The 121,896-nt window shown below is 46.9% G+C and overlaps 1 protein-coding gene and 1 long non-coding RNA gene across 10 annotated transcripts; both read right to left on the bottom strand.

The window, feature by feature from the left end:
• Positions 1-24,683: 24,683 nt before the first annotated feature.
• LOC140114908 (von Willebrand factor A domain-containing protein 5A-like) lies at positions 24,684-55,886 on the bottom strand. Of its 9 annotated transcripts, none has more exons than XM_072132743.1 (27): positions 55,501-55,884; positions 54,832-54,894; positions 53,490-53,692; positions 52,842-53,064; positions 52,542-52,711; positions 51,908-52,028; positions 51,654-51,823; positions 48,810-48,898; positions 47,878-48,019; positions 47,474-47,553; positions 47,107-47,221; positions 45,529-45,690; positions 45,202-45,305; positions 44,020-44,228; positions 43,018-43,035; positions 42,870-42,902; positions 42,240-42,275; positions 40,665-40,697; positions 39,223-39,249; positions 38,550-38,582; positions 38,427-38,459; positions 28,551-28,583; positions 27,875-27,907; positions 26,762-26,779; positions 25,538-25,680; positions 25,276-25,402; positions 24,685-24,937 (listed from the first exon to the last, which is right to left on the bottom strand). In XM_072132743.1, exons 2-27 carry the CDS (start codon positions 54,881-54,883, stop codon positions 24,858-24,860), a joined length of 2,487 nt encoding a protein of 828 aa, XP_071988844.1. In that variant the 5' UTR covers positions 54,884-54,894; positions 55,501-55,884; the 3' UTR covers positions 24,685-24,857. The 9 variants fall into 9 exon arrangements, with proteins under 9 accessions (XP_071988852.1, XP_071988844.1, XP_071988845.1 ...); XM_072132744.1 differs by having other exon boundaries at positions 38,427-38,456; XM_072132750.1 differs by lacking the exon at positions 54,832-54,894 and having other exon boundaries at positions 55,501-55,886.
• Positions 55,887-61,880: 5,994 nt separating this feature from the next.
• On the bottom strand, positions 61,881-63,952 carry LOC140134751 (uncharacterized). Its single transcript, XR_011856403.1, has 4 exons — positions 63,795-63,952; positions 63,204-63,263; positions 63,063-63,125; positions 61,881-62,294 (listed from the first exon to the last, which is right to left on the bottom strand). It is a non-coding gene; the product is annotated as an uncharacterized lncRNA (long non-coding RNA).
• Positions 63,953-121,896: the final 57,944 nt, after the last annotated feature.

Here is a 121,896-nt window from a genome sequence, read left to right as displayed (position 1 = left end):
TATGGCAGTAATATTTGTCACTGTATGGCAGTAATATTAATCACTGTAGGGCAGTAGTATTTATCACTGTATGGTAGTAATATTAGTCACTGTAGTGCAGTAATATTAGTCACTGTATGGCAGTAATATTAGTCACTGTATAGCAGTAATATTAGTCTCTGTATGGCAGTAATATTAGTCACTGTAGGGCAGTAGTATTTATCACTGTATGGTAGTAATATTAGTCACTGTAGGGCAGTAATATTAGTCTCTGTATGGCAGTAATATTAATCACTGTATGGCAGTAATATTAGTCTCTGTATGGCAGTAATATTAATCACTGTATGGCAGTAATATTAGTCTCTGTATGGCAGTAATATTAATCACTGTATGGCAGTAATATTAGTCACTGTATGGCAGTAATATTAGTCACTGTATGGCAGTAATATTAGTCTCTGTATGGCAGTAATATTAATCACTGTAGGGCAGTAATATTAGTCTCTGTATGGCAGTAATATTAATCACTGTATGGCAGTAATATTAGTCACTGTATGGCAGTAATATTAATCACTGTATGGCAGTAATATTAGTCACTGTATGGCAGTAATATTATTCACTGTAGTGCAGTAATATTAGTCACTGTATGGCAGTAATAGTCACTGTATGGCAGTAATATTAGTCACTGTATGGCAGTAATATTAGTCACTGTATGGCAGTAATATTAATCACTGTATGGCAGTAATATTAATCACTGTAGGGCAGTAATAGTCACTGTATGGCAGTAATATTAGTCACTGTATGGCAGTAATAGTCACTGTATGGCAGTAATATTTATCACTGTATAGCAGTAATATTAATCACTGTATGGCAGTAATATTAGTCACTATAGGGCAGTAATATTAGTCACTGTATGGCAGTAATATTAGTCACTGTATGGCAGTAATATTAGTCACTGTAGGGCAGTAATATTAGTCACTGTATGGCAGTAATATTAATCACTGTATGGCAGTAATATTAGTCACTATAGGGCAGTAATATTAGTCACTGTATGGCAGTAATATTAATCACTGTAGGGCAGTAATATTAGTCACTATATATTAGTAATATTAGTCACTGTAGGGCAGTAATATTTGTCACTGTATGGCAGTAATATTAGTCACTGTATGGCAGTAATATTAATCACTGTATGGCAGTAATATTAGTAACTATAGGGCAGTAATATTAATCACTGTATGGCAGTAATATTAGTCACTGTATGGCAGTAATATTAGTCACTGTATGGCAGTAATATTAATCACTGTAGGGCAGTAATATTAGTCACTATATATTAGTAATATTAATCACTGTAGGGCAGTAATATTAGTCACTATATATTAGTAATATTAATCACTGTAGGGCAGTAATATTAGTCACTGTATGGCAGTAATATTAGTCACTGTATGGCAGTAATATTAGTCTCTGTATGGCAGTAATATTAATCACTGTAAGGCAGTAATATTAATCACTGTAGGGCAGTAATATTAGTCACTGTATGGCAGTAATATTAGTCACTGTATGGCAGTAATATTAGTCTCTGTATGGCAGTAATATTAATCACTGTACGGCAGTAATATTAATCACTGTAGGGCAGTAATATTAGTCTCTGTATGGCAGTAATATTAGTAACTATAGGGCAGTAATATTAATCACTGTATGGCAGTAATATTAATCACTGTACGGCAGTAATATTAATCACTGTAGGGCAGTAATATTAGTCACTATATATTAGTAATATTAATCACTGTAGGGCAGTAATATTAGTCACTGTATAGCAGTAATATTAATCACTGTATTGCAGTAATATTAGTCACTGTATGGCAGTAATATTAGTCACTGTATTGCAGTAATATTAATCACTGTATTGCAGTAATATTAGTCACTGTATGGCAGTAATATTTATCACTGTATAGCAGTAATATTAATCACTGTATGGCAGTAATATTAGTCACTATAGGGCAGTAATATTAGTCACTGTATGGCAGTAATATTAGTCACTGTAGGGCAGTAATATTAGTCACTGTATGGCAGTAATATTAATCACTGTATGGCAGTAATATTAGTCACTATAGGGCAGTAATATTAGTCACTGTATGGCAGTAATATTAATCACTGTAGGGCAGTAATATTAGTCACTATATATTAGTAATATTAGTCACTGTAGGGCAGTAATATTTGTCACTGTATGGCAGTAATATTAGTCACTGTATGGCAGTAATATTAATCACTGTATGGCAGTAATATTAGTAACTATAGGGCAGTAATATTAATCACTGTATGGCAGTAATATTAGTCACTGTATGGCAGTAATATTAGTCACTGTATGGCAGTAATATTAATCACTGTAGGGCAGTAATATTAGTCACTATATATTAGTAATATTAATCACTGTAGGGCAGTAATATTAGTCACTGTATGGCAGTAATATTAGTCACTGTATGGCAGTAATATTAGTCTCTGTATGGCAGTAATATTAGTCACTGTATGGCAGTAATATTAGTCTCTGTATGGCGGTAATATTAATCACTGTAGGGCAGTAATATTAGTCACTGTATGGCAGTAATATTAGTCACTGTATGGCAGTAATATTAATCACTGTACGGCAGTAATATTAATCACTGTATGGCAGTAATATTAGTCCCTGTATGGCAGTAATATTAGTCACTGTATGGCAGTAATATTAATCACTGTACGGCAGTAATATTAATCACTGTAGGGCAGTAATATTAGTCTCTGTATGGCAGTAATATTAGTAACTATAGGGCAGTAATATTAATCACTGTATGGCAGTAATATTAATCACTGTACGGCAGTAATATTAATCACTGTAGGGCAGTAATATTAGTCACTATATATTAGTAATATTAATCACTGTAGGGCAGTAATATTAGTCACTGTATAGCAGTAATATTAATCACTGTATTGCAGTAATATTAGTCACTGTATTGCAGTAATATTAATCACTGTATTGCAGTAATATTAGTCACTGTATGGCAGTAATATTAGTCACTGTATGGCAGTAATATTAGTAACTATAGGGCAGTAATATTAATCATTGTATGGCAGTAATATTAGTCACTGTATGGCAGTAATATTAGTCACTGTATGGCAGTAATATTAATCACTGTACGGCAGTAATATTAATCACTGTAGGGCAGTAATATTAGTCACTGTATTGCAGTAATATTAATCACTGTATTGCAGTAATATTAGTCACTGTATGGCAGTAATATTAGTCACTGTATGGCAGTAATATTAGTAACTATAGGGCAGTAATATTAATCATTGTATGGCAGTAATATTAGTCACTGTATGGCAGTAATATTAGTCACTGTATGGCAGTAATATTAATCACTGTACGGCAGTAATATTAATCACTGTAGGGCAGTAATATTAGTCACTATATATTAGTAATATTAATCACTGTAGGGCAGTAATATTAGTCACTGTATGGCAGTACTATTAATCACTGTATGGCAGTAATATTAGTCACTGTATAGCAGTAATATTAATCACTGTATTGCAGTAATATTAGTCACTGTATGGCAGTAATATTAGTAACTATAGGGCAGTAATATTAATCATTGTAGGGCAGTAATATTAGTCACTGTATAGCAGTAATATTAGTCACTGTATAGCAGTAATATTAATCACTGTATTGCAGTAATATTAGTAACTATAGGGCAGTAATATTAATCACTGTAGGGCATTAATATTAGTAACTATAGGGCAGTAATATTAATCACTGTATGGCAGTAATATTAGTATCTATAGGGCAGTAATATTAATCACTGTAGGGCAGTAATATTTGTCACTGTATGGCAGTAATATTAGTCACTGTATGGCAGTAATATTAATCACTGTAGGGCAGTAATATTTGTCACTGTAGGGCAGTAATATTAATCACTGTATGGCAGTAATATTAGTCACTGTATGGCAGTTATATTAGTCACTGTATGGCAGTAATATCAATCACTGTAGGGCAGTAATATTAATCACTGTATGGCAGTAATATTAGTAACTATAGGGCAGTAATATTAATCACTGTAGGGCAGTAATATTAATCACTGTATGGCAGTAATATTAATCACTGTAGGGCAGTAATATTAATCACTGTAGGGCAGTAATATTAATCACTGTATGGCAGTAATATTAGTAACTATAGGGCAGTAATATTAATCACTGTAGGGCAGTAATATTAGTCACTGTATGGCAGTAATATTAGTAACTATAGGGCAGTAATATTAATCACTGTAGGGCAGTAATATTAGTCACTGTATGGCAGTAATATTAGTAACTATAGGGCAGTAATATTAATCACTGTAGGGCAGTAATATTAATCACTGTATGGCAGTAATATTAGTAACTATAGGGCAGTAATATTAATCACTGTATGGCAGTAATATTAGTCACTGTATGGCAGTAATATTAATCACTGTATGGCAGTAATATTTGTCACTGTATGGCAGTAATATTAATCACTGTATGGCAGTAATATTTGTCACTGTATGGCAGTAATATTAGTCACTGTATGGCAGTAATATCAATCACTGTATGGCAGTAATATTAGTCACTGTATGGCAGTAATATTAATCACTGTAGGGCAGTAATATTAGTCACTGTAGGGCAGTAATATTAATCACTGTATGGCAGTAATATTAGTCACTGTATGGCAGTAATATTAATCACTGTAGGGCAGTAATATTAGTCACTGTAGGGCAGTAATATTAATCACTGTAGGGCAGTAATATTAATCACTGTATGGCAGTAATATTAGTCACTGTATGGCAGTAATATTAGTCACTGTATAGCAGTAATATTAGTCACTGTATAGCAGTAATATTAATCACTGTATTGCAGTAATATTAGTCACTGTATGGTAGTAATATTAGTCACTGTATGGCAGTAATATTAGTCACTGTATGGTAGTAATATTAGTCACTGTAGGGCAGTAATATTAGTCATTGTATGGCAGTAATATTAATCACTGTATGGCAGTAATATTAGTCACTGTATGGCAGTAATATTAGTCACTGTATGGCAGTAATATTAATCACTGTATGTCAGTAATATTGGTCACTGTATGGCAGTAATATTAATCACTGTATGGCAGTAATATTAGTCACTGTATGGTAGTAATATTAATCACTGTATGGCAGTAATATTAGTCACTGTATGGCAGTAATATTAATCACTGTATGGTAGTAATATTAATCACTGTATGGCAGTAATATTAGTCACTGTATGGCAGTAATATCAATCACTATAGGGCAGTAATATTAGTCACTGTATGGCAGTAATATTAGTCACTGTATGGCAGTAATATTAATCACTGTATGGCAGTAATATTAGTCACTGTATGGCAGTAATATTAGTCACTGTATGGCAGTAATATTAGTAACTATAGGGCAGTAATATTAATCATTGTAGGGCAGTAATATTAATCACTGTATGGCAGTAATATTAGTCACTATATATTAGTAATATTAATCACTGTAGGGCAGTAATATTAGTCACTGTATAGCAGTAATATTAGTCACTGTATAGCAGTAATATTAATCACTGTATTGCAGTAATATTAGTAACTATAGGGCAGTAATATTAATCACTGTAGGGCATTAATATTAGTAACTATAGGGCAGTAATATTAATCACTGTATGGCAGTAATATTAGTAACTATAGGGCAGTAATATTAATCACTGTAGGGCAGTAATATTTGTCACTGTATGGCAGTAATATTAGTCACTGTATGGCAGTAATATTAATCACTGTAGGGCAGTAATATTTGTCACTGTATGGCAGTAATATTAGTCACTGTATGGCAGTAATATTAGTCACTGTATGGCAGTAATATTAATCACTGTATGGCAGTAATATTAGTCACTGTATGGCAGTAATATCAATCACTATAGGGCAGTAATATTAATCACTGTATTGCAGTAATATTAGTCACTGTATGGCAGTAATATTAGTAACTATAGGGCAGTAATATTAATCATTGTAGGGCAGTAATATTATTCACTGTATGGCAGTAATATTAGTCACTATATATTAGTAATATTAATCACTGTAGGGCAGTAATATTAGTCACTGTATAGCAGTAATATTAGTCACTGTATAGCAGTAATATTAATCACTGTATTGCAGTAATATTAGTAACTATAGGGCAGTAATATTAATCACTGTAGGGCATTAATATTAGTAACTATAGGGCAGTAATATTAATCACTGTATGGCAGTAATATTAGTAACTATAGGGCAGTAATATTAATCACTGTAGGGCAGTAATATTTGTCACTGTATGGCAGTAATATTAGTCACTGTATGGCAGTAATATTAGTCACTGTATGGCAGTAATATTAATCACTGTAGGGCAGTAATATTTGTCACTGTAGGGCAGTAATATTAATCACTGTATGGCAGTAATATTAGTCACTGTATGGCAGTAATATTAGTCACTGTATGGCAGTAATATTAATCACTGTATGGCAGTAATATTAGTCACTGTATGGCAGTAATATTAGTCACTGTATGGCAGTAATATCAATCACTGTAGGGCAGTAATATTAATCACTGTATGGCAGTAATATTAGTAACTATAGGGCAGTAATATTAATCACTGTAGGGCAGTAATATTAATCACTGTATGGCAGTAATATTAGTCACTGTATGGTAGTAATATTAGTAACTATAGGGCAGTAATATTAATCACTGTAGGGCAGTAATATTAGTCACTGTATGGCAGTAATATTAGTAACTATAGGGCAGTAATATTAATCACTGTAGGGCAGTAATATTAGTCACTGTATGGCAGTAATATTAGTAACTATAGGGCAGTAATATTAATCACTGTAGGGCAGTAATATTAATCACTGTATGGCAGTAATATTAGTAACTATAGGGCAGTAATATTAATCACTGTATGGCAGTAATATTAGTCACTGTATGGCAGTAATATTAATCACTGTATGGCAGTAATATTTGTCACTGTATGGCAGTAATATTAATCACTGTATGGCAGTAATATTTGTCACTGTATGGCAGTAATATTAGTCACTGTATGGCAGTAATATCAATCACTGTATGGCAGTAATATTAGTCACTGTATGGCAGTAATATTAATCACTGTAGGGCAGTAATATTAGTCACTGTAGGGCAGTAATATTAATCACTGTAGGGCAGTAATATTAGTCACTGTAGGGCAGTAATATTAGTCATTGTATGGCAGTAATATTAATCACTGTATGGCAGTAATATTAGTCACTGTATGGCAGTAATATTAGTCACTGTATGGCAGTAATATCAATCACTATAGGGCAGTAATATTAGTCACTGTATGGCAGTAATATTAGTCACTGTATGGCAGTAATATTAGTCACTGTATGGCAGTAATATTAATCACTGTATGGCAGTAATATTAGTCACTGTATGGCAGTAATATTAATCACTGTATGGCAGTAATATTTGTCACTGTATGGCAGTAATATTTGTCACTGTATGGCAGTAATATTAGTCACTGTATGGCAGTAATATCAATCACTGTAGGGCAGTAATATTAATCACTGTAGGGCAGTAATATTAGTCACTGTATGGCAGTAATATTAGTCACTGTATGGCAGTAATATTAGTCACTGTAGGGCAGTAATATTAGTCACTGTATGGTAGTAATATTAGTCACTGTATGGCAGTAATATTAGTCACTGTATGGTAGTAATATTAGTCACTGTATGGCAGTAATATTAGTCACTGTATGGCAGTAATATTAGTAACTATAGGGCAGTAATATTAGTTACTGTATGGCAGTAATATTAATCACTGTATGGCAGTAATATTAGTCACTGTATGGCAGTAATATTAATCACTGTATGGTAGTAATATTAATCACTGTATGGTAGTAATATTAGTCACTGTATGGCAGTAATATTAGTCACTATAGGGCAGTAATATCACTTATCTATTTGGAAATTGATATAGCACTAATTTACTTTTTGTGGGGAGGGGGTTGAGGACCAAACCTAACCTTTGCTATGGAGCCCCATGGTTTCTATGTACGTCCCTGCTTACGGATGGAGGTGCTGAGCTGGACTGAAGGTCAGAAGAGAGGTAAGTAATATCATGGACAACCCCTTTAAGAGAGAATGACAGAGGGAACCCTCTCTCCCTAGCTGCTGCAATCAAGCTTGAATGCGGCAGTTAAGGGGTTAAGTTGCCCTGCAAAGAACGCTCTGCAGGCAGGGCAGATACAACATAGACTCGGGTATATGTCACAGCCGGTCTCCTGCTACTGGTTAGGATTATGGCAGCGCGATCATCAGGACAAGAAAGCTCGTCTTCAGGCGGGAAGTCATCAGTAATTAGGACGAGCATTCTCGTCTGCAGTCTTCAAACAGTTAATACTAATGTGCACCAACACCTGACCCGAGCTGCACTGTATGTATTGTGTCCACGCAGCACATTATGCGGTCTGTTAGATCTGCGCTCGCTGTCACCTGAAAAGTGGAGATTGATGAGAACTTTTAATCGTAATTCCACAGAAATGTGTTTCACAACTTTTACTGGCCCCCTTCCATAGAAGTAGGGGTGTAATCCTACAAGAATGTACTTGTATAGATACTTCCTATGTAACACCGAATAACCTCTTTCTTATTTCTATTTTTTTTGAGTCACCTCTTTGTAGCAGAGAAAGTCCCTGATAAATTCTTATAGACTTCCCAGGAAGATTCCAGGGCAATTTCCCTAATTCCATTGACAGTTTGAATATCAGCATAACCACATACATTTATATTCCAGGATTGTAGCTGGACTTTTGCTTTCAACCAGTTACCTTGCCCCTTCCCTCTGTTGTAATATCTAACCAGAAGCCGGCTTTAGCACTTACTCAGAGTAGTGGTCTGTGCTCAGTGAAAAGATCACACACAGCAGTGCACCCCAGTGCTCAAAGTCCAGCTACAATCCTGGAATATAAATGCATATACCATGGTCCTGCTTCTACAAACAAAACACACAAAGGTCTGATTACACATCTCTCCAGGGACAAGGGCTGAGACTTATGTGACCTATAACACATTAAAAAAACTGGCTAATATTTTTCGACACTTGTAGAGTCTATTCCATAGAACTGCAGATAATAACAGATGCTGAAGTCTTTCCTGCTGTAACTTCCTGCAGTTGTGTCCATCAATATCCATGGATAATTATAAGATATTAATAGTAACAGCCCCGGACCATTCCTATAAGAGCAGTGACACCCCCCCCCCCCCCGTCCTCCACACCAGAGAGTGAGGGAGAGACGCGGCACAGTAGAAGGAGGGATCCGATAACAGGACCCCCCTGGCTCCCAACTTCACTTGTGATCTCCAAGCCAAATTCTGAACAACTTCAACATTTTTAGCCACATAAATATAATACAAAATGTACGGAGTCTATAATTTACATATAGAGTACAAGCCACTACATGTTCAGGATCCTCTTCTATCCCTGAGATCCTCAGTATTTCTTCACCCTCATCCCAATGCACAGTAATAGTATAGCCCGAGATGTGGGGAGTGACTGCAGAGGATCACCAGGAGTAGTACATACATGGATATCACACTCCTCCTCCTCTGTATCCTGCAGGAGTAGTACATACATGGATATCACACTCCTCCTCCTCTGTATCCTGCAGGAGTAGTACATACATGGATATCACACTCCTCCTCTGTATCCTGCAGGAGTAGTACATACATGGATATCACACTCCTCCTCTGTATCCTGCAGGAGTAGTATATACATGGATATCACACTCCTCCTCCTCTGTATCCTGCAGGAGTAGTACATACATGGATATCACCCTCCTCCCCTGTATCCTGCAGGAGTAGTACATACATGGATATCACACTCCTCCCCTGTATCCTGCAGGAGTAGTACATACATGGATATCACCCTCCTCCCCTGTATCCTGCAGGAGTAGTACATACATGGATATCACGCTCCTCCTCTGAATCCTGCAGGAGTAGTATATACATGGATATCACCCTCCTCCCCTGTATCCTGCAGGAGTAGTACATACATGGATATCACGCTCCTCCTCTGTATCCTGCAGGAGTAGTACATACATGGATATCACCCTCCTCCTCTGTATCCTGCAGGAGTAGTACATACATGGATATCACACTCCTCCCCTGTATCCTGCAGGAGTAGTACATACATGGATATCACCCTCCCCCTCTGTATCCTGCAGGAGTAGCACATACATGGATATCACCCTCCTCCTCTGTATCCTGCAGGAGTAGTACATACATGGATATCACGCTCCTCCCCTGTATCCTGCAGGAGTAGTACATACATGGATATCACCCTCCCCCTCTGTATCCTGCAGGAGTAGCACATACATGGATATCACCCTCCTCCTCTGTATCCTGCAGGAGTAGTACATACATGGATATCACCCTCCTCCTCTGTATCCTGCAGGAGTAGTACATACATGGATATCACACTCCTCCCCTGTATTCTGCAGGAGTAGTACATACATGGATATCACACTCCTCCCCTGTATCCTGCAGGAGTAGTACATACATGGATATCACCCTCCTCCCCTGTATCCTGCAGGAGTAGCACATACATGGATATCACCCTCCTCCTCTGTATCCTGCAGGAGTAGTACATACATGGATATCACGCTCCTCCTCTGTATCCTGCAGGAGTAGTACATACATGGATATCACACTCCTCCTCTGTATCCTGCAGGAGTAGTACATACATGGATATCACACTCCTCCTCTGTATCCTGCAGGAGTAGTACATACATGGATATCACACTCCTCCTCTGTATGCTGCAGGAGTAGTACATACATGGATATCACGCTCCTCCCCTGTATGCTGCAGGAGTAGTACATACATGGATATCACCCTCCTCCTCTGTATCCTGCAGGAGTAGTACATACATGGATATCACCCTCCTCCTCTGTATCCTGCAGGAGTAGTACATACATGGATATCACACTCCTCCTCTGTATCCTGCAGGAGTAGTACATACATGGATATCACACTCCTCCCCTGTATCCTGCAGGAGTAGTACATACATGGATATCACCCTCCTCTGTATCCTGCAGGAGTAGTACATACATGGATATCACCCTCCTCCTCTGTATCCTGCAGGAGTAGTACATACATGGATATCACACTCCTCCTCTGTATCCTGCAGGAGTAGTACATACATGGATATCACCCTCCTCCTCTGTATCCTGCAGGAGTAGTACATACATGGATATCACCCTCCCCCTCTGTATCCTGCAGGAGTAGCACATACATGGATATCACCCTCCTCCTCTGTATCCTGCAGGAGTAGTACATACATGGATATCACACTCCTCCCCTGTATTCTGCAGGAGTAGTAGATACATGGATATCACACTCCTCCCCTGTATCCTGCAGGAGTAGTACATACATGGATATCACCCTCTTCCTCTGTATTCTGCAGGAGTAGTACATACATGGATATCACCCTCCTCCTCTGTATCCTGCAGGAGTAGTATATACATGGATATCACACTCCTCCTCCTCTGTATCCTGCAGGAGTAGTACATACATGGATATCACCCTCCTCCTCTGTATCCTGCAGGAGTAGTACATACATGGATATCACACTCCTCCTCTGTATTCTGCAGGAGTAGTACATACATGGATATCACACTCCTCCCCTGTATCCTGCAGGAGTAGTACATACATGGATATCACCCTCCTCCCCTGTATCCTGCAGGAGTAGTACATACATGGATATCACCCTCCCCCTCTGTATCCTGCAGGAGTAGCACATACATGGATATCACCCTCCTCCTCTGTATCCTGCAGGAGTAGTACATACATGGATATCACACTCCTCCTCTGTATCCTGCAGGAGTACTACATACATGGATATCACACTCCTCCTCTGTATCCTGCAGGAGTAGTACATACATGGATATCACACTCCTCCCCTGTATTCTGCAGGAGTAGTAGATACATGGATATCACACTCCTCCCCTGTATCCTGCAGGAGTAGTACATACATGGATATCACCCTCTTCCTCTGTATTCTGCAGGAGTAGTACATACATGGATATCACACTCCTCCTCTGTATCCTGCAGGAGTAGTACATACATGGATATCACACTCCTCCTATGTATCCTGCAGGAGTAGTACATACATGGATATCACCCTCCTCCTCTGTATCCTGCAGGAGTAGTACATACATGGATATCACACTCCTCCTATGTATCCTGCAGGAGTAGTACATACATGGATATCACCCTCTTCCTCTGTATCCTGCAGGAGTAGTACATACATGGATATCACACTCCTCCTATGTATCCTGCAGGAGTAGTACATACATGGATATCACCCTCCTCTGTATCCTGCAGGAGTAGTACATACATGGATATCACGCTCCTCCTCTGTATCCTGCAGGAGTAGTACATACATGGATATCACACTCCTCCTCCCCTGTATCCTGCAGGAGTAGTACATACATGGATATCACCCTCCTCTGTATCCTGCAGGAGTAGTATATACATGGATATCACACTCCTCCTCTGTATCCTGCAGGAGTAGTACATACATGGATATCACACTCCTCCTCTGTATCCTGCAGGAGTAGTATATACATGGATATCACACTCCTCCTCTGTATCCTGCAGGAGTAGTATATACATGGATATCACACTCCTCCTCTGTATCCTGCAGGAGTAGTACATACGTGGATATCACACTCCTCCTCTGTATCCTGCAGGAGTAGTACATACATGGATATCACGCTCCTCCCCTGTATCCTGCAGGAGTAGTACATACATGGATATCACGCTCCTCCCCTGTATCCTGCAGGAGTAGTACATACATGGATATCACCCTCCTCCTCTGTATCCTGCAGGAGTAGTACATACATGGATATCACACTCCTCCTCTGTATCCTGCAGGAGTAGTACATACATGGATATCACACTCCTCCTCCTCTGTATCCTGCAGGAGTAGTACATACATGGATATCACACTCCTCCTCTGTATCCTGCAGGAGTAGTATATACATGGATATCACACTCCTCCTCTGTATCCTGCAGGAGTAGTACATACATGGATATCACACTCCTCCTCTGTATCCTGCAGGAGTAGTACATACATGGATATCACCCTCCTCCTCTGTATCCTGCAGGAGTAGTACATACATGGATATCACACTCCTCCTCCTCTGTATCCTGCAGGAGTAGTACATACATGGATATCACACTCCTCCTCTGTATCCTGCAGGAGTAGTACATACATGGATATCACACTCCTCCTCTGTATCCTGCAGGAGTAGTACATACATGGATATCACACTCCTCCTCTGTATCCTGCAGGAGTAGTACATACATGGATATCACACTCCTCCTCTGTATCCTGCAGGAGTAGTATATACATGGATATCACACTCCTCCTCTGTATCCTGCAGGAGTAGTATATACATGGATATCACACTCCTCCTCTGTATCCTGCAGGAGTAGTATATACATGGATATCACGCTCCTCCTCTGTATCCTGCAGGAGTAGTACATACGTAGATATCACGCTCCTCCTCTGAATCCTGCAGGAGTAGTATATACATGGATATCACACTCCTCCTCTGTATCCTGCAGGAGTAGTACATACGTGGATATCACGCTCCTCCTCTGTATCCTGCAGGAGTAGTACATACGTGGATATCACGCTCCTCCTCTGTATCCTGCAGGAGTAGTACATACGTGGATATCACGCTCCTCCTCTGTATCCTGCAGGAGTAGTATATACATGGATATCACGCTCCTCCCCTGTATCCTGCAGGAGTAGTACATACATGGATATCACACTCCTCCTCTGTATCCTGCAGGAGTAGTACATACATGGATATCACACTCCTCCCCTGTATCCTGCAGGAGTAGTACATACATGGATATCACCCTCCTCCTCCCCTATATCCTGCAGGAGTAGTACATACATGGATATCACACTCCTCCTCTGTATCCTGCAGGAGTAGTACATACATGGATATCACGCTCCTCCCCTGTATCCTGCAGGAGTAGTACATACATGGATATCACACTCCTCCTCTGTATCCTGCAGGAGTAGTACATACATGGATATCACCCTCCTCCTCTGTATCCTGCAGGAGTAGTACATACATGGATATCACACTCCTCCCTGTATCCTGCAGGAGTAGCACATACATGGATATCACCCTCCTCCTCTGTATCCTGCAGGAGTAGTACATACATGGATATCACACTCCCCCTCTGTATCCTGCAGGAGTAGTACATACATGGATATCACGCTCCTCCTCTGTATCCTGCAGGAGTAGTACATACATGGATATCACACTCCTCCTCTGTATCCTGCAGGAGTAGTACATACATGGATATCACACTCCTCCCCTGTATCCTGCAGGAGTAGTACATACATGGATATCACACTCCTCCCCTGTATCCTGCAGGAGTAGTACATACATGGATATCACACTTCTCCTTTGTATCCTGCAGTAGTACATACATTGATATCACACTCCTCCTCTGTATCCTGCAGGAGTAGTACATACATGGATATCACCTTCCTCCTCTGTATCCTGCAGGAGTAGTACATACATGGATATCACACTCCTCCCCTGTGTCCTGCAGGAGTAGTACATACATGGATATCACACTCCTCCTCTGTATCCTGCAGGAGTAGTACATACATGGATATCACACTCCTCCTCTGTATCCTGCAGGAGTAGTACATACATGGATATCACCCTCCTCCTCTGTATCCTGCAGGAGTAGTACATACATGGATATCACACTCCTCCCCTGTATCCTGCAGGAGTAGTACATACATGGATATCACACTCCCCCTCTGTATCCTGCAGGAGTAGTACATACATGGATATCACCTTCCTCCTCTGTATCCTGCAGGAGTAGTACATACATGGATATCACACTCCTCCTCTGTATCCTGCAGGAGTAGTACATACATGGATATCACACTCCTCCTCTGTATCCTGCAGGAGTAGTACATACATGGATATCACCCTCCTCCTCCCCTTTATCCTGCAGGAGTAGTATATACATGGATATCACACTCCCCCTCTGTATCCTGCAGGAGTAGTACATACATGGATATCACACTCCTCCTCTGTATCCTGCAGGAGTAGTACATACATGGATATCACCCTCCTCCTCTGTATCCTGCAGGAGTAGTACATACATGGATATCACCTTCCTCCTCTGTATCCTGCAGGAGTAGTACATACATGGATATCACACTCCTCCTCTGTATCCTGCAGGAGTAGTACATACATGGATATCACACTCCTCCTCTGTATCCTGCAGGAGTAGTACATACATGGATATCACCCTCCTCCTCTGTATCCTGCAGGAGTAGTACATACATGGATATCACCCTCCTCCTCTGTATCCTGCAGGAGTAGTACATACATGGATATCACGCTCCTCCTCTGTATCCTGCAGGAGTAGTACATACATGGATATCACACTCCTCCTCTGTATCCTGCAGGAGTAGTACATACATGGATATCACGCTCCTCCCCTGTATCCTGCAGGAGTAGTACATACATGGATATCACACTCCTCCTCTGTATCCTGCAGGAGTAGTACATACATGGATATCACACTCCTCCTCTGTATCCTGCAGGAGTAGTACATACATGGATATCACACTCCTCCTCTGTATCCTGCAGGAGTAGTACATACATGGATATCACACTCCTCCCCTGTATCCTGCAGGAGTAGTACATACATGGATATCACACTCCTCCTCTGTATCCTGCAGGAGTAGTACATACATGGATATCACCCTCCTCCCCTGTATCCTGCAGGAGTAGTACATACATGGATATCACACTCCTCCTCTGTATCCTGCAGGACTAGTACATACATGGATATCACACTCCTCTGTATCCTGCAGGAGTAGTACATACATGGATATCACCCTCCTCCTCTGTATCCTGCAGGAGTAGTACATACATGGATATCACACTCCTCCCCTGTATCCTGCAGGAGTAGTACATACATGGATATCACCCTTCTCCTCTGTATCCTGCAGGAGTAGTACATACATGGATATCACACTCCTCCTCTGTATCCTGCAGGAGTAGTACATACATGGATATCACACTCCTCCCCTGTATCCTGCAGGAGTAGTACATACATGGATATCACCCTCCTCCCTGTATCCTGCAGGAGTAGTACATACATGGATATCACACTCCTCCTCTGTATCCTGCAGGAGTAGTACATACATGGATATCACACTCCTCCTCCTCTGTATCCTGCAGGAGTAGTACATACATGGATATCACACTCATCCTCTGTATCCTGCAGGAGTAGTAGATACATGGATATCACACTCCTCCTCTGTATCCTGCAGGAGTAGTGCATACATGGATATCACACTCCTCCTCTGTATCCTGCAGGAGTAGTACATACATGGATATCACGCTCCTCCCCTGTATCCTGCAGGAGTAGTACATACATGGATATCACGCTCCTCCCCTGTATCCTGCAGGAGTAGTACATACATGGATATCACCCTCCTCCTCCCCTTTATCCTGCAGGAGTAGTACATACATGGATATCACACTCCTCCTCTGTATCCTGCAGGAGTAGTACATACATGGATATCACACTCCTCCCCTGTATCCTGCAGGAGTAGTACATACATGGATATCACGCTCCTCCCCTGTATCCTGCAGGAGTAGTATATACATGGATATCACACTCCTCCTCTGTATCCTGCAGGAGTAGTACATACATGGATATCACACTCCTCCTCTGTATCCTGCAGGAGTAGTACATACATGGATATCACACTCCTCCTCTGTATCCTGCAGGAGTAGTACATACATGGATATCACCCTCCTCCTCTGTATCCTGCAGGAGTAGTACATACATGGATATCACACTCCTCCCCTTTATCCTGCAGGAGTAGTATATACATGGATATCACACTCCTCCTCCTCTGTATCCTGCAGGAGTAGTACATACATGGATATCACCCTCCTCCTCTGTATCCTGCAGGAGTAGTACATACATGGATATCACACTCCTCCCCTGTATCCTGCAGGAGTAGTATATACATGGATATCACACTCCTCCTCCTCTGTATCCTGCAGGAGTAGTACATACCTGGATATCACACTCCTCCTCTGTATCCTGCAGGAGTAGTACATACATGGATATCACACTCCTCCTCTGTATCCTGCAGGAGTAGTACATACATGGATATCACACTCCTCCTCTGTATCCTGCAGGAGTAGTACATACATGGATATCACACTCCTCCTCTGTATCCTGCAGGAGTAGTACATACATGGATATCACACTCCTCCCCTGTATCCTGCAGGAGTAGTACATACATGGATATCACACTCCTCCTCTGTATCCTGCAGGAGTAGTACATACATGGATATCACACTCCTCCTCCTCTGTATCCTGCAGGAGTAGTACATACATGGATATCACACTCCTCCTCCTCTGTATCCTGCAGGAGTAGTACATACATGGATATCACACTCCTCCTCTGTATCCTGCAGGAGTAGTACATACATGGATATCACACTCCTCCTCTGTATCCTGCAGGAGTAGTACATACATGGATATCACACTCCTCCTCTGTATTCTGCAGGAGTAGTACATACATGGATATCACCCTCCTCCTCCCCTTTATCCTGCAGGAGTAGTATATACATGGATATCACACTCCTCCCCTGTATTCTGCAGGAGTAGTACATACATGGATATCACACTCCTCCTCCTCTGTATCCTGCAGGAGTAGTACATACATGGATATCACCCTCCTCCTCTGTATCCTGCAGGAGTAGTATATACATGGATATCACACTCCTCCTCCTCTGTATCCTGCAGGAGTAGTACATACATGGATATCACACTCCTCCTCCTCTGTATCCTGCAGGAGTAGTACATACATGGATATCACACTCCTCCTCTGTATCCTGCAGGAGTAGTACATACATGGATATCACACTCCTCCCCTGTATTCTGCAGGAGTAGTACATACATGGATATCACCCTCCTCCTCTGTATCCTGCAGGAGTAGTACATACATGGATATCACGCTCCTCCCCTGTATCCTGCAGGAGTAGTACATACATGGATATCACACTCCTCCTCTGTATCCTGCAGGAGTAGTACATACATGGATATCACCCTCCTCCTCTGTATCCTGCAGGAGTAGTACATACATGGATATCACACTCCTCCTCCTCTGTATCCTGCAGGAGTAGTACATACATGGATATCACCCTCCTCCTCTGTATCCTGCAGGAGTAGTAGATACATGGATATCACACTCCTCCTCCTCTGTATCCTGCAGGAGTAGTACATACATGGATATCACACTCCTCCTATGTATCCTGCAGGAGTAGTACATACATGGATATCACACTCCTCCTCCTCTGTATCCTGCAGGAGTAGTACATACATGGATATCACCCTCCTCCTCTGTATCCTGCAGGAGTAGTAGATACATGGATATCACACTCCTCCTCTGTATCCTGCAGGAGTAGTACATACATGGATATCACACTCCTCCTCCTCTGTATCCTGCAGGAGTAGTACATACATGGATATCACCCTCCTCCTCTGTATCCTGCAGGAGTAGTACATACATGGATATCACCCTCCTCCTCTGTATCCTGCAGGAGTAGTACATACATGGATATCACCTTCCTCCACTGTATCCTGCAGGAGTAGTACATACATGGATATCACGCTCCTCCTCTGTATCCTGCAGGAGTAGTACATACATGGATATCACACTCCTCCTCTGTATCCTGCAGGAGTAGTACATACATGGATATCACACTCCTCCTCTGTATCCTGCAGGAGTAGTACATACATGGATATCACACTCCTCCTCTGTATTCTGCAGGAGTAGTACATACATGGATATCACCCTCCTCCTCCCCTTTATCCTGCAGGAGTAGTACATACATGGATATCACCCTCCTCCTCTGTATCCTGCAGGAGTAGTACATACATGGATATCACACTCCTCCTCTGTATCCTGCAGGACTAGTACATACATGGATATCACACTCCTCTGTATCCTGCAGGAGTAGTACATACATGGATATCACACTCCTCCTCTGTATGCTGCAGGAGTAGTACATACATGGATATCACACTCCTCCCCTGTATCCTGCAGGAGTAGTACATACATGGATATCACACTCCTCCTCTGTATCCTGCAGGAGTAGTACATACATGGATATCACCCTCCTCCTCTGTATCCTGCAGGAGTAGTACATACATGGATATCACACTCCTCCTCTGTATTCTGCAGGAGTAGTACATACATGGATATCACCCTCCTCCTCTGTATCCTGCAGGAGTAGTACATACATGGATATCACGCTCCTCCCCTGTATCCTGCAGGAGTAGTACATACATGGATATCACACTCCTCCTCTGTATCCTGCAGGAGTAGTACATACATGGATATCACCCTCCTCCTCTGTATCCTGCAGGAGTAGTACATACATGGATATCACCCTCCTCCTCTGTATCCTGCAGGAGTAGTACATACATGGATATCACCCTCCTCCTCCCCTTTATCCTGCAGGAGTAGTACATACATGGATATCACCCTCCTCCTCTGTATCCTGCAGGAGTAGTACATACATGGATATCACCCTCCTCCTCTGTATCCTGCAGGAGTAGTACATACATGGATATCACACTCCTCCTCTGTATCCTGCAGGAGTAGTACATACATGGATATCACCCTCCTCCTCTGTATCCTGCAGGAGTAGTACATACATGGATATTACACTCCTCCCCTGTATCCTGCAGGAGTAGTACATACATGGATATCACACTCCTCCTCTGTATCCTGCAGGAGTAGTACATACATGGATATCACCCTCCTCCTCTGTATCCTGCAGGAGTAGTACATACATGGATATCACCCTCCTCCTCTGTATCCTGCAGGAGTAGTACATACATGGATATCACGCTCCTCCCCTGTATCCTGCAGGAGTAGTACATACATGGATATCACACTCCTCCCCTGTATCCTGCAGGAGTAGTATATACATGGATATCACACTCCTCCTCCTCTGTATCCTGCAGGAGTAGTACATACATGGATATCACACTCCTCCTCTGTATCCTGCAGGAGTAGTACATACATGGATATCACCCTCCTCCTCTGTATCCTGCAGGAGTAGTAGATACATGGATATCACACTCCTCCTCTGTATCCTGCAGGAGTAGTAGATACATGGATATCACCCTCCTCCTCTGTATCCTGCAGGAGTAGTGCATACATGGATATCACACTCCTCCTCTGTATCCTGCAGGAGTAGTACATACATGGATATCACCCTCCTCCTCCCCTTTATCCTGCAGGAGTAGTACATACATGGATATCACACTCCTCCTCTGTATCCTGCAGGAGTAGTACATACATGGATATCACCCTCCTCCTCCCCTTTATCCTGCAGGAGTAGTACATACATGGATATCACACTCCTCCTCTGTATCCTGCAGGAGTAGTACATACATGGATATCACACTCCTCCTCTGTATCCTGCAGGAGTAGTACATACATGGATATCACACTCCTCCTCTGTATCCTGCAGGAGTAGTACATACATGGATATCACCCTCCTCCCCTGTATCCTGCAGGAGTAGTACATACATGGATATCACCCTCCTCCTCTGTATCCTGCAGGAGTAGTACATACATGGATATCACACTCCTCCTCTGTATCCTGCAGGAGTAGTACATACATGGATATCACCCTCCTCCTCCCCTTTATCCTGCAGGAGTAGTACATACATGGATATCACCCTCCTCCTCTGTATCCTGCAGGAGTAGTACATACATGGATATCACCCTCCTCCTCTGTATCCTGCAGGAGTAGTACATACATGGATATCACCCTCCCCCTCTGTATCCTGTAGGAGTAGTATATACATGGATATCACACTCCCCCTCTGTATCCTGTAGGAGTAGTACATACATGGATATCACACTCCTCCTCTGTATCCTGCAGGAGTAGTACATACATGGATATCACCCTCCTCCTCCCCTTTATCCTGCAGGAGTAGTACATACATGGATATCACACTCCTCCTCTGTATCCTGCAGGAGTAGCACATACATGGATATCACACTCCTCCCCTGTATCCTGCAGGAGTAGTATATACATGGATATCACACTCCCCCTCTGTATCCTGTAGGAGTAGTACATACATGGATATCACGCTCCTCCCCTGTATCCTGTAGGAGTAGTACATACATGGATATCACACTCCTCCCCTGTATCCTGTAGGAGTAGTACATACATGGATATCACACTCCCCCTCTGTATCCTGTAGGAGTAGTATATACATGGATATCACCCTCCTCCTCCCCTTTATCCTGCAGGAGTAGTACATACATGGATATCACCCTCCTCCTCTGTATCCTGCAGGAGTAGTAGATACATGGATATCACACTCCTCCTCTGTATCCTGCAGGAGTAGTACATACATGGATATCACCCTCCTCCTCTGTATCCTGCAGGAGTAGTAGATACATGGATATCACACTCCTCCCCTTTATCCTGCAGGAGTAGTACATACATGGATATCACACTCCTCCTCTGTATCCTGCAGGAGTAGTAGATACATGGATATCACACTCATCCTCTGTATCCTGCAGGAGTAGTAGATACATGGATATCACACTCCTCCTCTGTATCCTGCAGGAGTAGTACATACATGGATATCACACTCCTCCTCTGTATCCTGCAGGAGTAGTACATACATGGATATCACCCTCCTCCTCCCCTTTATCCTGCAGGAGTAGTACATACATGGATATCACCCTCCTCCTCTGTATCCTGCAGGAGTAGTACATACATGGATATCACCCTCCTCCCCTGTATCCTGCAGGAGTAGTACATACATGGATATCACCCTCCTCCTCTGTATCCTGCAGGAGTAGTAGATACATGGATATCACACTCCTCCTCTGTATCCTGCAGGAGTAGTACATACATGGATATCACCCTCCTCCTCTGTATCCTGCAGGAGTAGTAGATACATGGATATCACACTCCTCCTATGTATCCTGCAGGAGTAGTACATACATGGATATCACACTCCTCCCTGTATCCTGCAGGAGTAGTACATACATGGATATCACACTCCTCCACTGTATCCTGCAGGAGTAGTACATACATAGATATCACACTCCTCCCCTGTATCCTGCAGGAGTAGTACATACATGGATATCACACTCCTCCTCTGTATCCTGCAGGAGTAGTACATACATGGATATCACACTCCTCCTCTGTATCCTGCAGGAGTAGTACATACATGGATATCACGCTCCTCCTATGTATCCTGCAGGAGTAGTACATACATGGATATCACGCTCCTCCTCTGTATCCTGCAGGAGTAGTACATACATGGATATCACACACCTCCTCTGTATCCTGCAGGAGTAGTACATACATGGATATCACCTTCCTCCTCTGTATCCTGCAGGAGTAGTACATACATGGATATCACGCTCCTCCTCTGTATCCTGCAGGAGTAGTACATACATGGATATCACCCTCCTCCTCCCCTTTATCCTGCAGGAGTAGTACATACATGGATATCACGCTCCTCCTCTGTATCCTGCAGGAGTAGTACATACATGGATATCACACTCCTCCTCTGTATCCTGCAGGAGTAGTACATACATGGATATCACCCTCCTCCCCTTTATCCTGCAGGAGTAGTACATACATGGATATCACCCTCCTCCTCTGTATCCTGCAGGAGTAGTACATACATAGATATCACACTCCTCCCCTGTATCCTGCAGGAGTAGTACATACATGGATATCACACTCCTCCTCTGTATCCTGCAGGAGTAGTACATACATGGATATCACCTTCCTCCTCTGTATCCTGCAGGAGTAGTACATACATGGATATCACCCTCCCCCTCTGTATCCTGCAGGAGTAGTACATACATGGATATCACACTCCTCCTCTGTATCCTGCAGGAGTAGTGCATACATGGATATCACACTCCTCCTCTGTATCCTGCAGGAGTAGTACATACATAGATATCACACTCCTCCCCTGTATCCTGCAGGAGTAGTACATACATGGATATCACCTTCCTCCTCTGTATCCTGCAGGAGTAGTACATACATGGATATCACACTCCTTCTCTGTATCCTGCAGGAGTAGTACATACATGGATATCACCCTCCTCCTCCCCTTTATCCTGCAGGAGTAGTACATACATGGATATCACCCTCCTCCTCTGTATCCTGCAGGAGTAGTACATACATGGATATCACCTTCCTCCTCTGTATCCTGCAGGAGTAGTACATACATGGATATCACCCTCCTCCTCTGTATCCTGCAGGAGTAGTACATACATGGATATCACACTCCTCCTGTGTCCTGCAGGAGTAGTACATACATGGATATCACCCTCCTCCTCTGTATCCTGCAGGAGTAGTACATACATGGATATCACCCTCCTCCTCTGTATCCTGCAGGAGTAGTACATACATGGATATCACCCTCCTCCTCCCCTTTATCCTGCAGGAGTAGTACATACATGGATATCACCCTCCCCCTCTGTATCCTGCAGGAGTAGTATATACATGGATATCACACTCCTCCTCTGTATCCTGCAGGAGTAGTACATACATGGATATCACCCTCCCCCTCTGTATCCTGCAGGAGTAGTACATACATGGATATCACACTCCTCCTCTGTATCCTGCAGGAGTAGTACATACATAGATATCACACTCCTCCCCTGTATCCTGCAGGAGTAGTACATACATGGATATCACCTTCCTCCTCTGTATCCTGCAGGAGTAGTACATACATGGATATCACCCTCCTCCTCCCCTTTATCCTGCAGGAGTAGTACATACATGGATATCACCCTCCTCCTCTGTATCCTGCAGGAGTAGTACATACATGGATATCACCTTCCTCCTCTGTATCCTGCAGGAGTAGTATATACATGGATATCACACTCCTCCTCCTCTGTATCCTGCAGGAGTAGTACATACATGGATATCACCCTCCTCCTCTGTATACTGCAGGAGTAGTACATACATGGATATCACACTCCTCCTCTGTATCCTGCAGGAGTAGTACATACATGGATATCACCCTCCTCCTCTGTATCCTGCAGGAGTAGTACATACATGGATATCACCCTCCTCCTCTGTATCCTGCAGGAGTAGTACATACATGGATATCACACTCCTCCTCCCCTTTATCCTGCAGGAGTAGTACATACATGGATATCACCCTCCTCCTCTGTATCCTGCAGGAGTAGTACATACATGGATATCACCCTCCTCCTCTGTATCCTGCAGGAGTAGTACATACATGGATATCACCCTCCTCCTCCCCTTTATCCTGCAGGAGTAGTACATACATGGATATCACTCTCCTCCTCCTCTGTATCCTGCAGGAGTAGTACATACATGGATATCACCCTCCTCCTCCCCTTTATCCTGCAGGAGTAGTACATACATGGATATCACCCTCCTCCTCTGTATCCTGCAGGAGTAGTACATACATGGATATCACCTTCCTCCTCTGTATCCTGCAGGAGTAGTACATACATGGATATCACCCTCCTCCTCCCCTTTATCCTGCAGGAGTAGTACATACATGGATATCACCTCTCTCCTCTGTGTCACCGTCAAGACCTTGATCTTAAATGTTACTTCACTTCCTGTTCTGTTATTGTAAAGCAATCAACCAATACAACAAATCCAATCCTTCATATTATTAAGAACTTGAGCCCAAAGTCTCGGTTCCTCCAATGATTCAGTCACAAACCCAAAGCGGTGACATCCACCGATGATTTCAGTAACTCAATGGCAGCCGTGACCCAGGGGCTCTGAGAGAAACCTGCATTACAGGAAAAACATAAAACTTACTATTAGCTTCAGCATCACATCTGCTTCTCCCTCACTCTGACCCTAATTCCTTCACTTACCTCACCAGAGATTACTATGGCCTCGAAGGAAATACAATGTATTGGTGCAACAACTGCTCTTCAGGTGTTACCAAAGCCCCTCTGTGCTGTAGCTTCACTGGCTGTTACACTGTGCATGAGAAGTTACAGCACAGAGGGGAGATACCACAGTCCCGGTGCCTGGATCTAATAGTAACGTCCCTGGTTTATCGGGATGGATTGTGATGGTGGATTTCCTCTAAGGGTCATTTGGGCAAGTACGGGCCTTTACCTGTTTTGGACTTAATCCAGGCCACGGCTTTCCAGGACAATATCTCCCACTCTTCCTTGTGCTCTGCACAGTTACTATGAAGCCAGATGACGGCCAGAAGTGTTGTCCACACGGATGAGTCCATTCCCTGGAAGTGGAGGAGATACCAAGGACCTGATGAGATTCCCTATTCCAGTCCACCAATCACACAGGTGCATACATTTACACCGCCCATGAGATAACATCCTGTAACCTCTCCTAATGCGGATGTTACTACAGGTACCTGATCCGGCTTCTTGTCTTCCAGGTCTCTCTCTGATATTCCCAGGATTGTGACTAGTTCAGGACTTGGGCTCCAGGAACCATCAGCTTTCTGCAGCAAAATCATCTTCATATGAGTAGAAGCATCTGCCTCAGGCTGGTGACCTAAGAGTATAGTGAAGATGAATATAAGTGTGTAATGTGTATATATGTATATATGAATTATATGTGTGTAATGGGTACGTATATGTGAATTATGTGTATACAGTATAACAATACTACTGTGAACAAAACTCCATCTGGAGGTAGAATGGAAGGTGACAGAAGGGAGAGACTGAGGGTCATTAACTAAGGGCCCGATTCGCGGTTTCCCGATGTGTTGCCCGAATATTTCCGATTTGCGCCGATTTCCCCTGAATTGCCCTGGGATTTTGGCGCACACGATCGGATTGTGGCGCATCGGCGCTGGCGCGCACGCGACGGAAATCGGGGGGCGTGGCCTAACGAAAACCCGACGGATTCGGAAAAACCGCCGCATTTAAAAAAAAGTGTCGCGGAGCTTGCACTTACCTTCACTAGGAATAGGGCGGTGAACTTGAGTGCGTTCCGATGCTGTTCAGCGCAGCAGCTCCACCTGGTGGACGGCGGAGGAACTGCCTTAATGAATCCCGGCCGGACCCGAATCCACCACAGAGAACGCGCCGCTGGATCGCGAATGGACCGGGTAAGTAAATCTGCCCCACTGAGCCTGGGATCAGTGATTTTCAAAGTTGATTTCATCCCGTCAAAGAGCAGCTATGAAATCTCCATCTACACGTGTAACACATCCAGATCGGGCTGCAAAATTACAAAGTATCTGAGCCAAGATCCACAGATATGTACATTTTATAATTGTAGAATTACAATTTTTTTTTCCCCAGTGTCAATCGGAGTTTCAAAATTTTTGGCTGTAATGGGACCAAGGATTATCCATAAATCTTCATTACAGACACCTTACAGCTGATCATTGCAGCCTGGGACTATAGTAACATCCAGAGAGGTCACAGAGGTCCGTCTGTAACTAGGGGTCGTCTGTAAGTCGTGTGTAAGTAGGGGACTGCCTGTATATATTATGGAGGTGATAAACATAACTTTGGGCGATTCACTTCAAAATGGGAAACATAAGACAAATTTATCATGTGAATAGTTGTAGACATGAAGAGGAAGAAGATACAATGTAGCTGATCCCCACCCGAGAAGGTCTCACCTCCAAAAGCCCCGGCGCCTGGGAACACAAGAGATCACATCAATTATGTAAATCCTGGAAGCTCTCAGCTCATTGTAGATTTATTGGCTTCCTAAACCTCTCAAACAATTACCCACAATGTAATTCCATTCTACATGCAGAGAGATGTCATCAGGTCATTATAGTAAAACTATGTGACAATACTGTAACACGACTCCATAATAAAAGCTAGATAAATAATACTAACATATAGTGCACAGTGTACGCCGTCACCATGTGTGGCCCAAAATACTGGATTTCACCCTCGCAGTAATAATGCTATATAGCAGGGGTTCCCTATAGGTCAATTCAGTAGTGAAGCAGGGAGCCGGCAGCCCCCCGCTCCACCATGCATCAACTATATCATCACAAGTCAGTTACCCCACCTGCAGGGGGCGCACTCCCAAATGCCAACGTTCCTGGGAACAAAATAGATATAATCTAATTATTAAAGGGGGATTCTAGTTCTTAGAGATGGATCTCCTGTACATCTACTCGGGGAAATATAAGGACTGAATAGACCCATCTGACGCCAGGGATAACTGGACCGCTCTGCAGTATTCAGTCACTGGGGCAGATTTACTTACCTGGTCCATTCGCGAACCAGCGGCGCATTCTCTGCGGTGGATTCGGGTCTTCCAGCAATTCACTAAGGCAGTTCCTCCGACGTCCACCAGGTGTCGCTGATGCACTGAAGTCCGCCGAGGTCCGCCAGAATGCACGATCCTATACCTGGTGAAGGTAAGTGCAAGTCCAGCGACACTTTTTTTTAAAAAAATGCGGCGGTTTTCCCGAATCCGACGGGTTTTTGTTCGGCCACACCGCCCGATTTCCGACACGTGCATGTCGGCACCGATGCGCCACAATCTGATCACGTGCGCCAAAATCCTGGTGCAATACAGGAAAAATCGGCGCAAAACGGAAACATTTGTGTAACCCGCCAGTAAAACACGATTCGGGTCCTTAGTAAATGACCCCCATTGTGTCTATTGTGACAAAATCCTGCATTTTCTACATACAAGACCGAATTTACCTGCACTAAAAACACAAAAAGAGTCAGACCAGATTGGTGTTTTTAGCCTCATGCGCACTTACCTGAAGGGGGCGCACTTCCAAACAAGCTCAATCCTGCAAACCAAATATATGATCATGTACAGAGAGAGACAATGGGGGTCATTTATTAAGGGCCCGATTCGCGTTTTCCCGACGTGTTACCCGAATATTTCCGTTTTGCGCCGCTTGTACTTAAATTGCCCCGGGATTTTGGCGCACGCGATCGGATTGTGGCGCATCGGCGCTGGCATGCGCGCGACGGAAATCGGGGGGCGTGGCCGAACGAAAACCCGACGTATTCGGAAAAACCGCCGCATTTAAAAACCGAAAATGTGTCGCATAAGGACCGCTTACCTTCACCTGGTCCAGCTCGGTGCATTCCGGCGCGATGAGTTTACTTTCAGCGCAGCAGCGCCACCTGGTGGACGGCGGAAGAACTACCTTATTAAATCCCGGCCGGACCCGAATCCAGAGCGGAGAAGCCGCCGCTGGAACGCGAATGGACCGGGTAAGTAAATTTGCCCCAATAGGTCTGGCACCACCCCTATATACCTCGTGACACGATTGGACCACGGTATTATTGGAGTTATATTTTGGCATCTGATGCAGTGGTGTTGAAGTCCCAGGTGGTGCTCAGCGGAGCAATAATAAAAATATATGATCAATCCAACAAACAACAAGCAAATAAATGAGTCAATGGGAAGACATGGATGCCTACCAGAAGGGGGCGCAGCTCCAAATGCAAAGGATCCTGGGAAAGAATAAATGACACGGATTATATACTGTAACCTCAGTCTAACCTTACACGCATGCGCGTCTATAGATCCTCATCGGAGTAAACGCGGTGCAGAGGCCGAGGGGTAAGAAGGAAGGAATCCTCTGTCACTAACAGATAAAATTAAATAAGAACAGAACAACATGCGTAAAGTAGCAAATAAGCGCAAAATAACTTTATTGAGAAGCTTGGACAAAAGACAAACATCAACAGGACAAAAATATCATAAAACCATTTAAAAAGGAAGCCGCGATACGCGGCGGAACGCGTGGGGCGACTTGTCCTGGGTCCACATCTCCACCTCACATCCCCTGGTAAATATTGCAGTTTAGACCGGTGTCTAGTGGGTTCGCCATTGCACTTCAGCCACTCCAGCGCAGAGGATTCATATGCACTTTGGTGCTCTTATTCCCACGCATCCTCAGGCTGGACTGTCTGACAGCTATTTCGCTCACATCTTCTTTCCCACAGACGCATGCTCGGTTCATACACTTACTCTTTAGTGGGATGGTTTTTGGCCCAGGTCTGGTTAAACCCGACATTATCAGGTGTCGGGCTCCAGTGGATTTTGTATGTATGGGTGCACTAGGGTGCATTCCTTTTTAAATGATTTTATGATATTTTTGTCCTGTTGATGTTTGTCTTTTGTCCAAGCTTCTCAATAAAGTTATTTTGCGCTTATTTGCTACTTTACACATGTTGTTCTGTTCTTATTTAATGTAGCCCATTTTTGCATGTGTGTAGCCCATTGATTGGGTGTTATCTAACAGTACAGATCCCAACTCTGTATACTAACAGATAAAATGACTTGTTTATATTAGTAAAAAATATATGCATAAAAGATGAAAACACAGAGGGATCCACCATCCAATTATGGGTTAAAAACTTCTGGTCTGAGACCCGTCCTCAGTCCTACATCCCAGGGGCCTCAATGAGCTCGGTGAAGTGGTTTTACATTGAGCCCCTCGTGTCCCCCCATAACATCTTGAAATGTATAAATAGATCATATAGTGATAGTGAAACATATATACAGTCATGAACCCCCCCCCCCTTCTTTTTTTAGCAGGGAACCTCTATCCCACACATTCTACTGAGAAACGTTTCCCTTAAAGGGCTATTCCTCCCAAGAGGACAAGTTTCTTATATGTCTCAGGATAAGAAAATAACAGTCTCCAATTCACTGTTATTAACAAAGATCCAACATTTCACAGATATAATTCCAACCTGTCTCTATCAGTCCTGCTGTACACAACCCTGTAACTTCTGCAGCAGGTCGGCTGCTATCTTGCCTGAGGCTCTGCTCCCCGCACTGTAGCCTTGCGCCCTGCACTGTAGCCCCACCCCCTGTACTTTAGCCCTGCCCCCCCTGCAAGCCAGGATGGAGCTCACTCACCGATGCACACTGAGACACAGACAATCAGTTCCTGCCGGCAGCAGCATGGGGAGAACTGCAAGCTACAGGTAAGTTGTGGGGGGAGGCAGGCACAGGAGATCTAGTGTGTTGTGGAATAGCAGATCTGTAGCAGAGCTGACAGTGTGTAATATGCATCTCATAGATCTCATCAGCTCTGATCTGTCTCATCTTTCTATGTGTCAGATACTGGTGAATGTTCAGAAGGTAAATAAAAGTGTAGATAAACCCTGCACCCTGATAATCTCAGCACATTGTCAGCACACAGCAGCTCATATCACAGAAGAATCATGAAGTGTCTGCTCAGAGAGTGATAGGAGCTAAAACAACAATAACACGGAGCAACATTGTAATGTAAGGGGCTAAAAATTATCACCAAGGGATTGAGATTTGAGAATTTTCTTTCATGGGGAAAACCCCTTTAAATATCAATGTACCTCTTATCTTACACCTAACATTTACTGATGAGCCGCCCCTCCATGATTCAGCGATGATATTCATGAGCTGCTGTGTGTATACAGCCGGATATTGGTATAGTCCCCGTCCTCAGATCTCCCTCCAGTGCTACAACCTCTACAGGTGACACTTTGTATCTAAGTGTTAATGACTGCACCAAACAATGTAACAAGAATGTATAAATCTGTGTATTTGTCTTGTGCTCCTTCATCACCAGTCAGTGCCTCCCTCTAGTGGTAGGAGACGGGTAACTACAACCTCATACGCGATGTGTTGTTTTTATGTGTAAAATAATCCACTAAACAACGAATCAAGTGTTTACAAACATCTTTCCTGATTGTTTCTTACTCTAAAATTCAATTTAGCAAACACTGCACATTGTTACTATGTTCCTCTGAGATTATCTCCCTTTGTTTTTTTTGCGCCAAATGAAGTTTAAACTTCAGGACAGGGACTCAGGACGGGTCTAGTAAATCAGTCTCTTCTTCTCCTGTTTTATCTTTTTATACATATACTTTTATCAGTTAGCGGCAGTGAAGACCTTCCTTCTTACCACTTGCTCTCTGCACCACGTTTGCTCCATCTCCATTGCGATTTGGGACACTCCTTACCAGGGACTCCACAGGCAGCATCCCTTTTCTGTGCTTAAAGTATAGTTACGACTATGGGGGTCATTTACTAAGGGCCCGATTCGCGGTTTCCCGGCGTGTTACCCGAATATTTCCGATTTGCACCGATTTTCTCTGTATTGCCCCTGGTTTTTGGCGCACGCGATTGTGGCGCATCGGCGTTGGCATGCACGCAATGGAAGTCGGGGGGCGTAGCCGAACGAAAACCCGATGGATTCGGAAAAACCGCCGCATTTAAAAAAAAAAAAAAAAGGGTCCCTCGGCCCGGCTCGGTGTGTAGTCCAGTGCGCTCCGATGCTCTTCAGCGCAGCAGCGACACCTGGTGGACGTCGGAGGAACTGCCTTAGTGAATCGCCGGAAGACCTGAATCCACCGAAGAGAATGCGCCGTTGGATCGCGAATGGGCCGGGTAAGTAAATCTGCCCCAATATCTCACAACCGATATAAGGTGAGCGATCACCTAAATGCTGTTTGTTGCCGTCTGTATGGAAATATTACACTATTTACTGCACCTATCCCTTCTCTTGTCTTTTTGCTATATCTGTCTGTGTTCTCCGTATATATTCCCATTATCCGTCTTCTTTATATATAGAACAGGAGTCCGCGTTACCCGGTTGATACCTACCTCAAGAGGGTGCTGTTCCCGCAGCTCCCTGTACTGGGAGGGGACACATTGAGGCAGATTTACTTACCCGGTCCATTCGCTATCCAGCGGCGCGTTCTTCTGCCTATTCACTAAGGGGCCCTTAGTAAATGACCCCCATTATGCTATTATAGTTCTTATATACACTCACCGGCCACTTTATTAGGTACACCTGTCCAACTGCTCGTTAACACTTAATTTCTAATCAGCCAATCACATGGCGGCAGTGCATTTAGGCATGTAGACATGGTCAAGACAATCTCCTGCAGTTCTCCCGAGCATCAGGATGGGGAAGAAAGGTGATTTGTGGCCTTTGAACGTGGCATGGTTGTTGGTGCCAGAAGGGCTGGTCTGAGTATTTCAGAAACTGCTGATCTACTGGGATTTTCACGCACAACCATCTCTAGGGTTTACAGAGAATGGTCCGAAAAAGAAAAAACATCCAGTGAGCAGCAGTTCTGTGGGCGGAAATGCCTTGTTGATGCCAGAGGTCAGAGGAGAATGGGCAGACTGGTTCGAGCTGATAGCAAGGCAACAGTGACTCAAATCGCCACCCGTTACAACCAAGGTAGGCAGAAGAGCATCTCTGAACGCACAGTACATCCAACTCTGAGGCAGATGGGCTACAGCAGCAGAAGACCACACCGGGTGCCACTCCTTCCAGCTAAGAACAGGAAACTGAGGCTACAATTTGCACAAGCTCATCGAAATTGGACAGTAGAAGATTGGAAAAACGTTGCCTGGTCTGATGAGTCTCGATTTCTGCTGCGACATTCGGATGGTAGGGTCAGAATTTGGCGTCAACAACATGAAAGCATGGATCCATCCTGCCTTGTATCAGCGGGTCAGGCTGGTGGTGGTGGTGTCATGGATCCATCCTGCCTTGTATCAGCGGCTCAGGCTGGTGGTGGTGGTGTCATGGATCCATCCTGCCTTGTATCAGCGGCTCAGGCTGGTGGTGGTGGTGTCATGGATCCATCCTGCCTTGTATCAGCGGCTCAGGCTGGTGGTGGTGGTGTCATGGATCCATCCTGCCTTGTATCAGCGGCTCAGGCTGGTGGTGGTGGTGTCATGGATCCATCCTGCCTTGTATCAGCGGCTCAGGCTGGTGCTGGTGGTGTCATGGATCCATCCTGCCTTGTATCAGCGGGTCAGGCTGGTGGTGGTGGTGTCATGGATCCATCCTGCCTTGTATCAGCGGCTCAGGCTGGTGGTGGTGGTGTCATGGATCCATCCTGCCTTGTATCAGCGGCTCAGGCTGGTGGTGGTGGTGTCATGGATCCATCCTGCCTTGTATCAGCGGCTCAGGCTGGTGGTGCTGGTGTCATGGATCCATCCTGCCTTGTATCAGCGGCTCAGGCTGGTGGTGGTGTCATGGATCCATCCTGCCTTGTATCAGTGGGTCAGGCTGGTGGTGGTGGTGTCATGGATCCATCCTGCCTTGTATCAGCGGGTCAGGCTGGTGGTGGTGGTGTCATGGATCCATCCTGCCTTGTATCAGCGGGTCAGGCTGGTGGTGGTGGTGTCATGGATCCATCCTGCCTTGTATCAGCGGGTCAGGCTGGTGGTGGTGGTGTCATGGATCCATCCTGCCTTGTATCAGCGGGTCAGGCTGGTGGTGGTGGTGTCATGGATCCATCCTGCCTTGTATCAGCGGGTCAGGCTGCTGGTGGTGGTGTCATGGATCCATCCTGCCTTGTATCAGCGGCTCAGGCTGGTGGTGGTGTCATGGATCCATCCTGCCTTGTATCAGCGGTTCAGGCTGGTGGTGGTGGTGTCATGGATCCATCCTGCCTTGTATCAGCGGCTCAGGCTGGTGGTGGTGGTGTCATGGATCCATCCTGCCTTGTATCAGCGGCTCAGGCTGGTGGTGGGGGTGTCATGGATCCATCCTGCCTTGTATCAGCGGCTCAGGCTGGTGGTGGTGGTGTCATGGATCCATCCTGCCTTCTATCAGCGGGTCAGGCTGGTGGTGGTGGTGTCATGGATCCATCCTGCCTTGTATCAGCGGGTCAGGCTGGTGGTGGTGGTGTCATGGATCCATCCTGCCTTGTATCAGCGGCTCAGGCTGGTGGTGGTGGTGTCATGGATCCATCCTGCCTTGTATCAGCGGCTCAGGCTGGTGCTGGTGGTGTCATGGATCCATCCTGCCTTGTATCAGCGGGTCAGGCTGGTGGTGGTGGTGTCATGGATCCATCCTGCCTTGTATCAGCGGCTCAGGCTGGTGGTGGTGGTGTCATGGATCCATCCTGCCTTGTATCAGCGGCTCAGGCTGGTGGTGGTGGTGTCATGGATCCATCCTGCCTTGTATCAGCGGGTCAGGCTGGTGGTGGTGGTGTCATGGATCCATCCTGCCTTGTATCAGCGGCTCAGGCTGGTGGTGGTGGTGTCATGGATCCATCCTGCCTTGTATCAGCGGGTCAGGCTGGTGGTGGTGGTGTCATGGATCCATCCTGCCTTGTATCAGCGGCTCAGGCTGGTGGTGGTGGTGTCATGGATCCATCCTGCCTTGTATCAGCGGGTCAGGCTGGTGGTGGTGGTGTCATGGATCCATCCTGCCTTGTATCAGCGGCTCAGGCTGGTGGTGGTGGTGTCATGGATCCATCCTGCCTTGTATCAGCAGGTCAGGCTGGTGGTGGTGGTGTCATGGATCCATCCTGCCTTGTATCAGCGGGTCAGGCTGGTGGTGGTGTCATGGATCCATCCTGCCTTGTATCAGCAGGTCAGGCTGGTGGTGGTGGTGTCATGGATCCATCCTGCCTTGTATCAGCGGCTCAGGCTGGTGGTGGTGGTGTCATGGATCCATCCTGCCTTGTATCAGCGGCTCAGGCTGGTGGTGCTGGTGTCATGGATCCATCCTGCCTTGTATCAGCAGGTCAGGCTGATGGTGGTGGTGTCATGGATCCATCCTGCCTTGTATCAGCGGCTCAGGCTGGTGGTGGTGGTGTCATGGATCCATCCTGCCTTGTATCAGCGGGTCAGGCTGGTGGTGGTGGTGTCATGGATCCATCCTGCCTTGTATCAGCGGGTCAGGCTGGTGGTGGTGGTGTCATGGATCCATCCTGCCTTGTATCAGCGGGTCAGGCTGGTGGTGGTGGTGTCATGGATCCATCCTGCCTTGTATCAGCGGCTCAGGCTGGTGGTGGTGGTGTCATGGATCCATCCTGCCTTGTATCAGCGGCTCAGGCTGGTGGTGTCATGGATCCATCCTGCCTTGTATCAGCGGCTCAGGCTGGTGGTGGGGGTGTCATGGATCCATCCTGCCTTGTATCAGCGGGTCAGGCTGGTGGTGCTGGTGGTGTCATGGATCCATCCTGCCTTGTATCAGCGGGTCAGGCTGGTGGTGCTGGTGTCATGGATCCATCCTGCCTTGTATCAGCGGGTCAGGCTGGTGGTGGTGGTGTCATGGATCCATCCTGCCTTGTATCAGCGGGTCAGGCTGGTGGTGGTGGTGTCATGGATCCATCCTGCCTTGTATCAGCGGCTCAGGCTGGTGGTGGTGGTGTCATGGATCCCTCCTGCCTTGTATCAGCGGGTCAGGCTGGTGGTGGTGGTGTCATGGATCCATCCTGCCTTGTATCAGCGGGTCAGGCTGGTGGTGGTGGTGTCATGGATCCATCCTGCCTTGTATCAGCGGCTCAGGCTGGTGGTGCTGGTGTCATGGATCCATCCTGCCTTGTATCAGCGGGTCAGGCTGGTGGTGGTGGTGTCATGGATCCATCCTGCCTTGTATCAGCGGCTCAGGCTGGTGGTGGTGGTGTCATGGATCCATCCTGCCTTGTATCAGAGGCTCAGGCTGGTGGTGGTGGTGTCATGGATCCATCCTGCCTTGTATCAGCGGGTCAGGCTGGTGGTGGTGGTGTCATGGATCCATCCTGCCTTGTATCAGCGGCTCAGGCTGGTGGTGCTGGTGTCATGGATCCATCCTGCCTTGTATCAGCGGCTCAGGCTGGTGGTGGTGGTGCCATGGATCCATCCTGCCTTGTATCAGCGGGTCAGGCTGGTGGTGGTGGTGTCATGGATCCATCCTGCCTTGTATCAGCGGGTCAGGCTGGTGGTGGTGGTGTCATGGATCCATCCTGCCTTGTATCAGCGGGTCAGGCTGGTGGTGGTGGTGTCATGGATCCATCCTGCCTTGTATCAGCGGGTCAGGCTGGTGGTGGTGGTGTCATGGATCCATCCTGCCTTGTATCAGCGGGTCAGGCTGGTGGTGGTGGTGTCATGGATCCATCCTGCCTTGTATCAGCGGCTCAGGCTGGTGGTGGTGGTGTCATGGATCCATCCTGCCTTGTATCAGCGGGTCAGGCTGGTGGTGGTGTCATGGATCCATCCTGCCTTGTATCAGCGGCTCAGGCTGGTGGTGCTGGTGTCATGGATCCATCCTGCCTTGTATCAGCGGGTCAGGCTGGTGGTGGTGGTGTCATGGATCCATCCTGCCTTGTATCAGCGGGTCAGGCTGGTGGTGGTGGTGTCATGGATCCATCCTGCCTTGTATCAGCGGCTCAGGCTGGTGGTGGTGGTGTCATGGATCCATCCTGCCTTGTATCAGCGGCTCAGGCTGGTGGTGGTGGTGTCATGGATCCATCCTGCCTTGTATCAGCGGGTCAGGCTGGTGGTGGTGTCATGGATCCATCCTGCCTTGTATCAGCGGGTCAGGCTGGTGGTGGTGTCATGGATCCATCCTGCCTTGTATCAGCGGCTCAGGCTGGTGGTGGTGGTGTCATGGATCCATCCTGCCTTGTATCAGCGGGTCAGGCTGGTGGTGGTGTCATGGATCCATCCTGCCTTGTATCAGCGGGTCAGGCTGGTGGTGGTGTCATGGATCCATCCTGCCTTGTATCAGCGGGTCAGGCTGGTGGTGGTGTCATGGATCCATCCTGCCTTGTATCAGCAGGTCAGGCTGGTGGTGGTGGTGTCATGGATCCATCCTGCCTTGTATCAGCGGGTCAGGCTGGTGGTGGTGGTGTCATGGATCCATCCTGCCTTGTATCAGCGGCTCAGGTGGTGGTGGTGGTGTCATGGATCCATCCTGCCTTGTATCAGCGGCTCAGGCTGGTGGTGGTGGTGTCATGGATCCATCCTGCCTTGTATCAGCGGGTCAGGCTGGTGGTGCTGGTGTCATGGATCCATCCTGCCTTGTATCAGCGGGTCAGGCTGGTGGTGGTGGTGTCATGGTGTCTTTGGGCCCCTTGGTACAACGCCACAGCCTACCTGAGTATTGTTGCTGCCCATGTCCATCCCTTTATGAGCACAATGTACCCTGTAACATCTGATGGCTACTTTCAGCAGGATAATGCGCCATGTCATAAAGCTGGAAGCATCTCAGACTGGTTTCTTGAACATGACAATGAGGTCACTGGACTCAAATGGCCTCCACAATCACCAGATCTCAATCCAATAGAGCATCTTTGGGATGTGGTGGAACGGGAGATTCGCATCATGGATGTGCAGCCGACAAATCTGCGGCAACTGTGTGATGCCATCATGTCAATATGGACCAAAATCTCTGAGGAGCTTCCAGCACCTTGTTGTATCTATGCCACGAAGAATTGAGGCAGTTCTGAAGGCAAAAGGGGGTCCAACCCGTTACTAGCATGGTGGACCTAATAAAGTGGCCGCTGAGTGTATGTATCTGTATATATCACCTGCTGTTACACTGAGCTGTGAGTGTGAGTGGGCCCTGCAGACACATACTCCCAGCCCTAGGAGGCGAGTGCATGCACCTCAGTCTTCGTGAAGCGGGAGCAGCGAGAGTGAGGCGCATGCACTGGCGCATGCGCATGAGGAGACACGGTGTGAGGGGGAGGTCCGTCAAGTACAACCTATGTCCCTCCAATTTTTATATAGAATCAGACAAGAATCCTATAAGGCAGTCGTCCATCGTCCATCATCTCATATTAGGTAAAATAAATCCTTTTGCATCTATAAATACAGCAGGACACATCTGCAGATGAGATTGGTGATCTCCCAGAACTTCATGTACCGGACCCCATGGAGCTAGTACAATGTCTCATCCCTCATCACAGTTACCAACATCACAGCAGTAACAGAGGGATCGGTGTTAGGGCCCGCCTCAGGTGTTAGGCCCCGCCTCAGACTGCACCAAATCGGTAACACCCTCCTGCATTTTGGAGCCACACCCCTTTTTAGGAATGGGCACGCCCCAAATAGGTCAGAATGTCATATGTCCGACCAAACTTATCCATAAAAATTAGAGGGGTTGTACCCAGTGTGATTGTTATCCCCCATACATAGGATAGGGAATAAGATGATCAATGAGGGGCTGAATTCTGGGACCCCCACTAATCATGAGAACTTGGGTCTCTTCTCTCTGATTGGTCTAGTATGTGTCCTGTCGCTACATTCAGTACTATCAGAGAATCAGATTTCTGGTGTGAACCTAAACTTTCTGCCGCCTGAGGCGAGATATAGAATGGCGCCCCCTCTGCCCTGTCTGGTAGTAACAGGTGATTACACGTTACACATCAGGTCCTGCATTGTAGCAGGTGACTGCGGCCCTGATAGATCCCCCATCTTCCTGCAGATGGTGCTGTCTGAGACAAGAGGCTCAACTCGCCTCAAGGCTGCTGCACCCCTGCGGATATCTTGTGATGGAGGATAAAATTCAAACTTGGTACAACGCCTTTAAATAAAAATCACTGTTTGTGAAGCGCACATACCTGAGGGGGGCGCACTCCCAAACAAGCCGGCTGCTGAAAAACAAATAGATGAGGTCAAATGCAAAAATATACCAACAAAAAACACTAAATCACACAAGTCAATAGTGAGATGCTGATTCCTACCAGGAGAGGGCGCAGCTCCAAATGCAAAGGATCCTGGGAGAAAATACATGATATGGAGGCGGATTATATTCTATATATTCTATATTCTCCTCGCTGTATCCGTCTGTTCTGGGCTATTCCTATAGAACTGGTGGCGCTATAGAAATCGCCAACTATTTGTTGAAAGTTGAAAATCCCTTTAAGACCTGCCCTGCACTTCCCCAAATTGGTAAGACCTCCTGCCTTCTGGAAAGGACACGCCCAAATAGGGTCAGGGTTGTTTCTATGGAGACATTGGAACTAGTCGCAACTAAGTCGGCAACAGTTTAGTAGAAATGTACATCCTGTTGTATATACATTTACGATACAAAGTTAAAGGGATTGTATCAAGTAGGATTGTTATCTACTAACCACTAGATAAGGGATAACAATCTCATCAGGGGGGTCCCACCAATCACTATGATCGACCCCCAAAGATAACGAGGTGTCAAGCTCATTAATGGGCGGAGCGTCCGGTACAGCAGGAATCCTCCTGCTCCATGCAATACTATGAGAGGGACAGAAATCTCCAGGTCCATGTGGGTTACAGTATTCTGACCCCGACCCATATTACTGGGATCCACTATACTGTGGATAACACTCAAACTAGTACAACCCCTTTAAATAAAAATCTAAGTTTGTGAATGACACATACCTGAAGGGGGCGCACTCCCAAACAAACCTGTTCAGGCAAAAACAAGTAATAATATCAGATATGACATATAAAGTGACGCTGAGTGGCTGATGACTCTGGGTTGTGTCGGCTGGAGCGATGCCGTGTGTCTTCCTACAAAGTAAGGGGTAAGTCACGTGTGGCCAAAATCAGGGGCCAACCATGTGCGGAGCTATGACTGTAAGAGTGGTAGAATATGTAAGAATAAAGTGTATCCTGCTCTGATCTACAATGGTGCAAATGTGCAAGTCAGATCCCACCACAAGAGGGCGCACTTCTGTATACATTACAGTAACTACACGGGGGAAAGTACAATGGGCCGATACTGGTTCTGAAATATTCTTACGTCCTTTGTACCTGCAGAAAGTCCCAATCTAAGTTGTAATAACAAAGCAAAATTAACCAAAATCAAGAAAAAATTTGATACTAATCACATAGAAATAGTTACAACATGACCTCTATGATGAGAACCTGATGCTCTCTAAAAGACGAGATTCTTGTCTTTAATATGACACCAGCAACGTGCTTCTAAGTGCTATGGAGCTGAAGATAGGGGCATCTGATGTGACCCTCCACCTACAACTACAAGCTACATTTCGACTCATCTCCGGTAAAAATATGACTCTTCTCTGAGCAGTGGGACATGATTTTGGAGATTTTTTTTAGGTAGATGGGCAAGATTTTTAGATAAAAGAGAGAATTCTATAAAGGACATTTTATCCCCCAACTGAGGGGCGGGTAGTTTAATGGGGTAAAACCTGGTGGATTTCTAAGTGTCAAAATTGGTGTCAGCAGCAGAATAGGAGAATATGTAGTGAAATTTTGTGTCCTGGAGGGGAGGGGGCACTATGGGGCAGATTTACTTACCCCGCCCATTCGCGATCCAGCGGTGGATTCGGGTCCGGCCGGTATTCATTAAGGCAGTTACTCCGATGTCCACCAGGTGGCGCTGCTGCGCTGAAGTTCCCCGAAATGCACTCAAGTTCACCGGCCTATTCCTAGTGAAGGTAAGTGCAAGTTTTGCAACACTTTTTTTTTTAAAATGCTGCGGTTTCTCCGAATCCGTCGGGTTATCGTTCGGCCACGCCCCCCCCCCCCGATTTCCGTCGCATGCATGCCAGCGCCGATGTGCCACAATCCGATCGTGTGCCCCAAAATCCCAGGGCAATTCAGGGGAAATCGGCGCAAAACGGAAATATTCGGGTAACACGTCGGAAAAACGCAAATAGGACCCTTAGTAAATGAGCCCCTATAAGTCCCGGAGTTACATTTGTTAACAGATTCTTATGAAGATGATACAATGGAAGGAAGTGATCGGCATCTGCAGAGGAGAAGGTCCTGCTCCCAGACAGAGCGTCCATGGAAGAACATAGATTGGATGTTGGGGTCTGTAGTCACTGGTTACAAATGTTGTACATTCTTACCTGTAGCTGATGTGATGCCCGAAAACCCAAAACCTAAAGTGATAAAGAACAGAACCTCAGTATTCTACAAGGCCTAGAGATAGTTCATATCCACTGCGTCCGTGCACTCTCATATAGATCGGACACTCGGCCGTGGAGTCTGTGACAGAGACCAGAGCTGTGGTGAGAGAATTACATGGGTTTCCCATGAAGGGGTTGGCAAAGTTTGTACATAAGTCGTCCATGTGCCTTTACCTCTCTAATAACAATCCCTGAATGTTCATCAAGTGATTCAGAAGTCGTGATACTTACACTAGTGTTCTGTGCACTCTCTCTGTGGATCTTTCTTTACATTTCTGAGCTCTGCTGAATAGAAGGAGCTGTAGCAGCAGAGTTATGACTCATCCTGCTCCCTCCCCCTCCCCTCTCCCTGTCTCTGTCAGTGTGGATGGACAGTGGAAAGAGAGACACAGTGGGAGACGCCATGAGGAGGGGCTGGAGCAGTGAGGTAGAGGTGGCTGAGTATGTACAGAGGGCAGCATAAAGACACAGGCACATATACTTGTAGAGACAAGTCTAATGGAAGAGATTTATTAAAAAGTGTCCAACCCCTTTAAGTTCCATTTGCACCACTACGGAGTCTTGTAAACAGCCAAAGTCGTCTGTCCTATGCCGTTTCTGTAACTCCCAAAGTTGCACTAGAGCAACGAAAACAGAGGAGCAGAGCGAGTTTCCAGGAATTTCAGGAGTCACAGAAACAGAGTAAGGGCTCATTCCCACGAACATAATGGGGGTCATTTACTAAGGGCCCGATTCGCGGTTTCCCGACGTGTTACCCGAATATTTCCGATTTGCACCGATTTTCCCTGAATTGCCCTGGGATTTTGACGCACGCAATCGGATTGTGGCGCATCGGCGCTGGCATGCACGCGACGGAAACCGGGGGGGCGTGGCCGAACGATAACCCGCCGGATTCGGAGAAACCGACGCATTTTTAAAAAAAAAGTGTCGCTCGGCACGTGCTTACCTTCACCAGGTATAGGCCGGTGAACTCCAGTGCGTTCCGATGCTCTTCAACGCAGCAGCGACACCTGGTGGACGTCGGAGGAACTGCCTTAGTGAATCGCCGGACCCAAATCCAACGCAGAGAACGCGCCGCTGGATTGCGAATGGGCCGGGTAAGTAAATCTGCCCCATTGAGGACCGGTATGCGACCGCAGCTTTAGTGACTGTGTATCGGTCCCCATTGACGTCTATGGTGCCCGGTGACGGTGTGCACGCGTCTCACCGCATTGTGACCGTACATGGCGAAATACGGGACATGTCCTATATCTCGCTATTTTACGGCGCCGATCCTGGGCTGCTCCTGGGAGGGGGAGGGAGCAGCGTTCATCCCTCCTCCTCCCCAGCACCACGACGGTCGCATGAACCCTAAAACATTGTGCCCCAGAGTCCTCATACAATCACCAGTATCGGGGGAGGAGTAGGTGCACAGTTTGGAGTAACCAGCCGCCCACTTACCCCCTGTAGACTCTTTTTTCCCTTTTCTTATAGTTTTTTGCCACTAAAATCACAATGTGGGGAAGTGACTGATACCTGAGGAGGAGAAGCCGCTGCTCCCAAACAGAGGACCTACAGAAGAAGAGATGATGTCCGTGAACGAGCTCCAGGGTTTACTCTTTCAGGATTTTTCCATAATTAAATTGAGAACAATCAAAAAAGACATAAGATGAAATAAAACTGTAACTACACAAAGCAGCCAAATCCAAATATCCCGTGTATGTGACCCGTCCGACCCACACACTAGCGATGGGTTAATTGAGAAAATGTGAGAGTCGGTTGTGTGAATAGAGTCCAAAAAAGTGGAAACATAACGTATCTCCGGCTTCATCTGCTGAACCCCCCCTCCCTCCCCCCCCCCCCAAAAACCTAAAACATTTTAATATCTTACATCACATTGTTAGATATTTTGTGCTGTGATTTAGGCCCAATACCCATGTTTTCCAGAACTGAGACCCGAAAGAAAAAAGCATGACCTTTAACCCCTCAGATGCCACAGCCAGATGGGACCACAGCATCTGAGTGGTTACTATCACTGATAGTAAAAGTAACAGACTGACTTCTAGTTCTACATTACTGCGGATTCTTTCCTTATGACTTTATAGACAGCAGTACAACTTTTTTTAGCAAAAAAACCCCAAAACATTGGCGGGGATTTACTCTTACCTAAAGAGGAGCCGCTGCTCCCAAACAGAGCCCCTATGGAAGAGCAAAGAGATGATGTCATCAGCGGGGGACGCCGGTCATGTGACCGCAGCTCTGTGAGCGCTATCCTGCTGCACCAAGGAGATTTCTGACCCTGTAAAATTCTTACCTGCACCTGATGGGAAACCTGAAAACACAAGACCCAAAGGAGAAGACCCTCAGTATAATACAAGGCCTAGAAATGGTTAACAGTCAGTATAATCTATATACAAACCTATATATAAAAATATATACAGTAAAATCTGAGTCTGTGACAGAGACCGGAGTTATGGTCAGACAATTAAAGGGGTTTCCACATGATTAAAGGGTCAAAGGGGAACCTGCCATATAAATTAACCCTCCCCCAAAATAAATATTTAATTGAAAACTATGATTAAAAAGCATCGCCCTTATCCCTAAAGGGTTCCTCTCAATGGCTGCAATGTTAAAAAGTTTGTAAACTTATATGCAAATCACCAGAGGTGAGACCAATGATATTAATAGGGTCCTGCGTATTACATTTGACCTGCCCCGCCTCCTCGTTCCTGAGTGACAGCTCTCTGGTGCCAGGGAATATAACATAAAGTTGATTTTATGGGGATGTGAGGAAATAAATTTTTAGCTAAAAGGAAGGGGGTCAGTTAGTTAGTAGGGCTCTATGGGAACCTGTTACTAGTTGTATTTGTGAAAAATATGCTGACAGGTTCCCCTTAAGACCCATCTACGGGAGTTAAGGAAAAAGTCAGAGCCTGCTGTTCTATGCTGTGTCTGTAACGCCCTGTTTCTCCACAATTGGAGTAATGGAGCAGAGCGAGTGTCCGGCACTATGGGAGGTAAAATCACACAGGAGGGTGACATCACAGGACAGTGGGTGGGGTAAGGGTTGTGAGTGGCGGAGAGGAGGCGGGGCAGCTTGACTGTGTGCTGGGGATCCCCCGCCTACTTGACTGGGAAATGACAAGGAGGCAGCAGTAATGTACATAAAGGAACATTGTAAGACTATTACACTGAACTAATAGCTACTGTTTATGGTCATAGGGGAGATCGGTGCTGACAGGTTCCCTTTAATGTCTGTCTCTGGGTTTATTGGGTCAGAATTCCACTAGACAAGACTAAGGAGATATAAGTCTACCTGACACGGGGAGGTCCAGGCGCACAGGAGGTCCATCTACAGGAACCTTTGTATCTTTGATGACAGCGACGAAGGCCGTGAGCGAGGAGATGACTCCGGACTGTAGACTGGTCTCCAGGATTCTCTTCTCCACCTCCTCGGGATCTACGTCCGCTCCATATTCCAGCTTAGAGATCAGAGACTTGGCGGCCAGTCTGTGGACGGTGGGTCTGAAAGAAGATGCGTTACAACATTTGGTTTAATCGTAAATGGATTATACAGAATCTGTTCTGGGAATCAGGGTGACAAGTGGACTAGAGGCGCGTCCTCACACTGCTGTGCTCTGAGCTCTCTACATTGAGTGGAAATCAGGGTGATAAATGGACTAGAGGCGCGTCCTCACACTGCTGTGCTCTTAGCTCTCTACATTGAGTGGAAATCAGGGTGATAAGTGGACTAGAGGCGCGTCCTCACACTGCTGTGCTCTGAGCTCTCTACATTGAGTGGAAATCAGGGTGATAAATGGACTAGAGGCGCGTCCTCACACTGCTGTGCTCTGAGCTCTCTACATTGAGTGGAAATCAGGGTGATAAGTGGACTAGAGGCGCGTCCTCACACTGCTGTGCTCTGAGCTCTCTACATTGAGTGGAAATCAGGGTGATAAATGGACTAGAGGCGCGTCCTCACACTGCTGTGCTCTGAGCTCTCTACATTGAGTGGAAATCAGGGTGACAAGTGGACTAGAGGCGTGTCCTCACACTGCTGTGCTCTGAGCTCTCTACATTGAGTGGAAATCAGGGTGATAAGTGGACTAGAGGCGCGTCCTCACACTGCTGTGCTCTGAGCTCTCTACATTGAGTGGAAATCAGGGTGACAAGTGGACTAGAGGCGCATCCTCACACTGCTGTGCTCTGAGCTCTCTACACTGAGCTTCTCCAAAGCCTTTGCTCTACTGTAAGTGAAAGCAGCAGCAGGTTTCTGTTTGGATACTACAGCGATCGCTCAGAGGGGATGAGTAGAAGTTCAATAGTTCAGTGTAAAGAGTGAACAGCAGTGTGAGGACACGCCCCTTTGTACAATATTCAAATAAAAATTATGCAAAAATTGTTTTCGAGCTTCAAAATGCTGATAAATTCTTGGGTAGTGTCTGGAAACTCCTTAACCTTTCAGAGTTTTCATACATTTTCCTGATGATGGAATTACCTGTGAACGTTCTTGAGATTAAGGGGGAAATTATAGGCGTTTATCACGGTTTCTCCTCGGAGCTTGTACTGCAGGGAGACGCGGCCGGACACGGAACCTTCCACCTATAACATAGAAACAGACAATCTGTATGTGTCCCCCCCCCCATCCTAGACGAGTCCTGGGCCCTTACCGCAGCAGGAAACGGGGAAGGGTTCTAGAACGCCCCTCAGCCTCGCACGCTTTCATTGGCTGAGGCTGCAAAAGTGGGCGGAGCTGCTGTTCATAGGAGATTCTCAGAATGTTTAGGACAGATAAATTGCAGTGATGGATACAAGTATAACCCACCATGTTTCCCTTCAGCTGGGAATAAAGGATTGACCTCTGACCCTGGAAGATGGCGGTGGGGACTTTGGATAGGACGGAGGCTTCTAGTCCAGGAGGAAGGTCCCATGTAATGGAGACGTCTGTAACACTGGGCTGCAAAGCGCATTTCATCGCCCGAAGAACCTGATTGTAGAAGATGAGAAAAAGAAGAGATCTGTGGTTTAGGTTCTGCTGCAGCATTTGTCATAGTGCTAGGTATTGGCCCTGGAGAGATGTGTAACCATACCGTTTTGTGTGTAGCAGCAGGACTGTGAAAAATGTAGTTATATTCCAGGATTGTAGCTCTCAAGTACACTGGGGAAGGAGTGTCTTCACACTGCTGTGATCTTAGTTCTTCACAGCTAAGTGATTCCTGAAGTATTCAACCAGACAACACTGCTCAGAGTGGAGTGAGGCAGCTGAGGAGGAGCTATAACAGAGGACACAGAGCACAGCAGTGTGAGGATACAATTCTGGAATATAAATCCATTATTCACAGTCCTGCTTCTACTAACAACACACACAAAGGTCTGGTTATACAGATCTCCAAACTATAATCCACAGGCACAGGCTCCAAACAGGTTTTAGAGTACAGGCTCCGGATAGGGGTACAGGGTCCGCAATGGGGTACAGGCTCATGAATGGGTTCAGGGTTCCAGATCTGTTAAAGGAAACCTACCACCTTAAAATGGTAGTTATAAGCCTCAAATACCTTGCACCAGGTCAGGGTGACGTCACCGGCTCTCCGGCACTTCCTATTCAGGTGCACATACGGTTGCGCGCATGGTGCGCCGAACGCGTATCATGGTGCGCCGAAGGGTACTTAGAATATAAAGATTAAAACTGTGTTAAAAAGCAATACAGCGCTTTCTGGAAATAATGAAGATATGCTCCGGCATGGTATTTGAGGGTTATAACTACGAATTTAAAGTGGTAGGTTTCCTTTCAGTGTACAAGGTTCTGCATCAGATCCAGCTGAGGTGCAGGTTGGGGGTTCCAGATCAGGCTGATTACAGGCTCAGGTATAGAATGGGGGTTCTGGATCAGGTTGGAATTCAAGGTTCTGGTTCAGGCAGGCTCAGATACAGGTTCGAGGGTTCTTGATTAGGTTGGGGTTAAAGGTTCTGGATCACGCAGGATTCAGGCTGAGGTACAGGTTTGTGGTTCCAGATCAGCCATGATTCTGGTTCAGAGTTCCTGATCAGGTTGGGTTCAGGGTACTGAATCGGGCTGGATACAGGCTCAGGTTCAAGGTCTCAGATTCAGCAGAAAATAAACAGACAGAAGTCCTGAAAGTCACAGGAGAAATTAGCCGTGCATCCAGTTGCTGGACGCCGCCCCAGAAGCTGACTGGCTATGCCCTGCATCACTCAACTCATAGCTTTCCAGGGATCAGATACTGCAAGGCAGCCCTGGGTATGGATCACAAGCTCAGAATCCTGCGGCCAGAACCCAAACAGAGAGTTCTAATTCTGCAAACAAGAAAAACTACACAACTGGACAGAAGGAAAATGGGTTTGAGCAGGAAGAATCTGAGACATGAAGGAGAGATGATGTCACCTTGCTCTGCATTCTGTCCTTCCCAGTGATGAAGTCATACACTCCACCCCCTGCCCGCGCCATCCCTTTAATGAGGGAGGTGGAGGCACCTTCACCGATCCCAAATGTGAAGCATCTAGAATGAGAAACAGGACATGTTAGAAGTAAACAATTGTTATAATTATAGTTTCATTGGGATCATTTGCATTATAATCCTGACACCACTAGGGGGAGCTCACTGTATACAGGTTTATGCAGATCTTAATGAACCCCATGGTAGATCTGTTTGCTCCTATCCTTCCTCCTCACAGCTGAGGTGGGTCTGATAGATCAGGGTCTCTACTATACAGAGGACAATTGCCAACGAAGACAAAAGAAAATGTCTTACCGGTGATTGTGAGTGTTTTTCCCAACTTCTTTTATCACATCCCTTGTGTTACCAACCTCTCCATCGGTGAAGATGAAGACCTGAAAAGTGGAAGATGCAGCAAAGTCTCTATTTCATATTCATCCAGCTTTCCTGGGCTCCTGAATAGCAATCGGTCTATTAGTGATGTATACTGTGCAATTATTATTTTTGGAGGAAGCTCAGTGCTGCCCCCGCAGGCAAAGTGCGGTATTACACAATGTAACTGCTCTTTGTATATTCAGTATATTGCTGATAGTGTGTGTCCTCCTAGATGATTAGAAATGATTGATCCATTATACATGGGCACAGTGATAAACTGCCTCCTTAGTGCAGATCTGACTGCTCTTGGTAACTAATAAGACTCGAGTGACAGCTGCACTTACCTGCCTGGGACGCTCTGTTTTCCCAGTTGAATAGATTTTCATTAGGGGAAGAAGTATTTCAGTTCCCCCAAAATCGGCCCTCATCTCCTTTACCTTCTTAACAGCCTCCTCCATAGACTCCTGTGTATACTCAATGCTCTCCCTATACGGAATCAGGATAACAGATCTGATTAATGTGAATTTTGTAAATTTTTGGCCAAAACATATGGATAATACCATAATAACTTCCTATGGGGGCTCTAAATCCCACTTCAGACAAAATTAATATGAAAGATTAAAATTGTGTACTTTTGCTATCACCACTAGAGGGAGCTCAACCCCTATAGATGTATACAGTTTCCAGAAAACCCAATAATTAAAGGGAATATCACATACGTTTTTTTCTCCTTACCATTGTGTTTGCTGTTAGTAGCAGCAGGACTGTAAAAATGTATTTATATGCCAGTACACTGCTGTTCTCTTAGCTCTCTGCACTAAGCTCCCCCACTGTTCCTTCACTCAGCTTGGAGTGAACAGTTAAGTATTTTAGCAGATGCCTGCTACAGCTTTTACCCAGCAAAAGGGACGGGTTGTGGAGCAGTTCAATCCAGAGAGCACAGAGCACAGCAGTGTGAGGATACACCCCCAGTATACTTACAGATGCTGCAATAATGAAATATAAATCCATTTTTACAGTTCATGTGTCACCCATTCATCCTCATAGACTATAAGCTTTTGCGACCAGTGTAAGAAGATCCGTAAACCTCCATCATAACCACCGACCCACAAATGCATAAACCTCTCAACAAATACTATCAGCAGTTACATTGTATCACATTCCAGGATATTCTGATACACTGTATATTCCATAGGCTTTTCCAGGAGGGATCTGCGTCCAGTACTTGTGTCCTAATATTGGAGGGACTAAACCTCTTATATCGGGGTTCACTCACGTAAAGAAGGAGGCAAAGTGGGACCCAAATCCAAAGATATTAAAGTAACATCCGAGGGGTAAACTCTTCAGCAGGAGGATCAGGGTTTCCTGGGGGGAAAAGAAAAAAGGGAGCAGTCACTTTCCTGAATAGATGACACATCCTGCTAAGTGATACTAAGCTACTTCATCTTAATCTCCCCTTTAAAGGGGTTTGAAAGGAATCTCGCAAATTCCAATCCCTTAGTGATGTTTACACAATAAAGATCATTTTAACCCCTTACTTTACAATGTTTTAGCTGTTTTAGCTCCTATCACTCAGTGATGGTCGGTGTAATATCCCAGAGTGTTAGCGGGGACTCTCTGAGCAGACACTTCATGATTCCTCCGTGCTATGAGATGCTGTGTACTGACAATGTGCTTAGATTATCGGGGTACAGGGTTTATCTACACTTATATTTAGCTTCTGAACATTCACTAGTATCTATATCTCAGCTATAATGCACACAGGGTCAGCTCTGCTATATGCCTCTGTGATAATATTGCACCAACTGTACATTTTTTTCTTCTCATTGTGTCTTCTCAAATTTTATTACTGACTGAAGGAGCAAATGTTAATTACGGTTACAAGTGGCCAGGAAATGATGTGAAGCCTGACACCCCAGGAGGTTCCTTTATGACACCTCTGCTAACTCATCTCTGGGGAAGAATAGATCAAAGGAATAGTGGACCTGTGTGCTGCTTTCCCGCTGAAAAATTGTGAGAGACCAAGAGATATCATAGCTGTCCATAACTGGGACATAATTCATAAATATGGCGCCCGGTTACAGAGGAGAGGTATAGGGTCTAGATATCCTCATGGCCAGGGTATCAAAAGCCAAGCTGCATGGGAACCAAGCCAACTGAAGAACACCCCTAAGGTTAGGCCTAGACACCCCAAGTTTGGTATGGGGTGAACGGTAGCGAGGTACCCTGGTGATTGGAAGCAATGGAACGGTTTTGCCATCTTGCAATCTAAAGTTCTGGGGTTTTGAATAAAAACCAAAATCAGCCAGTACCTCTCTGGAGGGAGGAGAAAGAGGCAGACCTCCCCCTCACAGCGACATCACGTCCAGGGGGTGGGGGTCAAAAACCCACTGGGTTAAAATTAGAAAGACTGGTCCAATTCTCTCCATGCTGTGCCAATTTGACACTTGCTATCTGATAGTGAGAGTATTTTGTTTCCTTTTTCCCATAACTGTTTGTATGTATTGTATGTCTATTGTTTTTAGCTTATTTTACTTTTCTTTTAATCTGATAAGTTTATGTGTTGATTGTACTGTATTTTTTATTTATATTAAAGTGTTAACTGCTCGTAGCCTTAATAAGTTTCAGAAGGGAATTACGTTACCAGGTCATTTAGCATAGTCTATGTAGTGAGTGCACGTTCTGTGTGAATCCTCAGTGTGCATTGTCTGTGTGCTAGTAGTAGCTATAGATAGTGGGGGTCATTTACTTACCCGGTCCCGTCGCAATCCAGCGGCGCGTTCTCCGTCGAGGATTCAGGTCTTCCGGCGATTCACTAAGGTCGTGCGCCCAATGTCCACCAGGTGCCGTTGCTGCGCTGAGGTCCGCCGGAGTTCGCCGTCCTATTCCTGGTGCATGTGAGTGATTGATTTTGCGACACAATTCGTTTTTTAAAATTCCGTGTTTTTTCCAAATCCATCAGGTTTTCCGATGGCCACGCCCCTGATTTCTGTCGTGTGAAAGCCAGCGCGATTGCGCCGAAATCCGATCGCATGTGCCAAAATCCCAGCGCAAAACTGAATAAGTCGGGAAACCCAACGAAAGTGCGGCTGCGGAGCCCTTAGTAAATGAGCCCCAGTGTGTGTCCAGATTAATTGTACGGCACCTAGAGGAGTGTGAATTTGGGTGTATCTGGTCCTGGAGTGGGCATCTCGTTAGCCATAATTACGAGTGGTGGCAGCTGTGAGAAGTGAGATTCAATCTGGGTGCGGAGTGCATGGAAATGCCATTTTGTGGAAGTGGGCGGAGCTTAAGGGCTAAATTCTCGGACTCCATAGAGTAGGTGCACCTAGTGTTTGGACTCCAGTGTGCGGAGTTCGTGACAACCTCCGTCTCGGATAAGGACCATATCTTATCTGTATCTTGTAGAGTAAGTCTCTGTGCACTGCTGCTTGCCGGCAGGAAGTGTCTGTGAACTTGTGTTATAATGCATGGGATAGGGGCGGAGATCACACTGCATCGTGCAGACAGGAGAAGAATCTGCCCTGCCCGACCATAGAAGATAGAGTATTTAGGGTTGGATCCCAGAGGGGAAACAGAAATTGTGTACACCAGGACTGATAGAGACAGGTTAGACTTATATCTGTAGAATACTGGATTTCTGTTAATAACAGTTAATCAGAGAAAGTGATATTTTGTTATCCTGAGTATATTTAGGAATCTTGTCTTCATGGGAGGGATACCCCTTTAAAGTTGATGCCCCTTTAAATAATTTCAAGTGTATGGATATACATCAACTTACCGTATATACTCGAGTATAAGCTGACCCAAGTATAGGCCGAAGTACCTAATTTTACCCCAAAAATTTGGAAAACGTATTTACTTGAGTAGAAGTCTAGGGTGGCAGCCACTGCTCTCTAATAAAAGCTCCGGTAGTCTCCCCTCATTAAATGAAATGTCCACAGACGTGCATGATAAGTAATGTCATGTATGTACACAGGGACTCCTCCAGCAGCAGAATAGTGAGTGCAGCTCTGGAGTATAATGTAGAAAGTAACGCAACCTGTTTAAGAATATATAAGCTGTGACATAAAGCTGCAGGGACATTCCTATCAGGAGGTCCAGGAGGTTCTGTACTGACCTTCGCGCTCTCGATACGTTGTGGAGCACCAAGCTCAGATCTCATAGGACAGCTCATGCTTCCAGACTGGTCCATAAGAAATATAAACTCTCCCATAGTCACCTCTTCTTGTGGATTAAGGAAATTGGGAAACAAACTCAACATGACAACTGGGTCGGACATAAAGGAGCCTAGAAAAAAAAACAAAACATAAAAAAGAGAATAAAAAGAAGAAGTAAACAATCCAGTGATGGATGTTATCCAGTTATTCTTACCTGGTGCCACCAGCTCAGGACTAAGCCCGACCTCTACGGCCACAAACGGTCTGTAGACTTCTGTGTAGTAAGTGAGTAACTCCACATCTCGATCAAACTTGTGCCCCTCCCCCAACGACACCTGAGAATGTATAAAAATAAATCACATTGGAGCGGTCAGTAGAAACCAGGTGCCGCGAAAAGTGCAGGACGAGCTCCTCGTGGGCGGGACTAAGTGTCCACCTGTTCTAGAATGTTCAAAATCACGCCGCCTTATTATTGGTTACCTCCAAATTATGGTGGGAATTCAAATTTTAACTGATTTAAGATTGGGCGGAGCCTGTTTTGACTTGCTCCGGATTGGCTACTGAGGTTCTGCAGTCCATGTATGGTTATTGAACAGAGGAGCTGCTCATCTTTCTTACATTTTACGGTTAATAACAATGAGATAAAAGTGTTGGAATTCTGATTTCCTTTCCTGCTTCCAGCATTTTCTCCGCTTATAAGCAGAGGGTTAATGTGCAAGTCTCTCCTCTATCCATCGATTGGACCAGGTGCTCTACCCAGTCTATAGGTGGACCCCATATCACTTCCTATGGCATAGACTGTATTCATGTTAATAGATGTGATCCATGTGCGTGCCCCCCCCCCCCACCTTGGCGGCGGTCTTGTCCTCCGTAGTGTACTCCACCGGGCTGATATCACAGTTGGATACTATCTTGGCGATGCCGTATGCAGACTGGAAGTGAGCGCTCAGACTCAGGGTGTACGGGATGTCTCCTATAGGCACCAGGGGGCGGGTGGCAGTGACGCTTAAGTTGTGATCTATAAAAAGTGAAAACGAAACAAAAACAGAGTTGCAACAACTCAACTGGGAAGAGACGGACAAGCAGACCTATGGTGATGGTCTACTACCATCTACTATCACCTACATATTTCACTTTCCAGTCCCTACCTGTTGGCGTGTACCTTGGGTTGAGGATGCTGGGAAGCACAAACCGCACGGCTCCATCGGCCTCTACCGGAAGCTCCTGCACATATTTTATGGTGATCTCAGTCACTTGACTTGGGGGAAGGTTTCCAACGCTACAGGTGAAAACATCAGAAGAATCCTCGTTCTCCTCCAGGAGAAAGGCCTGCCGGCCCAGATTTAAAGCATCATCATAGGTCTTATGAGCCTAAGGAATTAACAGAACGTTCAATGAAGGGCTAAAAAAAATTTTTTTAAATCTTTTTATATCATAAATCCAGCCAATGGGTCTTGTGCTGATGTCCCATGGATAGATACAACCAGCGATGAAGTACGTCGCTCATAGTTAAGCTCCATCATTGAATAGACCTGAAGAAGGACCATTAATAGTGGGTGAAAAAATGTTGTTCCGCTTGAGGATTTTGGTCCTGAGTCAAAGGTTCTGAGTCAAAGACCTCAAACAGTATCTTATGACAAGTATTTTTGATGTCTCCTGAGTGGTAGATTTGGGAAACCCTCTAGGAGAGCTATGTGAGACAACCACTCCCAAAACATTACTGGTCTTTCTAGCAATCGAAGAACCTAATTAGATGAAGGATACACCACCCCTTTAATTACTGAGAAATAACAAACCTGTTTCTTCTCCTGGAGATCGGCTACAATGGTTTTCCCCTCTATGGTGGCCTCGAAGCTGTAGACCGCAGAGTCTTCATCCATGGGGAACACAAAGATGGCCTCCACCGCCTTCTCCTCCTCATTCTTGTACTTGAGGGTTGCGGACACATCAGACACAAAACCTTTCACCTGGACATCCACCGAGATCCCCTTAAGAGGAACTGGATGAGTGAAAAGTAGAATGAACAAAAGGTAGAATATCCCTGGAAAGATACTAGCAGTGGTGGTCATGGTGGTCGTGGTGGTAGACTGGTAGAACACCAATCAGTTAAGAACCCTGAGACAACTATCACTGTGAACGTTGGGTTCTCCCTTCTGTGACTCCGAGCCACGAGTAGCGACGGAGCGGCGCAACGCAGAAATAGGGACCTAAAGGAAGGTCATGAAGCTATTTATACTCCCTATCCCCTTTGGCCCAATGGGGTTTTCCAGCATAACCACAGAAACATTTCTCTGCTACCTCTGAATATGTTACCCAACATGTGTATCAGCTTTAATGAACTGAAAACACCATGGGGAGAATTTTTATCTCATACATTGTTCTCTCTAATATTTGGTATGAAATGTGTGAAAAAGTCACAGATTTTAAAGGGAACCTGTCACCACATTAACAACTAGTGACAGGTTCCAATAGAGCCCTATTAACTAACTGACACCCTCACATCCCCATAAAATCAACTTTGTGAGCCGAAGGGGGTGTGTCCTGCTCAGCCAAGTCCTCCGGCCCTTCCCCAAGTCCTACACCTCTTTATCACCATACAGCACTTCATGTCCTGTGACCAGGGTGATGTCATGGAAGGTCCTGTTACATTTGTATAGTTTACCCCATGTATTTATCTGATCACATGAAATCACAGAAGCCTCCATGAAGGATGGGGAGGAGTAGTAATCCATGGGGGCATACTCGATCTGTCTGTATGCAAGGTAGGATAACAAAGTTAATTTTATGGTGATGTGAAACAATTTTTAGCTATAAGAAGGAGGGGATTTAGTTAATACGGCTCTATGGGAACCTGTCACTAGCTGCATTTGGGAAAAAATGTGGTGACAGATTCCCCTTCTAGAATGCCAAGATTCCCAATGTTTGGTGCTTATACACCCCCCCATACCGTTTCTCTGAGGGCGTACTAAGGCGGAACTTAGCTGAGGGGGCGTGGCCTCATACTACCTATCCGATTTATTACAATTTCCTCTATAAACTGGTGTCAGTGACAACTGGAATCCACATCAGCTTTAGGCCCCCTGACAATGTAGAAACCGCAGGCCCCCGAATCTAATATTTAAAAAAATGATTCCTCACCCGCCGTCCTGGAGCCCACAAGAAGAAGCCCACAGCGAGGAGCCGGCATCATGTGGAGCGGACCTGGAGATGAGACACCACAAACAAGGTCCCTGAGAGCCGTCTCGCAGAATAAAACTAAAATTATTTTTAAATCTATTCTTTTGGTAAAATAATTAATAAAATGTAAAGTTCTTTGCCCTGAGAAATACAAAGTATCGTCCAAAAAACAAACTGAAAGTAAACACAACGCAAACTTTACAGCCTGAGGCCGCTTTCCCTCGTGTTGTTTTTGTCACGTTTTTAAACGCATCCAAAACGTAAGCGGGAGGGGGTTTGGCCAAAACGCATGCGTTTCTAAAATTGTGGTGAAAACAGAACGTGGGAACCGGCTTTACAGTGTCAAACGAAAAAAAATTCCCAAAATTCCTGTACTCCTTCAGGGTTGTATCCAAAACACGTTTCACTGCGCCCAACAGAGGGACAAAGATATCTGGAGACAGAAATTCTGCTACTTTAGGGAGACGCCGAAAATTACTAGAAAGTTAGTAGTTTAGAGGAATCTCATCTACTCCAAATTAAAGCAATTGTACTATATCTATGCTGCTTATACATATCAGGGGGACTACAAATCCCATGATCCCTGTGCCTGGCAGGGCATGCTGGGAGCTGTGGTCCTGTGCTTCTTACCTCTCCCGCAGTGTTTATCCGGACTTGTAACTCGGCCGTAATGACTGTAGTATAGGCTGAATGTCACGTGCAGAAGCACTGCGGCAGTATTCTACCATGTGCGGTAATTACCGTATTACATGCAGGTAACCAACTAAGGAAGTGCAGCAGCGCGGTGTCTCCCGGTCAGCTGCGCGTATATTCCAGTATTTACGGCGGTTACGGATCTCAGTCATGGAGCGCGGATATTCTGAGGTAATTTTCCCGCCTCCTCAGTTACAGCAAAGGCAGAGGAGACATCTACCGTAATCACCCTAGTATGAGCGGCTCTTCTATTCTATGTGAGGAGACTAGTACGAAGCTCATTCACACAGTGCGGCAGAGCCGTAGCTCAGTAGTAGTGGCAACTTGTCAGGGTATGTGAGAGGCTGCACATGGAAAGATCATCACCCCCTATAACTACATGATATAGCAGTGAATGTAGGTAATGGTGTCCATACACTGCAGGTAAATCACAGGTAAGTTACAGCCATATCCCTCATAAATTAGAGGTAAGTTACAGCCCTATCCCTCATAAATTAGAGGTAGGTTACAGCCATATCCCTCATAAATTAGCGGTAAGTTACAGCCATATCCCTCATAAATTAGAGGTAAGTTACAGCCCTATCCCTCATAAATTAGAGGTAAGTTACAGCCATATCCCTCATAAATTAGAGGTAAGTTACAGACATATCCCTCATAAATTAGAGGTAGGTTACAGCCCTATCCCTCATAAATTAGAGGTAAGTTACAGCCATATCCCTCATAAATTAGAGGTAAGTTACAGCCATATCCCTCATAAATTAGAGGTAAGTTACAGCCATATCCCTCATAAATTAGAGGTAAGTTACAGCCATATCCCTCATAAATTAGAGGTATGTTACAGCCATATTCTTCATAAATTAGAGGTAAGTTACAGCCATATCCCTCATAAATTAGAGGTAAGTTACAGCCATATCCCTCATAAATTAGAGGTAGGTTACAGCCATATCCCTCATAAATTAGAGGTAAGTAACAGCCATATCCCTCATAAATTAGAGGTAAGTAACAGCCATATCCCTCATAAATTAGAGGTAAGTAACAGCCATATCCCTCATAAATTAGAGGTAAGTTACAGCCATATCCCTCATAAATTAGAGGTAAGTTACAGCCATATCCCTCATAAATTAGAGGTAGGTTACAGCCATATCCCTCATAAATTAGAGGTAAGTTACAGCCATATCCCTCATAAATTAGAGGTAAGTTACAGCCATATCCCTCATAAATTAGAGGTAAGTTACAGCCATATCCCTCATAAATTAGAGGTAAGTAACAGCCATATCCCTCATAAATTAGAGGTAAGTTACAGCCATATCTCTCATAAATTAGAGGTAGGTTACAGCCATATCCCTCATAAATTAGAGGTAGGTTGCAGCCATATCCCTCATAAATTAGAGGTAAGTTACAGCCCTATCCCTCATAAATTAGAGGTAAGTTACAGCCATATCCCTCATAAATTAGAGGTAAGTTAAAGCCATATCCCTCATAAATTAGAGGTAAGTTACAGCCATTTCCCTCATAAATTAGAGGTAAGTTACAGCCATATCCCTCATAAATTAGAGGTAAGTTACAGCCATATCCCTCATAAATTAGAGGTAAGTTACAGCCATATCCCTCATAAATTAGAGGTAAGTTACAGCCATATCCCTCATAAATTAGAGGTAGGTTACAGCCATATCCTTCATAAATTAGAGGTAAGTTACAGACATATCCCTCATAAATTAGAGGTAAGTTACAGCCATATCCCTCATAAATTAGAGGTAGGTTACAGCCATATCCCTCATAAATTAGAGGTAAGTTACAGCCATATCCCTCATAAATTAGAGGTAGGTTACAGACATATCCCTCATAAATTAGAGGTAGGTTACAGCCCTATCCCTCATAAATTAGAGGTAAGTTACAGCCATATCCCTCATAAATTAGAGGTAAGTTACAGCCATATCCCTCATAAATTAGAGGTAAGTTACAGCCATTTCCCTCATAAATTAGAGGTAAGTTACAGCCATTTCCCTCATAAATTAGAGGTAAGTTACAGCCATTTCCCTCATAAATTAGAGGTAAGTTACAGCCATATCCCTCATAAATTAGAGGTAAGTTACAGCCATTTCCCTCATAAATTAGAGGTAAGTTACAGCCATATACCTCATGAATGGTAAGTTACAGCCATATCCCTCATAAATTAGAGGTAAGTTACAGCCATATCCCTCATAAATTAGAGGTAAGTTACAGCCATATCCCTCATGAATTAGAGGTAAGTTACAGCCATATCCCTCATGAATTAGAGGTAAGTTACAGCCATATCCCTCATGAATTAGAGGTAGGTTACAGCCATATCCCTCATGAATTAGAGGTAGGTTACAGCCATATCCCTCATAAATTAGAGGTAGGTTACAGCCATATCCCTCATAAATTAGAGGTAAGTTAAAGCCATATCCCTCATAAATTAGAGGTAAGTTACAGCCATTTCCCTCATAAATTAGAGGTAAGTTACAGCCATATCCCTCATAAATTAGAGGTAGGTTACAGCCATATCCCTCATAAATTAGAGGTAAGTTACAGCCATATCCCTCATGAATTAGAGGTAAGTTACAGCCATATCCCTCATAAATTAGAGGTAAGTTACAGACATATCCCTCATAAATTAGAGGTAAGTTACAGCCATATCCCTCATAAATTAGAGGTAGGTTACAGCCATATCCCTCATAAATTAGAGGTAAGTTACAGCCATATCCCTCATAAATTAGAGGTAGGTTACAGACATATCCCTCATAAATTAGAGGTAGGTTACAGCCCTATCCCTCATAAATTAGAGGTAAGTTACAGCCATATCCCTCATAAATTAGAGGTAAGTTACAGCCATATCCCTCATAAATTAGAGGTAAGTTACAGCCATTTCCCTCATAAATTAGAGGTAGGTTACAGCCATTTCCCTCATAAATTAGAGGTAAGTTACAGCCATTTCCCTCATAAATTAGAGGTAAGTTACAGCCATATCCCTCATAAATTAGAGGTAAGTTACAGCCATATACCTCATGAATGGTAAGTTACAGCCATATCCCTCATAAATTAGAGGTAAGTTACAGCCATATCCCTCATAAATTAGAGGTAAGTTACAGCCATATCCCTCATGAATTAGAGGTAAGTTACAGCCATATCCCTCATGAATTAGAGGTAAGTTACAGCCATATCCCTCATGAATTAGAGGTAGGTTACAGCCATATCCCTCATGAATTAGAGGTAGGTTACAGCCATATCCCTCATAAATTAGAGGTAGGTTACAGCCATATCCCTCATAAATTAGAGGTAAGTTACAGACATATCCCTCATAAATTAGAGGTAAGTTACAGCCATATCCCTCATAAATTAGAGGTAAGTTACAGCCATATCCCTCATAAATTAGAGGTAAGTTACAGCCATTTCTCTCATAAATTAAAGGTAAGTTACAGCCATTTCCCTCATAAATTAGAGGTAAGTTACAGCCATATCCCTCATAAATTAGAGGTAAGTTACAGCCATATCCCTCATAAATTAGAGGTAAGTTACAGCCATATCCCTCATAAATTAGAGGTAAGTTACAGCCATATCCCTCATAAATTAGAGGTAAGTTACAGCCATATCCCTCATAAATTAGAGGTAAGTTACAGCCATATCCCTCATGAATTAGAGGTAAGTTACAGCCATATCCCTCATGAATTAGAGGTAAGTTACAGCCATATCCCTCATGAATTAGAGGTAGGTTACAGCCATATCCCTCATAAATTAGAGGTAAGTTACAGCCATATCCCTCATGAATTAGAGGTAAGTTACAGCCATATCCCTCATAAATTAGAGGTAAGTTACAGCCATATCCCTCATGAATTAGAGGTAGGTTACAGCCATATCCCTCATAAATTAGAGGTAGGTTACAGTCATATCCCTCATAAATTAGAGGTAGGTTACAGCCATATCCCTCATAAATTAGAGGTAGGTTACAGCCATATCCCTCATAAATTAGAGGTAAGTTACAGCCATATCCCTCATAAATTAGAGGTAAGTTACAGCCATATCCCTCATAAATTAGAGGTAGGTTACAGCCATATCCCTCATAAATTAGAGGTAAGTTACAGCCATAGTCAGGGCTGCCACTAGGAAGTTTGTGCAATGTGAGTCCCCACCTCTCACACATCGGGGGCTGGTGTAATATGAGTCCCCACCTCTCACACATCGGAGGCTGGTGTAATGTGAGTCCCCACCTCTCACACATCGGGGGCTGGTGCAATGTGAGTCTCTGCCTCTCACACATCGGGGGCTGGTGTAATGTGAGTCCCCGCCTCTCACACATCGGGGGCTGGTGTTATGTGAGTTCTGCCTCTCACACATCGGGGGCTGGTGTAATGTGAGCCCCACCTCTCATACATCGGGGGCTGGTGTAATGTGAGTCCTGCCTCTCACACATCAGGGGGTGGTGTAATGTGAGTCCCCGCCTCTCACACATTGGGGGTGGTGTAATGTGAGTCCCCACCTCTCACACATCGGGGGCTGGTGTAACGTGAGTCCCCACCTCTCACACATCGGGGGCTGGTGTAATGTGTGTCCCCGCCTCTCACACATCGGGGCTGGTGTAATGTGAGTCTATGCCTCTCACACTTCGGGGGCTGGTGTAATGTGAGTCCCCGCCTCTCACACATCGGGGGCTGGTGTTATGTGAGTCCCCGCCTCTCACACATCGGGGGCTAGTGTAATGTGGGTCCCTGCCTCTCACACATCGGGGCTGGTGTAATGTGAGTCTATGCCTCTGACACATTGGGGGCTGGTGTAATGTGAGTCCCCGCCTCTCACACATCAGGGCTGGTGTAATGAGTCCCCAGCTCTCACACATCGGGGGCTGGTGTAATGGGAGTTCCCGCCTCTCACACATCTGGGGGTGGTCTAATGTGAGTCTCCGCCTCTCACACATCGGGGGCTGGTGTAATGTGAGTCCCCACCTCTCACACATCAGGGGCTGGTGTAATGTAAGTCCCCGCCTCTCACACATCGGGGGCTGGTGTAATGTGAGTCCCCGCCTCTCACACATCAGGGGCTGGTGTAATGTGAGTCCCCACCTCTCACACATCGGGGGCTGGTGTAATGTCAGTCCCCACCTCTCACACATCGGGGGCTGGTGTAATGTGAGTCCCCGCCTCTCACACATCGGGGGCTGGTGTAATGTGAGTCCCCACCTCTCACACATCGGGGGCTGGTGTAATGTGAGTCCCCGCCTCTCACACATCGGGGGCTGGTGTAATGTGAGTCCCCGCCTCTCACACATCGGGGGCTGGTGTAATGTGAGTCTCTGCCTCTCACACATCGGGGGCTGGTGTAATGTGAGTCCCCGCCTCTCACACATCGGGGGCTGGTGCTATGTGAAACCTGCCTCTCACACATCGGGGGCTGGTGTAATGTGAGTCCCCACCTCTCACACATCGAGGGCTGGTGTAATGTGAGTCCCCGCCTCTCACACATCGGGGGCTGGTGTAATGTGAGTCCCCGCCTCTCACATATCAGGGGCTGGTGTAATGTGAGTCCCCGCCTCTCACACATCGGGGGCTGGTGTAATGTGAGTCCCTGCCTCTCACACATCAGGGGCTGGTGTAATGTGAGTCCCTGCCTCTCACACACCGGGGGCTGGTGTAATGTGAATCCTCACCTCTCACACATCGGGGGCTGGTGTAATGTGAGTCCCCTCCTCTCACACATCGGGGGCTGGTGTAATGTGAGTCCCCACCTCTCACACACCGGGGGCTGGTGTAATGTGAATCCTCACCTCTCACACATCGGGGGCTGGTGTAATGTGAGTCCCCTCCTCTCACACATCGGGGGCTGGTGTAATGTGAGTCCCCGCCTCTCACACATCGGGGGCTGGTGTAATGGGAGTCCCCGCCTCTCACACATCGGGGGCTGGTGTAATGTGAGTCTCCTCCTCTCACACATCAGGGGCTGGTGTTATGTGAGTCCCTGCATCTCACATATTGGGGGCGGGTGCAATGTGAGGGGTACATTCACACTTTGTATCCTTGCCTGGGTGAGCATACAGATGCATGCAGGAGAAAGGATGATTAAGCACTGCTCACCCCTCCCCTCTCCATAGAGTCACTTCCCTCTTCCAGCATGTCAGAGGGAGGTGAGGGGCATTCATAATTAGCAGCCTAGATCGCCGGACATCTTGTCCCCGTGCTCCATGCTGCTAATTATAACATTACTTTCTAGGTGATCCCAGCGTTCCAAGACTAGCAACGGTCAGTGCCGGGATTAACATGAAGAGCAGCGGAGGTGATTTCATTAAAATGATTCAACCAGAATTTGACAGAGGAAATCTTGAGTTTTATTTAAAAGTTGCAGTAGAAAAGAAAAGGTAATTTTTTCCCAAAAACAAAAAGAAGGGCAGAGTGTAGTCCCGGAGCGGGGCAGAGTGTAGTCCCGGAGCGGGGCAGAGTGTAGTCCCGGAGCGGGGCAGAGTGTAGTCCCGGAGCGGGGCAGAGTGTAGTCCCGGAGCGGGGCAGAGTGTAGTCCCGGAGTGGGGCAGAGGGGTTGTGAAGAAGGACAGTATAGGAGGCAGTAACTGCTGCTGAGACTCTGCTGAACAAGATCCTCTTCTGGAGGACTGTTTGGCCAGGGACATCCCATTGTACATCCACTACAGGTCAGAAACCAAACCCTGGAATCCACAGAAGATTTCTAAAACGTTAATCCAATTTTGCAAGAGTCATCCACAGAAGAACCTGGAAGAGAATAAGCCAATCGGTGAACATTGATTTTATATGCACATTGCACCCATCTAAGCTACCTAATGGGAGACTGCATCCCGTGGTGGAATCCAGACAAAATCTGTGTAAGAAACTAATTCGTTTTTCGAATCCTAATTTTTTCCACAACAAAATTCTACCGTGTGAACATCCCCTGAAGCCAAAGCAAGTGGGAGAAAAAGTTGTCAATTTACTTTGAACTGTTGCGTTTTCCACCAGCCCTGACCTACAACTTGTCCTCCTCTGCCATCCAGACTACTCTAAGACCTTGGGGCTCATTTACTTACCCGGTCCAGTCGCGATCCCGCGGCGCGTTCTCCGGCGAGGATTCAGGTTCTGACGGGATTCTCTTAGGTCGTGCGCCCAATATCCAGTAGGTGTCGCTGCTGCGCCGAGGTCTGCCGGAGTTCACTTGCTTATTCCCGGTGCATGTAAGTGCGTGATCTTGCAACACATTTAATTTTTTTAATTCCACGTTTTTTCCGAATCCATCGAGTTGTCTGACGGCCACGCTCCACCGATTTCTGTTGCGTGAAAGCCGGCACCGAAATCCGATTGGGTGTGCCAAAATCCCGGCGGAATTCGGCGCAAAATGGAAAAATTCGGGAAACACGACGGAAATGCGCCTGCAGAGCCCTTAGTAAATGACCTCCACGGGGTCAACTTCCTGGATAAAGTCGTCTGTGTAGATGATTCATGCTTCACCCATTGTTATTGGATATGTATGACAAGTCGAGTTCTTACCTTATTATTGATTGTCCGTCACCTACTGGGGCTGGTCACTGGATGGAGCATCACTCGTAGGTTCTAGGACAATAAGAAGCAGTTGTTATGGTAAACTCCTTGAACTACGGTATATTAAAATATCCAAAGCAGAAGCTCTACCTTCATTCTTGACATTTGGCACCACCTCATTTGGCTCCTTGGAGGTCTCCACCTTATCATCTGGAGAGCATTCATGAAAAAGAAAGTATAAATCCTCAGAAAACAAGCCCTAACTCAGTATCACCACACTGTGGGGCACATTTACTTACCTGGTCCTGTTGCAATCCCTGAGGTGCATTGTCCGGCGAGGATGAAGTCCGGCGCGATTCACTAAGATGGTGCGCCCAATTTCCTGCATGTGTCGCTTCCGCGCTTGGGTCCGCTGGAGTTCACCTTCTTCTTCCCGGTGTATGTAAGTGCATTGTCTTGCGACACAATTAGAATTTTAAATCCCGCGCTTAATCCGAATCAGTCTGACCGCCACGCCCCCCCATTTGTGCCAAATGCAGTTGTGCCAAAATCTGATCGCGTGCGCCAAAAATCCCTGTTAAATGCGGCGCAAATTGGAAATAGCCGGGAAACCCAACGGAAATGCGGTCCGTGGACCCTTAGTAAATGTGCCCTTGTACGTCCAATGCCGTGATCTGCTCTTAGATGTCCTACTCATGACAATGCTTAGGTCAAGTGTGGTCATTATTTCGTCAGACTTACCCTGTGGTTGTACTTCATTGTTTGCTGACGGAGTCTCATTTTCTGCGACTGGAGCCTCCGTTACTGCTGAAGAAGTCTGTTCTGTGGATGCATCTTTAACTGATGGGGCTTCTTTTTCTGTGGGTGGTGCCGCACTCTCTGAGGGTGGAGCCTCACTCTCTGTGGGTGGTGCCGCACTCTCTGTGGGTGGAGCCTCACTCTCTGTGGATGGTGCTGCACTCTCTGTGTGTGGAGCCTTACTCTCTGTGGGTGGTGCTGCACTCTCTGTGGGTGGTGCTGCACTCTCTGTGGGTGGTGCTGCACTCTCTGCAGATGGTGATGCAGTGTCTGCTGGTGGTGCTGCAGTCTCTGTGGCTGGTGCTGCAGTCTCTGCTGGTGGTGCTGCACTCTCTGTGGGTGGTGCTGCAGTCTCTGCTGGTGGTGCTGCACTCTCTGCGGGTGGTGCTGCAGTCTCTGCTGGTGGTGCTGCACTCTCTGCGGGTGGTGCTGCAGTCTCTGCTGGTGGTGCTGCACTCTCTGCGGGTGGTGCTGCAGTCTCTGCTGGTGGTGCTGCAGTCTCTGCTGGTGGTGCTGCAGTCTCTGCTGGTGGTGCTGCACTCTCTGTGGGTGGTGTTGCAGTCTCTGTGGGTGGTGCTGCAGTCTCTGCTGGTGGTGCTGCACTCTCTGTGGGTGGAGCTGCACTCTCTGTGGGTGGAGCTGCGCTCTCTGTGGGTGGCGCTGCACTCTCTGTGGGTGGTGCTGCAGTCTCTGCGGGTGGTGCTGCAGTCTCTGCGGGTGGCGCTGCAGTGTCTGCTGGTGGTGCTGCACTCTCTGTGGGTGGTGCTGCAGTCTCTGTGGCTGGTGCTGCACTCTTTGTGGGTGGTGCTGCACTCTCTGTGGGTGGGGCTGCACTGTCTGTGGGTGGTGCTGCACTCTCTGTGGGTGGTGCTGCAGTCTCTGTGGGTGGTGCTGCACTCTCTGTGGGTGGTGCTGCAGTCTCTGCGGGTGGCACTGCACTCTCTGTGGCTGGTGCTGCACTTTCTGTGGGTGGAGCCTCACTCTCTGTGGGTGGTGCTGCACTCTCTGTGGGTGGAGCCTCACTCTCTGTGGATGGCGCCGCACTCTCTGTGGGTGGTGCCTCACTCTCTGTGGGTGGCGCTTCACTCTCTGTGGGTGGAGCTTCTGTCTTGGTTGCTGGAGCCTCAGTTTTTGCAGGAGACTCCTTTTCTGCAGATTCAGCTTTGTTGTCTACTGGTGGAGCCTCATTTTCTACCTTTGCAGCCTCAGAGCCTCCTGATGGAACCTCAGCCTCTGCATTCGGGGCATCGGCTGAAGGAGACTCATTTTCCTTAGATCCAGTTTTACTGTCCTCAGCAGGAGCAGCGGTGGATAATGTCTCCTGCTCAGTGGACATTGCTAAAATGAAAGAACAAAAAAAAGTGATGCCAACTTAATAAGACCTTAATAAGCTTCCAAAGATGGCTCAGCTTCACATTTGGTGCTCTGCTGAGGCATCATGGGATTGATAGCATGATGCAGAGGAAGAGCAGGGAATAGACCAAATAGAATATTTTTGCAGTAAACATACATGAAGTGCAGAGCGTGACATGTGACAGTCATGAGAGGGCACAAGGGGGGAAGATGTGTTTCCACTGGAGGTTTTTAAAGACTTCCTTCTGGGAGAGAGAAGATTCTTGAACCGCATGTAACCTTATCTGCTACAGTCGCCATTCAGCGTTCATACCCTCCAGCAATAAGAATGTGTACGGTACATTACTGAGAGCAGATCTAGGTCATTGCTGCAGGGAAGATGATCCGCCATAGGGTCAATGTTAGGCATTTTAATCCTAAAAATTTCAGCCTTTGAATGTGAGATAAAAAGTAAGGTTTTGTTCAGGTCTTTTCGGATATTAAAATTTCCCTACAATCTCCTAGACAGATTGGGGCACATTTACTTACCTGGTCCTGTCGCGATCCAGCGGTGCGTTCTCCAACGAGAATTCGGGTCTTCCGGCAATTCACTAAGGTCGTGCGCCCGATGTCCACCAGGTGTCGCTGCTGCGCCGAGGTCCGACGGAGTTCACCATCCTATTCCTGGTGCATGTAAGTGTGTGTCACGCAACACTGTTTTTTCCAAATCTGTTGTGTTTCCCGACGAAAATGCCCCCCCTCTTTTCGTCGCATGCATGCCGATGCGACACAATCCGATCGCGTGCGCCAAAAATCCGGGTAATTCGCCGCAAAACGGTAAAATTCGGAAAACCCGACGGAAAAAACGCAATTGGGACCCTTAGTAAATGTGCCCCATTGTTGTAGCTCCAATCTGCCATAAACTTAGAATTCCCCCTTAACTAAAAACAAATACATAAATCACCCCTGTTGGAGTGTTTATATTGTTCTAGTATTGCCCCAATGGTAAGTGACACTGTATTATTATAGCGGGCAGGAGATGGGGTCGGCTTAGTATATTTAAAGGGAACCTGTCAGCAGAAAGTGACCTAATTAACCACTGCCAGTATGTTGCCAATCAGCTGAGCAGCTTCCAGATTGTGTTTCTTTCGCGACCCGTGATGGCATCATCCAGAAAATGAACGTTGATCTGAGTCAAAGCCTGATGCATGGTGTCAATCACAGAGGAGGAGGCGTGCAGAGCTCCCCACCTTGATTTCAGTGTTAAACTCTCCGCCCCGTTGACTTTTATACAACCAATTTACAGCTCAGCTTCAAAGTTAATTTTCTGGATGATGCCTCCACACTGGACCTTGAAAGAAACAAAAACTGGATGGTGTTACGCTGTTTGACAATATACTGGTAGCGGTTTATTAGACCAATTTGCCAAAGACAGGTTCCCTTTAAGGCAAAAGAAACAATGGACACTCGTGTGGACCACCCTGCATGACAAACATATTTACCAAGATCAGGCTCTGTGGTCCCTGGCATAAGTAATAATTTCCCCATCTACATGTGCAATTTAAAAATGTAAATCTTTCAACCTTACTCCGTGCACTGAGATTTAAGACAGAAGCTGCCGGACGTGTCTCCAATCCCCTTAGGACAGTGGTTCTCAACCTTTCTAATGCTGTGACCCCACAATACAGTTCCTCATGCTGTGGTGACCCCAAACCATGAAACTCGCAGTAAAAACACAGTAAAATTGCGGCTCTGATGGCTTTAGGCGACCCCCGGTTTTGGTCGTTCGACCCCCGCTGGGGTCCCGACCCACAGGTTGAGAACCACTGCCTTAGGAGATCATTAACTTTTTAATGTCAGCAATAATAGTCAGAATATGTATGTTTTCTCCGTGTTTGAGTGGGTTTCCTCTGGGTCCTCCGGTTTCCTCCCACACTCCAAAACATACTGGTAGGTGATTAGATTGTGAGCCCCATTGGGGACAGGGACCAAATTGGCAAGATCTTTGTAATCTGTGTGCGCTATATACATAAAGAATTATTATTATTAATTAATTGAAGATACAGAGGGGACATCACTGAACATAACTGTATCTACTATACATAGAGCGGAGTCACTATATCTTAGCTGACTTTTTATAGAGATGGCAATCTTACAAAGTGTATCTAAGCGGCCATTATATACGCATCCACCTTACATAGAAACTGTGTTTCCAAAATACTTATAGATATTTTCGGAGCTTATGTAGGTAGTTATATCTTTGACCCAGTGCACTGGATATGCCCTGAGCCCTGTCCCTGGCTCTTACCTGGTGATGCTCAGAATCTGCTGTGCTGGAAGAGGATGGTTGTCCGCACTGTTTATAAGGTGGTGTACTTGGAGAGGATGGATATATCGGCACGGTCTATAAGGTGGTGTACTTGGAGAGGATGGATATATCGGCACGGTCTATAAGGTGATATACTGGCAGAGGATGGAAGTGTGCACTGTTTATATGGTGGTATGCTGGAAGGGGTGTGCACAATGCGGTGGATCACAGAGATGGGTGTGTAGAGGCCCCGTACTCTTTATACTGCCTCGGGGCTGAGATGGTTAAAGAAGACCCTTTCCTTCAACAAGGAATCTGAACTTTGAAACAGATATGGAACTGACTGACAGAAGGAATGTACGCCTGATCCTAGAGCAATAGAGATTCTCTGTTATGTGTAATATTGTCTATAGTGTGGCTGTATCTAAGCCTAACATGTTTGAAGCGGTTTTCTGAGCTATGATCTATAATACCATCTGCAGAGCTGACGTGCCTAAGCCTCTGTTCAGATCATATTCGAAACGGCACATTTGCCATACACCTTCTTTATGAAAGATCTGTAACTTTTGATATAAATCTAATTTTTAAAGTATTAGAGATGGTTGGAATTTGGGTTCAATGGGTTCATCTGAATTTTGTGGAAAAAAAAGTAAAAAAAAATAGCTGTAAATTGGGGCAAATAAGGGCTAAAAATGGTGTGGTTACCAGGGACTTTGCCGAGCCAACAATGGCTAAGGAAAGTAGTTAAAATAATAACATTAATATCAACAAAGAAATAATAAAATATAATTTTTAATAAATGCTGTTAATGTCAGTACACTAGAAGACGGTATGGGTGTAGTGATGGGTGGACCTGACCAGCTTTGATTGTGGGAGAGCAGCTAGAAACTTCAAATAATTGGCCATTTTTGCATTAGTCAAAACACTGCAAAGAGTGCCTCAAGTCCCATCGGATTGTCTTCACCCCACTCCACCTCTTTTTGCAAAGCCACCCACCTCACCGCCGTTCAAAACAGCAAGGACTTCTCAGCAACAGGTCAAGGAGCCGTCACTAATGCTCTACGATAGCTCTCACAGCTGGGATCAGTGGCCCATCCACCCCTCTGCCCCAGTTGTAGCCTTCCCAGATGCCAAACAAGAATCTGGTGAGTGAACAAGAGTGATCTGGTGCCCAACAAGGATCTGTTGAAGGGTGAGGATGTGGACGTTGGTGCATCACAGGACATCTACTATGATAATGAAACCAAAGTGCTGGATTTCTGTAATGGGTAGACTGTCAGGGAGGGCAGCGGTGAGGGCTTGGTGGAAGAAGATCTGACGGGTAATTACAAAGTCCTAGACCCAACAAGCTGAAGTTAGTTCAGAGGACGAGGTGATTGTCACAAAGCCATAAGTAGCCAGCAGAAGATGTGGAAGGATCCAACGTAACCTGCTACCACCCATCGTGCCCACGGTTGAGAATTCAAAGGCCAGGCCAGATGATTTCCCAGGCAAAGCATTTTTTTAAGCAATGTTCAGAAGAAAAATCCTGTTATTTGTACTATGTACTGCCAGTCTCTGAAGCGAGTAATAATCTGAGCGCTATGTCTATGGCCGGGCAACTGCAAAAACAAAACATGAGCTGCAGTGGATGACGCACCAAGAAAAACATGGAAACATCTGAGGCTCCCTCTGCTGCTTCGGAAGTCACAGCCTCTATCATCGCTTCTCAAGTGACAAGGCCACCTGTCTCCACGTAATGATAGAATGTGACACCACCAATCATGTCCGCACCTTTCCAGGGAAGAGTTCAGCTTTCTATCCCCAAACAATGGAGAGAAAGCAGAAGTTTTCCCCACCTCACCCACAAGTCCTGCTCCTGACTGGGGCTGCCTCCAAATTGTTGGCCATGAAAGTTACCATTCACACCAATATTTGATGTGCCAACCAGATAGAATTCCACTTTACATATGCTGGGCAGGGTGTGTGAGCAGCAGCAGGCAATTGTTGAGTTCCAGCTGTAGATTGCCGGTTTTAGCATTCCCATCCCCGTAATTTGTCTGCTAGAAAAACACTTAAGGCCACGATAGAGGATGTTATTTTGGCACAGGAGGAAGAGGTGTCACGCCAGTCCACACATGGCTTGCTGGTTGGGTTGCTGGACCAACAGGGGCCAGGTACTCCACTACCCCGCCAGGGGACAGTTTTGGAGAAGAAGAGGAGGAGAAATAGAAGGAGTTTTGCTCTCAGCAGGGTATCAACCTACGCAGCTCACTGTGTTACCGAAGTATGACTGGAGGGATACTAAGGAGGAGAAGACAGACCCCACCCAGGATAACCGTCCATGCCTCTGTGAAGCCACTGCATGCTCCAGTGCCTCCGCAACCAATACCGAGTTGCCCACATAGTCAACAGTGACCCCCTTGTTGCTGTTAAGATAAAACAACATCCTTGATGTGAACCATACCGCAGTAAAAGAATAGAGGCGCACCTAGTAGAGTCATTACTGGTGAAGTTCCCATCTGACATTGAGGGGTCAGTGTCAGCACGAGGCCAAGGCGGAGAAGAAAGTCCACAAAACAGCGATGGGAAACGGCACCATCTCGGCAGGGAGGGTTAACATGGCCACAATGTGAAAGACTGGGGGGGATTTACTAATTGTGGCGCAAGGACGAGTGTCAGCATCGGAGATCAGTCTCCGGAAAGCACAGCCCGATGTATTAAAGTGGTGCACGGAACTAATCAGTCGTGCGCCAGAAAAATGCTGACAGTAATGAAGTGTGCGGCCACATTTTACATGCACTGCGCCTTAATTTTGTTCTCTGACCAATTTTTCCTGGTCTATTGTGCGCCTAAATTTGCGCCTAAAAATGCGGGCGAAATACATGTAAATGTGACGCATAATGTGGAACGTTAGGCCACGCCCACTTGCGGAAAAAAACCCCGTAGGTGTCAGGATAGTAAAAAACATCTGTTATTTCTGGCGCAAACTCATTATAAATAATCCGCACAATTCTGCACCAAAAAAACGTAATATGCCGGCATTTTTTGGGCGCAGATACGATAATACATGTCCCCCACTCTGTTAAATTCTCCACAACATCCATCAGTGCCACAATCGGATATATGGGGGGTCATTTACTAAGGGCCCAATTCACGTTTTCCCGACGTATTACCCGAATATTTCCGATTTGCGCCGATTGTACCTGAATTGCCCTCGTATTTTGGCGCACGCAATCGGATTGTGGCGCATCGGAGCTTGCATGCACGCCACGGAAATCGGGGGGCGTGGCTGAACAAAAACCCGACGGATTCGGAAAAAACGCCGCATTTAAGACAACAAATGTGTCACGAAAATTACACTCACCTTCACCAGGAATAGGCCGGTGAATTTCAGGGCATTCCAGCGCGCCTCCGGGGAACTTCAGCGCAGCAGCGCCACCTGGTGGACGGTGGAGGAACTACCTTAGTGAATCCCGGCCGGACCCGAATCCAGCGCAGAGAACGTGCCGCTGGATCGCGAACGGACCGGGTAAGTAAATCTGCCCCATGTTCCATAGTACCAGGAACCAGACTGTGGCCCACATTTATCAAAAACAGTGCAAACTGCATGTGCAGCGTACGACAGATTCATGAAATGTGTCACGTGGTCTTTATGAATGTGGCGCTCTGACTGTACCTTTCTTTTTTGGTGCACTTTGTTCATGCTGCAGAATTGTGGTGCACGTCAGTAATAAATGTGGCGCACGGTCCGACTAAAAAGTAACTCCCCTTTTGGTGCTTATTTTTTCTGTCTTGTTGGACACAGAGCAGCTGCAACACAGAACTGGTGCAGACACTTTATAAATGCATGTACTAGCAGTCTGCACATTTTTTTCAGTGCAAAGTCATACAGAAAACTTGCGCAAAAGCTTTAATAAATGTGCACCTGTGAGTCTCCTGGCAGTGGTCATTCTTAGGTGAATCTGATGACACATCTCTTGGTAATGGTGTCCTTCCCATTCCTATTCTGGGGTGGTAAACTGGACACGAGACCAGAGCTTGTCCTCTATGTCTTAGAGGTGCTGGACTACCCTGTGGCACGTGGCCTATCATAACATGTGTCCAGGGATTTCATCACTAAAAAAGGGATTCGACTATTCACAGCTGATGTGGACCTTCTTATATTCATTAAGATGAATCTGTCCTGGATCCCACAGGACTTTGCTGTGCCAGTGCTTGATTGAGTGGCTCCTCTGACAATTGTATACATTTATTTGTTTGTTTTTCTTATTAATTAACTTTATATTAATTATTATTTAGAGTACTCTACACTATCCATTTTTTGCAGGGCAACGAGAGAGGAAGAGGCCGGTTTTTCCAATAGCCACTAGTGGTGATGCATGGGAAGCCACCCTGCTGGATCCACGTTATAAAGACAAAATAATATTGATAGAAAAATGAGAGAATGCACCAGTGGTGGAGTTCCCATCAGACATTGGGGATCATTTACTAAGGGCTCCGCGGCCACGACTTTTTCCATTTTGCGCCAAATTCCGCCGGGATTTTGGCGCACGCGATCGGATTTCACGTGACAGAAATCAAGGGGCGTGGCCGTCAGGATGCCCGACGGATTTGGAAAAACCGTGGAATTTAAAAAACTAAATGTGCCGCAAAATCAAGCACTTACATGCACCGGGAAGAAGATGGTGAACTCCAGCGGACTTCGGCGCAGCAGCCACACCTGGTGGACATCGGGTGCATGATCTTAGTGAATCGCCGGAAGACCCGAATCCTCGACGGAGAACGCGCCTCTGGATCACAACAGGACCGGGTACGTAAATGAGCCCCATTGGCTCTGTGATGGTTACAGAGGACTATGCTCTTCTGCTGTATCTTTAAAAGCCTTTGGGTGCTGCAACCAAGACATTTATGCTTGTACTCGTCAGCTTCATGGGACCTTCATAGTGGTGGAGCCGCCACATCATTGAGGAATCGTTAGATAACGTTTCTCCCTCTCTGTATTGGGGATGCAGCTTGATTGTTTGGCCGTGTAGTAACCAAAATTGATCCATATGATAAAGATACTGCAGAACTTAACGAATATTATTACCATCCGAATGTCGCAGCAGAAATCGAGACTCATCAGACCAGGCAACGTTTTTCCAATCTTCTACTGTCCAATTTTGATAAGCTTGTGCAAATTGTAGCCTCAGTTTCCTGTTCTTAGCTGAAAGGAGTGGCACCCGGTGTGGTCTTCTGCTGCTGTAGCCCATCTGCCTCAAAGTTGGACGTACTGTGCGTTCAGAGATGCTCTTCTGCCTACCTTGGTTGTAACGGGTGGCGATTTGAGTCACTGTTGCCTTTCTATCACCTCGAACCAGTCTGCCCATTCTCCTCTGACCTCTGGCATCAAAAAGGCATTTCCGCCCACAGAACTGCCGCTCACTGGATGTTTTTTCTTTTTCGGACCATTCTCTGTAAACCCTAGAGATGGTTGTGCGTGAAAATCACAGTAGATCAGCAGTTTCTGAAATCCTCAGACCAGCCCTTCTGGCACCAACAACCATGCCACGTTCATAGGCCTCAAATCCCCTTTCTTCCCCATACTGATGCTCGGGAGAACTGCAGGAGATTGTCTTGGCCATGTCTACATGCCTAAATGCACTGAGTTGCCGCCATGTGATTGGCTGATTAGAAATTAAGTGTTAACGAGCAGTTGGACAGGTGTACCTAATAAAGTGGCCGGTGAGTGTAGATGACAAGTATCAGATGGAGTAAAACCAATTAAAAGTGTACAAAAGACACATGAAAAATTACACTAGTGGACCCCACCTAATAACTAAGGTCTACATAAAACAATAAGTAACGTCAAGTAAAAGACTGTCCCAACTGGTAAGTTACAAAGTGCTGTATGCCATAGAATTCTCCATCCTTGAAAATTATACAAAGTGCTTAATGCAAAAAAAGGGACACACACAGTCATAACATGGGGAACCCCTGTCAATGTGAAGTCAAATGCAATATAAGTAATAAATAGAGAACGAGGCTCCCTAATGCCAGAACCAGAATCATGGGATGGGACAGGAGAAGTATTGTCTCAGGTTTGTGGCTGGAGGCACACTTAGCAACTGGACTGGGCCGAAGGGGCCGTCCGATTTCCCCACTGATTAAAAAAACCCTAAACCCTAAATATCAGTTTTAGATTTTTTTGATGTGACCCTTGATCATGTCCCCCACCAAGATAACATAATCACCTCCAAGCCCGACAGACGCCTGGTTAGATGCTGCCACCAACTCACTTATGAGAAATGCGCAAAAGAATGCCAGCGCAAAACTACACTGAAGCAGCAAAGACTCAAAACATGAGGAGCAAACATCTACTGCGGCCAGGCATAAACACTGCAACAAAGAAATAGGCTGGCGGGAGTCTCTACAGATGGCACCTTCCCTCATTCCCTTAACAACAAAACGACCTGGAAATCCTTTGTAACATCCGGTACCCCCCATAACTTAAGCACAAAGGCTTCCCCTGCTAGCCCTCTCCTAACCGCTGTTATGGACAGGCCCTGCGAGCTCAAGAGAGCAAGGTTACGAAGTGTGGTATCCTTCGCTGTTGTTACCCGATCCCTACAATCTCGAGTACAAGCACACCCGAGGGTGGGAAATGCATTGGTCAAGTAGCATATAGCCAGTATATACAGTACTTAGCCCCAAGTCGTATATAGCCTGGAAGTCCCCTGTAGTATATAGCCTGGAAGTTCCCTGTAGTATATAGCCTGCCAGCCCCTGTAGTATACAGCCAGCCCCCAGTAGTATATAGCCAGCCAGCCCCATGTAGTTTACAGCTAGCCCCATATACTATACTGGCAGCCAGCCCACAGTTTGCCAAGCAGAGCGCATGGACACGTCTCTGCCGGCTAATACAGCGAGAGAAGACCGAAGAGCCGCACCGAGGAACGGGAGCAGGACCGGGCATAAGGACGCAGGAGGGTGAGTATGGAAGTTTATAATTTTTATTATTGACTCGTGTATAAGCCGAGGTGAGGTTGTTCAGCACATTTTTTGTGTTGAAAAACTCAACTTATACACGAGTATATACGGTATACCACTCACCCCACGACTTGCCACGACTGCTCCTAGGGCTCTCCGCCATTGAAGACTGCCGCAGTGGTGCTAGCTGCACGTCACCAGTTCCCACAGGTAGGGAGTCAGGGGCTCCCCTCTGGGTCGACCAGGGGGTGGAAATCCCTGAAACGCTGGAGCTGAAGACAAGACAACACATCAGCAACCACGTTAAGTTTCCCCGACACATGCTTGGCCCTGAAAACTATGTTGAGTTGTAGGCAACGCAGAAACAAATGCCTCAACAGTGCCAAAACCTGTAACGAACTGGATGTGAGGGCGTTCAATGTCTGATAACCGTTCATTATCAGACCAGAAATGGATCCTCCTATTCTCCATATCATGGCCCCGTAGCTCAACTGCAACAACAATTGGGAATAACTCCAGCAAGGTCAAATTTTTTGTCAGTGCATCCTGCGACCATTGTGGCGGCCAGCGTTCGTCCGACCACCTCTTGCGAAATATGGCACCGTAGCCGATCCACCCTACCGCGTCCGTATACAGCTACAAGATAGAGTTATCAATTTCAGGCTCCAGGAAAGCCGTAACCCCACTATAATCCATTAAAAAGGACCTCCAAACCCTCTAGTCATCCTTTATTACAGCCGTCAAGTGGATATGGTGATATGGTTTGGATGTTCCAGTCATAGCCAGGAATAGCCTACTAGAGAACACTCTGCCCATAGGATAAGTTCTGCATACAAATGCATGTAAGCGCTGCATAAATCAATATCACACGAAAGGCGAGCCAGTTTCTTGGCCGGAAGGGTCATGTTCGTTTCTCAAGAAAGTCAGGCGTAGGGCAGGACCCTCAGTCTTCTCAGCAGACAAAGAGATAGCGAAATAATCTACAAAGTGACAAAACATGTTTAACAGCCTCAAGCATTCTGCTGAATCCTTTTAACCTACAAAAAGGAAGTCATCAGGTAATGGATGATCCAATTCAAACCTGACTCAAGGCGGATGACCCATTCCAAAAAGCTAGTCAAAATATTTGCAAGATATTGAACAGCCCATTGGCAGGCACATGTCCACAAAGAAAGAATTGTTAAGCTTACACCCAACTAATGGAAACATGAAGGATGCACCAAGAGGAGGTGGAAAGCTGCTTCAATGTCTGACTTTACCATAAGGGCGCCGGGACCGTCTTTATTCACCAGCAATACTGGCAATAGATGTGTAAGATACTGCCACCTGCTCCCGTGGTATGCCATCATTAACCGAGTTGCCCCGACGATAAGAAAGATGATGTATCACCCTAAACTTACCCGGTTCTTTCTTTGGCACTAAGTCTAAGGGGTAAACCCGCCGATTATCGAAAGGCAGGGCAGTAAAGGTGCCCACCGTTCTGTCTAATTCAACTTCCTTCAACAGTTTTTCAGTAACTATCTCAACATTCTCCCTGACCGATTTTAAATTGTCTGCTAAAACCAATCCAGTCTGTGGAACAAAGGGAATAAGAAAACATAAAGTAAAGCCATCAAGCAGCACTTTTTCTTCCTGCCTCAGACGGTAGCTGTCCAGCCAAAGCCGCATCCTTTGCACCCGCACTGGGGTCCGGCCCCCTGCCACTAGCAGCAGATTTGGTGGAGGGCCAATGCATTTTAAAGCAGCAAAGCGCCGAGTGGGCCCCACCGCAGATGGAGCACTTATGCTTGAACCTACAGGAAACAAAAAATTGGCAGTGGCCCTCATTAAACAGCCAACATGATCCCGGCTTGGAGGCCACCCCGGACTGGGAACCCGAGACAACTCCTGAAGGAAATGGAGACTGAGGTTTCTGTGACATCATCAAATGTATCCACAAATCCATCACTTTTGTCGCCCAACCAACGTCCAGTCTGGCCGCTAAGCTTTGGAGCCGTATAGATTGTATGTAGGTAGACAAAAAGGTCCTGATCGCATTCTGGCTTCTGTTGCGCTTTTATGCTGGTTAACACTACAAACGCCTGCAACCAATTTCAAAGCGCTACTCCTTGTCTACCGTTAACTGATCAGGAGACAACAGGGCCAAAATATCCACAAATTCAAATTTAACTATTTTTTCCCTCAGTCAGCCGCCACGTGGGTGCTCAGAGGGGCCTCCCCACAAAAATATGTATCTCTGAACCGCATCCTTGCTGACCCTGAAACCTGCGTATGCGGCAACGATGTCACCCCTAATGCCGCCTTAAGGGCGCCAACCACATGTACAGAGGATTTTTTTTTCACGCACTCTCACAGGACAACTCACCAACGGCAGATACAACTGGAGGCGTCATCACTGGAGTTGTAGGCGCCTGCGGCGCGCTGGGGGTCGCTGGAGGCGGAACTGTCAGAAGCATTCTTGCTTTGTCTATGCCATTCTGAGGAGAAGCTCGACTGTCCTTCACGATAGCGGCCATGACCACTGCTGGACGAGGAAGAATAGCACCTGAAATAGGTCCGACCCTAGCTTGAACGATCAGAACTTCTACTGTCTCTACCGTAAGACCGAGACTGTGTCTGACTGGCATGTGTAGAGTGGGAAGGAGATCGGGCTGAGCGGTATTGGTGCCTGAACGTCCCCCAGGACTAAATCTTGTGGACCCCGCTCTTGACTGTTGCCTTGCTACAGACCACTCTGGAACAGCTGCGGCCCCTGTAACCACGGTCCTGCAAAACGTTTGCCGCCAATGCAGCATGCTGGCAATTTGCGTCACTGTCAGATGACTACATCTGGGAAAAGGGGAAGTGGCAGGGTGGGTGCGCTAGCCTGTGAGGGGACGTATGTGGTGCTTGATGCGTCTAACTGCAGCCACATTCACTTGTGTTGGGGGGGTGTTGGAGGGGGCGCTGTCGGCGGGGTTGGGGCAGTATTTGTGCCAGCGCCCAATCCACCTGGCAAGGCTGCTTGGGAGGAGGCATAGCCTACCCAGTATCTGTAACCTGCCCTGTGCAGGTAGGCGCAGCCAGGTTGTCTGGGTGAGGAGATGAGGAAGCATCTGTGCCCATCTCCTCACCACACGTGACAGGAGCCGTTCCCGCCGCTGCCCGACCACACGCTGCAGCAGAGGCGCGATGGAAAGATCTAGCAGAGTGCAGTGTGCGCTCTGCTACCGATGGAGCTGAGGCAAGGTTCCTGGACGGAGTACGCATTTGGTTCCTAGTTTTGATGGGGGAGGGACTGAGCTCTGCCACGCGGTGCAGGTCAGACATTGGGGGGAGCTGAAGCAGGGGACGCTGACTCTTGGAGAGCAGGGTCCGGGCTGGCCAGCAATGGAGCCAACCATCTGGATTCCTCCCTCCTCAGCTTTTCCTCCAGCAGAGCCAACAACGCGCTTGAGAATAAATATGGATCACGTGATGCCGGGTGAGGGGAGGCCGTGCTCCCCTTAAAGGGAACCTATCACCAGTAGACCCCGATTTTAGCCCTCCGCACTTCCCCATAGAGCATTGTACACTACAAAACATCTTTTGTCGCAAAAATCGGCTTTACAGAGAAAAAGATAACTTATATTTTACCTTTGAAAGACCTGTGCAGTTTGACTACTCCAGTTGCCAAATGGGTGGGGTTGAAGAGGAGTATATTCCCCCCCACCCTCGGGAAACGTCTGCTCAGTGTCTTATTTTCAAATCAATCTTACCGCCCCTCATCCGCCCCCTGGCTCGGCCCTACTGTTCACGTCACCAACTGGCATTCTCGCGCCTGCGCGGTCAGCATCGCTTGTGCTCTGCGCACGGACATGCGCAGATGAAGCGGTGCCGGCTGCAAGGTCCCCGCATTCATCTGCACATGCGCCACACTACGCTGACAACTCGCACTAGGTACGTTGTTTGCGTAACTCATGGCGCCTCTCTGTCTATTAGTGAGTTACGCAAACAACGTACCTAGTGCGAGTTGTCAGCGTAGTGTGGCGCATCCCACCCTGAAAACAAATCTACAAAATCTATGGACCCACAGATGGGGAGGAGCTGCTGCTTCCCGTTCACAGAGGAGGGAGGAAGGTGAAGGTCATGTGACTGTGCTCTATCTGTGTATGTAGCAGAGTTGAATGTGTTCAGTGTTGTGGATTTAGATGTGTCCTACACAGAATAGTGAGGAACAAGATCTCCCCTGTCTTCTATCAGTCAATCAATCCCAGTTTGTGATTCTACAGAGCCCCACCTTGTACTCGGCACTATGTGCACAGTGCAGAGAAGGTATTAACTCTTAGTGCTCATACAGCACATTGATTTCTACCACTTATTAGATGTTTCCTGCTCCTCCGTGTGATGGTTGCTGTCAGGCTACTCACCATATACATCCTGCATGAGTTCACTGGATTTACTTGTAGGAATCTCCTTGGTTTTAGTGCGAAATTACTGAATAACACAGCGTATCATAGGATCTGTGGGCAGAGGTCATTGGACTCAGCTTCAGGGCAGACACAGGAAGAGATCAGTCTCTGGCCACTTCACTGATGGTGAGAAAATGTCATAACTTTGGAAAGAAAAGGTAACACAACATGGGCGATGGTCTGTTTTTTTTTTTTTTTATAAAGGGGAAATCACATTTGGTAAAATCAATTTGGAAAAATCCTAACTTCAGATTTACGGTTTAAGGCCGCATGCACACTGACATATGCCAGTATGGCTATGGCGGGGCAGGCATACATCCACTGCGATGCTGCTGAGTCTGTATCTAAGCCGGTATCATTATCTCCATAGATGCTTTATCCAAGCCTTATATGTGATAGGATACAGAGCGAGTTCCCAGCCTCTCCCTCGCACCCCCCTCCCCTATATGGAACATGTAACTATTACATTAGCATCAGAGATTTCTTTGGTTACTATGTATCACTTCATATCTGTCAGGTTTGATATCCTGGGGCCTCACCTCTAGTATCAGTTTGTATTATAAGTTTAGACAAGTTCTGTCACTTATCACATTCTCCTCCTAATGCCGCCAGCTCAGCAGATACACAACATCCAATAGAAGGTCAGATGTTCTGTCAGTACCAGAATCACACATGTCCTGGTTTTCCTAAATCTGGAGAAAAAAGCTTGACCCGTAGTGTCCTATCTGTAGGCAGCATGTTATAGAGCAGGAGGAGCCGAGCAGATTGTACATAGTGCCCTATCTGCAGGCAGCATGTTATAGAGCAGGGGGAGCTGAGCAGATTGTACATAGTGTCCTATCTGCAGGCAGCATGTTATAGATCAGGATGAGCTGAGCAGATTGTACATAGTGTCCTATCTGCAGGCAGCATGTTATAGAGCAGGAGGAGCAGAGCAGATTGTACGTAGTGTCCTATCTGCAGGCAGCATGTTTTAGAGCAGGAGTAGCTGAGCAGATTGTACATAGTGTCCTATATGTAGGCAGCATGTTATAGAGCAGGAGGAGCTGTGCAGATTGTACATAGTGTCATGTCTGCAGGCAGCATGTTATAGAGCAGGAGGAGCTGAGCAGATTGTACATAGTGTCCTATCTGTAGGCAGCATGTTATAGAGCAGGAGGAGCTGTGCAGATTGTACATAGTGTCCTATCTGCAGGCAGCATGTTATAGAGCAGGAGGAGCTGAGCAGATTGTACATAGTGTCATGTCTGCAGGCAGCATGTTATAGAGCAGGAAGAGCTGAGCAGATTATACATTATTGTGGGTTGTATATCAGTTATTTTTCTTACAATCCCTGAAATTATCGCAGTTACTTGCACACTGGAGTGGGCTTGTGTGCACTACCTGTAGCCTGAACATTCAGGCCTGAACTATCACAGGTTATAGCGCAGTTCTGCACCAGGTAGGGCATTGTCACCACTGCAGCCACCCGCCACAACCCGGAGCCAACTCATGTATCCGGGGTCGCGGTTCCTTCTTCATCCGCCCTGCACAGTCTTTAGTCCTTGGAAATGTAAATGACATTAAAATTACATTGTAGCCAAAGTGTCTAAAGATCTGGTCGTGTATTCGCTGGACTGAACTTCTGGAGAACTTGTAGAAACTAAAATTAGAATACTAGAATCTGGGCTGGAGGCTGGAGCTGTCACTTTGTGCTGCGCTGCACATTCCTCTGAGCGGCTCCGCGCCCCAACTACAAAGAGAGCGCAGCATATAAATACTGCGATGTGTATATAGATACCCAGAGGATTAGAGAGATTACACATTACTATAACGTCCAATACTAAAGGGAAGCACAGAAATACAGCTACACCCTGGAGTGATGACAAGTAGTGAGGTCAGACCATATTCCTGGAGCAACTAGATGATCCAATCCGAAATTTTGCACAGTTGTTGCCTGTGACTCAGGGTACGTCATAGAATGCCATTATTACCCCCCCATATACAGGGGCCATTATCTGCTACTGCAGCTGTGGCTGTTGTAAGGTGAGCCGTGATTGGTTGCTGTTCTGCCACAGGTCATTAATATGAGCTCTGAGCTGTGATTGGCTACTGTTCTGCCACAGGTGATTAATATGAGCTCTGAGCTGTGATTGGTTACTACAAGCAATGAGTATAAGACGCTTATGTGTGAGGTAAGATGGAGAGAGAGACAGAGACAGGGGGAGATACATCAGAAATGTCTGAGGTAAAACTGTACCAGTTGTCCATGGAAACCAATCAGAAACCAACAGAGAAAGTCACTGGCATGAGAATGCCCGAGACAGACAGTCACCGGAATGCGAGTGCCCGAGACAGACAGTCACTGCCATGAGAGTGCCCAAGACAGACAGTCACCGGAATGCGAGTGCCCGAGACCAACAGTCTCTGGAATGTGGGTGCACGAGACAGAGAGTCACTGGAATGCGAGTGCCCGAGACAGACGGTTCGACTGAGCACCAGAACGCCCCCTTCAGTGGCAAAGCTTGTGGCGCATTGGGAATAGTGCAGTCTGAAGTCTCGGACACTTCTTAAATAGCTGTGCAAGCAGTTTACCGAAAGAGCATGCAAAACCGGCGCAGGGGCTTTAGTAAATTGTGTCCCTCTCCCACTTGTCTCCTTTTAATGTAGTTTTGTATTTGCGTTTGTTCTTGTCTTAAAGGGGTTGTCCGAGACTGAAAAAAAAAAAAACATTGGTGGCTGGGAGGGGGCTGCTTAAAAAAATAAACATTTACTTACCTCGGCGGTCACTCCCGCCGTCCTGCGTTGCCATCTCTCCGGTCCGTGCCCCTGTAAACAAACAACATCGGAAGCTGCAATTTTTTTATGGTCTCAGACCCCTTTAACCCCTTACTGCATTTGGACATTCCTGTAAGTCCTGTAGCCTAGGGGGAGTAGGAAGCGGGCCTCACGGGCTGAACACCCTTCATACTTAGCGGGTGTTTGCTGCACAATGGAGCAAACACTGTCGCTAACACTCACGATAAGTGTTGGTACCAATCGTGTGTTAACCCATCTGGGCTCGAGTTGTTGCTCCCCATGACATCATCACCATGACAAAATAAAAGAAATTTTACAAAAAGTGATCAAAAGGCCGTACAGTCCTCAAAATGGTATCATCGAAAACGTTGTCAAAAGTTGCAAAACGAAGACGGCAAAATGAAGAATTTTTTTATTTGTACAGGAGGTTTTAATTTTTGTAAATGTATTGTGGGGATTTGGCCCAGTAGAGACCGTGGTAGCGGGGTGCTGTGATGCAGTTCACGACAGTGACACCAAAGTACAGTACAAAACAGGTCTAGCCTGCGTTTATTTCAGCAGGAACAAAATAAAACAGCCTTCACATTCAGGCATCAAAAACAAAATAATATCCTACCCGTCAGGGTGCTAACTAAACAATGGTTCTCTGACTCACCACTAACAAAAACACTTTTGCTGCTCCAGGCACAGAGGTCAAGGCTGCGTGCTCTCCAGCCTCCTTCCAGAGAGACCACACTCTCAGCTCTGCTGAGCGGCTTTATGCAGACTGATTAGGCTGCTCCCACCACCTGTGTCCAAGGTTCTGGACAACACAACCTCAGCACTAAGGCCTTGCATAATAGCAAAACCTAGGGGAAACATACCGCCCATCCACAGTTAACCCCTTCAGTGTCTCACATACCCTCCCCCTCTGTTTGACCCTGTGGGGGCGAACACTTTTGGCCATCAGACAGTGGGTACGAGACAGGGCATCAGCATTCCCATGCAGCTTTCCTGCTCGATGTTCTACCGTGAATTTGAAATTCTGCAACATTAGGAACCACCTTGTGACCCTGGCGTTCCTCTCTTTGGCCTGACTCATCCAGGTGAGGGGAGAGTGATCGGTCACCAGTGTAAACTGTCGCCCTATTAAGTAATACCTCAGGGATTCCAGAGCCCATTTTATCGCCAAGCACTCCCTCTCAACTATGCTATAGTTCTTTTCAGGAGGTGTGAGCTTGCGGCTCAGGAATGTCACAGGATGTTCCTCACCCTCCACTACTTGGGACAGGACAGCCCCTAAGCCCACGTCAGAAGCGTCAGTCTGCACAATAAAGGTCTTGGTAAAGTTAGGGGTGATCAGTACCGGTCCCTCGCACAAAAGCGTCTTAAGTCGCTGAAACGCCCCCTCAGCCTCTTCACTCCACTTTACCATCACAGCCCTGCTACCCTTGGTCAGGTCAGTCAGGGGTGCCGCTATGGTAGCAAAATCGGGAATAAATCGGCGATAATAGCCCACTATGCCTAGGAAAGCCCTCACTTGCTTCTTGCTCATAGGTCGTGGCCACTGCTGGATTGCCTCCACTTTATTTACTTGGGGTTTGATGACGCCCCGCCCAATACGGTACCCCAGGTAACGGGCCTCTTCCAGACCAAGTGCACATTTTTGGGGGTTCGCTGTCAACCTTGCTGCCCTCAGGGAGTCTACCACTGCTTGTACCTTGGCCAGATGACTCTCCCAATCGTTACTATAAACTATGATGTCATCCAGGTAGGCCGAGGCATATCTCCGGTGAGGTTTTAGCACGAGATCCATTAACCTCTGGAATGTGGCGGGAGCCCCATGTAGCCCAAAGGGGAGTACCACATACTGAAAAAGCCCATCAGGAGTAACAAAAGCGGTCTTCTCTTTGGCCCTGTCAGTAAGGGGTACCTGCCAATACCCTTTCGTCAGGTCAAGGGTGGAGAAGAACCTAGCCTGTCCAAGTCGTTCTATCAACTCGTCAACTCTGGGCATGGGATAAGAATCAAATTTGGACACCTCGTTCAACTTCCTAAAGTCATTGCAGAACCGTAGGGAACCATCAGGTTTGGGAATCAACACAATAGGACTCGACCAGTCACTTTTAGACTCCTCGATAACCCCCAGGTCTAACATCTGCCTGACTTCTTCGGATATGGCTTGCCGGCGCGCTTCAGGGACCCGGTAGGGTTTTTGGTGTACCCGGATGTGGGGTTCGGTTATGATGTCATGCTTGATGACTGAAGTACGTCCCGGTAACTTAGAGAACACATCAACGTTTCGGAGCACAAACTCCTTCGCTTCCTGAATCTGGGCCCTGGAGAGGGACTCCGAGATCTGTACTTCAGGCACCTTGGCATCGGGTACACCTACCTCCGGTGTCACCTTCTTGGGGACAGATGCTTTTTCTACTCCCACGGCCATCAGGGACTCTCTTTCCCTCCATGGCTTTAGGAGGTTCACGTGGTATAGCTGTTCGGGTTTCCTCCTCCCCGGCTGAGATACCTTGTAGTTTACCTCCCCCACTTTCTCCATGACCTCATATGGACCTTGCCACTTTGCCAAGAACTTACTCTCAACGGTGGGCACCAGAACTAGCACTCTGTCGCCTGGGTTAAAGGTCCTGAGTCTGGCTGACCTATTGTAGACCCTAGACTGGGCCTCTTGTGCCCTTGTCATGTGCTCCTTTACAAGGGGCATTACCGCCGCTATGCTGTCCTGCATAAGGGAGACGTGTTCAATCACACTACGGTGGGGGGTCCTCTCCTGTTCCCAGGTCTCCTTACCTACATCCAAAAGCCCACGTGGGGAACGGCCATATAACAGCTCAAAGGGTGAGAAACCCGTGGAGAACTGGGGAACTTCACGTATGGCAAACATCAAGTAAGGCAACAAACAATCCCAGTCCTTCCCATCTTTGCCGACTACCCTCTTTAGCATCCCCTTCAAGGTCTTGTTAAACCTCTCGACCAGGCCATCTGTCTGAGGATGATATACAGAGGTGCACAGCTGTTTAACCTGGAGTAATTTACACATCTCCTTCATTACTCTAGACATGAATGGGGTTCCCTGGTCAGTCAAGATTTCCTTGGGGAGGCCTGTACGGGAGAATACCTGGAACAGCTCCCTAGCAATGTTTTTGGAGGAGGTGTTCCTTAACGGGATTGCCTCCGGATAGTCCAGGATAACCAGGATGTACTGGTGCCCCCTTGTGGACTTGACTTTGGGGCCAACCAAATCTATTGCAACCCGTTCAAACGGTACCTCTATGATTGGTAACGGTACCAGAGGACTCCTGAAGTGGGACACCGGGGCAGTAAGTTGGCACTCAGGGCAGGAGCTACAATACCAGTTTACCTCCTCCCACACGGGCCAGAAAAATCTCTGCAGGATCCTCTCTCGGGTCTTCTCAGCACCTAAGTGCCCTCCCAGCACATATTTATGTGCCAAATCTTGCACCAGCCTACGGTGAGATTGGGGTACTACAAGTTGCTCAACCTCCACACCCCGTACCTGGTCAACCCTGTACAACAGTTCCCCAACAATCACCATTCGGGGGTATATTTTGTCAGCCCCTGGTATTTGGAGTACCCCATTTATCACCTTAACATTCTCCCGTGCTTTAAATAAGGTAGGGTCCAGTAGCTGTGCAGCCCCAAAATTTTCACGGGAAACCTCAAGGTCCGCCATGTCAGCCACCTCCTCGTGGCCCTCGACCTCACCAGCTAGGACCTCTAGGGAAGAGAATTCATCACATGGGGTCACCCCTACTGCTGGTGTGGGTACATCGGCCTCAAAGGGTTCAGGGGCCAAGGCCGGACATACCTGATGTCCATTATCTGCAACAGCACCTGAGGTGGGTCTTCGTCTCCAGAGGTCCCAAAACACCGGTAAGTCTCTGGCGATAATAGCCTCATGAAACAGGGTCCGCACCACCCCCACTTCATGGGTAATAGTACCACAAGGGGTATGTAGGTTGATGACAGCAGTGGGATATTCGCAAGTGTCCCCATGTATACACAACACTCCCTCTCTCCGCCCACTGTATAGTCCAGGATCAACCAAAGTTCCCCGCACCAGGGTGACCAGACTCCCTGAGTCTAGCAAGGCTTCCACTGTGTGACCACCGATTGTGACCATGCACACTTGGGGTTCTGCATTCATGACTGACTCGGCCGCCAGAACTGGCCGGGCAAACAGTGACACTCGCCGGGTCTGGTTGCAGTCCATTGGCTCAACTGACACAGCACTGGATACGGCCATGACCTCTGTCACGAGCCTCAGTGGGTTTCTGGGTATCCACGCCCCCCAATGAACCCCCTCCCAACCTGACACGTCTCCCCTTTTCCGCAGTAGCAGTCTTACCAGATGGTTTGGTGACCCTGTCACTGGCATTGCTTCATGTGGGAGAGGTAAGTAGAAGGTCCTCCGTAGCCTGATAGCTCTCTACTAGGGACACGAGTTCCTCAGCTTTTGTGGGACCGGCCTGTCCAACCCACCGCTGGAGCCGAGAGGGCAGAGAACGGGTGAACTTGTCGAGGACCACTCTCTCTACCATCTGTGCTGGGGTGCAGTCCTCTGGTTGTAGCCACTTCCGGACAAGATGGATCAGGTCATGCATTTGGGAGCATGGGGGTAGTTTTTCTGAGTAAGCCCACTGGTGGACCCGGCTGAAGCGAACTTGAACGGTGACCCCAAGACGAGCCAGAATCTCCGCCTTTAGCTGGGGGTACTCACGGGCCTCCGTTTCACTCAGGTCATAGTAAGCCTTCTGCGATTCACCTGTCAGGAACGGTGCCAGGACATCTGCCCACTGCTCAGCTGGTAACTCCTCTCGCTCAGCTACTAGCTCGAACACAGTGAGATACGCCTCCACGTCGTCGGTCGTCGTCATTTTTTGTAAAGCCTTTTGTACTGCAGTTCGTGCGGAATGCTGGACAACCGGGTACCCTTGCAAACCAGTATGGGACCCCTCAGTAGTCGTCGCTTGCGGTGCTGCCATAACGCCAGAAAACTTTTCCATCATCAGCTGGAACATGGCTCGGGACTCTTCCTGCTGCTGGCGGGACCTCTCCTCCTGTTGCTGGAGCATGGCTTGCTGCAGCTGCCGATTAGCCTGGGACTCTTCCTGCTGTTGCCGGAGCATGGCTTGCTGCTGCTGCCGATTAGCTCTGCAGGTATTTAATAAAGTCCTCCATCTTGGCTGTATCCTGCAATTTTCCTGCTGTTTTAACCCAGGCCATGCAATGTTGCAGGATGTAGCGAGCCTTTCAGGTGTCTTTTTGAACTGCCCGCATCCTCCACCATATGTGGGAGATTTGGCCCAGTAGAGACCGTGGTAGCGGGGTGCTGTGATGCAGTTCACGACAGTGACACCAAAGTACAGTCCAAAACAAGTCTAGCCTGTGTTTATTTCAGCAGGAACAAAATAAAACAGCCTTCACATTCAGGCATCAAAAACAAAATAATATCCTACCCGTCAGGGTGCTAACTAAACAATGGTTCTCTGACTCACCACTAAGAAAATCACTTGGCTGCTCCAGGCACAGAGGTCAAGGCTGCGTGCTCTCCAGCCTCCTTCCAGAGAGACCACACTCTCAGCTCTGCTGAGCGGCTTTATGCAGGCTGATTGGGCTGTTCCCACCACCTGTGTCCAAGGTTCTGGACAACACAACCTCAGCACTAAGGCCTTGCATAATAGCAAAACCTAGGGGAAACATACCGCCCATCCACAGTTAACCCCTTCAGTGTCTCACAGTAGGAAAACATTATAAAACCTTTACAAATATGGTATCCTCGTGATCGCACCAAAACGAAGAATGAAGTAGACCTGTGATTTGGGGTGCACAGTAAAAGACGTAAAATCCAAGCCCACAAGAAAATAGCGCAATTGCGTTTTTTCATCCATTTCACTGCATTCAGAATTTTTTTCCCGCTTCCCAGTACACGGCTTGGAATATTAAATACCATCACTAGGAAGTGCAATTTATTATGCAGAAAACAAGCCATATCACAGGTCTTTACATTTAAAAATAAAAAAGTTATGGATTTTTGAAGGTGGGGAGTGAAAAATGAAAACGCAAAAACCAAAAAGGGCCTGGATGTTAAGGGGTTGGTGTAATGTATGTGAACCCCTCGTACAGCACCATGGAATTAATGTGCTCTATAAATAATAATAATTGTACCAATCACAGAGGTTAAACCCCGTCGATGCTGCTTTCAATCAACTACATAGAGATTTTGGGGCACATTTACTTACTCGTCCGAGTCACGATACCCTATCTGGACTCTCCGATGATGATGCACTGTGCCGCGGTCCACGTAGATCGTGCGTCCGATATCCTGCATGTGTCACTTCCCCAATCAGGTCCCCGGAGTTCACCTTCTTCTTCCTGGTGCATGTTAGTGCATTGTCCGTGTATAATGCGCTGTGCGGGGAGTCACTAAAATCCTGCGCCCGATATCCTGCATGTGTCACTTCCCCGCTCAGGTCCCCGGAGTTCACCTTCTTCTTCCTGGTGCATGTAAGTGCATTGTCCGTGTATAATGCACTGTGCGGGGAGTCACTAAGATCGTGAGTCCGATATCCTGCATGTGTCGCTTCCCCGCTCAGGTCCCCGGAGTTCACCTTCTTCCTGGTGCATGTTAGTGCATTGTCCGTGTATAATGTGCTGTGCGGGGAATCACTAAGATCCTGCACCCGATATCCTGCATGTGTCGCTTCCCCGCTCAGGTCCCTGGCCTTCACCTTCTTCTTCCTGGTGGATTAAGTGCATTGTCCGTGTATAATGCGCTGTGCGGGGAGTCACTAAGATCTTGCGCCCGATATCCTGCATGTGTCGCTTCCCCGCTCAGGTCCCCGGAGTTCACCTTCTCTTTCCTGGAGCATGTAAGCGCATTGTCCATGTATAATGCGCTGTGCGGGGAGTCATTAAGATCCTGCACCTGATATCCTGCATGTGTCTCTTCCCCGCTCAGGTCCCCGGAGTTCACCTTCTTTTTCCTGGTGCATGTAAGTGCATTGTCCGTGTATAAAGTGCTGTGCGGGGAGTCACTAAGATCGTGCGCCCGATATCCTGCATGTGTCGCTTCCCTGCTCAGCTCCCCGGAGTTCACCTTCTTCTTCCTGGTGCATGTAAGTGCATTGTCCGTGTATAATGCACTGTGTGGGGAGTCACTAACATCGTGCGTCCGATATCCTGCATGTGTCGCTTCCCCGCTCAGGTCCCCGGAGTTCACCTTCTTCTTCCTGGTGGATGTAAGTGCATTGTCCGTGTATAATGCGCTGTGCGGGGAGTCACTAAGATCCTGCACCCGATATCCTGCATGTGTCGCTTCCCCGTTCAGGTCCCCGGAGTTCACCTTCTTCTTCCTGGTGCATGTTAGTGCATTGTCTGTGTATAATATGCTTTGCGGGGAGACACTAAGATCCTGCACCCGATATCCTGCATGTGTCGCTTCCCCGTTCAGGTCCCCGGAGTTCACCTTCTTCTTCCTGGTGCATGTTAGTGCATTGTCCGTGTATAATGCGCTGTGCGGGGAGACACTAAGATCGTGCACCCGATATCCTGCATGTGTCGCTTCCCCGCTCAGGTCCCTGGCCTTCATCTTCTTCTTCCCGGTGCATGTAAGTGCATTGTCCGTGTATAATTTGCTGTGGGGGGAGTCACTAAGATCCTGCACCCGATATCCTGCATGTGTCGCTTCCCCGCTCAGGTCCCAGGAGTTCACCTTCTTCTTCCTGGTGCATGTAAGTGCATTGTCCGTGTATAATGTGCTGTGCGGGGAGACACTAAGATCGTGCACCCGATATCCTGCATGTGTCGCTTCCCCGCTCAGGTCCCCGGAGTTCACCTTCTTCTTCCTGGTGCATGTAAGTGCATTGTCCGTGTATAATGCGCTGTGCGGGGAGTCACTAAGATTGTGCGTCCAATATCCTGCATGTGTCGCTTCCCCGCTCAGGTCCCTGGCGTTCACCTTCTTCTTCCCGGTGCATGTAAGTGCATTGTCCGTGTATAATGCGCTGTGCGGGGAGTCACTAAGATCCTGCACCCGATATCCTGCATGTGTCGCTTCCCTGCTCAGGTCCCCGGAGTTCACCTTCTTCCTGGTGCATGTAAGTGCATTGTCCATGTATAATGTGCTGTGCGGGGAGTCACTAAGATCTTGCGCCCGATATCCTGCATGTGTCGCTTCCCCGCTCAGGTCCCCGGAGTTCACCTTCTTCCTGGTGCATGTAAGTGCATTGTCCATGTATAATGCGCTGTGCGGGGAGTCACTAAGATCGTGCGCCCGATATCCTGCATGTGTCGCTTCCCCGCTCAGGTCCCCGGAGTTCACCTTCTTCTTCCTGGTGCATGTAAGTGCATTGTCCTTGTATAATGTGCTGTGCGGGGAGTCACTAAGATCCTGCACCCGATATCCTGCATGTATCGCTTCCCCGCTCAGGTCCCTGGAGTTCACCTTCTTCTTCCTGGTGCATGTAAGTGCATTGTCCGTGTATAATGTGCTGTGCGGGGAGTCACTAAGATTGTGCGCCCGATATCCTGCATGTGTCGCTTCCCCGCTCAGGTCCCTGGAGTTCACCTTCTTCTTCCTGGTGCATGTAAGTGCATTGTCCGTGTATAATGCGCTGTGCGGGGAGTCACTAAGATCCTGCGCTCGATATCCTGCATGTGTCGCTTCCCCGCTCAGGTCCCTGGAGTTCACCTTCTTCTTCCTGGTGCATGTAAGTGCATTGTCCGTGTATAATGTGCTGTGCGGGGAGTCACTAAGATCCAGCGCCCGATATCCTGCATGTGTCGCTTCCCCACTCAGGTCCCTGGAGTTCACCTTCTTCTTCCTGGTGCATGTAAGTGCATTGTCCGTGTATAATGTGCTGTGCGGGGAGTCACTAAGATTGTGCACCCGATATCCTGCATGTGTCGCTTCCCCGCTCAGGTCCCTGGAGTTCACCTTCTTCTTCCTGGTGCATGTAAGTGCATTGTCCGTGTATAATGTGCTGTGCGGGGAGTCACTAAGATCGTGCACCCGATATCCTGCATGTGTCGCTTCCCCGCTCAGGTCCCTGGGGTTCACCTCCTTCTTCCCGGTGCATGTAAGTGCATTGTCCGTGTATAATGCGCTGTGCGGGGAGTCACTAAGATCGTGCACCCGATATCCTGCATGTGTCGCTTCCCTGCTCAGGTCCCTGGAGTTCACCTTCTTCTTCCTGGTGCATGTAAGTGCATTGTCCGTGTATAATGTGCTGTGCAGGGAGTCACTAAGATCCTGCGCCCGATATCCTGCATGTGTCGCTTCCCCGCTCAGGTCCCCGGAGTTCACCTTCTTCTTCCTGGTGCATGTAAGTGCATTGTCCGTGTATAATGCGCTGTGCGGGGAGTCACTAAGATCATGCGCCCGATATCCTGCATGTGTCGCTTCTCTGCTCAGGTCCCTGGAGTTCACCTTCTTAATCCCGGTGCATGTTAGTGCATTGGATGTGACACAAATGTAAATGTTAAACCCGGGGTTCCGAATCCGTCGGATCAACCGACGGCCCACCCCCAAAACCCAAAAAAGTCAGGAAACCTGACGAAGATGCGGCCCCGGGACCCTTAGTAAATAAGCCCCTTTATGTATGAAGATTTCTCAATCAAGTCACAACTCAACTGCTCAGAGTAACTTGTCTTATACATCGGGGATAGAAGGCGACATGTGTCCATCAAGTTAAAGGACATGTCCGGGGGGAAGGGGTGTGGGAAAGCAGAATTCTATACATTTCTGAAATGGTGAATATGGTATTTGGTTCTAGGAAACAGTCAGGTCTGTCGTGAAGCTGTCGGCTGTGACTCCACAGATCTTAGGCCCCTTCCACACTTGCGTTTTTCACGTGCGTTTTCTGCTCGTGCGTTTGACGCGCAGAACTTGCATTGCACTGTGACCCATTGTAATCAATGGGCTTTTTCAGACTTGCATTTTTTTTCATGCACACTATGGTGCGTTTTTCACTTGCAAAAGTAGAGCATGCCGCGTGAAAAATAAAGCAGGTCGATAAAAGTCCATTGATTACAATGGGTCAGTGTGCAATGCAAGGTCTGCACGTCAAGAGCATGCGCAGAAAATGCGCATGATAAAACGCAAGTGTGGAAGGGGCCTTAGTGCTGAGGTTGTGTTGTCCCGCACCTTGGACACAGGTGGTGGGAGCAGCCTAATCAGAGGGGATAAAGCTGCTGAGCAGAGCTGAGAGTGTTGGCTCTAAGACGAGGCTGGAGAGCACACACAGCCCTGACCTCTGTGCCTGGAGCAGCGACATCCTTTATGTTTTAGTGGTGAGTCAGAGGAACTCTGTTTAGTTAGCACCCAGACAGGTAGGATTTTGTTATATGTTTTGATGCCTGTATGTAAAGGCTGTTTTATTTTATACCTGCTGCTGGAATAAATGTTTTGGACTGTACCTTGGTGTCACTGTCTTGGACTGCATCACGAATCACCGCTACCACGGTCTCTACTGGACCAAATCTCCCACACTGTGCACATTTTTTTTAAAAGTGTAAAAATTCAATCCTTTGTAGAATTGTTCGTTTTTCTATTCCTTCCGTCAAACACTTAATAAATAAAGCAAAGCCACATTACAGCTCAGGAATAGTTAGATTGACTTTCTCTAGTCATCTCATCTATCTATCTATCTATCTATCTATCTATCTATATATCTATCTATCTCCTATCTATCTATCTATCTATCTATCTATCTCCTATCTATAGGCCCATTAGGCCCCTTCCACACTTGTTAGTGTGATGCGCTGAACTCTCATCACACTCACAGCGAGTGCTGCCTGGATCTCCCGGCCTGAACGCTGCAAACCGGAACTGAACTGATATGCATTCGGTCTCACAAGGGTCTGAGGACCTCATCTTGGTACCTAATGGCAGTCAGGCTACCTCTGGCGAGTACATAAAGGGCTGTGCGGCCCCCACACCATTACTGACCCACTGCCAAACTAGTCATGCTAAAGGATGTTGCAGGCAGCAGATCGCTCTCCATGCGTCTTCAGACTTTCAGTGTGAGCCGGCTTTCATCTGTGAAGAGCACAGGGCGCCAGTGGCAAATTAGCCAATCATGGTGTTCTGTGGCAAATGTCAAGAGTCCTGCCCGGTGTTGGGGTGTGATCACAACCCCCATCTGTGGATGTTGGGCCCTCATTCCATCTTCATGGAGCTTGTGCAGACACATGCACATTTGTGGCTGCTGGAGGTCATTTTGCAGGGCTCTGGCAGTGCTCCTCCTGCTCCACCTTGTACAATGGCAGAGGTAGCGATCCCACTGCTGGGTGGATGCCTCCACGTCTCCTGTTGTACTGGCCTGTCTCCTGGTATCTCATCCATGTCTCCTGGTGTACTGGCCTGTCTCCTGGTATCTCATCCATGTCTCCTGTTGTACTGGCCTGTCTCCTGGTATCTCATCCATGTCTCCTGGTGTACTGGCCTGTCTCCTGGTAGCGCCTCCATCCTCTGGACACTAAGCTGACAGACACAGCAAACCTTCTGGCCACGGCTCGTATTGATGTGCCATCCTGCATGAGCTGCACTACCTGAGCCACTTGTGAGGGTTTTGTTTTCGGCACATTCAACTTTGTACAGAACAAAGTATTCACTGAGAATATTCCCTCAATTCAGACCTGTATTGTGTTATTTTAGGGTTCCCTTTATTGTTTTTAGCAGTGTACGTTAATGAAGTTTATACATCTTCATTATATTCATGCAGACAAGATAGACACAAATGTGTCACCTTGGGCCTTTGGAGTGAGATGGTTAATCTGAATCATAAAACTTTTATACAATATTTGTATAATATGATCTTTAACCCGTTCACGACTCGTGACGTAATAGCACGTCACGGGTCGGCCGCGGGTGCATGGAGAGGGCTCACGCGCTGAGCCCTTTCCATAGCCATTAAGTCTTTGCTGCATATTGCAGCAAAGGGTTACCGGTAACACCCGCAATCAGTGCCAGCACCGATCGCGGGTGTTTTCCCGCTGATCGCCGCCGGTAAAGCTGCCGGCGGCTTCAAAAGGATTGCGGCGCATGGGCGCCGCCATCTTTTCGAGGATCGCCGCTCTCCGTGACGTCATTGGGGAGCGGCGATCCGTCGCCATGGTAACCTCGGGTCTCACGAAGACCCAAGGCTACTTTGGGTTAACCCATGCATTACAATGTGCTATCAGCACATTGTAATGTATGAGGAGTAAAATCCCCATATACTGCCATACTGTAGTATGGCAGTATATGATAGGATCGTGCAGACACCCTAGGGTTAAAGTACCCTAGGGAGTCTGAAAAATACTAAAAAAAAAAAAGTTAAAAAAAAAAAATTATAATAAAAAACCCTAAAAACTCAAATCACCCCCTTTCCCTAGAACTGATATAAATATAAATAAACAGTAAAAATCATAAACACATTAGGTATCGCCGCGTCCGAAAATGCCCGATCTATCAAAATATGATAACGGTTTTTCACTGCGTTTAATCCCGTAACGGAAAATCAAGCCCAAACTCGAAAATGACACTTTTTTGTAATTTAAAAAAATAAAAAATTCTATAAAAAGTGATCACAAGGTCGAACAGTCCTAAAATTGATATCATTGTAAACGTCATCAAAATCCGCAAAAAACAACACCACCCACAGCTCTGTAAACCAGAAGATGGCAAAATCCCCCCAAAAATTTTTGTACAGGAGGTTTTAATTTTTTTAAATGTATGAAAACATTATAAAACCTGTACAAATTTGGTTTCCCCGTAATCGCACCAACCCAAAGAATAAAGTAGACCTGTCATTTGGGGCGCACAGTGAAATCCGTAAGATCCAAGCCCACAAGAAGACGGCACAAATGCGTTTTTTTACCAATTTCACTGCATTTGGAATTTTTTTCCCGCTTCCTAGTACACGGCATGGAATATTCAATACCATCTCTATGAAGTGCAATTTGTTACGCAGAAAATAAGCCGTCACACAGCTCTGGACATGGAAAAATATAAAAGTTATGGATTTTTGATCATGGGGAGTGAAAAATGAAAATGAAAAAACAAAAAAGGGCGAGGTCCTGAAAGGGTTAATATGATATGAGTGCAACATGTTTTCATTATTACTGAGCGGCACAGTGAATGAAAACTTCTTGTAGGTTACTTGGGGTAAACCAAATATTGGGGTTGACTTTAGTTGTTATTGTAAATGTGTGAACTTTCACCGGAAAGGCTCAGAATAGATTGTTACTAGGGTGATAGTGACCATTTTACAGTGTTTTGTATTATTTTATATTAACATTTTTTCAGGGTCATAGGGAACTGCTATGGGCTCTACGTTGACCCCAGTGTATATAAAGACATATATGAACGGGTTAATCAATGTGAGGTAGAGGTCCAATGAGCATATAAGTATACACCAAGCACACTCAGTAAGTAGTTATACATACTGTTGCCTCAGCCGAATTATAGAAAGACGCCCCCACCCCGTCAATTAGTTATATACTATGCTTACTGCAAATAATCATTTGGGGCACCCACAGATTGTCAGGGTCGTAATCGACAATTAACCCGTCCAGTCAGTCACCTCAAATTAGACAGAGCAAGTGTGCATGTTTTCAAGATAGAATCAGATATAAGGTTATTCAGTCTCAATCTCAAACAAGCTCGTAACGCTCAGCACAACATAGACTAACTTTATTTCCGTGTTAGCAGATTTATACAGAAGAGAGAAAGGTGTGGTTATACATCATACAGCATCATAATGGGCAAGGATTAAGCAAATGTGTCTAGTATCTGATGTGCCCTGGTTGGTCAGTTTCAGTATCTGAGCAGATAATGTCCTGGGCGTTGTCAAAACCTTAAGTTTCGATATGAGGGATGAAGCCTTCTTGGAATAGGGGATGTCGTTCTATTCCTGGATATAGGGCGTTGGCTGTGTGGATGCCGGCGCATTTCCCCTTCACAAGATCAGTAGAACCGAGGTTCGTTGTACCGCAAATGGACAGGGCACAACCTGCTCCCTGTTCTGCATCATCTCTGTGGCGCTGAGGGAGATGGTTCTGCACCGTTCTCTGATATCTCTGTCAGTGCCATAGATGGTGAATGGAGCGGCAGAGCTCATGTCCGTCCTGCCGCTCCTTTAGGAAACAACGCACCCCAGTTCTTGTGCCCCTTTTCTGTTTTTAACTCCTCACCTTCCAAACCCCATAACTTTTTTAATTTCTCCATTTCCAGACCTGTATGAGTCTCGTTATCTGTGGGAAGGGTTGTATCATGTAATATTCAATGCCATGTACTAGGAAGCTGGAAAAAAAAAATCAAATGCAGAAGAATTCATAAATAACGCAATTCTGCCGCTTACTTTATAGCGTTCCCCGCGCGGTCCATCACCTTCATTCTTTGAGTCGGTTGTGTCACATAAATGTAAGGTCTGTTCTGTTTTTATATCTTTAAACCAAAATTAAAATCTTTTGAAAAACTGTGTACGGCCCTGAGTAATAATAGCAAAAGGCAAATCGTGGATGAGTTATTTGACTGGGTCCTCATCACTTCACTAGTAATGGCCTCACAAAGACCCATTGGTCAAAAGATTGGGAAGACATTTTTATTCCCCATTAAAACTAATATCTTTACTTGAATTCTTTAAAAGTTCTAATCTAATGACACTAACAAACAATGTTACAAATCTACAGAGAGTAGGACTCGTATCTATCAGGATAGTTATGAGAATAGTTGTGGCTGTCATATTGTGTGTTGTGCTTTATTGGCTTATGACACCATTTTTTGTATATAGGGAAATGTGGCAGAACTTTTTGGGGGTCATTTACTCGTGTTTTCCCGACGTGTTACCCTAATATTTCCGATTTGCACCGATTTTCCCTGAATTGCCCCGGGATTTTGGCGCACGCGATCGGATTGTGGTGCATCGGCGCTGGCATGCACGCGACGGAAATCGGGGGCGTGGCCGAACGAAAACCCTACGGATTCGGAAAAAAATGCCGCATTTAAAACAAGAAAAGTGTCGCGGAGCTTGCACTTACCTTCACTAGGAATAGGCTGGTGAACTTGAGTGCGTTCCGATGCTTTTCAGCGCAGCAGCACCACCTGGTGGACGGCGGAGGAACTACCTTTATAAATCCCGGCCGGACCCGAATCCACCGCAGAGAACGCGCCGCTGGATCGCGAATGGACCGGGTAAGTAAATCTGCCCCTTTGTCTCTTAATTGTGACTGAGAGTAATATGATATTTCTTATACCCTTGCATCACCATTACATTTTGATAGCTCGTTACAAATAGACACTAGCATCAATCAACAACGCTGCAACAAAGTATCATCTGTGATATCGAGAGCATGAACAATTATCACTCACTAGTGACATCTAGTGCTTGAGAATACACCATTACGATATTTACCTGCCAACTGCAGACCCTTCCTCCTCTTTCCATCATCTGAGCCCGGGTCTACAAGTATCCTGCTATAAAAGCACTACTATAAGCATCCCATTCAAATTATGATGAATGGTGATGCAAGGGTTATGCAAGTGTTATGTTGGATGATCTGACATTGTATATTGTTATCGTTCTGGAACCGTACAACCTTTTCATCAGTTTTATCCAATGTTTTATGAGCCGCGAAAGGTGAAAAAAGTGGAGAATCAGACGTTTTATCTGTTACAAAGTTATTTATATATATTAAAGGGAACCTGTCACCAGCCGCACGGCTGTGAAACCCCCAAACATACCTTATAGGGCAGTGATGGCGAACGTTTTGGGGACAGAGTGCCCAAGCTACAACCAAAACCCCTTGTATCCTGCAAAGTGCCAACATGACAATTTAAGCAGTTATCTATTGATCCCGGCTGTATCACAGGTTTTAATCGTATTATTGTCCTGAGTTCACCAATGCAATAGAAAGATGGAGAACTTTGGATTGTAGCTTCCCTCCAGGGCCCCCTGAAGAGGAAGAATCAGGGGACCCAGAGCAGGAGCTCAAATGACAATCCATCTCTATCCAGCCCTTCTGCTCCTCCTGTAGTCCTGGCAGCCAAGGATAGTGCTTTAAACAGCTGAGCATGGCACGTCCTGGGCTGTATTGGATCACAGGAGGAAGCCCTGAGTCGTATCTGGCACACTTTGTGCTGGGGTGATGGCCCGGGTGCCCACAGAAAGGGCTCCGAGTGCCACCTCTGGCACCCGTGCCATAGGTTCACCACCACTGTTATAGGGTGTATTCATTGTTGTCCAGACATCTCTGTATAATGATTCTGAGCCTCACTCTGAAATATCAAGCAGTCCAAAGTCTGACGGAAAACTGGCGACACGGCCCTTAGTAAATGTGCCCCAATGTGAGGAGGAGCAGAAAGTGGGGGCACTGTACAAGGTTGGGTGTCACAGGGACACTATAAAGTGGGATACGGGGCAGGGAGAAAGGTCATGACACCATTGTCCCTCTTTGGCAGATATATATATATATAATGAATCGTGTATATTCCTAGTGTCCATATATAATGCCGAACAGCCCCCTAATCTCCAGGCCCCCTGATGTGACTGCCCGGCTGCTCCCCCTCAGGTTACACCCCGGTGCTGTGTTTCTTTCTGCAAGCGGTGGTGCAATCTTTATTATTGCCACTAGAGGGCTCTGTAGCCCCATAAGAGACTGTGGGGAGAGACTGGGAGAAGCAGAGGAGCTTCTGTATGAGGATCAGTGCTGAGGTCTGGTGTGCGCTGGTACCATGACCCGAATATCCTGGGCCATAGCTGGAGGGCAGGAGGAGGTGTGCAGGGTCCTGGGGCGGCATATACTGTGGTCAGAGCTTCACCGGAGCTACTAGAAAAGTCAGGTCAGGACAGTGTTTGACCCCAGGACCCCTTCCATACTGCCTGAATATGGAGATTTTGTGCTAAAGCATCATGTGCCCAAATAGGTCTAAGAGGGAGAGCGGCCTGTAGGGGTCTATAGTGACCATTTCTATATTAGCTGAAGAATAATTCACCCCATTGCAGAGGAGAAGGGAGGGGGGAGGGGGGAACAAACAGGCGTGGACGGAAGATGCTGGGGGTAGTAGTAAGTTGCTATCTCTCCCCAAGTGCTTCATACACATCATTACTCTTTATGTCCCATGTGAAGGCTGCGGCTTCCAATGAATGAGGGGGTAGAATATTCCGTCTATAGGAGACATGATAGCAGCTGGTCCCCACCCGCCAGTGATAGAACCTGTCACACACGGATCAGCGCCGGGGCGCTGCTCTCTGGCTCAGTTTGGAATAGAAGCAGTGACCATGGACTCTGAGCATGTCCTACCCTGCACTTATAGCGCCGGCAGAGGAGCAGCGGTGCCGTGCACTTTCCATCCCACAGAATCCTTATCACATATGGGAATCCGGGCTCCGTGGTTGCGCCTCTTCTGATGGAGATGAATTGTCTATTACTGAGAGTCAATAGCACAGGGCACTTAGGCTAATGACTGGGCATGTAGTGAGGAGCAGCTGAGCTGTTATCTGGGGGGGTGGGGGGTATTGATTGCTGATGACTGATCGCAGCAGTGGGGACTGTTCTACTCTATCGCTGCAGCATCATCTTCCGATCGCCTGCAATGTATCCAGCGCTCAATGATGCATCCATGTAACAGGGCAGGAAGGATGATCAATATCTCTGTCCTGAAAAGCCCCTTTAACACTAGAGCTACAGGTGATGCTATAGAGACTTTACCTGGAGAGTTTGTCGGGATGAATATCACATCCGTCTAAAAATTAAATAGCCAAGGACGACAAGATTTATTAGGTAATCTTGAAATCTTCTTGTATTTGTTATCCATGGCCTCCTTCCTTCTAAAATCAACTTTTATAATTATGCTAATTAGCCAGAAGACATCTGGGGGATGTTACCAGAGCCCCTCCGTGCTGCAGCTTTTTGGGCTGTTACACTGTCTCCCCTTCCTTCTGTTCCTTCAGCACTTCCCTCTCTCTGTGTCTGCTGTTATGAGTGGTAGTGGAAGTGCTCCTGCACAGTGTAACAGCCTATGAAGCTACAGCATGAAGGGGATCTAGTAACACCCCTAGGAGTGCTTCAAGCTCATTAACATAATTATAAAAGTTGATTTTAGAAGGGAGGAGGCCGTGGATAACATATAAGAAGATTCCACAGTCCCGGGGCCTGGATCTATGAGTAATGTCCCTGCTTTATCAGGATGGAGTCTGATGGGGGATTTCCTTTAAACTAGAAAACTTATAATAACTGCAGCAGAGTTTCTATATGTGTTTCTCTTGCACTTGTTTTCCCCTGCATATATATGAGCAGAGTTAATAATTTTGTATATAAATGATAAATGGGGGCGGAGATGTTATGGAGATTCTGTTCTAATGATTTTTGCAATTTTCCTATTACATATGTTTTTGTATTTGGATCTGGGCAGCGCTCACCGTTCCCCGGTAGCATCGCGCTCAGCCCTGCGGACGCTCTCTGTATCTGATAATTGTTATTCTTGTGATCGATACATCGATGTGCGGAGCTGGAGCCTCTTGTGCAGGTCTCTCACACGTGGCTCAGGCTTCCCTCCCGCAGAGCCTCAGGTCTCCCGCAGAGCCTCAGGTCTCCCGCAGAGCCTCAGGTCTCTATCGCTTCCATCTCATGAATGTTGCAGCCTCTATATTTCTATTACTGTGTATGAAATTAAAGGGGATCTTCAGTTAAAATCGTGTATTAGGTCTCGGTTACTAGAGGCAAACCCCCAATATTTTCCCCCTCTATCAGCCCAGAGGTGCTAGAAATGGCTACTGTTATTTTGGATGGAAATAATGCTGCACCTTAAAGGGAACCTGTCATCAGGATATGAAATTTTAACCTGATGATAGGCTGCGTAAGAAAGATGACAGGAATGTTATATAGCCCCGCTTCCTGTAAGTTATAAAAGTATATAAAAGTTTACCTGGCTCCCTACCAGCAGCCTCCAGAGAGACCCAGGGGGCCAGCTTCTAGTGACCGAGTCTCTGTCCTCCTCCTGCTCCCTCTCTCCTCCTCACTCACTCACTCACCCTCCATCCTCCTCCCTCATTCACACTCATCACCCCTCTCTCTCCCTCACTAACTCCCCCTCCCTATTCCTCCTTTCTCTACAATTATCCCCACTCCCTCTTCTTCCCTCCTTATCTCTCCTTCTCCCTTCTTTCTCTCTCTCCCTCCTTCTACCTCCTCCTCTCTCCTTCTTACTCATCCCCCAAGAAGGGGCGACCCAAGCACCTGACAGAGCGAGATTTGATATGCATGGGGGAGGAAGGAAGAGGAATGGGTGTGAGTAAGGAGGAGAGGGAGGGAGTAGGGGATCCGAGACTCACTGGAGGCTGCTTGCAGGGAGCCAGGTAAACTTTGATCCTACTTTTATGAATTACAGAAACAATGAAGCTGGGAAATAGAAACATTTTTGCAGTGTCCATTACAAGCGCTATTGGAACCTCTTATCAGATTAAAATGTCAAATCCTACAGGGACTCTGTGACCAGATTTTACCCTAATAAACCAGCAGCCCCCTGCAGGAAGGGGCAGGAAATGTCCTTTCTAGAATTCCCTCTTTTATGTGAAATCTCCTCCAAAGTCATATGAGATGAGTCATGTTTTACTCTTATTGTACCCGGGCTGTGGGGCTCTGGCTATTACACGCCCCCGAAGTACATGTCTCCACCCCCCTGCTACATCCACACCTGGAGGGGCTTTGGTGACGCCCCCTGAGGAACTTGGTCTTCATTTCCATAAGGTTTTCATACTGGACCAGAGGGGCTGTTATCTCAGTGGTGAAAATGCTGATGACGGTTTCCCTTTACCGGCAGTCTATGAAGTGGAGGGTGTTTTTTCATTGTATTTTCCGGCCCGTGGCTTTTCTCTATGATCAGACGCTCTGATGTTTTGTTTCCCCTTTTCTCCAGGTTCTGCACTTTTTATGGCCGACAAATATTTAAAACTCAATTCTGAGTGTGTGACCTCAGGGTCACAGGTCAGGGGAGAGGGTGAAATGAGGGAAGATGATTACACCAGAACGTGAGACGATTCACTGGTATAATATGGATCCTATCCGGAGGATTGTGGGTCAGGCTGCCACCGGATGGCGCTAATATAATATAATATAATGACTTCTGTACCGCAGCGCTATGAGCCTGTCCTGGGGGTAGGAGTGACTGAGCGCGTTCCTCCGTTACATTGTATCAGTGACTGAGCGCCGACCCTCCGTTACATTGTATCAGTGACTGAGCGCCGACCCTCCGTTACATTGTATCAGTGACTGAGTGCATTCCTCTGTTACATTGTGTCAGTGACTGAGCGCGTTCCTTCGTTACATTGTATCAGTGACTGAGCGCGTTCCTTCCTTACATTGTATGAGTGACTGAGCGTGTTGCCCCGTTACAATGTATCAGTGACTGAGCCCCAACCCTCCGTTACATTGTATCAGTGACTGAGCCCCGACCCTCCGTTACATTGTATCAGTGAATGAGCACGTTCCTCCGTTACATTGTATCAGTGACTGAGCACGTTCCTCCGTTACATTGTATCAGTGACTGAGCCCCGACCCTCTGTTACATTGTATCAGTGACTGAGGGCGTTCCTCTGTTACAGTGTATCAGTGACTGAGCGCGTTGCTTCGTTACAGTGTATCAGTGACTGAGCGCGTTGCTTCGTTACAGTGTATCAGTGACTGAGCCCCGTTCCTCTGCTACAATGTATCAGTGACTGAGCGCGTTGCTCTGTTACAGTGTATCAGTGACTGAGCCCCGTTCCTCTGTTACATTGTATCAGTGACTGAGCCCCGTTCCTCTGTTACAATGTATCAGTGACTGAGCCCCGTTCCTCTGTTACATTGTGTCAGTGACTGAACGCGTTCCTCCGTTACATTGTATCAGTGACTGAGCGCCGTTCCTCTGTTACAATGTATCAGTGACTGAGCGCGTTGCTTCGTTACAGTGTATCAGTGACTGAGCCCCGTTCCTCTGTTACATTGTATCAGTGACTGAGCGCCGTTCCTCCGTTACAGTGTATCAGTGACTGAGCCCCGTTCCTCTGTTACAATGTATCAGTGACTGAGCACGTTGCTCCGTTACATTGTGTCAGTGACTGAGCGCGTCGCTCCGTTACATTGTATCAGTGACTGAGCGCGTCGCTCCGTTACATTGTATCAGTGACTGAGCGCGTTCCTCCGTTACATTGTGTCAGTGACTGAGCGCGTTCCTTCGTTACATTGTATCAGTGACTGAGCGCGTTGCTTCGTTACATTGTATCCCGGGAGGGTCTGTATTGTACTGTACAACGCTCTGATGTTCTCCAGAACAATGGCGTCTCGCTCTCTGGACCGCGCTGCTATTTTCTTGCAGAATAATAGACGTTCTATACAAAGCGGATCCTGCAGCCTTTATGTGCTGAGCCCCATCCAGTCCGCCCGGGGCCCGGAGAATGCGGGGCTCCTGATGAAACAGATGCGCGGCGTCAGATGTTCTCAGCGGAGGGGACCCGGTGACCCCAGGACGCTGCCGCACTCACAGACACAAAGACGCTTTGTAGAGACGCAGCAGTTTGCCGGAGATTATAGAAAACATCGCACAACGTCACCAGAGAAATGGCGGATAATGGAGCCTGCGGAGAAGAGGAGGAGGAGGATGGGAAGATGCGGAGCTCCTGCGCTGTCACCGATCCCCCTCCAGCCCCTCCGAGAATGGATGAAAGACACGTTATTGTGCAATTCAGACAAATACACAAGAGAGTACCAGCTTATTACATGGAGGCCGATACCAGGACAAGAGGTTCTGCTGGTGCCCGAGGTGAAGCCAACAGAGAACCCCCCCCCCCCCATGTAATAGTCTACCGAATCTGGAGTATTAGGGGGTGGTTATCATGCGCCAGCGCATTGTGCATCAGCATAAGCCCCGCCCCTGCGCCAATCCTCCTCAGTGTCTATACAACACAGCCAGAGTATAATTTATTCCATATATCACCACCAGTCATTATTACGGACCACCTAGTCCTATCGGCCAATACATTATATTATGTTCAATAATCCCCTTGGAGTGTAATCGCGTGGAGATCCATGAGACACCATGGGGGTCATTTACTAAGGGCCCGATTCGCGTTTTCCCGACGTGTTACCCGAATATTTCCGATTTGCGCCGATTGTACCTGAATTGCCCCAGGATTTTGGCGCATGCGATTGGATTGTGGCGCATTGGCGCTGGCATGCACGCGACGGAAATCGGGGGGCGTGGGCGAACGATAACCCGACGGATTCGGAAAAACCTCTGCATTCAATAACCGAAAATGTGTCTCTTGGGAAGCGCTTACCTTCACCTGGTCCAGCTCAGTGTATTCCGGTGCGTTCAGATGATTTTCAGTGCAGCAGCACCACCTGGTGGACGGCGGAGGAACTACCTTCATAAATCCCGTCCGGACCCGAATTCTGTTCAGAGAACGCGCCGCTGGTTCGCGAATGGGCCGGGTAAGTAAATCTGCCCCGATGAGTTCCTCTCCCAGACAGGGAGGACGTGTAATTAAATGGGAACCAGTCACCAGGAATGTCAATCCAGAAGTTTACGCTCTGCTCTTTTTAAACATGTCTTTGTCAGTATTCTGAATGTTGGCACTACTTTATAAAACTTTATTTCACATTACCTGTCTCTCTATCAGCAGGAGATGCAGCTTCCCGGAGGAGATGCAGCTGCAGCCTGTGGCTCCTGATGCATTCTTCTTCTGCACCACACCATCCCGCCCTCCCCTGCCTGTTCAATGCACATGATAGGAAATGGTGAACGAGCTGGATGAGTATGGAGGAGAAGAGACTGACACAGGCACACACAGCCTGCAGCTTCCTCTCCCCGGGGACTCACCACATGCTACTGGCAGGGAGCCAGGTAATGTGAAATAAACTTTTATAAGGTAGTGGCAGTATTCACAATGCTGGCAAAGGTTTTTTTTTTTTTTAAATCAGCATAGCAGAGGCTATAGGAACCTGTCAGCAGCTAAAAATGACATTCCTGGTGACAGGTTCACTTTAAATAGAATAATGAGTTACTTTGTACCAGGTGAATAAATCATAACATCGGTAAAAGATCGGTAAAGGATTGATGTCACAGCAAAATACTGTATGTGTTCTATTCACATTCCCCGTATACAGTATATGGGACCAGACACTGCCCCTCCTGTGATTTCCATCCATATGGTACATATACTATGAGCACTGTATAGCACTTAGCTCTTGGATTGGAATAGCAGTAGGTCCAGGGCCGGGCTCACACTAATAACAGTATCACTTCCAGGGAAAGGGGTTGACCCAGGGGTCAGGATCGCGGCCCCAGCTACATCAAGGACAAGTCACTCGCAAGGATCTCGCTCTGGTGAACTCTACTTCGTCAGTTTCATCTTCTTACTGTTAATTTGGCAGAATTGACTTGCGGTAAAGCGGCGCAGTGTCAGCGGAGGACACAACGCGCCGCTCTGTAGTCAGCGCTCGGAGCTTCTGCCTCTCGGCATTTGTGATGCACATGAAATGTAAAGCGCAGGATTTCTGGTGGCGAGTGACAGGCGCTTTCTGCTGAGTAACACGAGCGCCAGGCTTCTCCAGCCGGCAATAAATCATCCAGCTACACGATGGCGGCTACCTGAGAGGAAACGGAGAAAATCGATAGATCCTCACATCGTACAAAGTAACTCATTACCCAAACGTCTCTATGGAAACAGAATGACAACAGTCCGTGAATACATAAAATCGCCCTTCGTAGGATCCGATATGTTCTGTTATGTAAATACTGAGGTTCTGTCCTTATACATCAACTCCTTTTACCGGTAGGGTCTTCCCCCATGGTCCTGCAAAAGTGCTCTGAAAATTGCCTTTTTGGATATTTATCAGGGCTTCTGCGCCGCGTCAGTCACAGCCGGCTGGTGGGACGTTCTTGTCTCCGCGCCTACGCACTTTGCTGCAGACATATTCACCGGCTGCGTTTATCTTTATCCGGATGCACCAAGAGACCGGAGCTTCTTGATGTATCCGACTGCGACGCACAAGCAACGGCGTATAATAAATAACCCCCAATATTAGGGGTTTAAGTCCCCTTATCCGGACTTCAGCCCCAGGTTTGGGTTCGGTGTTGAGTTCACCCTCTCTGCCGGTGTAACCTCTTTAAATGCCATCATCAAAGTGCCCGGACATCTACTGGAGGATCCTCGGGAAATGGTGATGCACAATAAAAGGGTAACACCCGGGATCACTGCTGGCACAGATCGCCCTTGTTACAGGTGGGGGTGAGAATTTGGGCCCGGTACTTGAAGCTAATTTTCAGGTTCGGGTTTGGCTAAACTTGGTCGAACTCAAATTTGAACAGGTCCACTCATCCATACCTGATACTTCTGGAGCCCAATGTAAGATCAGTAATGGGCATATGGCCATTGTGCATGGGTTGTAGGCTCTATGAAAACTCTGGCCCCCACCGGTCTAATTCTTTTTTTGGGGGCAAAAGATTAAAACATTTTTAAAACCACTTAAAACCAAAACAAAAACCTATATACATTTGTTATCTCTTTGATCTTTGTCATCCAAAGTCATTTGCAGCGCCCAGCGGATGCTCTAAAAACAGCAAAAGAAGAAAATGTTAACAGGTTTTTTACATCAATTTCTCCTTTGGAATTTTTTTTCCAGCTTCCCAGTACATGTCATGGAAACTCAAAAACAATAAAGTGCATTGGTGGGAACAGGGCCGGCTTTAGGGGGCGGCCAACTGGGCATTTTCCCAGGGCCCCCTGTTCTAAAGGGGCCCCTGCATGTGGACCTTTGTGGGCAGAGGATGTATTGCTGCTTTAATGTATTGATCATCTATCTCCTGCCTATATATCTATTGGGGCTGATTTATCTTAGTCTGATTCCCCTTTTTTGGTTGTAGTTTTGTGACTTTTTGAGTGCATTGGGGTATCTGTGCAATTTTTTTGCGCCGTTTTCCAGCAGTTCGCCGTGTAGCAGTTTTGTCTCTGTGTTTCTCCTGCTTCCAGATGTTTGCGTCCTATTTAACATTGACCATGTATAGGAGAGGCAATGGTGGGATTTGCGCAACAAAATTGCACCTTTTTTTTAAATTTGCGCCTAACAAAGCTAAAAAAAACCTGCATTTGACAACGAGCCAAAACTACAAAGACAAATGAGAACCAAAAAATAGACTCACAAAAGGCACAAAAAGATCATGTAACTGACCCCTATTATCTACCTGTCTAGTTATCATCTCCTATAATCTGTATATTTCCTATCTATATATCTGTATCTATCTGTTGTTCTATCTATAGATCTGTATCTAACCATCCTCCATATTTATCTCCCATCATCCATCTGTCTCTCCAGGGCTACAGGAGCCTCTTACTGACTGTAACTGATCAGAAAAGTGGTTTTATATTTTGGGCCCCACTTTGTCTATCACCGGCCCCAGGTGGGAAGGGGTTAAAGAAGGACAATGACATAAGTGAAATTCTGAAAAGAGATTAAACCTCTGTGAGAGTCACCGGAAAGTTCTCCTAAACCTTCTGAAGAATTTACTTAGGAGAAGCGGTGACAGCAGATTGATGTCAGGATAATGAGGCGACGTCTCTCCGTGTCCTGGCGACGCAGGGATCCCCAGGGATGACAGAAGGAGCCGTCTCCTGTGTGGGAAGTTTTTACCTGGTTGGGGGTTGTTTTTTACATGTAAGATAGGAAGGGACCCCTCATCCTCCCATTTTGGGGTGTATTTCTATAAATAGAGGAGGGGGTTCATTCCTGGGAGCCCATCCCCCACCATCATTTTCAGTATAAATCTTTATTGTAGGGAGATTGCAGGTGCCGGGTTCTCCTGTAAAGTCCTGGATTTGGCAGATTTTGGGATTGATCAAACCATCAGACACCAATTCGAGATAAATCCAGTTATTTAATTAATTATATATAACAGCTTACGTCTTCCCCTGGAGAGGCCGCACACACTACCACCAAGTGGCTGAAATAGCCTTTTACAGGGGATTGGTTGGACCTTCATTTTATATGTCTGTAACCTTTAAGGGTTAATGTACATTTACCTTACGGTTCTGGGGAAAAAGTGCAAGAAAAGTTTTTCAAGATGGGACACGGAAAACATTCCTTCCCAGGTAGCAAAAGGGGCATGTTTTTCCTTGTTTTATGCTGGAAAACGTATTTGCATATTTCCCAGAATCCCCCAGTAAAGTATCACTGGCTGAAGTCTCCACACGCCTACAAAGTGGCCTTTTTTGCATAAGTCTCCATGAGGAGAACTCTTACTCCCTTACGGTTGTTAAGTTATATGTCGTCCTGAGGTTAGTGCAGGCTGGTTTTTGGCTAGCAACTGAGAGTTTTCTAGACAGACCAAACCTAGAAATGTAGTCTAGTGCTCTGGGTCTTAGTCTAGAGATTGCTGTGTGTCTCTGTGTACTGCTACCACAGACATTACTGTTGTGTTGCAGAGCTGACCGGGATCATAGGAGATTCTGACCAGGGGAGCTTACCACTGGTCCATGCTGACATTCCTGCAAACCACTGGAGCTCATCATCACCATACAGCCAACCCAGCTACAGCCCTGCTAGCCTCAAGGGAAGGAGTTATCACCAGCCTACTGTTGTGCTGCTCTCTGAAGCTCGTGAGTTGTTAAAGATCTCTGTGTTCCCGGCCTGCTGCTACCATCATGGGCCTCCCAGATAACATCTGCTGGGAAGATAGACACCTTTGAGTGCCCCAGGGGAAAACCTTCTACACACATGGACTCCCCTCTTCTCGCTTCACCTTGCCATCCCAGGCGTGTGCATATAAGGCCTACCATAAAACCCAAGGTTGCATTGCACATGCAGCCATCATAGGCAGCCATTCCAGGTTCTAGACCCTGCTGCCCCCACAAGCTGTTGGCCCTGGTGTGGATGCTGCGCATGCGTCTCCGGTGAAGATTGAAAGGGCCAATGTAAAAATAAATTGTAGAAATATCAGTTTTTATTTACTAAAAATCTGGGTTCTTAAAGACACTTTCCCCTTTACATGAGCATTAAGGTCTTTATCAGTACCCTGCAAAGTTGTTCGATCGCTGACATCCGGTTTCATGACCCACCTTGTCTGCAACTCAAGACCTACCTTGTCTACAACTCAACTCAAGTCCTACCTTGTCTACAAATCAACTCAAGACCTACCTTGTCTACAACTCAACTTAAGACCTACCTTGTCTACAACTCAACTCAAGTCCTACCTTGTCTACAAATCAACTCAAGACCTACCTTGTCTACAACTCAACTCAAGACCTACATTGTGTACAACTCAACTCAAGACCTACCTTGTGTACAACTCAACTCAAGACCTACCCAGTCTACAACTCAACTCAAGACCTACCTTGTCTACAACTCAACTGAAGATCTACCTTGTGTACAACTCAACTCAAGACCTACCTTGTGTACAACTCAACTCAAGACCTACCCAGTCTACAACTCAACTCAAGACCTACCTTGTCTACAACTCAACTCAAGATCTACCTTGTCTACAACTCAACTCAAGATCTACCTTGTCTACAACTCAACTCAAGACCTACCCAGTCTACAACTCAACTCAAGACCTACCTTGTCTACAACTCAACTCAAGATCTACCTTGTCTACAACTCAACTCAAGACCTACCCAGTCTACAACTCAACTCAAGATCTACCTTGTCTACAACTCAACTCAAGACCTACCTTGTCTACAACTCAACTCAAGACCTACCTTGTCTACAACTCAACTCAAGACCTACCTTGTCTACAACTCAACTCAAGACCTACCTTGTCTACAACTCAACTCAAGACCTACCTTGTCTACAACTCAACTCAAGACCTACCTTGTCTACAACTCAACTCAAGACCTACCGTGTTTACAACTCAACTCAAGACCTACCTTGTCTACAACTCTAATCTGCCTTCTAGTTCTGTTGGTTACTGGTGATGACCAGTAATAATCTTCTTTCTTTTTCTGACTTTTGACCTAAACCTTGAAAACGCTTGCAGTCTCCCTGCCCTGACCATGACCACTCAGTACCAGACCACTTGGTGCTTGTACCGGCTTACTTTTTACCCGTTGGGTTCAGCTGCCATGACTACATTGACTACTTCGATGGACAGAGACTTCATTTGTGAAGCCATTCTGCACCTATTAATCTACATGCAGTAACTGGGCCTAGTGGAGAATGTAGAAGTATCGGAAACGGGTGACGCAACTTGTTGGCTTCCTCTTACTTACGTGTTCTCGCTATACGAGGTGCCGGGTGCAAGGATGTCAGAGTCTATTATGTTCTTTGTTCTGGAAAATAATTTTTCTTTTGTTGCTTCGGATATAATGAATTTGAGTAGAATCCGTCACGTGAAAGGCGCATTAAGTAACAATATAGAGACGGTAATTGTAGCATTTACTGCCCAGGATGTTATTGTTACCAGCAGAACGTCTGAGGCTCACAAGACGCTTCCGGAGATAATTATGGATATTTCCAGATCCTGATAATTAACAACAATATCAGTAATAACGCGGCAGCGCGATGACCGGTGCGACCCGAGCGCAGGCAGCTGGAACTAATACCCTATTAAGTGCTCCTGTGACACCAACAATTGCCGGGCATTGATCCTCGTACAGGTCATAGGTCAGGATGAGGTCGCGGGGGTCTCTTGCAGGATTGTCGTTAGCGTCTAATGAATGTAATTCTGATAGAAGTTATCATAACGGGAGGAGGTCTCTGTCATTCCCGTCCTTATTACATGAGACGATGTGGGGGACATTGATCAGTTGTCCTGCCATGATGGGAGTGACAGGCAGTGTAGGGGTTAAGGTGGGGGGGTGTCACATGCCAGTGGGGGCTTTAGCGAGGTCTGGGCTTGAATGATATATAATGGTGACACCCAATGGGTGGACCTGGGAGATACTGTTTAGAGAGTCTGCAACATTTTGTCCACCGCCAGATCGGAGTGGGTGGGAAGCTCTTGCGGTACATCATCTCACCGGCCCTCAAAGACCTTCTTCAAGGGTGTTCTGATGTTGTATAATGTGACATGTTATGTATTGCATTGTTTCTACTGTCAATACGGTGCTTCCTTGGGGGAAAAAGCAGATTATTTGACAGGGGGAGGGACTCATGGGGAGGGAGGCGTAACCTTCCTCATCTTTCCACTTGTCCACTTGGGTGGTTAGAAGACAAGCGGATCTGGGTTCCCCCATTATGTTATGTTTGGGTTATACTATGAAACATGTTCATACAATGTCCATGTCCAGGACAATATGAGGACATTGTAGACTGTTCCGTTCTTTCCTTCTCCCATCCCCCACCCCCTCCCTTCCTCTGTATGTGCCACGTCTTGTGGACCAATGGACCATAGTAAAGTGCCGCAGCCATTGTAGATGCAATGGGGCGGCCACTATTGTGAGGGATCTCCATTGTAGGGCAGTGACTTATGAGACTATCGGTAGTTTGTGCCTTTTGCTACTGTTTCCACTCGACCTGAAAGATCTTCTGCCTTTCTTCTCCTCCGCTGATGGATATTAATAATTGCGTTTCCTATAACCCTCTCCATAGGGTGAAACACTATCCAGACATAAGGCTGACACCACAACGAGACGACCTCTGGCCGGGATAACAAGGTCACGTTACCTCCAGCACATTCAGAGCAATGGAAAAAGACTAATGGGATGTAATGGAAGTCAGAGATGAGACCTCGAAGAAATCCATACATGACCGAGCGATTACTTACCCCTCAGAAGTCACATGATACCTCGGGCACTTCAGGTTTTCCTTTTCTTCTGGGAAGAATCCTACTAATATTGTATCTATGGAGGCTTCTAGCGTCTGGAGGGTTCGGCTCTGTAGACATGAATGTAAGAAGAGAAATTCTAGTCCCAGTCCTTCATCCAGTCACAATGTGAATTATTGCACTTCCAGAACTTCTCCCCCAGCTTTTCCGGACTGGCAATAGGTAATACAGGAAACTGGGCATGTAGGACCTCTACCAGCAGGATTGTACGCCCAGCACACTGACATACTGGTGTCTGCCCTCTCTGGCAGGATCCGCTCTTATTTTTGCCTTTTGTGCCATTGTTTTTAAGAAAAAAGTATTTAAAAATTATGCAAATGGAGCTGGAACCCCTCAGCATAAATCAACTTTTATAATTATGCTAATGTTAAAGGATTGTACACCCAGCACACTGACATACTGGTGTGCGCCCCCTTTGGTAAGATCCGCTCTTCTTTTAGCTTCTTATGCCCTAGTTTTTACAAAAAAAATGGCTTTAAAATTTATGCTGAGGGGCTCCAGCTCCATTTGCATAATTTTTAAATACTTTTTTCTTAAAATAGGTAATATAGGAATCTGGGCATGTAGGACCTCTACCACCAGGAAGAATGATTGTACATCAAGCACACTGACATACTGGGGTCTGCCCCCTCTGGCAGGATCCGCTCTTATTTTTGCCTTTTGTGCCATTGTTTTTAAGAAAAAAGTATTTAAAAATTATGCAAATGGAGCTGGAGCCCCTCAGCATAAATTTTAAAGCCATTTTTTGTAAAAACTAGGGCATAAGAAGCTAAAAGAAGAGCAGATCCTACCAGAGGGGGCGCACACCAGGGTGTCAGTGTGCTGGGTGTACAATCCTTTAACATTAGCATAATTATAAAAGTTGATTTTAGAAGGAAGGAGACCATGGATAATAAATATAAGATTAGCCGGTGCCTCCATGTAGGAGTCATTTCCCTGTTTTATCTGGATGGATTGTGGTGGGAGATTTCCATTAATTTAGATGAGCGCAATCTCTAAATGTTTTGTTTGCATGTTATTTCTATTGTCTTTCAGAAATTACAAGTTTCTCCACATTTTCTGCCTCCGACGAGTAAAAGCAATTAATGTCTGAAGAAAAGCGAAATCGTTATTTATCTGAGACTGTCACAGTCTATGGGGATTAGTCCCTTAGGACTAAGTAAGTGGACTCCCTGGACCACCACGGGAGATAACAACCTTAGCAACAACCCGGGAGCGGAGTCTAAGTGAACTCCTGGTCTTCGCCAGAGCCCGCTGCAAAGCGGGATGATCTTGCTGCGGCGGGGAGTCACCTGGTCGCTCCGCGGGTGCGAGTAGGCCCGCGGTGGCAGCCAAGGCAGGGACACGGGGACCACGGATGGCAGGCAGCACCACGGATGGCTGGCAGGACCACGGATGGCTGGCAGGACCACGGACTGCCACAGGATACCAGGACTGCCACAGGATACCAGGACCGCCACAGGATACCAGGACTGCCACAGGACACAGGAACACAGGAACAGCACGAAACACCACGGAACACAGGAACACCACAGAACACGGGAACACAGGAATCACAGAATCCACAGAGGCGTCTGGAAACGCTTGGGAACATGGAGGACTTTCTCTTCAGTAAAAGGACATGAAGATCCGTCAGGGAATGCTGCCAGTGGCCAAGCTATATAGCAGAGCCAGGATACCAGCGCCAATAAGGAGGACGCTGGCCCTTTAAATTCCTGGAGAGTCTTGCACGCTCGCCCTTGCAGCGGGGATGTGCGCAAGCTTGTCAGACAGAGCAGTACACGCCGGACGGGTCGGAGCCAGGAGCCGGGAAATGTAAGTATCGAGCTGGATGAGAGGGGCAGCGGCAGATACAAAGCAAAGCACGGGTGCACCCGCGATCCGTAGCATGGATCGCGGGGACACCTGTGCCGAGACAGCAGACCGGGGCCGGGCAGCGCACGGGTGCACCCGCGATCCGAAACATGGATCGCGGGGTCACCTGTGACAGTACCTTCCCCCTCAGGACCCCTCCTCTCTTCTTCTTCCTCTTCCTTCGCTTCCTCCAACTCTTCTGGGTAACAGCACACCTGAGGGAAAAAGCAGAAAGAAGACAAATCCCGATGGGACGTCCGGACCCAGCAGAGAACAAACCGAGGGCATCTTGAGAACAACTTGGATGTCTCTTGGCTGGAGATTGAAGTGGCCCTTGGAAAACCAGAGTAGCGCTGGGAAGCTGCAGAGGCTGGGGCGTCTCTTGGCACACCAGAGTGGCTGGTGGAGACTCTGGAGCGGCCTCTAGCCAGGCCGGTGGAGACTCTGGGGAGGCCGGTGGAGACTCTGGAGCGGCCTCTGGGCAGGCCGGTGGAGACTCTGGAGCGGCCTCTGGGCAGGCCGGTGGAGACTTTGGAGCTGCCTCTGGGCAGGCCGGTGGAGACTCTGAAGCGGCCTCTGGGCAGGCCGGTGGAGACTCTGGAGCGGCCTCTGGGCAGGACGGTGGAGACTCTGGAGCGGCCTCTGGAAAAGCCAGAGCAGCACTGGCAAGTTGCGAAGGCTGGGGCGCCACTGGAGCAGCACTGGCAAGCTGTGGAGGCTGGGGCGCCACTGGAGCAGCACTGGCAAGCTGCGGAGGCTGGGGAGTCACAGGAGCAGCTGCGGGAAGCTGCGGAGTCACGGGAGCAGCTGCGGGAAGCTACGGAGTCACAGGAGCAGCTGCGGGAAGCTGCGGAGTCACAGGAGCAGCTGCGGGAAGCTGCGGAGTCACAGGAGAAGCTGCGGAGTCACAGGAGCAGCTGCGGGATGCTGCGGAGTCACAGTAGCAGCTGTGGGAAGCTGCGGAGTCACAGTAGCAGCTGCGGGAAGCAGCGGAGTCACAGGAGCAGCTGCTGCGGAGTCACAGGAGCAGCTGCGGGATGCTGCGGAGTCACAGTAGCAGCTGCGGGAAGCTGCGGAGTCACAGTAGCAGCTGCGGGAAGCAGCGGAGTCACAGGAGCAGCTGCTGCGGAGTCACAGGAGCAGCTGCGGGAAGCTGCGGAGTCACAGTAGCAGCTGCGGGAAGCAGCGGAGTCACAGGAGCAGCTGCTGCGGAGTCACAGGAGCAGCTGCGGGAAGCTGCGGAGTCACAGGAGCAGCTGCAGGAAGCTGCAGAGTCACAGGAGCAGCTGCGGGAAGCTGCGGAGCCACGAGAGGAGGCTTGGGCGCCGCTGGGACAGCTCTAGGAAGCTGCGGAGGCTGAGGCACTGCTGGAGCAGCTCTGGGAAGCTGCGGAGGCTGTGGCGCCGCTGGAGCAGCTCTGGGAAGCTGCGGAGGCTGAGGCGCCGCTGGAGCAGCTCTGGGAAGATGAGGAGGCTGAGGCGCCGCTGGAGCAGCTCTGGGAAGCTGCGGAGGCTGAGGCGCCGCTGGAGCAGCTCTGGGAAGCTGCGGAGGCAGAGGGACACCGGGACCAGACAGGACAGGCGAGGTAGCCGAGCTCGAGATGGTTCAAACCTGGACCGGATTTTTGCCAGGAACTTGGTATGGGAGACTATGTCCGGGTCACAACTGTCCAATAGAGGGGTAGCCCAGGCCAAGGACTCTCCCGAGAGCAGACAGTAGATGAACGCCACCTTAGAGCGTTCGGTGGGGTACTGGGAGGATAACAGTTCAAGGTGCTGCGAGCACTGGGAAATAAATCTCTGGTACAATATGGGGTCGCCATCAAATTTGTCCGGCAGAAAATTTTCGGGTCCGGTCTCTACTGCCGAAAAACATTGCGAGGTGACTGAAGCAACGGGAGGAGCCTGCTGCTGGGAGGCAATCATCCGAAGAGTGGCAGCGAGTTTGTCCAAGCGTTCCTTTTGGGCAGCAATCTCTTGGGACTGCCGTCGATGGTGCTAGGGAGGTCACCAGTAGCAGGTACAGATCCTCGACAAAGTCCATGGCTTTTGCAGGATACAGGACCTTGGTGGAGTCCATGGCAGGATCTTAATGTCACAGTCTATGGGGATTAGTCCCTTAAGACTAAGTAAGTGGACTCCCTGGACCACCGCGGGAGATAATAACCTTAGCCGCACCCGGGAGCGGAGTCTAAGTGAACTCCTGGTCTTCGCCAGAGCCCGCTGCAAAGCGGGATGGTCTTGCTGCGGCGGGGAGTCACCAGGTCGCACTGCTGGTGCTAGTAGGCCCGAGGCGGCAGCCAAGGTAGGGACATAAGGACCACGGATAGCAGGCAGGACCACGGATAGCAGGCAGGACCATGGATGGCAGGCAGGACCACGGATGGCTGGCAGTACCACAGACCGCCACAGGATACCAGGACCGCTACAGGATACCAGGACCGCCACAGGATACCAGGAACGCCACAGGATACCAGGACCGCCACAGGATACCAGGACCGCCACAGGAACACGGGAACAGCACGGAACACAGGAATCACAGAATCCACAGAGGCGTCTGGAAACGCTTGGGAACACGGAGGGCTTTCTCTTCAGTAACAGGACATGAAGATCCGGCAGGGAATGCTGGGAGTAGCCAAGCTATATAGCAGAGCCAGGATACCAGCGCCAATAAGGCGGACGCTGGCCCTTTAAATTCCTGGAGAGTTTCACGCGCCCTAGCAGCGGGGACGCGCGCAAGCTCGTCAGACAGCAGGGCGGGCCGGAGCCAGGAGCTTGGACATGTAAGTATCGAGCTGGAGGAGCGGGGCAGCAGCAGATACAAAGCGGAGCACGGGTCGCAGGGACACCCGTACTGAGACAGCGGGCCGGGCAGCGCACGGGTGCACCCGCGGTCCGAAACATGGATCGCGGGGTCACCCGTGACAGAGACGTAGTCACAGTTCCAGGAAGGGAGGAATAAGCGGGCAGAAGACATCCATCATCTGCCGCAAACCACAAGTCACGTATGATGGGAGATCACCGACATGTTATGTAAAGAGCAGAAAATCTGTAGTGTTACATGGGACTGCAGGTCACATCTACTACATGATGTGTACTCAGAGATATCACTGTGTTATCTGTGGTGTTACATAGGACTGCAGGACACATCTACTACATGATCTGTACTCAGAGAGATATCACTGTGTTATCTGTGGTGTTACATAGGACTGCAGGACACATCTACTACATGATGTGTACTCAGAGATATCACTGTGTTATCTGTGGTGTTACATAGGACTGCAGGACACATCTACTACATGATCTGTACTCAGAGAGATATCACTGTGTTATCTGTGGTGTTACATAGGACTGCAGGACACATCTACTACATGATGTGTACTCAGAGATATCACTGTGTTACCTGTGGTGTTACATAGGACTGCAGGACACATCTACTACATGATCTGTACTCAGAGATATCGCTGTGTTATCTGTGGTGTTACATAGGACTGCAGGACACATCTACTACATGATCTGTACTCAGAGAGATATCACTGTGTTATCTGTGGTGTTACATAGGACTGCAGGACACAATTAACTACATGATCTGTACTCAGAGAGATATCACTGTGTTATCTGTGGTGTTACATAGGACTGCAGGACACATCTACTACATGATCTGTACTCAGAGAGATATCACTGTGTTATCTGTGGTGTTACATAGGACTGCAGGACACATCTACTACATGATGTGTACTCAGAGATATCACTGTGTTACCTGTGGTGTTACATAGGACTGCAGGACACATCTACTACATGATCTGTACTCAGAGAGATATCACTGTGTTATCTGTGGTGTTACATAGGACTGCAGGACACAATTAACTACATGATCTGTACTCAGAGAGATATCACCGTGTTATCTGTGTATTACATGGGACTGCAGGAAACATCTGCCATGTTAGTGTAATACCCCCGTGTAAGGCCATTAAGAATCCACACTTGGCATTTAACACTAAAAGAATCCAGTGGATCTGACGACTCCATTGAGTTTATTAGTGACTCAGGGTCAGAGATTCACCAGTAACTCACAAGTAATACAATGGCCGGGCTATAATTGAATTTCCCCTTCTAATCAGGATGAATGAACAACAGGTGGTGGAAATGGTTTATATCTGTGTTAAAAAGTATTAAAATGTGTCTTAAAGGTTAATTTTTGCCCTATTATTCTAACTTGCAAACATTTTGTAACATTCCTCAGGTAACTCCGGCTGTCAGCAATCTCTACAGCACATAGATTACTGAGCTGCTGCTGCAGCAGAGCTAAACAGGCTCCAGAAGAGACAATCCAGTCTCGCTGTCCTACGTTTTTTAACATGTTACTTCAGTGTCTCCTGTGTGCATCCCTGGCCTGCTTTTAACATCAAGGGCCTCCCTCTGCCACCTGCTAAGTAACATGCATTTATGAGGAAGAGAAGACACAAGACCCTTGTCCTCTTCATCAATGGGGTTCCCTGTAGTCAGACCCCCACCAATCAGACAATGACTTGGCCCATGGTGTGTATGAACAGGATGGAATATTTCTTAAAAAATTGTGCAAGTGCCATGAGCAGTGGTGGAATCCCAGTCCATTCACAGATCTGTAGTGACTGCGCCTCTAATCTCAGGGACCTTTCCCTTTGGCCTATTGGGGGGACACCGTACTTGCAATGTATTTAGGATAATTCATTGCTAGATGTGTTAATTACAGAGAATTCATTGTAGATAATAGACTCTCCAGACTCGCTCTATTGTTACATTGTATCAGAATCAGATGCCAAGGAAATCTACAATGACAAATAGATAAAAGAAGCTTCAGAGTATCTAAGCATCATGTGATATAATCCTAGTATATCATATAATAATCCTAGTATATCATATAATAATCCTAGTATATCATATAATAATCATAGTATATCATATAATAGTATATCATATAATCCTAGTAAACTATTATATGACTATTATATCTCTTGGCTCTTGGAGGGGAATATACAACATGGACAGTAAAGAGTTACATAAATGTTAAATCAAACAGAGTATTAAAGGAGTCGCCCCACGAAAGTAAAAACATCCAATAACCACAAGTTAGTGGATCAGTTCACCAGGGTCCAATCGCATTCAGAACCAATGTTTAGTTCACTTGTAGGGATGAGTGGACCCAAACCCGCAGTGTCGATGCCAAACATCGCATGGATGGGACCCGAAACGGTATTGGTACCAGCAGGGATCACAGGTGTCAGCGCTGAACACAGTTAACTCTTTATATGTCAGTGACTTTGCCTATTGCATTGAAAGGGTTACACCAGCACCGATCTCTAGGGGTGAGCGTTCAGGTACCTGAACCAAAACCAAGTTTTCAGAATCCGATGTGGACAAACTCGGAAAACCCAAAGCTGAACAGGTCCAATCACCCTTACTACACGGCTGCAACGAACAATCAATAAGTCATCCCCTGGGGATGGATAAGGGATAACGGATACAAGGTGACGGCTGGAGTATAATGTATAAGTTATTATAGATAAAACCACTGCCATGGATGCTCCTGCGACACATGTTTCCGGTCGCACCCGTGTGCCTCCGTGTGCCCCCTCTCGTCAGCAGTCTCATTCACCTAGCCGTACTCCAGCAATGGTCTCCACGCTTCAGCGCACATGTCCCTGCCTCCTAAGGCACGCCGGCCGTCTGAGATTTAAAGGGCCAGCGCACCACTAATTGGCGCTGGCCATCTGACTCCTATAAATGTCCTACCTCTTCCTGTGACCCCAGCCGGATCTTTATGCTTCTATGCCTAAGGGAAAGCTGTATTCCAAGTACTCTGCGATTATCCGGATTTCCCGTTGTGACCACGATTCCGTTCCTGACTCTGATCCCGTTCTGACCTATTGCTACGTCCCAGACTCTGATCCTGTGCTGCCCGTCCTGACCTCCTGCCTGTCCTGACTACGATCTTGCCTTACGACTCTGTACTTAGCCTTGGCCACCATCCAGACAAAGTTGCGCCTGTGCAACAACCTGGTGGTACCACACCGCAGCAAGTCCAACCTGCCTTGTGGCGGGTTCTGGTGAAAACCGGGTGCCACTCAGACTCCGGTCCCAGGTGTCAGCTTACGTCATCGTCCGCGGTGGTCCAGAGGATCCACTACCACTGATCCTGACAACCACAAAGGTTCTTATAGTCTACATCACATGTACAGTGATATCTTAAAAGGTAACCAGGGTAAACTGTAGTTTACTTAATTAAAGATTATTGCTCATTTGTCCTTTGTTTTCCACTACATATTCCTGCTTTATGGTCTATAAATCATCTTTACTTCCTGTGCTTCCAGGTGCTTTTCTTTGGGTATGGAAAGAGTTAAAGCTTAGCCTCCTTATCTATGTGCTGTGGACTGATTGGAGAAGGCTTTCAGATACACTGCTCACTACAGGAGAAGAAAGGAGCAAGATGAGACACATTTCACTGATGAAGTATATTTCAAAGTTTACTCTCCTGCTTCATGTCCTTTTTCTTCGAAGGTGAAGTTTGGAGAGAGGGTCTTTTTACACTACTGCTAAATGCCAACAGTATAACAACATAAAAACATATCACATCTCTGACTACAACTAAGGACCCTTGTTGGTCCAGAACACGTGAGAGTTGTGATATAGTGACATCCCAATTTGTTTTTGAAAGTTTTTCAATACACACATTTACTTTTCCGGTCCTGCGTGGTTCCCCAATCCAGAGTGTCTGACACTCATGCACTGTGCCGCGATTCACATCATGCGCCCGATATCCTGCATGTGTCGCTTCCCCGCTCAGGTCCCCGGAGTTCCCCTTCTTCTTCCTGGTGCATGTAAGTGCATTGTCCGTGTATAATGCGCTGTGCGGGGAGTCACTAAGATTGTGCCCCCGATATCCTGCATGTGTCGCTTCCCCGCTCAGGTCCCCGGAGTTCACCTTCTTCCTGGTGCATGTAAGTGCATTGTCCGTGTATAATGTGCTGTGCGAGGAGTCACTAAGATCATGCGCCCGATATCCTGCATGTGTCGCTTCCCCAATCAGGTCCCCTGAGTTCACCTTCTTCTTCCTGGTGCATGTAAGTGCATTGTCCGTGTATAATGCGCTGTACGGGGAGTCACTAAGATCCTGCGCCCGATATCCTGCATGCGTCGCTTCCCCGCTCAGGTCCCCGGAGTTCACCTTCTTCCTGGTGCATGTAAGTGCATTGTCCGTTTATAATGCGCTGTGCGGGGAGTCACTAAGATCCTGCGCCCGATATCCTGCATGTGTCGCTTCCCCGCTCAGGTCCCAGGAGTTCACCTTCTTCTTCCTGGTGCATGTAAGTGCATTGTCCGTGTATAATGCGCAGTGCGGGGAGTCACTAAGATCGTGCGGCCGATATCCTGCATGTGTCGCTTCCCCGCTCAGGTCCCAGGAGTTCACCTTCTTCTTCCTGGTGCATGTAAGTGCATTGTCCGTGTATAATGCGCTGTGCGGGGAGTCACTAAGATCATGCGCCCGATATCCTGCATGTGTCGCTTCCCCGCTCAGGTCCCCGGAGTTCACCTTCTTCTTCCTGGTGCATGTAAGTGTTTGGCTTGCGACACAATTTTAAAGTTAAATCCCGCGCTCAGTCTGAATCAGTCGGATCGTCCAACGGCCACGCCCGCTGATTTCTGTCGCTTGAAAGCCGGTGCTGATGTGCCAGCTAAATCCCTGTCTTGGGGCGTGATCACAAAAACATTGGAAAACCCAACGGAAATGTGTCTGCGGGACCCTTAGTAAATAAGCCCCAATGTATTTTTAAGCTATATACTTTTGCCTGGAGGCTAGATACCCTTTCATTTTTGGGTAACTTACTGGTTCCTGTACAGAGGTCCCTGCGTCGTCGTGCAATATTACCGGCACTTGAAGGGGATGAGCTGAAGCAATTTTTCTTTTTGGTTTCTAACAACGTGTTGCTGGGGCAGAAGCCTTTCCTTGATCAGTTCTGGGCAATGATCACATTTTTGTTGTGTCTGTTGCACAGGCCGGATATAACTCACACGGCGCCATATGTCTATGGATTACATGCAGAGCCTCATCTCCTATCTCCTGCACCTCAGACTCCAAGATCTGAAAAGGAATCCAGCCAATAACACAAACCTCAGCGCTTAGCCCCCCCATCTTCTCTCCTCCTGTAGATGAGGAAAAGCGTAAAATCTCCTTCTCCGCTAAATTAAATAAAGTCGAAGACCTAATCCTGGCATATGGATGTTTTATCAGAACGGATCATCTTCCGGTAATCTGCACGGATGAGGTCAGTGGAGAAACTTCATTTCAGCCTCTAACTTCTTGGCTGAAACTATCTTCTACTTGGTGATAATATGGCTTCCTCATCGCTGCACTCGGGTCCTCGGGTTACAGATAATGTGCAGATGTGGGAAATGAAAGGATGAAAGGATTTACATCTTTATTCATCTACAAGTCCGGGCAAGTAATGCAATATCTTCTCACTGACACTTCATTCGGACTTGTTGCCTATGAAACAGGGTTCTCCTTTCTTGACGTGGGGTCGTAAACAAGACTGTTGGTCATACATGGTTTGATAAA

Source organism: Engystomops pustulosus, chromosome 1 (assembly GCF_040894005.1).
Source record: "Engystomops pustulosus chromosome 1, aEngPut4.maternal, whole genome shotgun sequence".
In the NCBI taxonomy this organism is placed as follows: domain Eukaryota; kingdom Metazoa; phylum Chordata; class Amphibia; order Anura; family Leptodactylidae; genus Engystomops; species Engystomops pustulosus.
Note: the sequence above shows the minus strand (reverse complement) of the source record. Positions and strands in the feature narration are given on the sequence as shown.

Coding starts and splice junctions, on each gene's coding strand:
- LOC140114908 (XM_072132743.1), bottom strand. CDS start 54,883: ATGATGCCGGCTCCTCGCTGTGGGCTTCTTCTTGTGGGCTCCAGGACG. Junction 51,824..51,907: donor TCCTGAGCTGGTGGCACCAG/GTAAGAATAACT, acceptor TTTTTTTTCTAG/GCTCCTTTATGTCCGACCCA. Junction 38,583..39,222: donor TGGGAGTGCGCCCCCTTCAG/GTATGTGTCATT, acceptor ATTTTCTCCCAG/GATCCTTTGCATTTGGAGCT.